This window comes from Coturnix japonica, chromosome 4 (genome assembly GCF_001577835.2).
Source record: "Coturnix japonica isolate 7356 chromosome 4, Coturnix japonica 2.1, whole genome shotgun sequence".
Classification (NCBI taxonomy): Eukaryota; Metazoa; Chordata; class Aves; order Galliformes; family Phasianidae; genus Coturnix; species Coturnix japonica.
The window spans coordinates 39,850,281-39,993,986 of NC_029519.1; the positions used below are offsets into that span (position 1 = coordinate 39,850,281).

General features: G+C 42.2%; 3 protein-coding genes across 8 annotated transcripts in view; 2 read left to right on the forward strand and 1 right to left on the reverse strand.

Moving 5' to 3' along the window:
* G3BP2 (G3BP stress granule assembly factor 2) overlaps positions 1-9,399 on the forward strand; it is a 24,202-nt gene extending 14,803 nt beyond the window's left edge. The window contains exons 8-12 of one of the 2 annotated variants that reach the window (XM_015861788.1): positions 82-180; positions 3,664-3,766; positions 5,177-5,305; positions 5,471-5,589; positions 6,497-9,399. In XM_015861788.1, the coding sequence (XP_015717274.1) occupies positions 82-180; positions 3,664-3,766; positions 5,177-5,305; positions 5,471-5,589; positions 6,497-6,769 (723 nt within the window). In that variant the 3' untranslated portion in view covers positions 6,770-9,399. The remainder of the gene's footprint in view (positions 1-81; positions 181-3,663; positions 3,767-5,176; positions 5,306-5,470; positions 5,590-6,496) is intronic. The other variant, XM_015861789.1, reaches the window with a different exon arrangement.
* Positions 9,400-36,997: 27,598 nt separating this feature from the next.
* BMP2K (BMP2 inducible kinase) lies at positions 36,998-93,048 on the forward strand. 3 transcript variants are annotated; one of them, XM_015861703.1, is made up of 16 exons: positions 36,998-37,022; positions 61,911-62,029; positions 63,375-63,480; positions 64,947-65,089; positions 65,377-65,498; positions 66,575-66,656; positions 67,296-67,428; positions 68,243-68,346; positions 69,398-69,477; positions 70,670-70,830; positions 71,624-71,802; positions 72,256-72,351; positions 73,452-73,639; positions 74,475-74,632; positions 79,474-79,587; positions 87,638-93,048. In XM_015861703.1, the coding sequence occupies exons 1-16, from the start codon at positions 37,013-37,015 to the stop codon at positions 89,065-89,067; spliced, it is 3,225 nt and encodes a 1,074-aa protein (XP_015717189.1). In that variant the 5' UTR covers positions 36,998-37,012; the 3' UTR covers positions 89,068-93,048. The 3 variants fall into 3 exon arrangements, with proteins under 3 accessions (XP_015717189.1, XP_015717188.1, XP_015717187.1); XM_015861701.2 differs by lacking the exon at positions 36,998-37,022 and adding an exon at positions 41,756-42,164; XM_015861702.2 differs by lacking the exons at positions 36,998-37,022; positions 72,256-72,351 and adding an exon at positions 41,754-42,164.
* A 615-nt stretch (positions 93,049-93,663) lies between these two features.
* PAQR3 (progestin and adipoQ receptor family member 3) lies at positions 93,664-102,180 on the reverse strand. 3 transcript variants are annotated; one of them, XR_001554998.2, is made up of 8 exons: positions 101,868-102,180; positions 101,636-101,798; positions 98,714-98,869; positions 97,886-98,083; positions 97,060-97,138; positions 96,528-96,618; positions 96,034-96,182; positions 93,664-95,540 (listed from the first exon to the last, which is right to left on the reverse strand). XR_001554998.2 is itself a non-coding variant. In XM_015861705.2 (7 exons), exons 1-6 carry the CDS (start codon positions 102,050-102,052, stop codon positions 96,040-96,042), a joined length of 936 nt encoding a protein of 311 aa, XP_015717191.1. In that variant the 5' UTR covers positions 102,053-102,178; the 3' UTR covers positions 93,664-95,540; positions 96,034-96,039. The 3 variants fall into 3 exon arrangements, 2 of the variants coding, with proteins under 2 accessions (XP_015717191.1, XP_032299869.1); XM_015861705.2 differs by lacking the exon at positions 97,060-97,138 and having other exon boundaries at positions 101,868-102,178; XM_032443978.1 differs by lacking the exons at positions 97,060-97,138; positions 101,636-101,798; positions 101,868-102,180 and adding an exon at positions 99,167-100,305.
* Between the last annotated feature and the right edge of the window lie 41,526 nt (positions 102,181-143,706).

The following is a 143,706-nucleotide window of genomic DNA, read 5'->3' on the forward strand; positions in this document are numbered from 1 at the left end:
GTTTTCAGCAGACAAGTTTCCCTGTAGGAATGTCAGTGGTTTGCCATGATTAGTAGCCTAGGTTTGTTGCATTTCCTGCAGGCTTTCTCTTGGGCTTCAGTGACCAGTAAAAACCTGCCTCCTAGTGGTACTGTTTCCTCCTCTGGAATTCCGCCCCATGTTAAAGCACCGGTCTCACAGGTAACCCATCTGTGAACACCTTGGATTGTCTCATTACTTCTACAAACTGCTTCCGTTTTTCAATTAACAGATCGATTTGTTTGACTTTCATTGCACAAATTAATTGTCTTAAATGTGAATGCATTCACCTTGTTGTAAGTGGAAGGCACGTGCACGTAACAGGTGTAACTTTGGTGTGACCATGGTAACGTTAAAAACTGCTCATGTGGAAACAGTCAGTCACTTGATGTTCCTTTTTTGTTTTTTGATCTACCTTACTGGGATATGATTTGAAAACAAACAAAAAACCCTTAAGCAACTATTCCCATAGCAGCCCTTTCCTAAAGTATGTGTGAAAGGAGAATTTGTTTGGCAGAAGTGCCCCAGCATTCAAAGAGAGTGCATCCTTGCTGAGAAGGTGCAAGTTTGCCTTGAAAGAGGTATTGTCTACGGAAGTATGTTGGACTCCATTATCCGTACATACTTAATATGTCACAGAACCCTGTACCAACTTATGACTGTGTGGGGGATAGAAGGGTACAAGACAGGACAATCCTGTCTTCCCATTCCTAGGCTGATCTGCAAAGGAGGGGAGAGAAGATAAACTTTGACTGGACAATAGTTTATGTTCTGCACGTGTCAAGTTGGTGACATGCTCTGAGAATCTGAGCTGCCTCCATGCATACAAAACTCCCCAAATAAACAACATGCTTTAATCTTTCCTACCAATGCCATATTCCAGAAGCACTGTATGTTGTGGTACTTTCGTCTAATGCTGTACAAAGACTGTAATTTCAGTAGAGCAGCTGGTTTGTTTTATGGCAGCTGCAGTTTTTGCTCTGAGTTCTTCTCTGTTACTGACAGAGAAGGATCTTTCTGGGAGAACCCTTAAGCTAAGTGCATGTTTAAAACAGAAAACACAAAGGCAAATCCCTGCTTATGTGGTGCTGCTTTTGCTCCTCCAGGGCTGTTGTAGAAAACAAGCAATGGCTGTAGGGAAACCTGTCTTATCAGCTTCAGCAGAGCTTTGAGTTGTTCAGGTGATTTTGGAGTAATAAAAGAAGTGTTTGTTCTCATACAGAATGGACAAGAAACAGTACAAGAAACTAGACTACAAGTCATAGATGTCCCCTAAATCCTTCTGCTCCCTCTGCAATTTGTTGTGTTCTGCACCTTTTTATTACTTTAGCTCTGATCAAGGAGTTACATATCAGTGGTAGCACTTCCCCATCCTCTCAGATTTGCTTATGTCAGATGCTTTGCACAAAACAGGGACGATAGATTGCAGCAGTGGGTGGGTAGCTCCTTTGGGATGCAGTTCTTACCAGCGTCAGTGATATCACAGAGCAGTTTGAACTGTTCCTTCTGTTCTTTTCTCCAGTGTCACTCTACTTCATTCCTCATTGCTGAAGTTTTATGGCACTTCCAGCTGTTTTGCCTCTCTATGTGCATTAGTTCATTGACTGTGCTGGAGGTGCTCCCTGGCTCTTTCTTGTGGCTGGGAAATGATGAGAGCAAGGAAGGATCTGTTTAGGGGCTACATTCCTTCATCACCTTGGAAGTGTTCAGACTTTGGATAGACCCTCCTGCAGCAGGGCTTGTGTGTTAAACAGAACTGGGCTTTAAATCTTTTAAGGCTAATGTGAGTTTTCAACGCCCATATTCAGGGGAGGAGAGAGAGCTGAAAGCTGCTCTATTTTTTTGTGTTTTAGAATGGTCCAAGCTTTTAGCATGTTTATAGTACCGAATCTATAATACCTTTAGGTCAGTGATGAATGAATAGCCCTCAGTACATTCTGTTGTCCATGTTCACCTTGGAGATGGTGCAGCAGGAATCAGAAGTGTGCTTCTAAACCAGCTGCTGTGATGCAAGTGAGGTGATGGACTTTTGGATCTCATTCAGTGTTTTGTTTTGTTTTGTTTTTTTGTTTTTCCTTTGTTTGACGGGTTGCTTTGTTGTATGCATATGCTCGTGTTGTAGGAGGCAACTCGCTGCAGAAAAGCTTTTAAACCTTGTAAGATATGAAATATGGCATTGACCCAGCCTCCAGAGCCTCCTCTTCTCTTGCTCTATCTGCCCCTTCCTCCTCTTCATCACAGCTCCAAAATTAGTGTCTGGTTTGGCTGTTGTTGCCAGTACCGTGTCTATAGCATAGCCATTGTCTGTTCCCCTCCTTGCTTGAGCTCCAGGTGATAATGAAGTCATCTTTTCCTTCACTGTTCTCAAAGGCCCAGAAGCTGGTTGGTGGTTCCTTTATCGTGACTGTCTGTTGAAGTCTTTGTTCTGTGGCTTTGTGTGCAGTTGAGTTGCAAATCACTGCTGCTTACTTATTCCTCTTAAAGCAGTGCCAGAGAACTCTGTAAAAACTGATGGTACCAGTTATAGAGGACCAAATGGCATGCACAGCTCAGTTAGGGGTGAGAGAATATGTAATAGATAAGAAGTTAGGTGAAATGCAGGACAGGTGAGTACAGGTTGGCTGTATGTGGGATTTAGTGGAAGGACATTGGTGACTTGGCAAATGCTCTGTGTCCTCAAAGGAAAAGGGAGGTTCATGATATAATTCCTTTCCTGCGGCAGTCAGGGCCTTACAGCCATTGTCCTTGTCTCTAATCATCTTCCTAGGAAACCAGTGCTTGTCCTCATATTCCTATGGATTAATTTGTTTCTTTAAGACCCCAGCAGAGCACCAGCTGCAGTGCACAACCTGAAATTAAATGCTGTATGTTGTTTCAGTATCCAGCTGTTCACATAGAAACATTTCTGGCAGTTTTGTCTCTCAAAATATCTTTAGAAGTATTTTTTGATTGCAAAAGTATGATATGTGTGTTTTAGTTCCTGAGAATTGGAAGGGTGTGTTTTGTGCACCATGGTCTCAAAATTAGGAAAGTTGAAGAACATCCTCAGCAGACAGTCTGAACCAATTGCTATCCAGTGGCTATGTTGCATTGTAAATCCTTACCGTGTTTCAGAAGGTGCTGCTTTTTGTTTCCTTTTATTCTTTACCCTCTCTTTTGGTAGTTTCCTTAATTGTTTTTCATCACTATAGTCCCTCAGAGACTGAGACAGACCATGTGGTTGTCCATCTCTGTGTCTATGTTGAGATCCCTTCCAGCCCGTGAAGTGTGAGCTTGGCATGAGGAAGCCGTATCTGATCTATTCCGATCAGGTCAAGAGATTTGTTAATCACAGGGTGCTCTGAGTGCCTGGTCACATGTGGAAAATAAACATTAGATGTGCTTTGGGGAAATGCTCTGATTGAGAGATGTTTGCTTTGAACCTTTTAGCAGAGATATTGACCACTGCAGTCCTGGATTGGTACAGAGGAATTTATAGAGATGAAAAAATGTATTTCCAAACACATTTACTTGGTTGTATGTCTTCCAGAGCTCATTTTCTGCATGCTAGTTACCTATGTCTTGTGTTGCTTTTTCATTTTGTTTTTGCTGGGGCTTTTCTTTAATAGGCGGTACTGAATAATAGCTGTTTTCCTCCTGTTTCAGCCAAGAGTTGAAACAAAACCCGAAGCTCAATCTCAGCCTCCTCGTGTGCGTGAGCAGCGCCCAAGGGAACGACCAGGATTTCCACCCCGTGGACCTCGACCAGGTCAGCTCATGGGGCTTTGTGGAGCTGGGTTGGAGTGCTGTCTCCTTGAGGGATCTTTTTGTAACTACTGTATCTGACTAAACGTGAACTGTCCATTCCTACTGTCTTCAACTGGCAATAGGGCAAGTGATCCTGAGTCTGAGATGGGAATGATACATGCATTTTCCCATCTTGCTTAATTGCCTGTTCTGGGTTTGGATGCCTTGTATTTGTCCTCACCTATGAGCAGTCACACTTTAACATTCTCTGACTGATACAGAGTATCAGGGTGGCTTTGCTAGCAAAGTTGCCTGTGACTTGGCAGATATTAGAACTGGTATTGGAAGATGAATGTTTTCTGAGTGGCATTCTTCAGTCTGACCTGGTCACTTGGTCACGTCTGCTCAGTGGTGGACAAAAAGTACTCAGCCCAGGGCCAGAATCATTCATTGATGGTTGAGTAGCTAACAGAGGTATAAAATGTGCGTATGAGTCATGGGTTACAAAGAAGAGGGTGATGTTTACAACTATTCCAAGTGCCAGCAAAAAGTTGTCAGGAGCTTGCAAAGTGCTGCCTGCAGCAGTGGTTAAGCCTCAGCAGCTGTAAGCTTTTCAACCAGCTCAGATTCATTTGGTCTAACAGAGGCGTTCAGTGAGAATGCCCCAAACCTTGACCAAGGTCAGGCTTAGAAGTGCTGTTTGCTTTTGGCTTTGATCAATGCAGGCATTTCCTCACATGGAAGCAATACTGAACTGAAAGGATTTAAGGCACCTAGAAGAACCATAACATATGTTACAAGTTAACATTCCTTCCCCCCCCCCCTTTTTTTTTTTTACCCCCTCAATATGTAATGTGCAGCAGGGACTGGAAGATGCAAGTTGTGGCTAAATCAAGTTGCACGTTTACATTTTTCCTACTATTGGATGTGAAGGCAACAAAGCCATAACAAAAATCATACAGACAATGTGTACCAGAGCCTCAGTCCTTTGATTGTGATCTTACTGGGTGGGTGGCATGGGACAGAGATGAAATCTCCATTAACCGATGGTAGAGATCCTACTCTATGATCTCCTCTTCAAAGTAAGTCTGTGAGCAGCCTTTTCTGCTGCTAAAAGTACTTCAGCCAAAGTGGTTATGAACTCTCACTTCTGCTTGGGATAAAAAGGTAGAAGTTGAAAGATAAGAGAGAGGTCTAGAAGCATGACAAAATAAAGGTTCTGTTGTTATGTGAAGTAATTGATAAGAGGTGACTTAAATCTTTTTTTTTATTATTATTTTAATACATTATGATAGGTACAATGCTCCTCTTCACTATAAGGTAGAGAACGTTTTGAGTGCACATGCTTGGTGCTGACCACAGATGGGTGTGTTGGAGCCTGTGCACTAATTCTAACTGCAGTGTCTCTGCTTTTTTCTTTCCGCCTACACAGGGAGAGGGGATGTGGAGCAAAATGAGTCGGACAATCGCCGAATAATCCGTTACCCAGACAGCCATCAGCTGTTTGTTGGGAACCTGCCACATGACATTGACGAGAGCGAACTGAAGGAGTTCTTCATGAGTAAGTACCAACATCAGACTAACAAACAAAACAGATGTGCTGTGTCAGAGAGGCGTGTAGCATTCACCTATAGCCTCACAAAGGAACTTGTATGTGGCATTGGCTGAGGAGAAGCAGAAGTTGGTAAATCATGGGTTTTCTTCATGTGGCTTTTCCCTTCCACAGGCTTTGGAAATGTAGTTGAACTCCGCATCAACACAAAAGGAGTTGGAGGAAAACTGCCCAACTTTGGCTTTGTGGTATTTGATGATTCTGAGCCAGTCCAGAGAATTTTGGTTGCAAAAGTAAGTATTGGCACCGAATATCCATCAAAGGATAGGCTGAATGCCCTAACACCCATGTAGTGTGATCTGTTCCTGGGGCTGAGAAAAAGGAGCATGGTTACTTGTAGATGTGACTTGAGGAACTGGTAAAGAGAACACAGCGGTTCTTCTTTCTGGCATTCGGGAGCTAAACTGGTCTGCCAGGTTCTTGAGCTTTGAGATGGAAAGGCAAAAGCCAGAAGTTAAAAGACCAAAGACAACCCCTGTTCTTTTAATTTTAATTCCTTGTTTCTTGCTTATGAATTAAAAATTGTGTTCCGTTTCTTAGAATCATAGAATGGCCTGGGCTGAAAAGGACCTCAAAGATCATCTAGCTTTGACCCCCTTGCTATGTGCAGGGTTGTCAGTCACTAGACCAGGCTGCCCAGAGCCACATCCAGCCTGACCTTGAATGCATCCAGGGATGGGGCATCTACAGCCTCCTTGGGCAACGTGTTCCAGTGCATCACCACCCTCTATGTGAAAAACTTCCTCCTAATATCTAACCTAAACCTCCCCTGGCTCAGTTTACAACCATTCCCCCTTGTTCTATCACCATCAACCCTTGTAAACAGTCATTTTCCCTCCTGTTTATATGCTCTTTTCAAATATTGGAAGGCCACGATGAGGTCTCCCCACAGCCTTCTCTTTTCCAAGCTAAACAAGCCCAGTTCCCTCAGCCTTTCTTCACAGGAGAGCTGCTCCAGCCCTCTGTTAATCTTGGTGACAGTTAGGGCTGAGGTTATGTGTTGCAGGCAACTGTTAGTATTTGTGTGTGACATGTTAAGGTAGCCAGAGGCATGCAGTGGATGTGGTGTTTTCTATTCGTTGTGTAAATGGATGCTGTGAACTGGTGACTAATGTGTGCCTTGAATATTTTCTCTGTAAGCCCATTATGTTCCGGGGTGAGGTTCGCTTGAACGTAGAAGAGAAAAAAACAAGAGCCGCTCGTGAGAGAGAGACCCGAGGCGGAGGTGATGACCGTAGGGATATTCGGCGCAATGATAGAGGCCCCGGGGGTCCCCGTGGAATAGTGGGTGGTGGCATGATGCGCGACCGCGATGGCCGAGGACCCCCTCCAAGAGGTGGCATGGCGCAGAAGCTCGGCTCTGGACGAGGCAGCGGGCAGATGGAAGGGCGCTTCACGGGACAGCGTCGCTGAACTCCACCGCAAGCAGACGGTCCCGGCAGTGGTACATCATCCATCGTGTTTGCATTCTTGTTCATTTCTTTTGGCTTTGGAATGTGACACCGCCCTTCTGATCATTTCTTTGATGTGAAAGCATCCTTTGGTTTCCAGTTTAAATTAAAGCGGATGTTGTTTCCCCAGTTTCACAACAGAAGTCACACTGTTAATTTATAAATGTTGACTTGGAGAATTGAGGACTGGAAAGATTAAAACAAACAAACAACACAACAGTAAACTGTCTGCAACAAAAGTGAACTGAAGGACATGCCCAATAAAATTCAGGTCCTTACAGTCAAAGCCCTCTGCTGCACATTTTGTGTAAGTGTTACTGTTTCTGCCTGTTACTGTTGGAAACACAAATAGTGCAATTTGTGCAATCGGAGAAGCTTGCCTTTTTGTTTTGTTTTGTTTTTTTTAGAACACTTGGCTCCAAACAAACTCTTGTTTACGCACTCATCAGAATGCACTACTGGGTAACTCTGAACTCGTGTATTGACATCTGCAGGAGGCATCGGAGGAAAAACAAAAACCCTTCTTTCTCTTACTCAGACAGAATAGCTTGTGAAATGGTGCGGGCATCCAACCTGCTTGCTGTGACCAACATATGCACACACACAAACCTTAACAAGACTACGAGTTCATTCCAGAAGGAATCCATTTAACCGTTAACTAAACAGAACCTAGAGTTTCAAAGCCGTAGTCCTGAGTACTTAATGAGTTTGATAGCTCACGTCAGATTTTTCTATCTGCCCCTCTTCATACAGGGATGGCTGCTCAACACACTCCTCCTTCCCCTTTCCCCTTCGATAAGCATTGTACGGTGAAAATTGTCTTGACTGTATTTGAGTTCTCTGGTAATGTAACAAGCATGATGGTGCCTTCTATGAATACATCATTCCAGTCTCGCTGGTGATTTTGTACAGTGTAGTGTATGAACTACTGTCCTGCAAAGCCGATCGGCTGCAACGCATCTGAAAAAATCATGGAAAAAAATGTATTAAAAATTACAGTATCTGTCAATCAGTAAACATTGCTGAAATTACCATCCACCTTGCTCTTCAATTAACAAGCTCGTCTGTTCTTTTGCAGCGGGGGGGAAGGGAGGAAGAAGGCATCTAATAGTCTCCAGGTTGTCTCTTCTCTTTAATCAATGTCAAACTTAAGGAAAACGGAGTGAGATCTCTCTGGGACGTTTCAGAAGCCAGTTTGGAATGATGAACGTTTTTGGCCAGCTCATGATCAGTAAAACTGAGTGTCCCTTGTACTGGTGAGCATATCAATGCGGTTACTGCAATTTTCAGACAACAGCACTGCAGCTCTTGAGTATTCGCATTTTCCAGTTACACTTTTTTTATAACTCATTTTGCACATAACTCTCAGCTGAAGTTGACGCTGTAGCTCCGGGACTAAAGGGTAGGAAGGAGACATCATCTTCAGTTTCAAGTGTGAGTTTTCTAGGTTGAGAGGTCTGTTTCTGGATGCCATTCTGGAGCGCATTCCTATCAGCTACAGCAGGCAGTGTGTTTGGGCTCCATGCTGGGGTGGGCAGTGAGCACTAGGCTCTGGTGCGTCAGAGTGAAAGAGATGGGTGTGTGTTTGATGCGAATCTGTGTGACAGCGTGACCACTTAAAGCTGCTTCTAAACATGGAAGACCTCAAAAACTCCAATCAGAAGCAAAAGCAGAAGGGACGTAGCATTCGTCTGTCTCTGGATTCTGCGTTCCCTTGCTGTTTTCAAGTCAGCTGGGAGATTTTGCACATATTTTACTTCTACATCAGGCAAAGTGAAGTGGCGTCTGTTTTCTCCCAGACCCAGGGTCTTCTGTGCGCAATGATAAGTCTTGCGCTATGTTGATAAACATTTCTTTCTTCTGAGGCACGTTTCTTTTTGTCTCCTTTTTTTCTTGTATTTCAGTATTTCATTGAAAGTCTTTGACGTGTTCAGCTGTTACCTGGAAACCTGTAGTACTTGAACTGCTCAGCACACAGCTCTACTTGTGTTCGAAGCCTTTGGACAAATTGCTGCCTTCACTTAGCAGTTTGTCAATGCTGTGTTTTGTGTAGGGATGTTTTTTTCTTTTTCCTTTTGTAGCACAATGGTGTTTTGCTGCCACCCATTTCATTTGTATGGCAAATAGCACTGGGGATAATCCGAACAACGACAACAAAAAGTATTAAGAGCCACCCCATTTTCTGGCTTGCTTCTTGTGTAAGTGACATGAGCAATGATTGGAACATCATCTGGACAAGTTTACATGGTGACAGTTCATCGCTGTACTGTGGACTCTTACATGTTCTTGACCCTCTTTTAGTAAATGTACCTCGTTGAGCAAAGGAAGGGATTTGACCATTGCTGTTTGTTGCTGGTTTGTGGGTAGTGGGAGTGTTTTGTCATTACAGTTCTATTTTGACCAACTTGGCTGACCATTCTGGCTTCATAGTTCTACAACAGTGGATTACCATCCTTTTTGCTGTAATGTGTCAAGCATTATATGCTCGTAGATTCTAGTTTAATTGTTGCAGGTGGAAAGTATTCTTAAGTTTCCATTCTGAATGTGTTTTGACTGAACATACCAATAAACTACTGATGTCTGCAGCATTGACCCATGTCCCGAGTTCTCTTGAAGATTCTCTTGTAGGTTGCCATGGAGCACTGCTTCAATCCTTGCTGAACAGAAAACACCTTCCTGAGACGAATGGGTGCTGCGTGCTTTCAAGAAACAAATCTATAGTTGCTGTTCTGGTCAGCAGCGTTACTTATTCGTGATGCTGAGGAACTGATTCTTGTGCTGGAAGTGATCTGCTAAACCCTTTCTTGTGTTGGGTGGCTTGGTCATGCCAGCATTTGCCCAGGAAGGCTGGTGAAAATGTCGTTCTCACAGTGCTGTTGGTAAGCAATGTATAATACATGGGACCCCTATGGAGCAGCTGTGGTCTGGATGAGGTTCTGATTGCTGCTGTGTGCTGTGTCTGCTGCCAAGTACTTGTCTTGGTGGAATATTGCCTGCTATCTATAGCAGCTCTGAGGTTTTATAAGTGTTACAGAGTTGCACGAGTTGCAATAGCAGAATGAAAAAGGAGAACCTGAAGAGAGCACCAGTCCACATCGCTAAAACCTCTGAGAGCAGCCCTAAGCACCACAAGAGCTGCTGGGTCAGAGATGGTCAAAGAGACACAGTCCTTTCCGTGCTGCCTCCCAAGGCCCAGAACCACCCAGACCTTCACACTGGATTATAAGGTAGAGTGCAAAGGCTTGGGAAGGAGTTGATAGAGATGGTGGTACCTGGAAACCAACAAGGATAACCAGGAGCTGGTTGTACCTGTGACAGGTACTTATGCGCTTACCAATGTTTTGGTATTCATGTGGCTGAAATGAAGTCACAAATCCACATGCATCTCATGGTTGATAGGTTTCAATGGATAAGGAAGCATACAAAGTTATCTGTGTGAAAGCATTTGTTGGATGGGTCCTGGGTGGTACTGCTGCAAGGGAGTGTAGGAGCTGTTGATGGCTGTCAAAGGCAGAGTACCACCAGCGCTACAGTTTGGCTTCCTGCAAAGGGAGGAACAGCCATTTGGGGTGTACCTTGCACTCATTCTGAGTGGCTGGAGCAACATAAAGCACGTGTGTACAGGACTTAAAGATGAGGATGGCTTCTGCAGCTGATGACACAACGCTCTTAGCTGATGTTTTCTAATTCAGTTTCAGCTGCAGACATAGGAGGAAAGCTGTCTTTACCCAGTACTTTCCCTTAGCTAAATAATGCATCAATGTTATCCATATATAAGCATTCCTGTTTAGAAGTGGGATGCTGAGCTAATGTAGATCACAAACGTCTTTGGAGCCTCTCAAAACTTAATGGTGATGCTTCTTCTGGAGCTATGTTATGTCATGAAGCTATGTTTTAGGGCCATCCTGATAAGAGACATTGGGCCTTTTAAAGAGATTTTAGCTGTAAGTTCTAAAACTGAAGGTAGAAATTACTGGTCAGCACACAGTGATGCATCTCTCTGGCCAGTTCTGTTCTTCTTACTATTATCAAACGCCAACTCTAAACAAAGCTCTAAACAAAGCTACCATTGCATTGGGTATCAGAAGAACAAATACTTAGTATCCTTAACCAAGGACATCCATCCCAGAGCCAATAGACTGAGCTACCATTGTATTAGGTATCAGAAGAATAAATACTTAGTATCCTTAACCAGGGACTCCCCAGAGCCAGTAGGCCTTGAAGGGAAAATTAATCAGGATGCTTTGGGGATGCTGCCAACTTGGCAATATTATGGGAGAAAGCAGAGCCCGTGATGCTTTGTCTGGCATTTTCTGCTGGAATTTTAGCGGCAGATGGCCGTAGCGATGGGAAGAGAAGCAGCAGCTCTACAGGCTGGCAGCAGGTGGTGTCACCTCCCTAGGAAATGCAGCGTGCGGAAACCAGCGGGCTGCTACGAGCAGCTGTCTGGCAGAGCAATCGCTCCTAGTTCCAAATTCTAGTTGTCTTCTAAGAGAGCTGCTCCCAAGGACATGTGCCTGTCCTTCAGTTCAGGTAGGAAATCACATCAGCACTGTCATTATCTGCCAACTCAAAGAAAAAGCCAAAGCAATGACACTGGAACCACAGCGTGGATGCCCCACATCACAGTTTAAGAACATACTCTCAGCTGAAGGCTCGCTGACAAATGTTCCTGCTTTGAAATACTTCCACTGTGCTAGAAAACTGCATTAGAGAGAAGACATCTTTATGCCTATATATAAGGTATCGGGCTTACAGCACACCTTCCAGTTGTGCACCTTCCTTGCTTAGCCTGATGTCCTCCAAATTCTGCTGAGAAACCACAGGAGATGATCCTAATGAAAGCTACATTATTGATGCAGCAGCTTTGTAAGCCTGTGTGGAGAACTATAGGCAGTTCTCCCTCTGGGGCAGCATTTATGGCTATCAGCACAGGCAGCCTCCGGCCTCAGAGCCAGAGGAGATTGTTAAGCTCAGCAAGGAGACAGGAAGGGGAGCTGTGCATTCGGCTGCAGGGAAAACAAGGGGTCAATATAAAAATAGCTTCATAGCAAGTTTCAGACTACTACAGAAATCTCCCACTCCTGCAGAAATCCCAGTGCTCCTGCTGGCCTCCGGCACGTGACCGCTGGCAAATTTATGACCTCTCATGGAGAATCACCCCAAGCTGCATCCTGCTGAGTGCATGCATGAGAATGCAGGAAAATTTCCTAATGTAGAGCGAGTCCAAACTGCCCCTTTCCCACACCATGAATACTTGGCACAAACAAAGCCTGATGTCACTGCTGGGTGGGTGTCAGCAGCTCTAAGGGAGCTGCTTGATAAGATGTGGAACTTCCTGCAGAATCGCTACTGTTTGGGGTACTATGTTCCTTCCTTGCAAAATGGATCTGAGGAATTTAGCATCCAGAAGACCAGAGGGTTGTTCTGCCTAGTGAGTGCTCCTTGTAGGCCAGCATCTGGATGGAGTTATCATGTAAACCAGACAGCTTTGCAGAGTCTAAGGAAACAGCATGGAATGACCAGACAGATGTATTGTACAATCCCAGGCTACTGAGTGAACCTCAAAGCTGTGCAAATCATTCCTTGAACTGTTGAAGAATATCCTAGAGAACTTCAAAATAGGCAGCGTCGTTCATCTTCCATTAAACCTTTCTTCCAAGCAAGTTACCTACTTTTTATACACTGTTAAGGAAAATAGTGGCTATCAGTGAGCAGAACAAGCCAGGACCACTCACTCACAGCACCAAGGGGCAAAGTCTGACAGTTCTGAAGTACTGCAGACATAGCAGGTCCCATGGCAGCAACCACACTCAGTCACAATCCTTTGCCAGATGGGCCTACAGCAGTGACACAATTATGACATCCACCTCAAAGCACCAGGATAGCTGGAGAACCTAGCACCATTCAAACCAATGGCATACCTTCCCTCAGTGGGAAACAGTATTATGTTTAACACCTGTCAAGTTTCTACCAATCTAACATACTTAGTATCTTGAGGTTTTCCAGAAAAAAATAGGAAAAAAAACCCACATGAAAATATATTGAGACCACTCAGAGAGTGGTCAGGCACTGGAATGGCTGCCCAGGGAGTCGCCATCCCTGGCAGTGTTCAAGAGGCCTCTGGATAGGGAGCTAGGAGATATGGTTTAGTGGTTTGCTGTAGGGATGGTAAAGGGAGGACGGTTGGGCTAGCTGATCTTACAGGTCCTTTCCAACCTTGTGATTCTATGATTCTAATAATGTGCCTCTGTACTTCACTAAGCTGCTGCATTTAGAGAGGAATTTCTCCTAAACACCTTAAAGGACTGGGATGTTCCATTTGTTTGTTTAACTGAACAGTCAAATCCCAAGTGGCCTCTGGAAATTGTACCTTTGTTTCAGGCATGGGTGACTCTCAGCTCCAAAGAGGACAATGCTTTCTCAGTTTATAAGGAGCAGTTACACAGTGCAAAACTCGCTGGCCGTCTGCTGGGGTGGAAGAGGAAGCACAGACATGTGAGTAAGAGAAGTGGAAATATCAAGGTGAAGACCAGCAGAAACCGCAGATATCAGAGCACAGCAACAATAGATTTATATTTGAGACCTACAAGTGTAATGTGTTTCTGTGGCACTCAGGTCTCCTTCATGAGCACCCTGTTCTGGTGCACAGATTCTGTCACATAAATGGAGCAAAACCAGTTCCTGGGCTTCTCTGTTATCTTCTTGCTTTATGAGAAAACCTTCAAGGTAGCTCAAGAGACTACCAAAGAAGTGTGGGGTGTTGTGCACCAGGGCACCTCTTTGGGGCTGAGCAGTTGCATGTTCCCAGGCAGCAGCCATTAACGCTGCTGTGGAAAGTCACCTCCTTCAAACACAACCTGAATGCCCCCAGGTAATCACATTCCCTTGTGAAAATTGGTACTTACAGAGCTCCTCAGCCCATTTTTGAGATAGAGTCTGTCTATAGAAGCAGATCACTACCCAAAGGCTGAATGCCCCATACAGGAGCCAGGGGGCGGATGGACCACCATGCCACTTCTGCGCTGTCTGCTCTCACTGCCTCCCAGAAATTCCCCTTCAGCTCTGATTTTGCATAGGGGAACTTTTCTGTGACTCACGCAATGTTCTTTCACTTCCTTTCTTAAAAGAAAAACACTCGCTGTCAATATTTAAGCAGTCTGACGGGGCCTCAGCTCGAGCTGGCCAACCGCTTTGCAGCACATCACATTTGTTGCCTCCACACAGCCTGCCTAGGCCCCTCTCGCTTATATTTCATGGCTAATTTCTCCTAGATGGGGCTTTTTCCAATACCAAATCATTGCCATCAAGCTTTGAAAAGCTCTGCATTCCAGGGAACATGAATTCTCTGGCCCTGGCAGATATTGGAACTTTTCTGCAGGCTCCAGAGATGCCAGCAATGTAGGACATGGGAAGATTTTTTGCTGCAGTGGATCCTGTTCTGCCTGTGCAGAGTCACTTGTCAAGGACAATGGCTGTTGGCAGAGCACTAATATGACAGAATTGGGCGTGCTGCCAAGGAAAGCAAACTCTTTTGTGGTTCATGCAATGTTTTGCTGGCCCATCAGATTGAGATCACCACTGATGGCCATCTGAAAACTGCCTTTCACCAGCAGTGGAACAACCGTCCACTCAGCAAAAATGGATAATAGACTTCCCTGAAGCCCCACAGCAAATAAAAGCAGGTTGGCTGGATTGTGCATGTGTGTATGTGAGCTGTTTGTGTCCTACAACAACCACGCTCTGTACTGGAGGAGCCCCACACGTTGGACAACGAAGGTTCACGCTCAGCAATATAGAGGCTGCTGCGAGGTCTTCTCTGCATTGGCTCTAAGGAAACTCAGAGATGATGCTGATTGCACAAAACAAAGAGTCTTTCAGCTTCAGAGCTTCTGACTACAGGGCCATCTTTGTGCTTGGAAATATGGTCTCTTTGTTGTTGCAGGGATCATGGGATTATCCAAATTAGCTTTAGGGAGGCCATTTGCTTTTGCACTACAGATCCCCTGGCACTGAACAAACAAAATGGACACTTGCCACCGAGGCCCATGAAGCTACAGTTACTTCAGTTGTCTGGGTTAGAAAGTGCTTATTGATCCTCCCCTTGTCATTCATTCACAGTCAGTAGCCATGAATGCTTGAAGAAAGGCTACAGTTGAATGTCTGTCATGATTTTAATTCACAGAAGGAAGGAGTTATGTGCCTGTGATTACTCCAGGTTATTAGTGCCTTGGGTATGAAGTGGAAGGAGCTGTGTGTGGGGCATGTTTTCAGGAGTGCCTCAGTCCCTGCAGTGGCACAGAGCTGCTGCACATAGTGGCTGCTCACTGGGGAAAGATGCAAGAGCTCACGTGCTGCAGAACATGGGCTTGGGTCGCTGACTCAGCAGAAAACTGCCTTTGTTTCACCTCTTTGAACTGCCCAAACTTTCACAGAAAAAATAATTGTAAGATGGCGTTCCAGTATTTCCTCTTTGGCGGAGCTTCCTGTTCTGCCTACGTGATCTGTCTCCGTGCTTTGCACTTCCCCCCTCCTTCCTTTCTCCAAGTGAAGCAGCTCTTGCTTTTTGCACCTCTTGTATCAATGTGCTCAGTGCAAGAAGGGAACTGCACCTTCCTCTCCATTACCCAAGAAATAAACCTCTCAACCACTGCATTCTCTGCATCACTGAATATGGATGTTATTTCAAAGGATTATTTTGCTGTTTGTTTGTTTTCTAACCTGTAGCTTCCAGTCTCTGCCAAACCACCGGCAATGAGAGGTCTTTCAGTCTCCTGGGTAGAGATGTGTGGGGCGACTTTGAGCTCAGGAAGCATGAAACATCCTTCACCTTTGCTTTGGGCTGGTTTCTTACATGGGTGACTTGGCTTTTAGAATAATAAAGCTTGCACAACATGGGATGATGCATACCATTCAACCTCCATGACCAGGAGATGCCACCAGCTCTGCCACCTGAAAGCTGGACAGATCACCTTATTTAATTAGCCACGGCCTGTTCAGAAAGCATATCAAGGCCAGAGAAGGGAAGACTTGCTAATAGCTGCAAAATGACTCTGCTGCTCAGATTGAACCTCTGGCACAAAAAAAATGGGGCTCGGTGATGTGTTTCAGTCCAGATCTATTTTACATTATTAAAAAATACCATTTGGTATAGATTGAGTCTGTGTGGCACAGACTATGAGAATGGAGATAACACCATTTGGTTTGAGCTTTCAAATGGGAAGTGTGTGGGATTCCACTCTTTTTCACCTGGCATGCCAGGGTAGATGTGGCACTGAGGGACATGGTTAGTGGTGTGGTGAGGAGGGTTGGCCTTGGTGATCTTAGTGGTCTTCTCAACCTTGATGATTCTATGATTCTACGAAACCAGCAACCAATGTTACAAAAACTGCAGTATAATGGTGTGAGCATCTCTCTAATGCCCATCTTCCTCTAGGGCATTGACCTATCATGACAGATGGGTTCTCACAGCAGGTGCATCCCATCTGACTGCAAACAGCATAAAAGGGCAAAGGACAGATAGGTGTGCTTGGTCTCCAGTGATAGGAGATGGTGTGTTTTTGTGACCTCGGTTGTGCTGTTCTCCTTCAAGGTAATTGTATTATCTAATGCATTCTTTACTGTAGATTTATACTTGTGTGATGTTCCCAGGCTATGTGTTATGTTTGCTGCTTTGTCCTTGGAATCTGCTTGTAAAAAAAAATACTTCTTTTGATCTTGAAGTAGTGTAAGTGCTGGTAACTCTGTGCCACGGTCCTCAAGTCCTATACTTTCTTCAGGAGCAAATCCAGGTAGGAGATGTTTCTGTGACTGATGGCAGCTGGTGCTCATTGTCCTTCCCACTGAACTGATGTCTAAGTGCACTTGCAAGCAATGGGGGGAAGGGAATCAGGAGGTTTGGCTTGCCCTACTTGCACTCAGCCCTTGAGAAATGCTGCCCTTCATCCTGCAACAGCTGATGTTTGTGTGCAGTGTTGTTTTTATGAAGGGATGAGGAGTGTAGCCTTCAGCAGAGGTAATAAATTGCATGAATAAACAGAAAGCTCTGGGGCACGTGACCATGTGGCAGGTGTTTGCTTAGGCTGTCACTGTGTTTGTTGGGGCATTGTACCTGTCTCATGGGGTGACCTGAACCTCACAGAGGTGTGGCTGTTGGTGCTGCTAAGTCACTGCAGCATGTTTCAGCCCATGCTGGTGCTGTACCTTATCTCTGGTACAGGCATAGATAAAGGAATGTAACACAAGATGGAGATTTCCCTGAAGGACTCCTGTAAGTACCTATACTTCAAAGCAGCAGTGCTTCAGGGACAAGGCCAAAGGAGCATGGAAAGGCTGTTGTAGTGAGTCACACCTTTGATGTACCCTTATCTTATCAGAATGTTTAACTGTGAAGTGTCTCATCAGGTAACAAGTGGCTGGTTGTGTGAAGTTGGTCAGTGAGCATGAGTTCCTTATGGTGAGCAAGTCCCAGAGAACTTCAGACCCATAGTGTTAAGAAAGTAAAATAAAACAATACTAACAAAAAATAGAGGCCAATCACAAGGTGCAGCTCCCACCAAGCAAACAGCAGATGTAAGTGAATAAGGCAAAGGCCTGCTCTGGGACACACAAAGAGTACTGCCCTGTCCTTTGCTTTCTTTTTTTCTTCCTGTTCCCCTGCCCCTATCTTTTGCTTAATGACTGAACCAAGGCTGTTCTGTCTGCACTGGCTTCCTGGTCTTGACCCCTCAACACTTTGTATGTGATATCTGTTAAAGGTATCAATTAAGGTTACATTGGAAGCCAAGGGCAGAGGGAAGGGCTCAGTACCTGCCACACTGAGGTATAAAATCCCTGCTTCAGGTTTTGGGGACTTCTCTTTGCTGTCAGCTCAGGCCATCAGAGAGCTTCCGTTGTTTTCTCCATTGAAAGGGAAGGCCTCTTCCCTTACCATTGAAATGACTGAGGTGGAGAACCTAGCACAGACAGCACTCAGAGGGTTAACAGCCTTGTTTTCTCATCTTCATGGGAAGAGAACTGTTCCACTAGAGCTGTTTCTCTGTGCAATAGGCTGCTGTCCTTCCTGACTCTGCATCCGGCAGTAACTTCCTCCCTTCAGATCAACTGAAGCTTATCTGTAGTGTTCTTGCTAAAGGGAGGAACAAGCAGGGAGGGCAGGCAGTGCCCTGCTGGTGTGAGCTCACCTCACACATCTCCTGGTTGTGCTTGCCATCCCTGTTCAGCACTCACAGGGAAAACGGGGGGAAAAATGGATTTCTGGGTCACGAAATTTCTGCACACAAAATGCAAGGTGTTTTAAGCCTGTTTTCTCTGACTCTATTTGAACAGTGATGCAGGAGTGAAGACAGTAAATAAGAAACTCTAGGGTTTGTGTTGTGCTTGTTGGTTTGGATTCCGTGATCTGCTTTGTAGTCCTGGAAATGTGCTTCCTTAGCAACATCTGTAAGCTCAATCTGTATGTATGTGAACTGTGCACTCAGCTTCCAGTCCTATTGTGTGACCAGGAACCAAAAGTCAAGGTTCAGGGTGACATCATGAACTGAGTTTTAATCCACACTCTGCAAAGCTTGTGTGTTTCTCTGGCTCTCTGGAGACATTTTGGTAGGGGAGAAACCAACTTACCGACAAGGGATGAATGAAAAAAGTTGCAAAATGCCATATGGCAAAATGAAGATGATTTGGAAAATGCATTTTGGGGTGTGGTTCTGGTGGGGTGGGCTGCCTATGCTCTCAGGATTCTGGGTCTGCCTTTGGGGACAGATCCGATTGCTGGTTCTGTATGCACGGGTCTTTTTCCCCAGTGAAGTTCTCTGCACTTGCATATTATTTTTTTCCTCCAGTCCTCTTCATTTCACTACACTGAGAGGGCCTGAACACCTGAAGGGCAATTGGAAGAGTTAGTTACCAATGAACTATAGATCACAAGTGGCACTGATCTAGATGAATTCTGTTCTAATTAACTAAGGCTACCAATAGGAACTGATGGTTGAGTTCGGCCCTTGAAGAAGGGCCAGCACCCCAGACAGCACTGGGGTTAGTGGGAGAGATTCTGAAACTGCCACATTATCAGAACAATGCAGCTAATGGGAAATTGTTGAGATGGAAGTTCTCTCCCAGTCATCTCTCAATACCCAGGTACTGAGTGGTGAGTGGCTGAGCACTACTTGTTCCTCAGATGCTGTAAAAGGCAAAACTGGTGTTAGTTGGTAGCTCTGAGATTTGTGTAGCTGTGCTCCAGCAGTATCAAACTGCTGCATGAGCAGCGCAGCCTGAGAGCGCTTCGGTGGGGATTTCAAAAGGGCATTGCACTCTCCACTGCTCCTAATGTTACTGAGCAGAAGGCCCTTAATGGCTTTGAGTCAGTCAATTCTGAGTTGACCTTTCAAGCTACACTTCATAAAGCATATCAGTTCTACTTGAAATAGAGGTACAGACTTGTTAGCTCAGTATCAATGTGAGGCGGGGAAAGAAGTCAATGGGCAGCTTGTCATTGCTTTGTTTTTCCTGGATCCATAGATTATTGAGGAGGGAGGGGGAAGAGGTAAGGAATGAAAACAGCTCTGACCAGCTGGAACTAGATCTTCCCTGGCTGGACAGTTACAGTTTGTCCAACAGAAACAATGCTGAAGTGTTTGCCCTGCTAGTAAACACAAGCAGAACAAAGCCTCGGCTGTGTGTCTCTGTGCTTGCGGACCTCCTTATGCTTCTTCACTTTACTGCTGTCCATGTGCTGATTTCTCTGTAGCTTGGATCTTTCCTTAAAGGTAGAGGGAGAGGAACAGATAAACATCCCCATCCATACACCAGGAGACCAGTTTAGCTGTGCTGGACCTGTGCTATGCTTCTTGTGTGTCTGGAAGATTTCTGTAGGTAGTTCTGCATCTTTTCATTTCTGCTCTGACTGTGAAAGGCTGTGCTGAATGGCAGTACGGTCTGATCGCTGGTTCACAGTACTTGGCATAGCAGCCCTGTAACTGATTAGCTTCTCTTACCTGCATAACAGCCCAGCTCTGAACTAAGACACTGGCACCAGTGCCTGTGGACTTGGGAAGGTCGCACTGTATTGGCTGACACTGAGTCCATATCCAAGTTTCCCATACAGGGTTATAAAGAAAGCAATTAAATACATCAGATTTCAGGAGATGCAGACACTGTGCTTATAGAGGAAGGAGGAGCTGTCACTCCATCTGATATGGTACTTCTGTTTATCTCCCCAGCTTCCGCTCAGGTCACCTCTATCTTTAAAGCACTTGCATTGTTTTTCCACACTGTGCATACAAGTTTGCACTGGTGTGGGTTTGGGGTTTTGCTCAGCAGTTTGCTGTGGAAAAAGCAAAAGTCTTTTGAGAACTCTCAAATCAAAAGAAGTTATTGTGTCAGGAAGGAGAAGTGGGGCATTGCCAGGCTCCTGTCATTGAGGGAGCAGGAGGGAGACAGGGGAAGCACAATGGCAGTTAATGGCAAGCCCTAGTGCGGAGCACGGCTGTCTCCTGGCAACCTCCAGCAATTGGTGGATGGAGCAAAAGGAGCCTGGATGAGGCGCCAGGGTCCATTTGGAGTATTCCAGAGAACTTTGGCTATGCACTCCCTGCAGACCTGCCCAGGTTATTAATAATGCTTCCTTATGATGTCATTCTCACTCACAGAAAAGCACTGACAGAACTGTATGTAGGGCACGGGTCTGCCCGCAGAAAACTGGGCAATGCTTTTATTTGGCCCAGTTCTGGAGCCTGTTCCTTGGCTGTGGTAGTTGGTTGCCAAGCATTTGGTTGCCATACCAACTTTTCAGCATTAAATCATAATTTAAGCACAGTAGGAGGCCAAAAGCCTTACCAGATCCCTGCTGGTCCTATCACTGGTTATGTGCAAGGAAGTGGCTGAGTGCTTGATGCCTTGTCTGCAGCAGCCCAGATGAGCACTCACCCAGCAGGGAAATGACAGTTCACTTTGGAAATACTCAGAAGTTAATTAGAGTCATTCCTGGAAGATTTGGGGTTTCTCAGCTCTGCCACCTGTCTGAAATTAAGTGCTGTATCATGCAGCTTGTAGCGCTCCAATGATGAGCTGCTCTATAGTGCCAAAGGAGTCCTATTGTTGACAGCCTGCTCTGATGCTGGGGTATATATGCCCAGCATTTAGCTGCTGCTGAGATCCTCTTATGGTAAACTTGGTTCTGCTACAACATCCTTCTCTCCAAATTGGAAAGATATGATTTTTTTTAGTTCAAAAAATGAACAGAAGGCTTCCCTTTATCTCCTTCTGGTTTCACAGCATTGGTGTGAAGAGCATCTCAACATGAAAAACATATTAGACATCTAATTTCCCTATGGAAATTCCTGTTACTCAAATATGAGGTGAACTGTTCTTTACCTGCAGTATTGGGGGGAGGGGAGGGACAGAACAGTTCTTCTGGCTCCTCTGCTGTTTGCTACCATGTAGTTAAATATTGAACAACACTTGATCTCCATGTCAATCTGCTCAGTGTTTGTCCTCATTCATAGGGCAGGTGTGCACACTGCAATCCAGTTGATGGCATTTCTATCCAGCTATAGACTGTGCTGTATGCCAGAGCTTCCACTGCACCTTGTGCTGTTACTTCAGCCAAGACTACAATGCTGCGGGGCTGCTTTATGTTCCCCTTAGTTATATATAATGAATAAAAACAGTAAAAAATAAGTACAGATAGCAATGGGAGCCTGGTAGTTAAGGTCACATGCTAAGTCTGCGCCAATTAATTTGTGATATGTTTACAATGAATTCTGTAAGTAACTTCCTCTCACTTAATTTCTGTTAAAGAATATGCAGCCAACTTCCACATACAAAACTACCACTGGCATTGGGTGCAAGGGAGCCTAATGTTGTCTTCTCTAAATGCCATCTTTTAAACACTGCTAGGCAAAGAGGCTTCATTTGTCCCTAAGAAAGGAATACTCAGAGTCATGTATAATGTGCTATCAACTAAGGGATGCATTCCCACACAAGTCATTAACAACAAAAGAGTTTGGTTTGTTTGAGGACAAATCCTGTGGCAGTTACAGGAGAGAGCTTTGGTTGTGTCCCAGAACCCCTTGAGCTGGCTGCTATACCAAAACAGAACAAAGGCATCTCTTTGTGTGGCCAAACTGTTTTTGAAGCTAAAAATACCTATTCAGAAGTTCCAAAGATGCTCCCACTTAAAAACACATGTCCTTAAAGAAAGGGCTAATTATGTGGTGGATGTTAACTGTAAGGTCTCATGTTGGGAAGCTTTGATTTCATGTTCTCCAGATAAGTATAGCTCAGTAGTTTGGACATGGCTTTTCCTTTTAAAACCTGTTAAGAGAAGCATAAAGAACAAGGGGATTTCTTATTTTTTTCTTCCAGCTGTTGTGCAATGTTATTTAGTACTGAAAATGCAGTGAGCAGTAAAAGGAAATATCTGTGATAGGGCATGGAGCAACCAGTGTCTGCTCTGGTGTGTGTACATTAGAAATGCAATGTTGCTCTTTACTTGCACTCTTTGCTTTCATGTAGTCCAGGAGATATGCAGAGGTAGTGATTGCAACAAGAGTTTCATTAAATGCCACCAAGCAAAAATAATAATAATAAAAAAATCTAGTGCAGTCAGAAAGGAAGTGAGAAAGAGATTGCCCTTATGCAGCAGCTCCGCTCTGTTTTGCAGAGATGCTGGCATCTTTACAGAGGCTAAGGAGGATCAAAGAGGTAGTCTTGCAGATGACAAAGCTGTTGCCAAATCCCGGTTCTTTATAGCCATTGCTGTAGGGAGCTCTGACAGCAGTGGTGAAGCTCTCCACTTATCAGGTAGTGGGTTAAAGGAAAACCTGTCTTGCAGGCTTCATGCTTGCAGATCCAAGTGCTTTATTATTATTTTATTTTTTGTCTGGAGAGTGCATTGTCTGCCTTAAAGGTGATATATGCTTATGCACATATTAGCCGGTCCAATTTATTTTTTTCCGGGAGGATTAGGATTCCCAGATCTGAAATTTCAAGAAGAAACAAGACCAGAAGCAACAGAATGATTTGGTGGGACTGGCAGATATGTATGTTTGGTCGCCCATAATCCATCAGTAAAGCTGACTTCAAACAAGTTTCCAAAGCTTGTGGGGACAGAAAGTCTACAGCTGGGTACAGGGTATTTCCTATACGTTCTGCTCCAGAAAGCAGCTGTTGAGAAAACGCAACCATATTGTTCATGTGCTTCCTCCTGCTCCTGTAGCAGCTGTCTGTGAGGCTGTTATCAGCCACCAGACACAGCCCAACCACAGAGTGCTGAGGAAGGGCAACTTCCAAAGCAGGAACAGAAATGCTTCATACCACCAACTGATAATAATGCAACTTGCTTAGCAAAGAGGAAGCTGCCCTTGGGCAAAGCTCTGCACACCAGCTCTTGTCTCCCAGGCAAATAAACATCTGCTTCCCAATCCCTTTTATTTTTTATTAAAAGAAAAAGCTGTGTGGCGTTTGACCTGATTGTGGTGGGAGCATCAGTGGGAGGACAGCAGGTAGCCCTGATGGTGTTGATGGGCTGATATCTAGCTGAGCAGTGTGGTGCAGGATAGGCTGCATATTTATGTCTGCTAATTTCAGTGGACAACAACAGTGGCAGTGCACAAGGTTTTCCTCTAATCTGAAATGGAAGCAATAAATGGCAAAGCCAAACAAGCTGCCACTAGTTGAATGGGCTGTGTAACTTGTTGGGGTCTCTTAAGCGAGCTGATGTACCTTAGCTGTTGGAGTAGCTGAGTTCCAAGTTAAGGAGAAACTAAGCAGTGGGAACAGTGACTATGTGCAGAATGTGTAAGGGCCTAAAACTGATGTCTGTGCTCTGGAGGTAGTGGAAAGGCAGAGGATGGATTAGACATGCAACAGCAGATATAGGGCTGGTGAAAAGAGCTATGTTCTAAAAATATAGCTGGACCCTTTTCTGTTGTAGAAGAAAGGTGGGATTGAAGCTGCTCAGCGCTACCTCCAGACTGCGTGATAAGTCTCAGAGAGATCTTACAAGCTCAATCCTGTTTTTTCTCCTACCCCAGAGCAGAATTAGCTCCACCTATAAGCCTAACTTGTTCTGAAAGCACAGACATCTCCCCGGGCAGTTCATTTGATACTTCATTATTTTTGCAGCTACAAAATCTGTCTGATGTTCAACCTAAATTTCACTTGCTGTGATTTAGGTGCACCTTTATCTGCCCTGATTAAAGGGAACGTGAGTGCATAGGCTGTCCCTGCCCTCTTGCTCTATGCAACTACAAAGCTAAGTCCTGCCTGTCTTCTCTAGGCTGAACTTACCTCTCTATTCCATCCATGCTCACATGCAGTGTGGTTTCCAGACTGATGTTATCGTGGACTTCCTCTGGAGTAGATCCTGTCTGTCCACAGCATGTTTTGAAGTTTGGTATGCCAACTAGACACAGCACTCCTGTGGATATGGAATGCAAGGGAAGGGTTACTTCACACCTCTGTGTCCTTCTCTCTTGCTAAATATATTCCTAATCAGTTCCCACTTGTCCCTGCCCTCCCTATGGGGTTCCTAGGGCATGAATCAAATCAGCTGCTGCTCTCCAGGCGGCAATGAACTGATTGACCCTCATGTGCCCATGGACTTTGGCCCCTCGAGGTTTTTCTGAGGTGCAAAAGGAGGAAGAGAGTTGTTTGAATTCTTGCTGGGCTGTGATGTTATTACTCTTTGTCTAAGGCTCAGAACAAAAAAACCACTGTGTGACTGGCCCAATTAAATGACAACATCATTTTGCTTACAGCATTATTTCAGCAGCGGGATCTGAGACTGAGTTCTTTTCATGGCTGCTGAGTAATAGGCTTAGCGTCTTACAGAACCCAGGGAGTGTTTCAAGCTCCTCTGGAAGGGAATTCTTTTTTCTAGCAGTCTGTCAATGAGAGAGAAGACCTTATGAGCACATCTAAAGCAAGAAGATAACAGAAGCCCAAAAACTAAATGAGTTTTGATCAATTTATGTGATAGAATCTGTGCACCTGGAGAGGTGGAGTCTCATGCCATTCTCCTTTGTCACTGTAGTGGCTCTGGTTTCTTCATCGTGACACCCGCTGTCTTCTAACATTTGTGTCCATAAGAGTTAGAAAGTGGTTCATAACCAACTTCTCTGTAAGTTTGTTTTGTTTTCTTCTTTAGAAGAAAATTATCCCCAGCCTTTCAGTTTTACTAAGGGAATATTTGTATGTGTTTGGTATCCCGTTATTGTGATTATCATGATCCCAATAAATATGGCTGCAGTTGTCCTTAGACCTCTTCCAAATTGGGGTTCTAGGTAAGAAACAACTTTATGCTCTTCTGAAGCACTGAACTCAGAACCCAAATGAAATGTGTATTTCAACAGAAACGTCTCTTTCCATTCTGTAAGAAAGCGATTTGTTACGCCTCTGTGTTGCATCTTTTTTGTGATGCTTCTGGATTTTACACCTATAAGGTTTATCATAGTCTTCCTAGTTTTCTGCACGCACCAATGAGATGCTATTGACTTAGGAACTAGCACAGCCTTGGCTAAATAGCTACTTAAATATGTGGTCTGGATGTTTATAAAAGAATGCTCTCTTCACTGAAGTGAGGATGTGAGCATTCCAGAAAGAGAGGAGGAGGGAAATGCGGTACTAAATGAAGACCTCTGATATGGATTGCTGTTTGCCCACGGATCAGTCCATCAGTGTGCAGTCTAGTTGAGAAACTACTCCTTTCAGTTGATAATAAAAGTTTGTGCATGTCAGAGCTGTCAGACTTTGATATTTTGCTGGCGGTCACTGCTAGTAGGTACCACTGAGCTTGTAGAAAAGAGCATTTTTAAACAGAGAAGTCACATTAGTTCTTCAGTGGTTGGTGGCATCAAGGTTTTCATGTAGGGTAAACAATTTATTGAAAGAAAAGAGGTGTCTGTTGAGGTGCTCTCATAACCATGGCTGAAAAAGTCACTCTAATACAGTGAACTGATCCATCTGTCGGTTGTAATGCTTCTCCTTCCACCATAGAAAATGCTTCCCATCCATTAGGATCATTTGAAAATCCTCACTCACACAGCTGGGGCTGGGCTCTGGGCTGAGTTACTGCTCTGTGGCAGTGCTCCCCTCTCCCACAGCTGCTTCCAGCTGTCCCTTAAGGAGAGGCATTCTCATGCCATCTCCAGTGGCAGCTGAGTGGCCAAGGAATGTCTCTGTCACAACAGGCCTAGGGCTCCTAACATGCTGGTGTTCTCATTCGCAATAGGACTCTGGCACTCATGCTTTATAGAGCAGTTTCTCAAAAAGCCTATTTTTAGTCAGGCACTTGTTCCAAGTATTTTAAAATGCAGTTCTGGTCCTAAAAGACAGCTTAAAAAAAAAAGAAAAGTGAAATCAAAGCAATTCCCTTTGTGTCTCCCTGAAGCAAACCCCAGCAGCTGACAAGCAGGAAGTTTGCTTTTGTTTTTTCTAACTGCCAGTGTTGAGAAGTGGAGGCTGCCACCTGAGCCAAGTTTGTGTGCATCCCAAAGATGAAGCGTCCTCCTGAAAATTAATGAGCATTTCTCCCAGGTGAGCTGACAGCAGAATGAAGCTCTGCATGCTGCAAGTACCCACACTGCACACCTTGCCTCGATGGCATGAGATGAAGTCTCGCTCCTCCTGTTAATGTATTTTCTCTCCCACTCCAAGAGGAGAATCTGCTTTTGATCAGCCAGTGATTCTGTATGCTCACAAAAAGAAGAAAAAGAAATGTGGAAGGGAAAAAGTTTAGTTACACAGACTTGCTTCTCAAGGGGAAGCTTTCACTTAGAACTGCTTAGGCAAAGTATGGAGTGATGCTGTGAATCTGCGTTTTCACATGGAAGCAGGCTTTAAGCTGAAGCTCAGGTCTGGGGCCAAAATCATCTTCTCAAGTTACACGCTTCCCAACATGACATGAACAGCTGATGTGTTTCTGGCTAGGACCGAATGCTTTTGCCTCCCACGCTTTATAGTTTGAGAAAGTATTTCTGGTATATTCATTCTTCCAAACTAACTTTCTTTCACGACTTTATTCCATGTCTATACTCTCTTAGGAAGTGAACTGTACTGCCCACGCTGGTATCAATGGAAAATAACATTTCCCTATGGGGATGTGTATTTGATTTGTGATGTTTTGACCAATATGTATGAAATGTTTATGGAGATGCTTCTCTGATGAATGAGCAGAAAAAGGCCCAAATGACTTTCTTGGGAGTAGTCATAAAACTGTGAATCCTTATGAAGGTTCAAACACTGCAACTGGACTGTTCTTTATGAAAGAGTTCAATTGCATGCCAACAATGTATTTGCAGCTCTTCTATAGCTGATTGCCACCAGATCTCCTGTGTAAATGTGACATGTTGATGTGTCTTGTTTGGCTGCCTACTGAAGTTTACGCATTCTACAGCAATTAGCTGTTTCTCTTCTTTCTCCCTCCCTTACCCCCTCCTTTCCTTTCATTGCTTCAGTTTCTCAAGTCATCTCCTTCCTGTTTAAAAGCTGCAGAGTAAAATGTTGCAAAGCATTAATAGAAAGAGGCATCCCAATGTGCTTTGGGGCTGCTACCTTCCCAATTGCTTACAGTTCTGAGCACAAAAAACCTTTTAAGTTAGCTGATTAGTTGCAGCGTTGCTATTTATCAAGTGTTTTTGCTGTGTGTCAGGTCTTGGTGCTGAGCCAGCCTGAACTGGCAGCAGATATCTGCAGTAAGCCATGGGGAAAGCAGCAAACCGTGGCCATTTATCTCAGCAACAAAAGCAGTAAGGATGGAATTCCCGATTCTCGTCGCGTTCTGACTGATGTAAAACAGGCACAACTCCTCTGAAAGCAAGCCTAGAACAGTAGGGGAAAAGCTGTGCTCTTGCACTGCATCATGCTTCAGCCCAAGTGTAATGAATTACCATCTTTGATAAAGGTCTACTTCCCCTCTGCTGGGTGAGAGAGGGGAATGATGAGAAGCCAGTTTCCAGCTTTGGGAAAGCTTTGATTTATTTTGCTAAGGTGTGTGCTCCTTATACCACTCATTCCAACATCAGTGAGCTCAAAATGTCTGATGGTGCAGCTGATGGATAGTTGAATGTTCTTCATTACCTTGATAGAAAGATTTCTTGTCTTATAAAAATGTGGTGGATTAATCCTTTGTGCAGCAATGCTGCAGGTGACTTGGTATTGGTATCTCATCCCTCTTGTCCTATGGGAATCTACATTAACTGTTATCTTTGTCTTTGGCTTGATGCTCATGAGAGCTCAGCATTGGTGCCTCAAACTTTGCTCTTTGCAGGTTTCTACTTAGGAACCACCTGCTCTGGGATGCCAAATGTATGGTATGGAAGAGAAAATGCTGAGGAAGTGAAATGAGCTGCTTTATGATACAGATCTCATGTAATCTTAAAGGGATACTATAGGGATTTTAAAGAGATGTTTTGAGCAACGGGTGAATCAAGAATATATACCTATGTATAAGATCACTTGTATATCGTATGACAAACAGAAATGGATCATTCATTCATTCAAGTTGTTATTGAGCAAAATCCCTACTGAACTCAGTAAGGACTCTAGAAATGTACATCTTTTTTCATCCTATGAAGAGGGAAATGTCCCTTTCTTGCACAAAGAACTCCAGTGTCACCTAGTGAACTGGCAGCAGAGACCAGGTCAGCCTGTGGTCATCAGACACATCAGCTGTGTCTGATGTAAGCACCATGTGTGCTGCACTCAGGTGCGTTGTTGGAGTTTCAGCACACAATATGTGGGTTTGAGTATTTGTTTCAAATTCTCTGGTAAACTGGTGTTACAGATCTAGCTTTTCTTCCATGTGTATGTACGTAAGCAGACTAGAGGGAAGGAAAAACCTTAAAGGCAATTAAAGGCAATTTTTTACTACAAATATGCTATGTGTGTTGGAAGGAAAATCAAATTAATGAATAGTCTTCAAGCAATTCTTAAATGCTTTGGTCTTGAATGTAGTTTTTCTGTATATGGTGATGGGTTATGTGAGAACTAAACTCAGGACAGGAGCACAAAAGCTGACTACATGTTCTGTTGTTTTTGCTTTCGCAATTCTTGTACTGCTCAACTTGAGGCTTAGCTCAGAAGCTCCGAGCACAGACAATACTGGGAAATGGGATCTTGGTACTGTGTTTGTACTCTGTGACTAGCAGGATGGAGATTTGACTGTACAAATGGTGGGAATTAAAGCTGTAAGAAAGATCAAATTAAGCAGATATACCTATATATATGACTAAACTTCAATGGCTCTCAGCTATGGGGAAGGAGGAGATGGAGAATACTCTTGTCTGTGGCTTTTTGCATTTTTAGTCTTGAGCAAACTTCTATTTACAATATAAAAACAACAGTCCCACACTTATCATTTTGACATGTGAAGGCAAAAATAATTGTACTTGGCAACAGCAGCCCAAGATGGTGACATGCTTCTGTTGTCTGGGTTCATTTTTAGTTCAGGCTGAAGCAATTCTTTTGCCCTGGGTTGGATGGGTTGAAGAGCTGTATTACAGACTCACTGTTCCCATAACAGCGTCAGAAAAGGCTGAGATTAATTTTGGCTGTGTCTAGACAGTGGTGTAAGACCAAGCTGGCATGTGCCATGACAACCTGCTGTTGGAAACAAGGTCAGTGCATGCTTCTGACATCTGCAGATAGATAATTATCTGTAGCAGCTTACAGAGTACCAACAGACAAACATGGGAAGCGAGTGTTTGATGTGAAGATGCGATTTAACCAGATGTTTGTCTAACTTTGCATTCTATTCAGGAAAAAGCAGCAACTGTAATCTTCCTCTGCAGCGGACTAGAACATAATTTCCTGTAAGTAGTACAAGAATCAGATGAGAGAAAATGGAGTATGTGTTCTTTAAGGAATATTTGGCACACAGAACAAAAACCTCTGTCTGAAATCTGGCAGCTCACCGTAAGACATCTTAAAACATGCAAGTGAGCACATCAGCAGCTTCCTGTAGCTGGCAGGGCTGCTGAAGTGTATGCTAACAGCATGGAGGCATAATGCACAGCCCATCTGGAAAGCATGCCACAGCCTCTTCAGAAAGCACTTTGCCCTGAAATGCATTACATCCTATTGCTCTCAAAAGCAGAGGGCTATGGAAGTGAAGTGTCCTCTGAAATGCTGCTCCTGTGGCAGGAGATGGGAGATCAGCTCCTACTAAAATACATGATTCCTCACTTTGCTGGCTGATTTTGTAATGCTTAGAAACACTTTTAGCTAAAACACTCTCTTTCTTCAGAGCATGGAGAAGGATCCCAGGTTCCATACTAGCACATCTCTGCAGGTTGCCTAAGGACAGGCACCTGGGTTTGCTCACGGGGAGCCACATGCACAGCTCAATACATCTCATGTGCATCTCTACCTTACATTTCCTGCATTCTGCTAGGTGGGGTGTATATAAGATGTCAGCAGTCTAGTGATCTTGGGCATGGAAAAAACAGTCTGAAAAAGCACACATAACTTTTTAATGCAGTCCTGTCAGAGAACTTGTGATCAAGGGAAGAACAGAAAGAAACATTCCCTGAAGGGACAGAGTAGCTGTGACATCTGAAAGTTAATTTCAGGAGAAGTTAATTGCCGATGTGCAGAGTAGCATTTCCTGGATGTGACAGCTGCTCTGAATCTACAGTCTCACCAAAAACCTTCTTTGTTTTCCCATGGGTTCATTATCAGAATAGAATCATAGAATGGCCTGGGTTGAAAAGGAACATAATGATCATGTAGTTTCAACCCCCCTGCTGTGTGCAGGATCACCAACCACCAGACCAGGCTGCCCAGAGCCACATCCAGCCTGGCCTTGAATGCCTCCAAGGATGGGGCATCCACAACCTCCTTGGGCAACCTGTTCCAGTATGTCACCACCCTTTGGGTGAAAAACTTCCTCCTAATATCTAACCTAAACCTCCTTGTCTTGGTTTATAAACCATTCCCCCTTGTCCTATCACTATCAACCCATCTAAACAGTCATACCCCTCCTGTTTATATGCTCCTTTCAGATACTGAGCTCCTTTCAGGAGGCTGCAATGAGGTCTTCCCGGAGCCTTCTCCTTTCCAGGCTAAACAATCCCAGTTCCCTCAATATTTCTTCATAGAGAAGTGCTCCAGCCCTCTGATCATCTTAGTGGCCCTCCAGGACCTGCTCTAATTGCTCCATGTCCTTCCTGTACTGGGCCCCCCAGACCTGGACGTTGTACTTCTGATGAGGCCTCACAAGAGCTGAGTAGAGAGGGACAGTCACCTCCCTCTCCCTGCTGGCCACCCCTTTTTTAATGCAGACCAGAACACAGTTGGTCTTCTGGCTGCAAATCTTGGCTCTGCATGTGGCAGCTGACAAACCTTGTCAGCTTGGTCCATCTGAAGACCAAATTCAGAGTTATTTTTAAGGGAAGGGGAGGAAGAAAAGCAGTGTACATTATAAAAGTGCTGAAAGGATGAAATTGATAAGGGCTGGAGTGGTGTGGTATCATTCAAGGAGGTACAACTGGGGACAGTGGAGGATGAGGAAGAAGATATGTGATGCTTTTTTTCCTCTCAGATTCCTTCTGTGATGAATTATTTGAACTCTTCTTAAGGGAGACAGGAAGGGAAGAGCACTAAGTGTTTTACTTATGATAAAAGCTCACTTTGCTTTTGCCTCCATACGCTTCTGACTTCCCATTTTCTCCCTGCTTCCTATTAGGAGAAGCATTTTAATTATTTTCTCTGATCAAACTGATTTCCATGCCCATCAAGATATTCCCCTCACCCCTTTCCTAGTGTTAAAAGGCATTTTATCCTTCTAGGCAAAACCATTCTGCCTGTGCTTGTAATGGTCTGCTACAGACAAGGGTCATTTTATTCTAAATCTCTGTGTGCTATTTTGGCCAAGCACGATGAATGAATGCATTTATTGCATTCACTCTAATTCAGTTTCCTTCTACAGGGCACTCAATTTTTAGAAAGCTGAAATTAAATAGCTGAGGAAGTCTTGGACCAAAGCATCATGGAAGAATGCTTATCATAGCACTAATATCCCACAGCAGTATCCCATAGAGGATTTTGATACCTTGTGCCAGCACTGAGGTCGTTGTGGCTGAAGAGATGCACCTTCAAACATTCCACTTTAAAAATAAAGTAAATGCGTTTAAATGAGAGGGTGGAATGGAAAATATCCAGTTCTGGAAGGGACATGAGGATGAAGAGAATGGTTTGGCTCATCTTTTTCAGAACAACTTCTATGGATGCATTTCTTTTAAAGCCTTTGAAATGTGGTTATTTTGGGAACTATCTATTTAGAGGGAAAACTTTGTAGGCTAAGTAAACCCCGTCCTCATTAATACTGTAATAGCTTCTCTGGGATTCCATTTTGTGATGCAAAGTATGTGCATTCCTCGTGGTACCTTTTTAAAGAAACAAAGGCTGTGGAAATTAGTGGGGTAAGGTAATTAAATGGAAGCTACAGATCAGATTTAGAGAGCTGGTTTTCTATCACCCCTTGATTCACATTTCATGCAGCTTATAGGGGAAGAGATGCTCCTTGGCTCTGTCTTTTGATGTGTTATGTTGAATGCTAACTTAATTTCAGTACTGCAGGGGCCTTGTGGAGCAGTGCACCAGTATGGTGGGCTGTGCATCCAGTATGGTGGACATGGGCTCAAAGTGAGTTTGAAGACTCCTAATTCTCTACTATCACCTTCTCTTGAGAAAAAGTTGCATGAAGATCAACATATTCCGAACATTTATCTGTGGGTGTGTTTTGTAACTTGGTTGCTCCCTCTCCACCCAACCCAGGGAGTCATGTTTAGGCTTGTGTCAGTGTGCAGAGCATCTCAGAAGTGCAACCACAACCATAGCACTGCTTTCCCAGCTGGGGTTCACTGACAAGTCAGGCAGAAGGGATATGCCTTAGGAGGCAGAACTGCAAGTAGAATACTTGTATGTTAATATCAGATTTGGAAATAACCAAAGCAGTGTGAAGCCCAATGGGAGCCTTAGCCTCTCTTTGAGGCAATGCATTGTGTGCACTCCTTCCCAACATTATTTCTTTTTTTTTTTTTTTTTTTTTTTTTAATCCCATATTTTTAGTGAAAGCTGTTTGGACTGAACTCTTACAACAGGGATCAAGTTTTGGAAATATTAGTTCTGATAACCCCATGGTCTTTCTGACTTTCAGCTGTGTAAGTGCCGTTGTCATACATCCGTTTACAGAATGACTCAATGCACTAAGTGCTTTCCCCATAGGAGGGCTCGTATTCCTTCTATAAAGGAGTTTATCAAACAAAGCAAAGACTGTGAAATGGAAGTTAGGGGTGAGAGAAAAATAAACAGAAGGTGCTGGACAAGTTTCAGCAAGCTAGACTCAGTCTCTAGGGCAGATTTGAGTATGGCCAGGGTAGAGTTCTTGCATGCACATCTACTGTATTTCATTCATCTTCAGTTGAAGGAACTCCTATTTGAATGTCATGTGCTTGATAGAATTAATTCCTGCAAATTAGAAGTGTCAGCTTCTTAGCTACCATGTTTACTTTTTATAAGGCAAATAAACATAAATCCTTCCCATTAAATTTTAAATGGGAAATAAGTGAAGAAATGTTTGTCCCCTTTATCCAGCCCTGCCTGATGACTAGGCAGTAACAAAGGTTTAATTTTCTCTTTGGAATCTGGTGAGATGGTTGCTGAGGAATGAAAGTGAGAAAGCGAGTGAGCCATTTTAATTGCTTGCTGTAGTATTAAGCTGTTCTTTGTACTTTTGTTTTATTGTTTGGGCATTTTTTTTCTGTAGCTGCCTGACATTGAGTGCTGTGTAGGGTTACAAAACAAATAGCTGGAATTAGATCTGTGAACGTGGCTTAATTCTTCAACATGCAGTGGGGGAAGAGACGAACTCAGCGATGTGCTGCCTGGTTAAATCATTGTGAGCAAGGCTGGGTGAAGACTGCTTGGCTTGTTACTAGGATAGCAATTACAGAAACAGAAAATAATAAGACAGAAGCTAGCTTGTGTAATGGTACTTGCTAGCAGAGACACCAGAACAATCACTCTGCATTCTTCCAAGTATGAATGGTTCACAGGAGTTCAAATAGCAATTTCTGTCTTAAAATTATGCTGCACATTTGCTTGCCTTATGCAGATTTGAAACTTTCTCCTAACTTTCTATAAATTAAACCAGCTATTTTTGAGGTAAATGAACAAAGGTCATGGAGCTACTGGGTAGGGATGGTTCAAGTTCATTATTTTCTAATAATAATGGTGTATTATTAATATTTACTCTATAAATCATGAAGTCAGCATCAAAATTCCCATGGTGTTCTGCAGCAATAATACAGTTCTATTTGCCACTTTGTGGTGGGGGGAAAATTGAATAAATGATTCTGCTAAATTTACTGTCCCTTTAACCTTGTTGGGATTTTTGTGTGTGTGCATTAGTGTGTTAAGTTAATGACACTCTTTCTCATCTCCAATATATTGAGCAATTTATTCTATGCTCTTAGATATGCTGTGTGTTCTGTACTTCAAAGAACATCAAGCTATTCTTTATCCACTTCATCAATGACAGCAAACTTGCATCCTGCTCTCACGATGCCTCAAGTTTTTACAGAAGACACAAAGCACATTCAGAAAGAACTGCAGAGCAGAGTTTTGCAGAAGACTCATGCTCCCATCAGATTAGGGCACTGACATGCTTAATTCTCTCACTTCCCTTCCCTGGGACACAGGGAGGTGAGATGGCAGTGAGCTCAGAGATGGATGGGTATGTGTGTAGAATGTGCTCTGCCCTTAGTGTGGGGAAGGCTGCCACCATCAACTTAGTTTCTCAGTTACCACTGCTGTTCTGTCTCTTGGTGTCTTTCAGAGTACTCAGGCTTAGCATTTGTGTATGGAAATATTTCAGTATTTGTAAATGTATACAATCAGCAGAGCTGATACCACCCTTCATAGGGTAAGCTACAGCCTGGAAAGGGCATAGATTGCCTGTGAGGAGTACACTTGCTCTTGTGTCTGTGCCTAAATGCCAACGCATACAAACACCAGTTTTGCTCTGTGACAAAAACCTTCAAGGTGAGTTGTGGACAAACACTATTCATGCGCTTTTTTCAAGGTGGGAGTGGAAGGGAAAGCAAACCATGGTTGCTTTCTATTATAGTGATTAGCATTTGATTCTGAACAGCAAAACCATGTCATGGGTCTCCAAGTTAAGCAAGGTGACTCCCATCTCAGATGAGCAACGTTTGTATTTGATAATAGATTCTAACTCTGAGCATCAGACATGGTTGTAGGGAAAAAAGAAACTTGAACTGCAGCTGCTCTCACTGGCTTCCTGTCATGCAGGCTTTTAGTACATGCTAGTACTGACTTCTAACTGTCCTGAATATGCACATATGTTCTCCATAGATATGAGAATGCTCAGGTTGATGAGCTGCTGTGCTGTGTCCACCCTTTTATTGAACAGCTGAGTTCACATCATTGCACAAACTTTAAGTTAGCATCTCAGGTGTGGTTTACTATCATACATGTGCAAAGTAACACAAAAAGTAAGAAAAAATAATCTCTAGAAGGAGGCAGTGGTGACTGAAGTGTACAACACATCCCACTTTATTCACTTAAACACCACAGATGAGGAGGCTTGAAAATGATTTTGGAAACTCACTTAAAGAGCCAACTTCGGTACAAATGCTTTTTCTCATTTCTCAAACTGCATGTGTTATAACAAAGCTAGTAAAAAGATGTCAGGTTCCTCACTAGAAGACAAATCCCCATTCCTCCCCCAGCACATTTTACTTTTAAATAGGTCATCTTCTGAAAGAAAATGTTTACATCTCATTACTTCCAGCACAGAGATGTGTTCTGAAGACACATGAACTGTTTAGGTAAGTATTCTAATATTGTTATATGAAAGAAAATGGGGTAAGTGACAGCAGTTTATGTAGACTTGCACAGTTAACCATACCAGATTTTAAGATGGAGGTAAAGATCAAAATATACTTACAGGTAACAAAGACACTTTTCCAATTATCTGGAACGGAGCATGAAAACTAGTAGTACTCATTAAGGATGGATTTATATGTCAAGCTGCTTGAGATAATTGTGATCTTTTTTCTTGATCAGAATAGATACCTCCTTTAAATTCACTTCTTAATATCCATACCCTTGATGGCAGAGTTCTACAGGTTAGTCCAGTAGCATGTGCATACATAATGTTATTTATATATACATATATGTATATATTTATATTTACACAAACACATATCTGCCTACAGGTTTTTCCATAGTTTTAAACTTTTTGCTTTTTGGTTTCATTGATTCTACCCTCATAATTTTGGAATATAAATACAGAGCATTGGATCCAATATTCTCACGTTACTCACTGTTTTGCACAATACTAGCATCAGAGTCTTGCCAACATTGCCAAATCCAACCTTTATAACCTTAATTTGCATAGTGAGGTTTCTGTGGTGTTTCTTACCATAATGCTGATACAGCAGCAAAGGCAGTTGATAACGATATGATTGTTTTAGACACTGGGTGTGGCACTTCACTGCCCTGTTTTCCAGTTACCTCAATGCGATGCAGGGTGGCAGGATAGCTACAAATAAGCATGAATGCCCAGGTAGCCTGGGTATAACACTGCGCAGGGAACAGGGAATATTCTCTTCAATCACAGATGAACTGCTTAAGGAAGAGTTTGAATAATGATTTCAGTTGCTTTTAATTAAATCAGTATAGGAACTGCTTAAGCAGCATGCATGCTGCAGTGATTTAATTAGGTTAATGTCTAAGCCAGTGCTGCTACATGAGTGACTGTGAGCCCCTAGAATTCAGCCACTACAGGCAGTGGCAAACGTTTCAACCATCAGCTAATTCAGAAAACCTGTATTAAGTAAAAAACTATGGTCACACCTGGACTTTGCAAAATGCAGAGCTGAGCTATTGTGAAAAGCAAACTACAGACCAAACATGAGTAAAGAGTTTTCCCCTTGTTCCCATGGAATGAATCACCATGCCAGACCTTGCTCCCTTTTTCCTTAACCACTTCATGCTTCTGATGCTTCAAAGATAGTACATGCATTCAGGAGCACAGTCAACACCAAATCTCTTCTGTTTTATCTGCTTTCCAGCATGCCTTTCCTGCTGATGATGAGAAGAGTTGCTGTCCAACGGTGCAGAGAATAGAGATTCCCTTTTCCTTGCTGAAGCATGCTGTTACAGATGACTGTGATGAATGTTCTCAGGTAGCTGGCATCTTTTTGTCTGATTCCATGTTTTCATAAATGGTCAGAAGTGAACAGCTTTATAACTGTGGGTAAAATGAACTGGAGATAACCTTGCAATGCAGGAAGTCTGGAGCAGTGGTGATGCATACTGTCATCATGCTAAAGTAACTCTTGACAAATCTGCCTGTAAGGGGACAAACAAAACAAAACAAAAAAGTAGAATTAAAGAGTTAAATGTATGCTTGGCCTCTTTGAAGACCTAGAAATGAGTAGGAATCAGCTCCAAATGATGAACCACACACTGCTGGAGGCTTCAGTAGCTGGTATCTAGAGTGTTTGTGTCTTTCTACTTTTGTCAGCAGTATCTAAGCTTACATGGGCAGTGCCCGGGTTTTGTTCATGGCTTGTCAGATTGCTTTTACTCATCTCTCCTCAAGGACACTGCAAGTCTTAATTCACTGAGCTTTGTGAAGATTAAAAGCATTGCTATTAGTCACTGACACTCCAACTAAACAATAATGACTAGGTAGGCATTTTCTAAAGGCTAGTAGAAGGCTGGAAGTAAGCGATGGGCCAAGGTCGTACAGAAAAATCACTGCAATTTCAGGCAGGGTAAGAAATGAAGAAAAACATAGAAGTGATTCTTTTTTCATGGATTACATGCTTTTATTGGAATTGGAAAGCCAATGCTTGACCTGAAAAGGATGTGTGTCCTGAAAGTGAGTCAGATTGTTTCAATCATCTTTCAATTTGCTAGCCAGCTTAAAAACAAACAAACAAAAAAACCCCTTGGAACGTATTTTATACTTCCGCTCAGTTTAGCTCAGAGCTTCTCCCTGCAAGCACATTTGGATGTAAGTCTATATTTATTGTTGGCCTATAGTGGTTTGTGCCATACAATACTGCTAAAGCTGTTTTAGCTGCTTTTCATGGCTTTTGAAAGCCAGTCTGTACTGCTGAAGGCCATTAAAAAATTGGATACCTGCCTTAGTTGATAAAGAAAGATAAAAATTATAGCTATCTTAAGCTCACCATGACCAGGAATAAATAAAAGGAGTCAGTGCATTGCTGGCTGGAACCATGTCTTTGACAGATACTACAGATCTGAGAAGAATCTACTGAGCTCCTGTAGCCCTCAGACCCTTTTTGCTGCTGTTAGATACTTCTAATTTTCTACTTAGAATTTCTTTTTTCTTCTGCGCTTAGTTAATGCCTTCAAATTTATTGAATTTAATCTGTGTATGTTCAGACCATTTCTCTATTTCTGAAGTGCTCTCCAATGCAAAATTCTCCCTTCCAAACTACTTTCAGCTCATTTCAGGCATTGTGCAATCCAGACAGTCTGGAAGTGTACACTATTCTACTATGCAGGCAATTAACAGTAATCTCAAATAAAATCCGCTCCAGGGAAGGCTGCTGCAGTGCCCCAGTTCAGTCAAAATGGCAGTGGCAGACTTAACATGCATTTGTTTTATACTTACATAAGCTTGTAAAATGTTTCCATCTTAGACTTTTAAATAATTTCCTTAAGCTGCCCATTATCCCTCTACATCAGTACCTTGCTGCTTAGTCTCTGGAATGATGATTCTGACATCTTGCACCAGGACTCCTCCTTTATTAATTAGGTTAATGCTCCAAGTTCCCCTCTGTAAATATGAGAATATTTAGCAAGGTTTTATGAAGTCATTTGCCCCTCCTTTGCTGTTCTTATTCCTTTTGTTCATGTAGTTTGACCTAAACAACCAATTCTTTTCCTATTTTCCTCTCTACTTTTCACTGTTTATATTGTGGTATGGAGCTCCTACTACATAAGCAGTAAATCAAATTACTTCCTTTCTTAAGCTTGGATGCACATGATATTGGATAAACAACATGCCAGAAGCCTTGATTTATCTAACCAGAAATGGAATTAGAGTTCTTAATCAATCCTACTTAAAATGAACTATCAGACAACTGTGCAGAAGGAAGTTATCTGTTGCAAAATCTTTCCGAATTATGAGCAACAATTCTGAATTTACTTGAGCTTTTACAGGTACAAGTCCATCAGATGTGATACAGTTCTTGTGCTTATTACATAATTTCCATGTTTGTGTGCATCAGCACAGACTGTTCACTTGCAACCAAAAAGATGATCTTTCTTTCTGGGCTACCTGGGCTAACCATTACTTAGTATGGAAAAAAAAAGAGGAAAAAAAAAAAAAAAAAAAAAGAAAAAAGAAAAAAAGAGAGAGAGAGAGGAAAAAAAAGCAACAAGCCCAAACGTTACAAACAAACTATGATAACTGATTTCACAGCTTTGACACAGCCTCTTTAGTAACACCCCTCCCCTATTTCTCTCCCTCTGTAGTGGATCTCTCCCGACTTTCTGATTTTCTGTTAGTTGCCCCTTCAGACCATCTATTATTTCACATCTACCCAGAACTTAACTCTACTTGTGCATGTTTTCAATGACTTAAACATTTTCAGTTTCAGTACTTGTGGTAATTAGTGCAAAGTCCTTGTTGTACTGTCCCTGTGTTGAGCAGATGTTGCAGTATGTAGATTGGTTTTGCTGCATTACTTGCAGCTGTGGAAGATTGAACCATCTCTGCTCTGCCTGAAACAAAATAGAAGTTTCATTTCACTAAGGGAGAATAGAGTTTATTTTGTGCTTCATGCTCTGAGTGAAAGACTGCACAGAATCATTAAGGTTACAAAAGACCTCTAAGGTCACCAAGTCCAACCCCACCATGTCCACTAACCATAGTTCTTGAACACCTTCAGGGACAGTGACTCCCTGTGTCATTGTGTTTCTTCACCCAGCTCTTCCTTTCTTGAAATCAAAATAGTTTGTAGAAATAACAAAATGCAGTTCTGCTCAGACAAAGAATTAAATCAAAGTCAGTGGCCTAGTTCTGTGTTCAGATTATCACTTATTTAGCCATTTGGAGGATTGGAAGCTTTTTTTTGTTTTGTTTAAACACCCAGTCAAAGCAACTATATTTCTTGGCATACAATCTCATCGTAACAAGCTGTTTTCTCATAGAAATAGATCATTTGGGTGCTGAGTTTCCAATTAAACAGCTGTGGAGCTTTGCAGCTTAGCTGTGTTGCAGCTCTTTGGAGTTATTGGCAACAGACTTGCCATGTCCATCACTGCAGCTCCTCAAGCAATGATGATGCACGAATCTGCTGGCTATGCTGACCTCTATATCTTCTCATGTGCAAAGACAGAGATTAGCAATGTTAATCCCTGTATAACAAGAGTGCTCGTTTGCCCAGCCTTTAAATAACTCTGGCAATAATTGAATCTCCTACCTTAAAAAGCACAGAAGCGTATGGGGGTAGGAGCCTCTGACATCAATAAAAGTAATGAGCCAAACAAAAACTTAATCCAACCCTCTCAGAGCAATGGTTAGAAAACATTTCACTTTTAGTTGAGGATAAACAAAGTTGTACTCATCACTGTCACTAAACATATGTACTTTTAAGTCAGCTTTGCTTCTTCTTTCAAAGACAATTAAAAGTTTATTTCTAAGGAGCACAGGCACACATCACTGTGAGGATGCGCCATTCTCCTGAGTACTCTGCTCTTTTCATCTGCAGCCAAAGTGCCTTTATCTTCTAAGGGAAACTGTGGATTAGATTCTCTGTGTGCTGCTGAAAAATTGATCTCCAATTACAAAGAGGGATGGGAACAACTGAAGAAAGGAACTATAGTGGGAATAGTTGTGTCTGTGCTTTCAAGGTATGATGCTGTTACTTCAACAGAGAAATACTGTCATTTGGTATTAAATGGAGTACATCCGTGTGATTAAGCCAAAACTAATTTGTTTCTTAAGATGGGAAGACTTCAGGGATACAAAGGAGATTGTGGTAAGGTGGGGGGTTAGCCTCTTCTCCCAGGTAACAGTGATAGGATGAGAGGTGATGGCCTCAGGTTGCGGGGATGCTAAGGTTGAGTATTAGGAACAATTTCATCCCTTTAGAAAGAGATGTGATGCAGTGGCACAGGCTGCCCGGGGAGGTGGTGGAATCACTGTCCATGGAGGTGTTCAGGAACCAGGGAGATGTAGCACTGAGGGATGTGGTCAGTGGGCATGGTGGGGACGGGTTTGTGGTTGGTCTTTTGTAATCTATGACAAATGTTTCTTGTAACGACTCCTGTGTGACTATTTTGGGAGGAGCGCAGACTGTGTTTCAGAACGAAAACCATGTCAGACTGACATCTGGTTTCAGGCTGAACTCAACATTTGAGACAAGCTATTGGGAAATGGGTACTTCCCCAATGCTGTTTATAGGGAACTGTGACAAACCCTGCTGACACTGCCCATGCTTCCTATGGGCCACAAACTGTTTCTCTATAAAAACCTCCCTCAAAACTCCACTTGTGCTGGTGAAATCCCACTTTTTCTCCCTCAGCGTCTATGGAGATGTCCAGCAACACCATGTTTCACATTAAACCCACAGCTGATTGTTTTCTTCTCCACATCCTTATTTTTGCCACACCTTTGTAGCCTCTTAACTACTACTTGCTGCTTCGGGCACTCGTGGAGACCCAGTGCTGGGAATTTACGCTCATAGGCCCATTTTTACAGTTATTCCTCCTAGAAGCACAGCACAGCACTCACTGACACCGGGAGGGCAGACAGGCACTCAAACCCCCCCGACCCACCACACTCAACCCCTCCCACCCGCTCTCCACGTGCCTCCCGAGGCTGAAAACGTCACTTCCGACCCTGGGAGGGGCGGGCTGGAGGTGGGCTTGATCCTGCGCCATGCGCTGTGGAGCCCTTGGCTCCCTCCCCTGAGCAGCTCCCTCCCTCCCCTTGCGGCGCGGTGCGGGGCAGTGCCGGGCTGTGCCTCCGCGGCTCCCCCGGCTGGGGCGCGCCGCCCCCTTCCTCCTTCCCGCCTCCTTCTCCTCCCCCTCCCCGCGTCGGACAGAGGCAGCGGGGAGCGGCCGAGGAGCGGCGGCATGTGAAGCGGGCAGCTCCCCATCTCTGGCCGTCTGAGCGGCCCCGCTCGCCATGAAGAAGTTCTCCCGTATGCCCAAGGCCGAGGGCAGCGGCGGCGGCGGTGGAGCGGGCGGCGGAGCCGGAGGAGCGGGAGGCGCGGCTGCCCTGGGCCGGGTGTTCGCCGTCGGGCGGCACCAGGTCACCGCCGAGGAGCTGCTGGCCGAGGGTAACGCTGGGGCCGAGGACGGGAAGGGCTGGGGGGCACCTGGGCACCCAGAAAGCTGCGGTGGGCCCCGCTGTAGGCCCTGCCGCCGCACAGCCCTGCTGCAGGGCGGTGGGATTGCCCCCTCGGTTTGCACTGGAGCCCAGCAGGCGCGGCTGGGTTCAGCGTCTTATTGAAAGTTTCCTCGGTGCAGATCTTTCTGTAGCTCGCGGCGAAGGCACGTTGAAACAGTTGAGAGTTGTGCAAATGTGCTTCCTTCTTTTTGGGGCAGAAGTAGCAAGAGTTGAAAAGCTTTCGTGTCGCCCCTTAAAGGCGGGTGGAAAGAGCTGGTCAGAGTCAGGGCAGCACAAATCTGTTGCACTTCGGGGAAGGTCTTCAAAACCAGAGCTGTTCAGCCCGAAAGAGCTTCAGAGCAGGAGAAGAGCTCAGGTGGCTGCTGTAACAGTGCTGGAAGGTCGTGGTGAAAAAGGCATAGAAGAGCTGTGCTCCTGTTGGTGAGCAGCTGGGACAGAAGTGTGTGCTTCTGTCTAATGGGACGCTCAGTGTGAGCTTTCTGTTCAGTCCCGCTCTTCCTGACACATTGCAGCAGCTCATGAATGAAAAGTTTCCTTTTACCTGGGAGTTACTTCCTGACAGTCGTGTTTTCCTGCAGTGAGGTTACGATTAATAGTAATTGTTGGCGGGTGATGTATTGGTGATATTAAAGTCCAGTGTTAATATAAATCCTGCTTAATAATCCCCTCTCCTTTGGGGCAAGAACAACAGCACTTTTTTCTCTGACCCCTCTGCATGTTACTGGCTTTATTCTATGGAAACCCAGTTGTACTGAGCTGCTTGGGCTTGTCAGGTAGGTCCAGTTATTCAGTGCTGGTGAAATACAATTTATGGGCGAGTTGAAGAGGTTTGTAGTAGTGCTTTAGATCGTGTAACAAGAAGCATTGTTAGTACATTAATGACTGTAACCAACTTAACAAGCCTGTTTCAATACAGATGCATAGCAACATTCTGTGGTATGGACAGGCTCTTTTACTAGCTGCTGGGATTAATGGCATGATATTTCTGTTGGATTCCAAGTGTTTATACCCCCACACCTCCCTTATTTTGCTTCTGAATTGACTTGGAAAGCTGAGACCTGACTTTCTAAGTGATAAAGGCTTCCTGTAACTAGAGCAAGTAGCAGAAGTGATGCCAGAGGGCTCAGGTTGTAACTACATTCATTGTTAAGCTGTACTAATTTTAACCTTTGGTATGTTTCCTTTGTTGGTACAGGTGTTGCTCGCAAAACACTTCTGTAGTCTTTGACAGCATTGTTTTATTGCATTGTTTTAAAGGGAAAGCCACGTTGCATTATAAGGTAGTTCTCTTGCATAAGTAATTTATATAGCGCTATCTAAAGCACTGCAAACTTACATAGCGAAGTAGGTACAAAGGTTCAAGAGCTGTGTTTAGTAGTATCTTGTTTCTTGTGTTGTCTCTTTTCTGAGTCCTTACCTTCAGTAACCCTGAAGTAACCCTGGGCTCAGTATGTTCTTAGATGGAGCTGTTTGTTTTTGAAGTATGTTATTCAGAGATAGGGAAGAACAGTCAATTTGGATTAAGCCTCGATGGAGGAAGCGAGTTGCTCATTGTTGCACAGTATGAGGCAGAAAGGGATAGTGGAACTATGCAGGACGAGTGATGCAGGCAGAGTGCAGGGCTGCTGCTTGGATCTTTTTGTTGCACAAGAGTGTGTGCAATGAAGCAAAACTTTGGGAAATTAAATCTGATGCAAATATGGAGAAGTCTGTCTTTTCGAAGGGTTGGGTGATGTGCTGGCAGCACTAAAGTTAGTTACGGGGTAGCTCCAGTACTGAAAAAGGTTTTCTAGCACAGCAGCTGCAGCAAACTGAATGTGGAAACTATGAAACGTCGTTTCAAATCAATCTCAAATGTCAAATGCAAAACGGTAAATATTGTGAACAGTGAAAAGGAAAGTAAAACCAAGCAACTTGCCGAAATATTTCTGATTTATATAAGAAGGAGGTAGAAGGTTGTGCCTTTACATTGGTGTGTGATACTACATTTTTTTGCCTCGACTTACATTTCAGAAATAGATTTGTTTAAGAAAAACATTGAAGCTAATCTTCCTGGGAATCTTTGGGTTTTCTTCTTCTGTGGTACAGCTAATAATCTCTCATTCAGTATCTTGCATGCCTTGAACTGGTATTTCAAGTACCACTGTTTGAATGACTCCTTCAGGCTGGTTGTTCTGTTGCCTGGGACAGTAAGTGTTGTATCTGGCCACTTTGTGGTTTCTTAATCTGTATTTGTGTAGTACAACAGCAAAATGAGTTAACTTCATGTCAGATGGTAGCCATTTCTTCTAGGTTATGAAGTGTTTGTTCTTTTGGAGTTACCACACAAATGAGGCAGGAATCCATGCCTGTCCTTTTTCTTTAAGCAGAAGCCCTTCAAGCCAGTGAGCTGAGACTTAGTCCCCTGCTGAAAGAAGGGAAAGGATTTGTCCAGCTTGTACCATCTGGACTTCATACTTTTTCAAAGCAGTTAAAGGGCTGGAAGTTGCATCTGGAAAATACTCTTTATTTTGTGAAAAATGAATAGCACTGCTGCTAAGTGGTTGTAAGCTTCTATAGTGGGCTGGTATTGGAGGGCCTGGAGCAATCTTCAGCGAAGAACCTTACATTGTAAGAAGTGGTGCTCTAGAAACAACAATAAGTTATTATGGTCATGAACCGGGAATGCTAATCTGGCTGTGGGTAAGCTGCTGTGGATTTCTCAGGATCATCCAGTAGGTACTGTTTGCTTGTGACCCTGGGTAGGGATGAAGAATGTGCTTGTGTACTTCAAACAGGGCTCGGGAAGGGGGTGACTGTTGACGAGAACTTTGGTTCTGGCGAAGGAGTCTGATGGTTTTTGCAGGAAGCAAAAGCGTCTTGTCCTGAAGTTTGAGCACTTTTTTCCCCTCTGAGCAGCCCACCAGAAAGCTGACAGAGGTGGAATATTGGTGACTCGCTTTAGAGCAACTGGTTAATGCCTTGTTCTCTGAGTGCTGCTTCTCTGTGAATGACTTTAAATCTAGGACCAAAGAACCTGAGGGGAAAAAGCATCTGAAATCATTATTGCTTTTCAGTTAGTGTTTGTATTACACAGAATGTTTGCTTCGTTTTTTTAATACGATGGTTAAATCATTAGTTTCTATGAGCACAGAGGACAGATGAAAAGTGCAGGCTAACCTCTATAAAACTGCAAACTCGTCCTTTCTTGTATAATCCTTAATGCTTCAACTTCCTGGAGTCGGTGGTACTGGCAAACTGTTGAAGCAATGAGTGCAAGCTGGATTGTTCTCAAACTGGGCATGCACGTACTTGATGACATGCGTTATTTAATCGATCTTCCACTTTTATACTGTTCAAACCGAGTCCTAAAGTTGCTTTAGTGAGGAGTACGCATCCTGCTCTTTGAGGTGGAGTGCTCTGTGTTTGTTGCTTGTCATAACGTTGGTCTTATTTCATTTTCTTTTTTTTGAATGACAGATTTATTTTCATGGAAGTGCTTTTATTCCCCCAATTAACTGTCTAAAGAGGAGGGGGGAATCTTAAGATGTAACTGTCATTACAACTGCGATCAAGTCGGCATTATGTCACGTCCGGGAAGGAGATGCACTAAGTTCATTAAATTTCTTCTCAAAATTGCAATCATCTTGAAAGTTTCTGTGTCTCAGGTGTATTAGCAGTAACACTTAAACCACTGGTTCAGATAGACTTCTGACATGCAGAAGTTTCTCTTCTGTTTTCTCAAGTCCCATTTCACTGAAGCTTTTTTAGATTTTTACTTCTTTGTGTTTAAATATGTAGGGGATTTGCAATTGAGGAAGCTGTTTCACAGTCTTAAGAGCGCCGATGTACACCACCGCTTTCTCTCATGTAAACGTTTGACTTTGTTTGCTCTGCAGGGAGAAGTGCCCTTGTAATGGATCTGTTAACTTGAGTACTTGAAAGTGATTAAATACGGTATGGGGAACCGACCAACTGAACTTAGAGATCCTGTTTCTGCAGTGTGTAAGATGCAGCTTGATCTCCAATGTGATGAATGCAGCTGGTGCAGTGTCGCTTCTGTCGTGACTCTGGCATGGTGATCTTTTATGCAGCAAGATGAAACTTTTAGTTACTGGGTTTCTTCATTGGTTTAGTGTTTATGTAGCATTGCTGCTTTTTTGTAGTAACTACTATTTAGTTTTCAGCAGGAATCCAGGTCATTTGCTGGGATAGATCAGAAGCTGGAAGGTTGTTTGGAAATATTACTTGTGGACTTTGAATTGGGATTGGTCTTGTCGAGTTTTCAGGGTATAACATTACTGAATCTGTGCTTATGCGTGATCTTGAAAGTTGTGCCTGCTTCTTTATTCTGTCTCAAACACAGCTTTGCTTTGCTAATATTTGGGTAGCAGATATAGCTTGTTTAACTTTGGAATGTACGGGGAGAGAATAAAGCAGCATGAGGACTTTCTGACTTTGATTTTGACTGAATGCATAGAAAAGCAATGTGCAGCTCTAACACTGATCACAAGTCCTGTTCTCCAGGGGTCAGTACTGGGGCCTGTCCTGTTCAGTATCTTTATTGAGGAACTGGATGAAGGCATTGAGTGCGCCCTCTGTAAGTTTGTAGATGACGCCAAGTTGGCTGGAAGTGTTGATCTTCATGAGGGTAGAAAGGCCCTACAGAGGGATCTGGACAGGCTGGGTAGCTGGGTTGAGGACAGTGGGAAAAGGTTCAACAAGACCAAGTTCTGGGTTCTGCACTTTGGCCACGACAACCCCAGACAGTGCTGCAGGCTTATGGCAGAGTAGTTGGAAGTTTGTGTAGAGGAAAGAGACCTGGGAGTATTGGTTGATGCTCAGCTGAATGTGAGCCAGCAGTGTGCACAGGTGGCCGAGAAGGTCAATGGCATCTTGGCTTATATCAGAAATAGTGTAGCCAAGAGGAGCAGGGAAGTGATTGTCCCACTGTATTCAGTGCTGGTAAGACTGCATCTGAAGTACTGTTTGATTGTGGGCCCCTCACTACAAGAAAGACATTGAGGCCCTGGAGTGTGTCCAGAGCAGGGCAATGAAGCTGCTGAGGGGTCTGGAGCATAAGTCTTATGGAGAGCAGTGGAGGGAGCTGGGGTTATTTAATCTGAAGAAGTGGAGGCTCGTGGAGGCCTTCAGCTGCCTGAAAGAAGGTTGTGGTGAGGTGAGGGTCAGCTTCTTCTCATTCATAGCTACAGACAGGTCAAGAGGGAATGGCCTCAAGTTGCACCAGAGGAAATTCAGAGCGGATGTTAGGAAATACTTCTCCAAAAGAATGGTCATTCCCTGGAACAGGCTCCACAGGGAGATGGTAAACTCACCAACCCTGGAGGTGTTCGAGAAACATGTAGATGTTGTACTGATGCTCCTGGTTTAGTGGGAAATATTGGTGGTAGGTGGATGGTTGGATTGGATTGTCTTAGAGGTCTCTTCCAACCTTGGTGATTCTATGACAGCCCCAGAAGTAAGCATGTCTTCCTTCATTTCAAATGTGATCTCAGAATGGCAGAAGGTGAGAATAAAGTTTTGATCCCTAAGTAATGAAAATAGGGAGGCTATGCTGCAATGCTTGGGATTTATCTTCAGTGTTTTCAAGCCTAATGCAGTCAGATAAACCGCAAGTAGAGTGTTTTGCCTTTTAGATGGTGTAGCTGGTTTCTCTGCAATAAGGGAGCCATGAAACAGGAGTGAGTTTGGATATTAGCACATGATCCTTGTCTTACATGAGTCTGCAAGTGAAAATACTGTTTGGTGTAATGTAGCGTGTGAAGTGCTGTTAACCTGATTTGTAGTGCTGTATACACAGGAAGTTTGCATGCTACCAAGTGCGCTACCTTGGTGTGCTCAAGGAGAAGTACCATTCTCATAGTACCAAATAGGTTATGTACACCATTACGACTTTGCTGTTGCTCACCTGCTCTCCACAGCTGTTTCATGTAGATGGAGAAATTGGCACCATAGTTTAAGGATCATCTAATTTGACAGCGGCGTCTATCGTACAGCCAGGAGCTGGTGTAGCTCTTAGGCACTTAGTTTAACACTCTTCTGATTGCCATGTTGGTCTTTGTGTCCCCTAAGAACACTCATTCCTGCACTTTGCTGTACATGGACATGTAGTGCTGTGCCTCTTTGGACTACAAATAGTCGTTCCTTTTTCAAGGAAATTATTGGTTTAACTTCTGGGGGCCCAGAAGCAGTTAAACACTGAGCAAGTACTTTGGAATCTGATAGTTCTAAGTTGTTGGGAGAGTGGCCAAGAGTGCGATTGTCATACAGCAAAGCAACTTGATTGGAGCAGTATTGTGTTAGTACAGCGCAGTCTGAAGCCATCTTTGCCAGATGTTAGCAGGCACATCAAACAAATGAGTGTGCCATCTACTTGTTTTTCTTCCTAGTGTATGTGTTTTGGTAAAGCATGCTAGTGTTACAGCCATTGTTATGGGGATTTTTGGTTTAGATGTCAGTATTTTATATGTCAACATAAAAAAACCAATATTTTGCTAGCTGATGAAGGCACTTTTAGGTGGGTGTTCAGTTAAGGCTGGTGATTCTGGAGATGACTTGCTTATTTGCTTGGGTTTTCAGAGTTGTAAGTCATTAATTATCACGTTACCCCTATGGAAGTACTTGCACAGTGTTCCTGTGCATGGAGAAGAGAAGCAAATACCAGAGATTGTGTCCCTATCCAACTGCTTAATTAGTCTCCCTGTCTTGTGTCTGAGAGCAACGTGAGCATGCTTTAACAAAGGTAGATGTTCATTGTGTGGACTTGGGTATGTTCCTAGCTGTAGGTGTGCGTTTATTTTAGCTGTAGATGTGTGCACCCAGTGTCAGGTGAGCATCTCACTTTTAGCTAAACAAATTGCAGTGTGGGTTGAGAGGGGGAAAATATTTTGTGTAACGGTCTGGGATGTATTTCTTGTCTGTGGTTTTACAGCATTGTTTTTAAGTCATCGTTCTTGAAACTGTTAGTTTCTTAACCTTGGGCCATATTGATTTTACGGCAGCTATTTTCTGCCTCCGTAATACTTGAGATAAGTAGGTTACCGTAAGTCGAAGGAGTTGCAGCTGTCAGCAGTGCTGTGTTAACTGACACTATGAATGCTCCGTGCCTGCCAAAGCGTGCAGTTGTAAGTGTGTCAGATTACAAGTGGTTCTAGTAAACATTTTATTTTGCATTTGGGGCTAATTAGAGAGACAGACACAGTTAGTCACCTCATTGATTGCTTAGGATGTTGTCTTTTTCCCAAGAAATTGCTGGGTTTGCTGACATCTGTTTTGGAAAGTTTCTCCTCCAGTGTTTTTATAGGTTTAGTTTAGAAGCTGTTAATATCCCAGATGAACAGCTGCTTCCTGAAATGTTTGAAGTACGTTGCCTACTTCTAATACCTTAAGCTGAAAGTCTGAGTCTGGTTTCCAGATTGCGGTGATACCAAGCAGCAACACTTCACTGCCACAGCTGATGTCAGCCCCGGTTGTCTTTCTGCTTCAGAAGAGATGTCTTTGTCCTTTATTTTCCTCTCCATTATGGTGCAGGTTCTGTTTGTCTCCTCATTGTCTAGATACTTACAAGGAAGGAAGATGAATTCCTCTTTTCTCTCTTTCCTGGTAGTCCTGAGAATGGATTTTGGTTTCTTGAGTGTTTTACTGTTGGTTATGAAGATGAGAACCCTTCTCCCCTCATATGATTCACTGGATCAGGCTGCCCAGGGAGGTGGTGGAGTCTCCTTCTCTGGAGATATTCAAGACCCACCTGGACACCTACCTGTGCGACCTGGTGTAGGGAGCCTGCTTTGGCAGGGGGGTTGGACTTGATGATCTCTAGAGGTCCCTTCCAACCCCTACAGTTCTGTGATTTCTATGCTTGTGGTTGTCCAAGTTGCTTAGTTTGCACTGGTAGCAGTGGGACGTCTTAGATGTGCTTGACAACCTAGCTCTCAAACTAGAAGCAAATAGAAGGAGAATGCACAGAAAAGTACAAGTTACAAACAGGAATGAAAGGAAATAGACAGAATCCAAGGGATTCGGTTTAATGGTGTGGGAAATATTTCTACTGTTTTGAATAGCAAATGACATTTTGCATTTACTGCTGCTTTGTTCCTGAGCAACGTCAACGCAGATGTTACAAAACACAGAGGCTACGTTGAGGAACTGAAAGCTGGTTAACTTTGTGTTCTCTCTGTAAAGCCTTTTTTGGCCTTAATTCTTGTCATATTTGCCTTGCCGCTCCTGATGCAATTGGTAAAAATACCGAATAAATGCTCATGTAGGATCATATGAGAGCAAGCAGTTCGGTCTGTCTTGTTCTTCGTGAGGTGTCGGAGTTGGTACTGATCAGAACATTACGTCCCCTTAGGGAAAATCATTATCCTGTAGGTGGAGGAACAAAGAAAGGTGAGGGGATTTGCCCACAGTCACGCAAGTCTGAACAAGAGATAAGGGCTGAGTTAGGAGCTTCCTGTCTCTAAGATGATTTCTTCCTCATTGCTGCTGTTACATACTAGTAATATACCTTTAGTACCACAAAAAAAACCACGAGGGGAATTCTCTCATGCTAGGACTTCATGAAGTTTTATTCTAAATTATATACATGTTCATCTTCCTAATAAACTTGCACATTTCTTTAATAGATTTGTTCCTGTACTCTCTGGAAGCTTTCATGCACAAGTGTCGAAGAGATGCATGTTTATACAGGAATGAATTTGATGCTTGGATTAATTATTGTACTGACTTCTGCTCTCAGCTTTTACTTGTTTAGACTGTGATTCTATCTGTATTTTGTCTAATGAACTGTTATTCTCGCAGCGTTTTGCTGCTTTCTTGTATAAAAGAACAGTTCTAAAAATCAATGATTAATATGACATGTTCTTACTTTTTTTCAGTTCCAGTAGGATGAAAAACTGTTACTTAAAAAGTCTGTTGCTAAACCACGTTTTTAGGTTTTGGTTAATTGCTAAAGGACTTGAGTAATTAAAGCAGTGCTTCTTTGGAAAGACAAGCTGTGGACAAACAACTTAGGAGCTGGTAGAGCTGCTAAATTCGCATAGACTTGGCCTGAGCTGTTTAAGAAGTCAAAGCCAAGTACTTGTTTGGATTGGAGTGATGTAAACAGAGAAGTTGATTTCTTTTAGTGTTTTGGATTTGAATTTGATTTCTAGGATAAAATAGATCCTTAAAGAATATAAGGCACTTGGTTACCTTACAAAACTTGAAGGGTCTGACTTGAGCATGGTGTGTGTTCTGTGTCATAAAAGTAGGAAGTGTAAATGAAATTTGTCATGAGATTTGTGCTAGTGATTGGGTCAGTTCTGTGCATTAAGAGTAGGAAAACAAACTTTCTTTTTAAAGAAAGAGAATAATAAGAGAATAATAGTGATTGCATCCCTCACAGTCCTGTAGTCTACATCCAGCTCAGTAGGCTGGTTAGTAGTGAATCCTTTAGCTTAGGTCAGTTATTGCTTACATAGACTTTCCTGGCTTCATGAGAGATCATGAAACATCAGGGAGATCATTTATTCTCTGAATGAGAGATCCAGAGGTCCCTTAAGACTCTGAAGACTGATATTTTTTTTAGTATTATTAAAGCAGTTGTAAAAACAATGTAACCATGCAAACACTCATCAAAACAAAACACTGTGTGCTGCATCTGGTTTGCTGGAGTTCTTCAAACATTTGAATTCAAAGTATTACCTTGCCAGCTTTGTGCTTTCTTGAGATATGCCATTTAATTATCTTCATCAGACAGACTGTTTTACTTCATTGTGTTTTGGCTTGCTGTGTTACTAAACTGACACTGAATTACGTAGCTGCATCTTTAAGATGAGATTTGTGTTGAAGGGTATTTTTGGGTGTAGGCAGTAGATTGGTCATAGCATTCTCATTTGCAGGGACTAACCCAAAATCTTCACACTTCCAGATTGCTCCATGAATAACTGCCTTGTTTGGAGTTACTGCTGTTAACTGCCTCTCTCTTGAAACACAGTAGATAGATGAGGGACGTTAAATGCTTTTGTTAATTCTCATTCTGATCATTAGACTTCTGTTGCCATTGCTGCTTAGATAGCTTGAAGCAGCTCCCAGCTGCTCACAGTACTTGGAAGTTTCAGCCTAAATTATCATGTGTCACAGCTGGAGCTCTGAAAATGTTGTTGGATAATGAATCCCAAGCATAAATTAGGAGAATTGAGGTAACAGTCTTAATAATAAAGATATTTGGTGTCCCTGTGAGGGTGTTCTCAAGAATACAGCATGCACCACATAGGGCTCTAAGGTGCCAAGGAAACCCGTTACTTGAAATACTTCAGAATACCAATTACTGGTGTAAGCAGGGAGCAACTCAAATGTGTTGCTGTTTATTGGTCCCCTCTTCTTCGTGGACCAGATATATTTGTATCTGCTGCTGAGGACTGAAATGCACACTGGTATTTGTAAACACCTGTAGAAGAGAGAATGAGGAATCCTTATACTGATAGCTTTAAATATTTATCTGAATATTAAATGGAATTTCATCGAGTTAGTGTAGTCTGATCATGCCTATGTATGAAAAATGATCGATGTCCCACTGGTTCTGTTACAGTGAGGTCTAAAAGTGGTGCAAGACTCAATGTAGACTCATCCAGCAATGAACAGGTCTGAATTTCGTTGTGCTGACTTGCTGTGCTTAGGATGCCATTAAAAAAAAACACTGTGAACCAGAGAATCTTCATATGATACCTGCCCTGATCTGAAGTGCTTTTAGTGCTGTGAGTTGCTTACTTTCTGCATGGCCTGGTGACTCTTTGGTTTCTGATGCAACAAAAGGTGATACTTCCTCAAAATGCCGTAAAATGATGTTTTCCTGAAGCTGGGAACCCTATGCTCTGCCTTGCTTCTGTATCATGCTAAATTTGTGGTATTCAGCGTGTGAATTATTCATCTGCATGGTAATGGATTCATTTGCTTATTTAGTCTGCTTTGGATTCTTCTGCTTACATATTTAAATCATAGTTAAAATAGTGATTTGAAGGAAAATGGAAGATAAACTACAGAGCAAATGGGAGCTGTTTGGAGAGGGGCTTTTCATATGTTAACCATTCAGTATGAAAGTGGGATTTGGTTCCAGAGCAGTTGTGGTGGCTGTGCACTGTATGTTCAATGCATCTGTGTCCACTGATTTAACCATGCTGTATCTGTACTTTATTCATCTGCCTGTTTACTATTTTGGAATTCAGACCAAATTGAAAATAAAATCACTGAAGAAATTCAGTGGTCAGGAGAGGTGAGGAAAAAGCTTTTCCATTTGTGAGAGAGATGAGTGCTGTTCCAAGTCATGTTTCTCATGCTACCTGATGTTGGCTATAGGGTTTTTTTTTCTAACCAGTGTCTTGGAGATTTTCAGCAGCTTTGTTGTGAGAAGTTGAGCAGGAAGCACATCCTGCCTGAAAGCATCACCTCACTTGCATCTTCAGTAACAGGATACATCTAGCCTAGTAAGCTTTGAGAGTCACGAGGTTTAATGGCGCTGTGAAAGGGAATTGAATTAATTCTCCTGTCTCAGCTTATACAGTTGGCATAATCACATATAGAATTGTTTAGTCAACAGTCTTGACCTTGAACAAATGAAACACAGCTTGGGTTGTTTAATAGGGTTTTGTTGTGTGAGTTTATATTTGTGCTTTAAGCTTACTGCTTGGAAAGGGAAGCACTGATGTGAGGTTTTTTTGTCTCCTGGAAAGGAATCTCTTGCTCTTGCAAACAGTTGTCACTGTTGACAAGTATTTCTTGGCTTCAGAAGTGGTGGTGATGCTGCTTGAACTTGTGTAGTTTTTACTCCAGAGCTGTTGTACATCAGCTAGGGAGGTTCTAAAAGTGAGCAGCTACTGAAGAAAGCAATTGTGAGTGATGCAGTGCACTGTGGATGAGAAATTCAGCAGCAGTACTTGACAAAACGTGCTAGGTTTGTGTATACTCACTTTGAAAATGCAAACCTGCTATAAAAAGGGAAAACATGTTTATTTGATATCCTGGCATATACAAGAAGTACATACATGAAGCAGGAAATACTTTGAGAAGACAGAGTGATTGGATTACTGTACATTTTGGAAGTCAAAAAATGACCTGAAGATCTGTTCATCAATTGTAAACGCCATTGTTCCCTGGCTGAAAGGCAGTTCTGTGAACACTGAACCAACTGTTGTATGGTCCTTATACACAAAACCACCCGAACTTAGTGTGTTGAATCATAGAATTACCCAGGTTGGAAAAGACCTTGAAGATCATCAAGTCTAACCGCAGCCTAACCAGTGCCCTAACTCTAAAAACCCTACACTAAATCATATCCCTGAGTACCACATCCAAACAGCTCTTAAACACAACCAGGGATGGCGATTCAACCACCTCCCTGGGGAGCCTATTCCAGTACCTAACTACACCTTCTGTAAAGAAGTTCTTCCTAACATCCAACCTAAACTTGCCCTGGCGCAACTTGAGGCCATTTCCCCTCCTCCTGTCACTTGTCACTAGTGAGAAGAGACCTGCCCCACTCTCACTGTAAGAACCTTTCAGGTACTGGAGGAGGGCGATAAGGTCTCCCCTCAGCCTCCTCTTCCCCAGACTAAACAGCCCCAGCTTCCTCAGCCTCTCGTAGGGCTGTTTCTCCAAGCCCTTCACAAGCCTCGTTGCCCTTCTCTGGACCTGCTCCAGTACCTCCATGTCTTTCCTGTGCTGAGGTGCCCAAAACTGAACACAGTACTCAAAGTGAGGCCTCTCCAATGCTGAGATTTTCCCATTCCCCAGCAGTGCTGGAAGCAGGCTGGATCAGTTTCTTGAAACATTAAAAACATGGATTGTTTCTGTAAGAGAAAACCTCTTGATCTTTTGCAAAGAGACGGAGGGACGAGGAAGAACAAACCCCTACAGTACTCTGACCTTTGTTATATGTAGCTGGTGTTAGCTTTCGATTAAAAAATGATGTTTCAAGTGTCTGCATGATGGTGTAGCTCTAGAGCTTTAAGAGCTTATTTTCAGTGAATGAAGCTCGATGAATTATGACTTGTTGCCAGTTCTTACCCTTTTATTTCCTGCTTTCAGTTTCTGTTACTATAGATAATGGACTCATTGAGGACTGTCAGTGTGATTTCAGAATCTGTAGCTGAAAATAAGTTCAAAGTGTTCCAATCTTCACAATCAATTAACTGCACTGTTGGTGACCTACTAGTCATGTTCTCATCCTTACTAAGAGAATAAGTGTTAGTTGACTTAAACACAGGGATCTGTTAAATGCAGTCTAAATGTATTAGATTTTCCTTTCAGTGAACAGGAAGAGGAGGTGATAAGATAGCATTACAAAGCAACAAAGTGGTTATGACTAATTCTCAGACACTATTGAGATGTGGAGAGGCTTTCCTTATCTTCTTATGAAAGAGGTAGACAGGACAAGGAGTTTACCCTAAGATAGTGTTTTGTCTTGGGTGAACAAGGCGTTGTGTGAAATACCAAATGCTTACCTTATTTTAATGTTTTTTAATGCTTTTTATTGAGCATAAGTTTAGTGAGCTATTTCACGTAGTTTCATCTCCCTCAAGCTTGACAGCATATCACAGAAAACGTGAGTGCTTCTCTTCTGGGAGCTTTGTTCAATTCAGATAATTTACTAAATCATCTGCATGAGGAAATTGTTTTTTCTTCCTTTCTTTGTTTCTATAGAAAAGTAGCAGAGGCAGCCAGAAGTCAGCACAAAATCCGTGCCCTCATTAAAGGAAGCAGCGGTGGCTGGCAAGTCACCTGGATGCTCCGAGAAGCATCGCGATGGAGCAGCATGATCATCTTTAATGCAGAATGCTGAGCTTTGTTCCTTTGCTATAGGCTAGATCAAAGCTGGAAGTATCTCAGTCAGCTGTCAGATGAAATGTGTTAAAATCTAGAACTTCGACGTTACACTGAAATTTGGAAGTTGTCTGTAGCAGATGCAGGTTGACGAGCCAGCAGATTGCTGCGGGACTGCAGCTAACTAGAGCAGGTTTGCTCCGTGCAGAAAAAGAATGTTCTGAAGTCTGTATTGCCTCATTAAACTGGAAGAGTTTTAATGCTGGGTTGGCTGAGTAAATATCTGGAGAAAGTCTTTTTGTGTATGGGAAGCTCTTGCGAAGCAGTCACGCTGCCAACTGTAGCAAGACAAATGACATCCACTGAGCTCTGTGGAGGCTGCCTGTTAGCAGGCCAATTAATAGCTGCTTGCTCACACACAAACACATGCTTGCCTCTGACTCATTTTGCTTAAAGGATTTTTCCTTGAGAGAAGGATGTTGCCTGATGGAAGAGGGAGAGGAGGTTTTGCAGAGGAGAGGGATTTCACAGTTTGGCAAACAGTTGTGGTAGTCCATCTTGAGACTGACTCGGTCTTCCAAGCCAGGAGTGAAGGCAGCATTACCAGAGGTGGTGGCTGAACACTCCTATCAGGGCTTTTCTGATGAAGCTGTAATTTTCCTCGTGGGAATCACAGAATCACAGAATTGTAGGGGTTGGAAGGGACCTCTAGAGATCATTGAGTCCAATCCCTCTGCCAAAGCAGGCTCCCTACACCATGTCACACAGGTAGGTGTCCAGGCGGGTCTTGAATATCTCCAGAGAAGGAGACTCCACCACCTCCCTGGGCAGCCTGTTGCAGTGCTCCGTCACCCTCACTGTAAAGAAGTTCTTCAGCACATTAGTGCGGAACTTCCTATGCTGAAGTTTCAGCCCATTACCCCTAGTAAATTGTTCAGGCCCATTGTCCAGCTTTAGGAATACTTCTTTCGATTTAAAAGAAGAAAGATTCCAGTTTGGGACTGCTGTTTTTGCTGTTCCTCTGCATTCCACCCCTCTACCTTCTTACCTGCTCCCTGCTGTGCTGCAAGGGGTTGGATCTGTTATTTCTGAGCAGTTTGCTTTTGTTGCATAGCACTTAGGTTTGTTTAGAATTACTTGCATGGTAGCAAGCCTTTGATACTTGCTCTAAAGAGAAAGTGGAAATGGCGCAGTGAAATTTAAGCTTGAGAACTTCACTGAGAATCAGGATTTGTTGCTGCTTGATGACTGGGGGGGAAAAGCACCTCTTAAGAGTTGCTGGATGTGTGGGTTTCATGTTATGACTGCACGCTATCAGTTCAGCTCTTTGCTTTAGATGGGTAAAAAGTGAAGTTGTTTGTGCATGTAGCGTATTGTTTTGTTACATATCTGTTTCTTGTTTTCCAGGAAGAGCACCTGATTCTTTTATTCTGGTTTAGCACCTGTGTGTGTCTGGTGCGTTATTTTACTACCAGACCACAGATGGTGCTGGGGGAAATGACATCCCAGAACACCTGCTCATAGGTAGAGGTATCACTTGCCATTACTGGTTTGGGGTACGCGTAGCAGATCTGCTGTGAGTGGGGTATGGTAGTGTCCTGTGGGGTTCCCCCGTGTAGCTTTGTTTGTAATTCATGCCTACTATTTATTGTGCTGCTGCTTTAAGAGCAGATGGTGGTTTGGAGAAAGGAGTGCTTCTGATCTGAGCTAGCCATGGCATTCAGAGGGTGTTACACAGTGGGAATTCATGTGGGCAGGGCAGAAAGCAGCTATAGTGGGTCCCTTTGAATGCGCTGTCTTCATGCACTGGAGAAATGCTGAACTCAAGATGTATGTGTAGAAGGAGATGATTTTAAGGGTGTGGAGCTACTTTTGCTCTTGGTTCTGGGAGTGCTGAGCTCTTGGGCTTGCAGGCAACCTCTGTCAGCTTCTCTTCCACTTGGAGCTATGTCTCAGAGCCTTGTGCTGAGACTTGTGGAATGTGTTTTACTAGGAATATATGCACATATATATGCATACTTGTGTATGTATATAAAAATTTATACATTTAAATTTATGTATAAAATGCTGTCATCTAATGCTTCCTTATTTACCAGGAAGGGTACTGTGCAGTGCTTATAAAAATGGACCTTTTCCACTTCTCCTTATGGATGTGCATGTAGGCAGTGAGAGCTGGCTTCTCATGATGTCATGTTTTTTTTGTGGTGAAGCAATTATATTTTTTTCATGTTTCGTGTCCTGTTTTATTGGAGGCTGGCTTTGGTGTCTCTGTTGCAGCTCAGAAGGTTATAGAGGTCAGGGTTGTTGTTGGTTTTAGTTGTAGTTTTCCCAGCAGAGTATGGTTTTTGCTAACACAGTATGCACTTGGTGCATTTATTGAGCCCTTACTGCTGCCGTTTGTTATGGGCTTGCAGAGAAGTTTCTTGTTTAGAACCTACCTGCAGGGCATTTGTATTGCCCCCTGGGAGGGGCACTGCAGTGCTCAGAAGGCTATGAAGAAGAGCTTATGTGTGTTTGGGGATGGGTCATGGGGTAATCATTTGCACTTTAGTTTGTTAATCCAGCCTTGTAGGTAGGGCACATGGCCATCTTGTAGGCCAGTGTCATATAAGGCTGAGAGCAGAACTTATATGAAGTTAGAACTTAGAAGAATGTGAAAGATTCTTCAACCTTAGTGTTTATCAAAGCAGGCAAAGAAGATACTTTGAATTCTGACAGCTGCAGTTTCCTGGTTGGAGTATCAAGAATGTGACATGGTGAAACAGAAGTAGAAAACTGAGATCAATTAATCTCTAAATATGCATGGAAAAAAAAAGCAGTTCTCAACCAGAAAATGAAGCTGTTATAGAATTATTTTTTTTAGTTGGTTTCAAACTTCGTTGGAAAGCTTCTTAGTAAGATCCCCAGAAGTAGAAGTAGATAATGTTATCTGAAATGATTTACTGACAAGTAAACCAAATGGCTCACCACGGTAAAATACTGTAAAGGCTAAGGGCGGTGATGTGTGTATCACTGTATTACCAAACCTGGAGACTGCTTGAGCACATAGTCAATTTGCTAGGTTGGTGTATTTAGTCATTGTATCATTTTGGTCAGTATTTAAACAGAGGTGCTGGAAATTTTGCTGTTCTTTAAAAATCAGAAGACTCAAAATTGTCTCCTTTTGAGGCAAGGAACTCAAAGACAGCCAAGCTGTTGCTGATTGCCCAGTTGGTGAAGAATTTGCACACCTGCCATGAGACCAGTCATGGCACATGGTGGTACTTCTCATCTGTGAGGAGAGTGGGAGGAACCCATGGGGGGCTTAGGGCATGACTGTGTCCTACAGTGGGTAAACAACTGAAATTAGAGAAAGGATCCAGAATGGTAATGATGTCTTGTGATCTATTTTTCTTATATGTTGTGTTACAAGAACCTGAGTTTATTTTCGGTCTTCGCTGATGTTAGATAATAACTTCCTTTTCCAGCTTCTGAAAATGCTGGTGTAATACCAGCTGCTATGGTGACCTACACATGGAAGTGTAGCTCTGCTCAGCCTCCATTTGTAGGCCTTGGGGCAAAGCAACTGCTCATCATTTCTGGTTGTTTCCATACAACTTTTGACAAGGGTGGCTACCTGGCTTCCTCTCTCCCTTCCAAATAACATAGTTTAATGAGTGTTTATTTGAGGTTTTTATAGAGCTTGTTTTGGTGCTTTCAGTGGCAAGTTTAACAAGAAACTATTGAAAAGACTGAAAGCTTAATGCTTCAGGGTTGTGCTTGGTAAAGGTTGCTAGAATGGTGATGGCAAATATCCTATGAATATTTATCGATCTATTCAAGTTTTGTTCAGAGTTGAACTGTTTATTAAAGAGCCCAGTGGCATTTTATAGTGGAGACAGCATTTACTAAATGGAAAACCTTTCAAGGTCACACATTAATCCTTCGCAGAATGGGGAATAGTTCTGCTTTTGTGGCTGTTTCAGAGTTGAAGTATTAGTTAATATTGCCACCTAATGGCAAGAAGGACCCTTGTATGAGACCTTTTCACTACTCTTTTTACCCAGTTTTGACTCATCTGGTTGCGTGAAAACAGGTGCCAAAGAAATTTGAAATTCAGTGTTCTGGACTTGTCCTGCAGCTAGACACAGAATATTAAGACTACAAAACTGATTTTAAAAGGCTACAAAGCTGGTTAAAAAGACAAGAAGTATTTGTCTCCCAATAGTTAGAATGCTGTGCTTTACCTGGGTATTTTCTTTTTACATTGTTGCTCAAGTATTTTTGCTTTATATAGGAGTCTTTGAGAGGATGCTGCTAAAATCCTTCAGTATCCACAGTATGCATGCCACAGTATTTAATCCTCAAAGCTGATGGCATTCTCTGTGGGATTGCTTCAGGCCTAACAAGGTCTGGCCTTAGAACTGGAGTAACTGGAGTGCACCTGTCCGTGTTCTGGGAGTAACCTGTGTAAATCAGCTGTAGCTGAAGTATAGCAAGTCTGTAGAACTTAGGTTGCTATATTGAAATTGACACCAACTCTCTTTTGACGGCATAATATCCCTGCTAGCTAAATGAGTGATTCGTTTTCAAGTGTTTTTCCTAAGGAAAACATCCCAACACAACTTCCTTCCTTCAACTAAATTCTAATGTGTGCATCAGTTCAAGCGTGTGAGACCTGTATCAGGTGAGGCACATTATGCTTGATAAATGCTGGTTGCAGATTATATCTCAAAACCTGAAGTGCTTCATGCATTCCAGTGGGCTACCTGATTATCAGAGTAGTTAATCCCTTTTTTTCGCATATTTCTGTCCTGATCATATAGTTTTGTTTTTGTATGAGTTAAATTCTTACAGTAATAGTTGGTTTACCATCAGACAGCAGTTAAATAAGGAAAGTCTGGACTGCCCTGGGGCAGAGTTCTTTAAGCCTGGGAATGTTTGTGAATCTCTGAGCCCTGTGAATGCAGTCTGCTGGAGGCCTTGAGCAGCAGTTCAGATGAACTGAAAACAGGTAAAGGAGGAGACTGTGGGTTTTCTAGTTTGTTTGTTTGTTTTTTCCCCTTGGCTTGCTGCCTGAACGTTTAGAAGTGTTTTCTGTGTAAACTGCATCACTTGGCTTCAGTGAATAATTACTGTTTGCATGTTTCCTCTTCTATCAGTAAAGAGGGAGAAAAAAAATGAGAAGCTTGAGAAGCTTGGAGGTGGGCTTAGGTGTATGCCTTGTGGTTTATGTGGTCGAACTGAGAAGATGGCTCCTGATTGTACTGGTTGGGGGAACGCACCTAATTCTTATCAGCACATTTAACAAGTATTTAGATTAAAAACAACATAAAGAAAAACCAACAAAAGCCCACCCCACTTTGCTTGCAGCAAAGTGATTTCAGGGTGAGTCTTCTCATCTTCAGTCTATACTGAGAAGTTGTGTGACCTAAAAGTCATGAAAGATACCCAGTTACTTATTTTACTCTGTACTGCTTTATTCTTTGTACTTTAAAATGTAGATATAAGGAATGAATACTAAACTGTAGGTACTGGAGGATTTAGAAACTGAAGATAGGGAGAATAATCTTTTCTTCATTCAGGTTTTTGGGTGACTGAAAATACTGTGGGCTTGATACCTGAATACATAGAGTTCATATGAGGCTTTTACATTTGCTTGAATGTGGAAGTGCTTTTCAAATAGTTTTATTTAATGCCGCAGCGTAATTATAAGATCCTTATGCTTTTGTCAAGAATGTTTAATGTAGGAGAAATCAACTCGGATGTCATATCTTAGTAATTTGGTCAGTGTTTTTAACTACTCACTCAATGACTGGCACATGCTTCCGTTTTTGTTGTTCTAGAAAAAAAGAACTCAGCTTCATTGGTTTGTAATTGTTTGGGTTTTTTTTTCCAGGTGGCTTCTCAACTGTGTTTCTGGTACGTACCCATGGTGGGATACGCTGTGCACTCAAACGAATGTATGTTAATAATGTCCCAGATCTCAACGTATGCAAGAGAGAAATTACTATTATGGTAAGAAATGAATTAGTTGTAACTAGAGAATGTGTTCATATCAAATGTCTTTTAAATATGCTTACTATAAGGACAATCCCTTTTAGACCATCTTTTCACTGTTTTTGCGCATTAGTGCTTTACATAAGCTAATACTGAGCGTCGAGTTGGTGTGTGATTAATTTCTAAAGCAATTATAAGGCAAATATGATTTTGCAGTCAATAATTTGATCAATAATTTTGCTTTCCAATAAAAAAAGTGGTCTTTCCCATTTCTGTAGTGATAACAAATTCTAGAGCCCTCTGCTGGCCACAGTTCTGCTGAGTTAAACTCCCTGTTCTTATACAAGCAGTGTTACCTCTGCTAGACAAAAGCATATTCTTGCAGTTGCTATCCAATATGGATGTAACAGATATGGCTGTAGTTCAAAACTTTGAACTCACTGACATAATCACAGGTTCTATTATTTCTGAGCTGCTGACTAGAAAATTGAGAAAGCAGAAGGCTTTATCAGATGTGCTTGGGTTTATGACAGGGTGTGAGAAAAGCAGTTATATTGCCTTCTAGAGGATACTGTGAAGGTAATTTATCTCCGTTTCCATATGCTTCTAGTTTTAAACATGCTGTAATCATAGAAGCACCTATTTAATCATCTAACATAAGGAGTTATTTTATGTTAACCATAAATGGGCAGAAGCAGAACTGCAGACAACACCACCAGTATTGTCAGACATGAAATATATTCATATTTCATATAATTATTTCATATTGCTTAAATGCAAGTTGCAAAATGGCTCTTAAGAGTTGGTGCGGTTTTTATGGTCTTTTTCTTAGGGGCACCTTTGGTTGCTTGTGTGTTTAATAGTAGTTGATAGTACTTAGTAGTAGTTTAGGTTATAAATGTTGTGACTTCCATCTGTGTATGGTTGTGGGGTTTCTTTTGTTATTAATGAATCAGTATTCTTCAGTATAGGTATTTCTTCATTTTTAGTATTGAGATTGGGAATTTCACTTAAAATGGACATAAGTAGCATGATTTTTCCCTCTTTCTCTCCCCTGTGTATCAAGTCTGTATTATTACTGTATAATGTTTCTGAATGCAGCAATGAGGATATTTGCACTGTTGAACAAATACTGTAAATAAATGTTCCTGATTGAATTGTAGATGCATTGAATTTGGTATATGGCAGTCTCTGACTTTGCTATTAGTGGTGAATTTATGTTCAGCTTTGAGTATTTTGTAAAGTTTAGTGCATATGGGACCAGGGCTTGCTTTGAAGTCGTAAGTGGTTCTAATGAAAACCTCTTGTACTTATTTGTTAAAATCTTCCTATGCTAAAATATAATGTATATTTTCTTTTTCAGAAAGAATTATCTGGGCACAAGAATATCGTGAGCTATTTGGATTGTGCTGTTAACTGTATAAGTGATAACGTCTGGGAGGTCCTCATTCTCATGGAGTATTGTCGAGGTAAGAGATGGCTCTTCTGGTTTAAGAGGAAATGAAAGGGAAATGTGTTTTGATCACCTGGGATTTGTACCTGGTAGTGTCCCTTTTAATTCACAAAGATGGTCTGCGTGTCTCAAGGCTGGAATCCATTCATTTTAGCTTCTGCTGGTAGTTAGGCATTGAATTGCTGAAGCCTGAGTAAATGCAAAAGTCAATTTCTTGTAGCTTAGTTAAGTATAATTTGAAGTAGGGAAACTACTTTGAATAGAAATTGAAATAGTTCTGTTCTTCTGTTTGATTAAACATGTAGCTAATATAGTTTGATAGGAAAGGCTGGAAGACTTTTGACAATTGTTTTGCCTCTTTTGTTTTAGATCATTATAGCAAAGATTCTTTATTTTTAACCTGGCGGGTGACTTGTTTGAAGTGAGCGTAATGTAGTTAGTATTGATGATCCTAGGCATGCAAATAATAGTTGTCTGTCCTGTTTCATAGTGTAGCTGTTTCAAACAATTTGTGAAACCATATTGGTACTGACTTCCTTTACTCCCCACCACACACACTTATTAGAAGGAACTTGTCTGTGTGTTGTCAGTTTTATTGCCATTTGTGGGAACTCTTGAGACTATATTAGCAATACTCTTTTCTTATGTAAAATAGTAAATACTGGGGAAGTACCTCTACTCCTTTAATTCATGGGAGCCGATTTCTCAGTGTACAGCTTACACGACTAACTGGGTTGGATTTTTCTGAGCGTGGTGTTATGGATGGCTTATTGGCATGTGGAGCTTTTGTTCAGACTCACTTCTACACTTTGCTTCTAGATTTGAGGTCTGCCAGTATTATTTTGAAGCCACAAGAGTGTAAACCATCAGGTGACTGGATGGTGTTTTCTTGTTGAAATCCTCCATATTTAGGAGGAGCGCCCTCCATGACCCCATAGATTTGTTAGTGTTAAATGAGCATTATGATAAGGAGTTACAAATATGACCATGTGAAATTACCTCAAGGAACAGGGAAATGTTTCCTGATCTTAAAAAGGAAACTATAAAAGGGTTATGTAAGGTCTCTAAAAGTGGATTATGTCCTTTTTTTTTCCTTAGTCTCTCAGGAAGGAAAAGTCTGCCTAGATTATGAGTTACTTTGAACTCTGCTGGCTGACAGCATTTTGGCTGTGGATCTAAATGCAAGAGGCACTTCTGGGGGAGCATCTTTGTGTGATAAATGAGTCTGTCTGCAACAGTTTGATAGAAGAGTTTCAGTTGGTGATGTTTTTGTTTGAGATGGTAACCTTTCTGCCTAGAATCATACCAGTGAGTTTGGAAACAGCTTGATTGGGTTGTTTTTGTGTGTTGTTTTCTTTAAGTTGGCGACATGAGAAAGCTGAATTGCATGTCGTGGGCTAATTGTGTGTGAGAAAAATTTATACTTCGTTGCATAATGGGATTTATTAAAAGGTAAAATAAAATTCTTTGCTGCTTCTTCAGCTGGGCAGGTTGTGAATCAGATGAATCAGCGCCTGCAGACGGGCTTTACGGAGTCAGAAGTAATGAGAATATTTTGTGATACCTGTGAAGCTGTTGCTCGGCTGCATCAGTGCAAAACTCCAATAGTTCACCGGGATTTAAAGGTATGAACCTGATACTTAGAAGTGCCTGGGTAAAAATCAGTGGTGCACACAGAAATGATTAGAAGTGCAGGAACTGTTTCACTAAGGCTGACTTATAGTTAGGGACGCACTTGTAAACAGTGAAGCTGAAAGACAAGATCACGTAGTGCTAATGCTGTGTTTATTGATTGATTTTTCTGGTAACTTTCTAGTTTGCATGTGATGGCAAGAATGCATAGTAACAGTTAACAGAAATCAGTGCAATTATTTTAATCTAATGTTGCTGTTTGTGTTCACTTCCTTTCAAGGTGGAGAATATACTGCTAAATGACAGTGGAAATTATGTTCTCTGTGATTTTGGCAGTGCTACAAACAAATTCCTTAATCCTCAAAAAGATGGTGTTAATGTGGTTGAAGAAGAAATCAAAAAGTAAGTTCACATTTAAGTGGCCTTAATAAGCAATGGTTGTGCTGTGAGAGAGCTGAGTGTTGTGATGTGTTAGGTGAAGACATCTGAGTAGTGTATCTTTACCTTACTGATAAGAATTCTAATATAACTGTTCAAGATGAAGAAATTCAAGTTGATATGAATATAGTTCCCATTTTTTTTACTATCTACTAATATTGCTTTTTCTATTTATTTACATGCTATTTTTGCAAAACAGACTCACATAGAATAAAACTTGAAGAAAGCATGCATTTTAAAATGAAATGGGTGATAAATATATACCTGACTGCTGGCCATTTTAGGAGTTAAAATTTTAGTTTCTTTGTTAATATGACTAACTATAAGAGTCTGAGGAAAAAAGGACTGCTATAAATCGTCATTCAAATGAACTTATGTACAGTCTTAGTTATAGAATGCTCTCTGTGTCCCTCTTTCTAAGGCTGGTCAGAAAATTGTTTTCACTATATAGCAAGCACACTCCTGAGAATATGTATTAGTTTAGTTTGGTCCCTTCAGGCCATCTGCTGCACAGAAATAAACACAGATCACTTGCTCTCAAATGAGGAAGTGATACCTGTGTGTTGTTTTGTCTCTACAGAATGCTTCTCTGGTTTTGTACTGATTTTGCCAAGCTAGTTTTTTTTTAAAGCATAGAATCATATAATACCCCAAGTTGGATGGTACCCACGGTGATCATGTTCCATACTGAATGTTTCAGTATAAGATGAAGATGACCCTTTTAAGGCTTAGAATCTTTGCAGTGACTGCTTACTGCAGTATTACAGCAGAGTAACTGTTACTGAATCGCATGTACAGGGGAGCTAATGTAAAGAGCACATTTTATGACTTTAAATTGTCGTCCATAACAGTAAATGTTATGTTACTATTCCGAACCTTCTGTGATGTTGTAAACAAGTAAATGACTTACGTAAGACTATTTCTGGTGTGTATTAGACACCTGTGTCTGTGAATGGTATGTGTATGGCAGATGCAGGGAAAGGCCCTTTTGATTCTGAGGCGTGCTTCTCATCTGTTCTCTTGCAATTATGTACATTTAGGTATACAACACTATCGTACAGAGCTCCTGAAATGATCAATCTTTATGGAGGGAAATCCATTACTACCAAGGCAGATATTTGGGTAAGCAAAAAATCAGGTACTGTGAAATACGGAACTAATTAAGAGAGAGAGAAACTAGCTAAAATTAACGTAGACAAACTGGGAAACTAATTATTTAAAATGGAAATATACAGTGCAAGTGTATAATGCAGAGTGTAGTAATGGTATCTGTTGTAGTTAAGTCTCGTGTAAATAAATTGAATACAATATGTGATGTTATGGGAGAGATAAAGTAGACTCCATTTTGTTGGCTCAGAGTCGCCAATGGTTTCTCATAGAAATTTGCTCACAGCTTAACAAGAAAATGTGTTTTTGTTAGACAGTGTGCTTAAGAGCCATTACAGTGAAGTAAGTAAAGACTAAATTCAGCAAAAACACTAGTGGTATCCCTGAGTGATGCCAGAATGTGAATGTAGCCCTTGGGTTAGGCTCTGGTTTTGGTAGTTTGTTGTCTAGCACACAAGTCAGTGGGAAAGAAGGTCCTTTTAGAGATGCATTGTATATCAGCTTGTCACATCAACCCTGGTTCATAATGCAGCTGCTACATAACACTGTAAGCATCAGCTGTAGCTAGGTTGCAATTAGTTTCTTGTTGGTGCTTCTTTATTGTGTAAATGGCTTGCTCTCATCCTTTTATGGGGCCTGTATTTGTTTTTACAGGCACTTGGCTGCTTGCTGTATAAGCTTTGTTTCTTTTCACTTCCCTTTGGAGAAAGTCAAGTTGCTATTTGCGATGGAAGTTTTACTATTCCGGACAATTCCCGATACACTCACAGTATACACTGTTTGATAAGTAAGTATTTGGGCAGCACAGCAATTCTTTGGTGTTGTAAATAAAATGAAACACAAACAGTGCTATTGATGTAGATTAGTGACTTGGGTAGATGGTGCATTCTTGCTTGGATCTTGAGTTAGCAATGGGAGTTGCTCATGGCTACCATCTGCCTTTCAGCTCTTGTAACTTTCCCTTGAAAGTATAGTAGGAAATAAGAAATACCGAATCCAAAGCATGCTTTTGAGCACACATTAATTAGCAGTTACCAAGCATTCTGCAAATGCTCACAAAATGAGAACTAACTTGCTTGATAGATGCCAAATGTTATGCCTGGGGAAAATGTTTAATGGTTACATTCAAAATTCTGTATTTTGTCAGAAAATCCTTGCTGTCTATGCAACTAGATTATTTTTAACATTTAAGCATACGTAACCTACAGATCCTACCAGGCAAAAAGATAGTGTAGGGATTTAGCCTGATATTGGCAGATATATGTGAATCTCCTGTTAGCTGCTCAGAATCTTGCATAACCCTAGAAAATTCCAGTGCTGTTCATGCTTTTTGTTGTTTATTTGAAGTTAGTACTTATGTTATCTATCCTTTCTGCAGCTGATATTCAAAATATCAATCAGTGTGCATCCTTTTCAGTCATATTTGACCCTGAAAACTATTTGACTTGACAAAAAGCATTAAAAAAAGAACAAAATCATTCTTTTTGGAGTAAACTTGGTTGGTAGAGTTAGCTGAATGAATGTGTTCTGGTTGCTAGCAAATTGCATCAGTAGGCTTCTGCTGTCAAACAGTGACAATTTGTTCTTATCAATTTTTGCAGGATATATGCTTGAACCAGATCAAGAACAGAGACCTGATATTTTTCAGGTATCTTACTTTGCCTTTAAACTTGCCAAAAAGGATTGTCCAGTGTCCAATATTAATGTAAGTAGTCTTTCTTTTTTTTTTTCCTTTGCATTCAGGGATTTTCATAGATAGCATTGAGAAAAATCAGTCAAATCAGAGGTGCACTTATTGATGGTCATGAAGGTTTTATAAAAAGGAAATAGTCTGATCTTCCCCCTGCTCGGTGCTGCCAGTAGATCAGGATAAGGTTTGGCTTTACTAGAACTGAATGAATGAAAACTTGAAGCCTTGTAATGCAATGATGACAGCTGGTGCAAGCAAGGAAGGAGTTTTTGAATGCTTTACCTGCTGGTATTTTCATTGAGCACTGAGGGTGGAAAAGGCCAGCTTGATCTTGCACGTGTTGGAAGAGTTAGAGGAGAAGGTAAATTAAAGATGAGCTTACTGTTGTTGTTGAGCCCTGCATCTTAGTGCTTGCTTACTGTTGCTGAGGTGGGGTTATGTTTCCAGTTACTGCTGTGGATGACTTCCAGTGTAATTCAAACACAGTGTGAGAGCTGAGACAGGTAAACTGTGACAGTGTCTCTGGCTAGAGAAATGAGGGCTAGTATGAGAAGAGGAGTGTGCATTTATGACAATGATACATGATTAGGTTGTGATTTGCGGTAAGAGATTAGTTAAAGGAGCATAAAAACTTAGATGCTGCGTTGTTTTGTGAATTTTGCATTGGATTAGAAGAGCGGAATAGACTAAAAAAACTACCACTGTTTCAGTCTGGTTTTTAGCTTTAATTCTTAAACTCATAAATAAAATGAGCCTTTATTCTCTCCAGTTGACAAAAGGTGTATGAAGAAAGTGTGTTACCTCATTGTTGGTAGTTCATGAATGAACTGAAATAGCTGACATGGTAGTGAGTCAGGGCAGCAGCGCTTTCATTTTGTACTTCTTAATAAGTAACAGAAAATAGAAATAGTGTTCAGTAAAAATACTTTCAATCTACAGCCATGTGACAGGGTTCTGCATGAAACCTTGTAGCATCAAGGATTTGAACTCGGTTATTTCTTCTTGATTTGTAATGATTTCTTCAGGAGTTTGTGCTTTTAATTTCTTCACATTTATTTTTCCCCAGAATTCTCCTGTCCCTTCAACTCTTCCTGAGCCTATGACAGCTAGTGAGGCAGCTGCTAGAAAAAGCCAAATAAAAGCAAGGTGAGTAGATGATGTGACTTCACAGTTTTTAATATTATTAAACTGCACATTTGTCTGAAACTCTTTCATTAAAGAAATTATCCAAATAGTTTATTAGAATAGATAAATGACATTTCTAAGTGTTTAAAGTCTGAGTTAAATTTTTTTCAATTATTTTGAGAGTCCACTGATGAGATTTCAATATTCCTTTATACTGATAATTGTTTTAGCTCTGAGTCTACCAATATGTGGCTTAATTACTAAAATTGTTAGCCATAATGATCAGCTCAACTGCAACTTTATTAGCCTTCTGCAAATGAAAAGCAAACCTTTGGGGCTCATCTAAGCCATGTTTGAGCTGTATAGATATAGATATTCTGTTCTAAGGCAGTGATTGGTTTTGTTGGCTCTACTGTCGGTTGGTGACATACAATTAAGGGAAAGTGTTGAGTATTAATGGAATAATGTTTTCAGCTCCACCTGCTAGGCGCTACTGGGAGAGAACCATGAATTTTCCTACTTAAGTTTTTCTAACTACATAAGATACAGAGGTTAAGGCAGAAAACATTTACATATAATTTGCTAAGAACTAGTATAAGGTGTTAGGTACTGGGGCTTAGCTGGTGAATTTGTGTTTTTAAGCAGTTAGGCAATTTTTAAAGAAGCCAATACTGTGACTGGGCAAAGTGGGGTTAAAGCTCCAAAGGACATTTTTTTAATATCTTCCTTATCTGGGAAAACATGATGCAGTGCTAATGTTCTACAGAAAGACACAAATATTTAGGGAGGTTTATGAGCGATAGAACTGCTAGATGGTAAATCTGTCATGAAACCAGGGGTTAATTAACAGATAAGATTAAGAAAAAAAAATCTTACTTTGTGTGTGTACGAGAAGTAACTATCTCTAGTTGCAGGATTGCTGCCTCTAGTTTTCCAGGTAATTTTTATTCACTACTGTGAACTAATGAAAGCTTGCACAGAAATCAGATCTAGTGCTTTATTTGCATGGAGAACAAGGCTGTTGCACTTCAGCAGCAGTCGTATCTCTTATGATTGTGGTGAGAAGAATTGTAGGAAACAAATATTAAGGTATTTAAATTGAGCTCAGAAGTAAACAGCATACGTTTAAGATGAGGTGAGCTGTAAAGAGATGACTATTAATTTGAATACACAGCAGTTACTTTTAATGAAGTCTCGTCTGGAAATGTTTCAGAATAACAGATCCTACTGGACCAACAGAAACCTCAATTGCACCACGACAAAGACCAAAGGCCAATTCAAGCACTGCTGCTTCAAGTGTTCTGACGATCCAGAGTTCAGCAACACCAGTCAAAGTACAAGTTCCTGGTGTATTTGGTAACCGTGGGCAAAAAGGTAATGGACCAACATCTAAGGATTGGATGAAGCAAATGAAACAATCATTCCAAGTTTATTTTCCTCCTTAATCTTTGAACAGTAATCTTTGAAACTTGAAATTAAGTAGGTACAACTTTGTCAAAAAAACCCCAGATCTTCATCCTTTCTGGATGACTCTAAACGTGCAAGTAGTAGGTATTCAAGACACATTGATTTGTGCTTGATTTGATTTAAGAGGCTGCGAAAACAACTGAATGGCAAAACTCAGCAATCTAAAGGATTACATCCAATACTTCTTATGAAGAATGCTTTGAGAGGCATTAATCAGTATTTAAACATGTACTGTGAGAGACTTGTGTTCAGATATTTTATTTACTTGGCTTCCAAGTATGCAAAATCCAAAAGCACTTAACTGCATTCTTTCACTCAAGGATGAATTTGTCAGATTATTTTAATAAGGATATAGACAAAAATGTAATGTCCCAGTTTTGAGTCAGAATAGATGAATGTTGTTTGAGACACTGAAGATAAAAGTGAATTGCTAGGAAAGTGGAACTACTGAAACCAGCTTCCTCAGTAAATGAGAGCAAAGGAAGCTTCTCATGTCTTTGATGTAGACACTGTAGATTAATAAGCCTGCAACTGTCTTCACAGAAGGTGAAATATACAGTAAGCTTAGCATGCAAGATGTCATACTTGGAAGGGGACTATAAACTGTTTTGCCTTGAAGCACTTAATGCCAACTGCCTGGGTAAATGGACAGTTGAAGTTTAGAAATTGGCATGTGAGTAGTATTGTCTAAATATTACAGGAACCCCAAGACCTGGAAATGGTCAAGAAATGTTGCTGTCTCAAGGGACCAATCAGCACCATCCACAGCAGAACAGAGTTCTTCAGCAGCTGCAGCAGGGGGACTGGAGACTACAGCAACTACACCACTTACATCACCAGCAAAAACAACCTACAATTCAGGAGGCTTATGTGCAGCAGGTACAAATCATGTATTTTAAATACATTTCTTAAAGAGCTGTATGTTGTATCTGTTAGCATTTTGAGTCATTTGCTAGTTAAACAATATGACTTGGTTTCTTAATGCTAGGAGAGAGGGAGAAGGATTGTAGCTCTTGCCCTTTCTTTTTAGCTTTGCACATTTGTCTCGTGCCTAGGCATTGCAGTACTTACATGAGGAAGTTGTTTTCTTTGTGCTGTCCTGCCTTTGTTTCTTGACCCAGAATTTCTGCTTGCTTGGAATCAGCGCTTGCTGGCCCAAATAAAGGTTTTGTCTGTGTAAGCATGCTCCAGAGAAACATTTGGGATGATCTAGCTGACAATGGTATGCTCGTAGGAGCTTGCGTAGGGTAGACCCTTTGAGTCTAAATATTTGTGTGTGCTAAATAGGGGAATCATGATTTCAAGACTTTTTTTTTTTCTTTTTGAATATAGTATCAACAAGCAGTGCACCAGCAGGTGATCCAGCAGCAACTGTTGATGCAAGCTGTGTACCAGCAGCAGCCTTCCCAATCTCAGTATCCTGCTATGGTATGTCAACAGTGGGATGTCACTGTCAGTCTTCAGATATGCCCTATGATTGTAAGACACTGTGAAGTTGCAGTAACACAAGTTTTGTGAATAGTTATGAGCTTTGGACTTGGTAAATATCTAAAATGATATTGAGAGGGGAGAAAAAAATGATTCATCCAGCCTTGATTGAGAAAGCTTATCTGGCACTTCAGCATTTAATGTGATGTAGTCTAAGCTTTGATCAGTAAAGTACTAACTGGAAACATACTAAATGCTTTAAGTTTCCAGTGATGACCACCGCAGCAAACAGAAGTTATTGTGCAAAGTGATAAAACCACAGCGGCATCAAATTTGTACTTCAAGCCCAGGATGTCTAATGAGTTAAACCATCTAAGTACCGGTAGCCAGAAACTACTTTTATAGGCACTGTTATGTATGTACAGAGCCATATTGTGCGGCATTTGCTGAGGAAAGCATGCAGAATTTCTGAGTCTTCAAGTAGAATTAAACCAACAAAATACAGTTGGTGTCCTTAGACCACTTCAGTACTTCAGAAAGAAAGAAAAAGGGAGAATCCAGGTTGATTGTCACAAGGAAATAATGTTCTGGAATGATGCAGTTCAACCAAGGTTATACATTATGTTTACAAACCTAACTAGCCCAGAGAAATCTTAGCTATGTATAGTTTCACACTGGAATGTGCAACAGAAAATGAAATTTTTTCAGTTGCCATTAAGCTTTATCATGCTAGTTAGTTTATTTTATTGAGGTTTGCACTGAATGAGCATTTTGTCTGTTGTTGCTTAAAATGGAGAAGTCTTTCAGCGTTTACTTATGAGTGGAATATAAATATTCTTGCATGCCCTTTGTGATGCTGCTGCTGCAGCGTAATAGAAATATACGCATATGTGCTATTTACAGATAAAGCAGGAAAGCTGTGTGGCAGGAGGTGTTCAGAAGTTGGGAGAAAGTTCATGACTTTTGGTTAAGCTGCTGATCTTTTCTGGTGTATGGTTGTTTTTAATGAAGCTGTCTGTGAGGCCAGTGTTGTTACTTAGCATAAGAGCTTCACGTTGACCTGTCTGAATGATAATAATGTGTTTGACTGTCTTATTTAGGTGCAGCAATATCAGCAGGCTCTTATGCAGCAGCAGATGCTTGCTCAGCAACAGCAGCGGTCACAACAGGTGCAATCTCCTGAATATGTTCCTTCTCTACAAGACTTCTCGCCACCCTTAATTTCCTACTCTGCATCACTTCCAGTACATGCTGGAACAGTGGCAGATTCTCCCTATGCTCCAACCAGGCAAGTAATCTGACACAAACATACCAAGGGTTGCTGTTTGCTTTCTGTTGTTAACTGTAATAGGCTCTACCAAATCCTTTTCTTGAAAGTTAATTGCTTCAATCATCACGTATTGCTAAAACTAATAAATAGAAGCTTAGTTAGTGTTAGTGTTAACAGATATTTTAAGTGGCATGAGGGTGGAGAGCAGGATGCATCTCATTTGTAGATGAACCAAATCAAACTTTAACTTGTTTTTTTCTTGTTCATGGACTTCTTCCAAGAAACAAACTGCTAATCACCTTGCTTTGGGTGGTCAGCAGCACATAATTAATGAAGCAGTTAATATGACACTCAACAGACACTAATTTTTACAACTTTCTGTTCTTTAATCCAGTTTGTAGGATATAGTTTTAAAATGGGCTTTATATTTCTGGTTAATTTGGTATGAGTTCTAACTCTTCCATCCACTTATCAGTGGTCTGACTTGTATTCTGTAATGGATTGTATCTTAATTTCAGCGATAAGGACCCTTTGCAGAGGTCCACGCATTTACTTCTTAATAAAGTATGGTGAAAAATGACTTTGTGAATACTCACTGTGGAATGAGAGCAATGCAACATTCAAAAAAAATAAATAAATAAAAAAATTGCACACTTGCCTTGTTTCACTGATGTTCTGACTGAACTTAGTGTTAGCTACATAAGCACATAAATACTACTATTGCTAAAATTGAAAGAGAACGTGTTACCTGTATGCAACATTTTGGCATAAGAAGGTATACCATCAGTTTTTATCCTGGTTGACAATCCTGTAATGTTCCTTTCTATTTTCTTTCTGTGGTCTGACTTTGCAGGTCAGGCATTCTTGATGCTGAGTCAATTACCAGTTACCCAAAGCAGAGCATCAATAACCCACCTGATATGTCAGGCTGGAACCCATTTGGAGAGGACAATTTTTCCAAATTGACAGAAGAGGAGCTGCTGGACAGAGAATTTGACCTGCTAAGATCAAGTAAGGGACACTTGAAGGCTTATTTTGCTTCACAGTAAATAAGGTCTCAGCAGTACCATCACCTATTTTACTGAAGGGCCGTACAGTCTGTGTACAGAATTCTTTCTGAGCATTTGAGGGCAGAGTTGGGCCGGTCTCCTTTCCTTTCTCTTTCTGGAAATGTGTGCAATAAGAGATGACTGTCTAAAACTGGTAGCTACTGGCTGAAGTACTGCAGAAATGGCTCTATCTTGGCTTCTAAATCCTGCTTATGTCACCTTGATTGTTAAAAAGCTCTGACTAGCAGAGGTATTTGGCTGCTTGCTTCATTCCTCTTCAGCTTTTTTCTTGCACACCAGAACAGAAGATTTTGTGGGTCTGATATGTCCTTTGAAAATGCCTGAAAGAAAAATGATCTATTACATTATGTTAATGTTTTGTAATGTCCTTTTTGATGAGTGGCTACATGTAAGGGCTGCTTTATTGTTCTGATATGGCATTAGTTGAATAAACTTTTTCTCTTGAAGTCAGTTATCTCAATGGTTTTTACTTGGAATTACTTTTTTAATTGCTTAACACATGTTTGTGTTAGATGCTTTTCCTGAAAGCTAATTCTGTCATTTGCAAGACTTAACAAGATGTGGCTGTGTCAAAATATATATATTGTGAATTCTTGACTGACTCTCAGTAAGTTTACTGCAATTAAAAACACGGTAAAGCTAAATTTCAAGTAACTGGGGGGAAAGAAATGATGCTTTCATATGTCTTTTTCTTTGTGGGTTTCTGGGTGGTTAATTGTAGCTGATCAAGAAATGCATGTGACCTATTCATCCTTGTGGGATATCATTTGGTATTATTTCTGTCAGTGTCTGATGGTAGCTGATGGTTTTCACTTCTATCCTGTGTTGATCTCACAAGACTTCTATTTTGTAGATGCAAATGTAGCCTATACTCGTTCCACAATAAAATGACTCTTCTTGCTAGCATTTGGGGAGATGGGTATTGTACTGGCTGAAGAGTGAACATTCATTGCAAATCTAAGTTTCAAAATGGGAATTTTTCCTGGTTGTAGAATTGAGTATCTTAGGTTTGTTCTTTCCGGTGGAAGCCTTTAAAAACTTTTGAAATGACACAGTCTCTTCTATCTGGAGCAGATGAGCTTGAATCAGAAAGCATGATGTTACTCATTTCTAGAATCCTTATCTGGCTGCTGTATTGCAGACTGTAGTTGTGTTGAATTTGGTTTGGCAAAGCCATGTGTTACAAAGATTTGAGTAGAGAATGGTGTATTAACCAAGGATATACTTGAAGTGGCTTTATGAATAAGCTGGAAGATACCTCACAAGAAATGCTTTTGCCTGGGATAGCTGAAAAGGCTGCTCGTTTAGCAAGCTGGGGAAATAAAAGGTGCTAGATGAGAAAGTAAAATAACCAAACTGTTTTGCACAGTGTAATATTTTTTCCCCCCAAATTTTAATGGAACATTTTATAACAAAAAATTACTTGAGCTTATGATTTTAAAAGTGAGATTTTTTTTCCTTTCCTTGTAGGATCTGGTAATCTTCCTAGAAGGGTGCTTAATGAAGAAGTTCTCTAATGGTCTTTGGCACCAATGTTATATGCGTTTTATTCTGTATACCTCATTTTTAAGACTTCTGACATTGTGTTATGATTGGACTAAGAAAACTTGACACAGAAGCAAGCAAACACCACTGAGATGGTAATAGTGTATGGAAGCCCTGGCTGCTGGGCTTGTAAAACAGCCACAGCTGGTCACTGCAGCTAGTGCATAACTACGTGGCTTAATTTCTATGTGCCAGAACACTGAATTAGATACTGACCAGAATACAGTGAACATTATCAAACCGAGCAGTAGTGCACTAGGTGGCAGACTTGTTTATGCATCGGATGAGATGTGATTACAGCTTTTCTTAGGCTTGATTTCAGTTAAGAGATCCTGTCAATCTGTGTGTTTGTGTATACGTAGATATGTACACCAAAGGTTTCAAGGACCTTTCACTTTGATTGCTACTACAGGAAGATCTTACTAGTAGTGTTGCAATGTGACTTCCTCTTCTGCATCTAGAACAGAAATATTTAATTTTGCCTACTTGTACTTGCTCAGATTTACATGGAGTAATGAGAAGCTGGTAGGTTTGATTACAATTAAAGATAATGGCTGTCTTTCCCTCTAATGCTTTCTGCAGTTTTCTCTGATATATTTCAAGGATCAATGCTTGGTTCTCTTTATATGTAGGCTCTCTCTTATGAGAGAAAGTCGCTGTTTTACTGCCAAGTACTTTTACTTCAATTCTTGAGTTTACCATTTTGCCCTCTGGAAGAAGGAGAATTGAAGATTCGGGTTTGTTAAAGAAACTGTATTGTGACTGAACCCAGTGGCTGTCCTGTGCTGTAGAACTCATGTACAGTGTTAAACAAGTCTGTCTTTTTGCTATGTTACGTAGTGCTGAGTATGGCATTCAACATGCTCATCCTTTCTTTCTGCTTCCAAAAGCTTCTTTGTGTTGTTGAGCTGACACGTTACCTATGAATTGAAAATATTATAAAATCTGTTGCTCATGACACTAATGCATGAATAATTAAATATGCATGGCCCTTGTTAGAATATAAAGATGTGATGACTTTTTGTCAGGCTAACTTTGCTATATGATTTCATGTATGTAGTAGTATAATGTCTTAGTGTGCCTAGTGATGGGTATTGCTGTGTTGATTACCCTTTTCCATGGAAAAGAGAGCTAGCTCTTAGGACAGAATGCCTTGCTTAGACTTGGGGAAGATTTCCAAAGTAAGAAAGTGATCATCGATGTAAAATGTTATGCACAGCTGTACCTCTTGTTCGTGGGCTTAAGTGACTGACTTGGTATGAAAGGTTATCTGTGCCATTTAGTACCTGATAGGTGTCTGTTGTATCTGCAATAGCATCTGCATTTGGATTCACTGAATTCACTGAGAAATGAGTCTTGAGTCACTGCTTTGAGGATGCTGCATGTGAAGCACAGTAATGACAGAATGGGCAGTCCCCTTGTCTGCTTCTGCTTGGTTGAAATTGGAGAAAGCATGGCTGGCTGTTGTCTCCAAAATGCTGTTTGATAAAAGGAAGTGAATCTTAATACAAAATGGACAAAGCACACTTGTGCTTCGGGTGGGCAAAATTACTTCTTTTCCAATAACTGTAGCTTTGAATTGACACTTTTTTGAACTTTATTTCCCATAGAAACTTATTCAACGATGTATATGTCTAAGTTCCATGGAGGTGATTAAACCCTGTGTTATATTTTCCTATTTCTTCTTGCATGCTTAGCATTTCAATCCATTTTGTTTTCCCCTGTGCTGCTCAAGTGGGAAGATAACTGTCATCTTCTGAGGGTTGAGATTTCTGTAGTCCTATGCACCAGCGTTAGGAGGGATGGTAGTTCAAGTTATTGCGTGCTTAGAAGTCCTCAGTTTTCATTGCCTGCAGACTGGTGCAGCACTCAGCTCATTCTCCTCTAGAGGAGGAGAAACTAGGAGTAATAGAAGCCTGCTTTTCTAAAGGTGCAAGCTGAAGATTGGGTACATTCAGAAGCTATTCAAGCTACTCTTCTGTGTGTCTTATCACATTTTTATTCTACGTGACTGCATCACTACTTTATCTCCCCACCAGAAGTTCCTCAGTTGGGTTTAAATTTAAAGTAGAGATTGCCTGTGTTGCAACAGCTCCTACTTCTTATTTCTTTGAGCGTGTAAGTGTAGATAAGAATAAAACAATTGAGACTATGGTCGCTTTTATGCAGAGAGAACACTTGTCTGTGGAAACTGGCATGTAATTTCAGAACTGATGTACTTTGTACACAGAGCTAATATGCATCTGCGTGAAGTAGATAAGCTTGCTGTCCTAGCCCTGGTGATTATCTCAAGAAAGCCTCTTGTTTCCTGTATGGAAGGGCTGAATAGTACATGTGCAGGGAGCTTGGTGTGCTACTTAAGCACAGTTCAGCTGCATCTCAAAAGCTGCAAGTTGACAAGAAGGTCCTGCTACAAATTGTTTGGAAGAACAGCTGTATGCTGTGAAAGGGGATGACCAAGATGTTGCCTCTTGTGCTGAGACTGTGGGATGGTAGCTGAGGATGTCCCTGTGGTGTTGGGAGGTGATAATGAGTCTTCCTGGACCCTCCTGAGCTGCAGTGTGGTAGCTGGATTGGACAGTTTGGAGCTCAGTGTGACCTTGCTGTAAGACAAGAGCTTAGGGAGAAAAAACATTTCCATTCCCAGTGTTTCTAATTTTTGCATTGTTAAAAACCCTGGGCTGAAACCTTTAGTAAAATGAAAGTGAGTACCCTGGAGTTGAAAACCATATAACACAAATACTGCATTTCTCTGTATAGTGACACTCAATTTGTTTCAAATTATTACAATTGATATCTTTAATAGAAAGAAATCCCAGCAATTCTGCTGCGACTGTTATCTCTTTCTTTGTGGCAAAGACTACTCAAAACTTGGATTAAATGAATGATTTTGTTTTTTAGATCAGCTTGGTGGGTCTGGTTTAAAAACCTCAAGTACAGATGATTAGTTGCAGTTGCTGTTACAGAGCACACAGGCTGCTTTTAAGACCTTCCTATAAAACATTCCATCAGGAAATACATGTTGTTTTTGCTTAGACAGAGGTATTAAAAAGGGATCTGTGCAGATGAGTTTTCCAGAATGCTCACAAAGTATGAACTGAAGGTATCTTTAAAACTTAGAGAAAAATAATCAACACTGTAGCTTGCTCACTCCAAAGAGTAGATATTAAATTGCAGTAAGACCTGCCATTTTTATTTTATTTTATTTTTTGTTCTGTTTCATTTTATTTTTTACAGACAGGCTGGTGGACAGGAGAACAACTTCAGATAAGAATGTGGAGCTACATTCTGCTCCACAGAAAAGTCCTCCCGAAGATCCCTTTGGTTCTGTTCCTTTCATTTCTCACCCAGGCAAGTGACATCTATAACATCGTTACTGTGTGTTTGTACATACATATATACATATATTTGAGTGTATGTATATATGCTGAGTATGTGTGTCCAGCTAAATGACCAAAGATAAGTCCTGGCTGCCTCATAACGTTTATTTTTATGTATTATTACCTCCAAATAAGAATATCTCTCCATCCAATTCCTGGTACTTGGACAGTGTTCAGACTGTAGTCTTGACAGTGGAAATGTATTGGACCAGTGCAGTGTGAATCACTTACATATAACCAGAAATGCTTTTGCTGAAAGCAGATAAGTGACTAAGGACAGATTTCACATCCACCCTATAGTCTACTTCTAACTTATGCTGTTTCTTTAGTTCAGTTCTTCAGCCAAGTTAAAACTGTGTATTCCTGGTGTATTGAGTTGTATTGTTTTTGGAACAAATTGATTCAGAACAAATATCTTGTCATATCCAAATTTGGAGGGAGAAGAATTTTTGTTTTAGCTTTGACTATTTTTTATTTTACCTTAGAAGTAAAAATAACATCTGTGACCACTGACTATGAATGTGAATCTGTTATTTTGCAACTTAATGTTTTAATATTTTCCTGATGAGCACTTTGTTTATAGTTTTGATAAGCTCAGGCAATGTAAAAACTTGTGGGAATTGATAGTAAAGATGTGTCAGTTGCTTATGGATCTTACATGCATCCATAGAAGTGCTTGTTTGGGGAAAACGGTGCTATAATATGCCTTCTGTTAACTGTTCTTATCTCAGTTCAAAAGCTTGAAGTGCCTTAAAATAAATCGCTTTAGAATCAAACAAAGTTAACATCTATGTTTACTTTTGCTTTCACCTTGAATTCCTAAAGATGGTTTGCTCGGTATTAATGCTCACAAGTGCTCTGGTGCTATACACAGTGAAGAGACAACAGGGGTAGCACTTTTTATATTCTAGAAGATAGTTAATGGTAAAACCATGTTTCTGTATCTATCTCCTATGTTCTTGTCACAAAGATTGGATTAATTACCTAAGACTGGTCACTCTATTCTTTATCTTTTGATTCTGCTTGCTTAGTTAAAGACTGTTTTCTGTCCTGTTCTTGTAATTTAGTAGTTCAATACAATGTGAAGGCAATTCTTAAGTGAGTAAGTATTCACTATCCCAATAGTTTGGAAGCATTTACCCTCTAGTTTTTGTGGAAAAGGTCTTACAGGGGAGTTTAAGTTCCCATGCTAAATAAACAATAGTTACCTTTAATCTGAAGTGGTAACTGTCAGATGCTTGTTCTGCATTTTGATAACCGTGTCTGTAAGGATCACTTTTATTTAGTTCCATACCTTGGCCTTTGAAATCTGTTTGGTCATTTCTGTTTTAAGATCGTTATGCTATAGGTTAGACATCTGGATAGCCTTGTTATGTTATGTAAGTTTGCCATGGTTAATCTTAAATTCTTGACATAATAGAAAGCTATACAAAGGTTTGGTCGTGGATTGAAACTGATATTTCATTGCATTTATTATTCTCCTTTCTAGGAGAAAAAAAAAATGTTTAAAATTTGGATTTCCTCTTGTTCTTACCATTGCTGTGCAATGTTGTTCTTCTGGCTTGTTCTTTATGATTATAAAAGCTTTTAGATGTGGACTTTCATCCACATTCGAGGAATAAGTGTGAAGGTGACTGAATAGAAAGCGGAACATGGTTAACGTTTCCAACAATTCCGGTATTTGGGTATGTTGTGGCAGCAGCCAAGCTCTGCACAGTCATTTGCTCTATCTCCATCTCTGTGGGATGAGGGAGAGAATTGGGGATGGGGGGATGGAACAGAACCAAAAAAGAATCCCAACAAAGTAGAATGCTCAACTTGAGGTGGAAACTATTTACTAAGGTATAGTTATTATTGTCCTTTTCTTTAGTTTCTGTTAAGAATACAACATGTATTTACAAAATAAGTGATGCACATTCAATTGCTCACCACCTGCTGACTGATGTCCAGCCAGTCCCAAGCAGTAGCTGGCCACCTTCATCCCCCCCCCAGCCGATTCCCCTCTGTTTTATAGTTTTTTTGTTATGGCGTGAAATATCCCTTTGGCCTGTTCAGCTCAGAGCTGTCCTGGTTATGTCCCCACCCAGCAGCTTGTGCCCCCCAGCCCCTTGCTGGCAGAACAGTATGAGAAGATGAGAAATTGAAATGTCCTTGGCTCTGTACCACACTGTTCAGCAGCAACTAGAAACACTGGTGTGTCATCGATGTTTTTCTCCCAAAGCCAAAACATGGCATCCTACAAGACACTGAAGAAAAAAAAATAAATCAACTCTGCTTCAGCTGATACCAGGACAGGTGGTGTTTTCCTCAATCCCTTCAGTAGCAGGGAAAATACTGAGAGGAACAGGAAAACCCACCTGATCAACACATGGCTAAGAGGCTAGTGCCATCAGAAGAATTTTGTTTTTTTTGATCCTGGAGTGGCTTATCCAGCACCATGCCTGCTGTGAGTGGTGAATTCATGGAGGTTTTCATGGGGAGATTAAAATTAATTTCAGGCTGCTGCTGCAACGGAGGTTACCGGAAAGGATAGCGTGGAACTGGATGAGGTGTAAGGCTGCTTGTTAGTCAGCTCTGCTGCTTACTCCTCTCAGGTGGGAATGGACATCAGCAACACGTTGCATCACTTTGCACGAGCTAAAGCACTATTGGGTTCCTTCTGCTGTGGCTGATAGAAAACACTTAGTATTATCCACACTTTGTATCCTGTATGTGGTACTTCTAAGAACAGTTAATAAACTGCCTATACACACAATTTTATTTTTCCATATTTTTGTTTTCCACTAATGACTTAGAATGTGAGGAGAAGCTGGAGAAGAAAATCATGTTGAAAAGGAACTCTGCTATTCAATCTGATAGAGACAAAATAAGTATTGCTAAGTTTTTACTAAAAAGGGGAGGGTAAGGAAAAAAAGAAAGCACAATCAAATGTCTTAGCTGCCCCATTACTAGCTAATTATTTGGCATGGGGAAAAGATATTTCAGTTCCTGAACACCTGAAACACGAGGTGTTTGTGGTGGGGAAAATTGGCTCCTGTAGTCAGCATTTGGAAATAGAAACAGCATGCCTGATAGCAGGGTGTTGGAAACTGTTTAGAGTTTTGGAGCTGTTGGGCCATTGGTGCAGTCTGGAGCTTTACATGAAGTAAATGGAGGATGACACCACTTACTATTGCTTAGTCAGAAAGTCCAAACGTGAGAGCACAGGTAACAAATAGCAGCTTCCTATACACACTAAAGAGCTAATGACAGCAGCTTGTGTTTCTTAAACAATAGATACTCCTGAATTGTGTTTTGAAAGAAACCCAAACTTGAGCATTCAGTAGGGTTATTGTACAGTCCTCCGGATCTGGTTAATCTGACAGTTCAAATCAGTTAGTATCAGTTTTTGTATTTAATAAAAATACTCATTTTACTGTATATACTTTCCTTGGCTGTGGCTTTTAGACATTGGTACTATTTGCTGACTGCAGGTTCAAGGTGTTTCCATGTATCATCTTTAGACTTTTCTCAACAGGACTTGCAAAATAACTTGAAATTATTAATGCTTCATAAGAACAAATGCTGTGTGCAGCTGTTCCAGTGGTGTGCTTTAATGCTTTGTAGCTTTATTTTTTTATCAGATCTTAGAGCAATCACGGTTGCCCTTTTTTCTTTACATGCTTCAACATGCAGACTGCAAATATTGGAAGGAATTTCTAAGCAATAGATGCTAGGCAGAAGTGGATTTTATTTTTTTCTTCTTGAAAATAAAGGTGCTAAGCAGTGCAAATCCATGACAATATTCAGCAGCTGCTGCTCTGGCTGTTGTCAAAGAAATAGTGCAGATTTAGTTGCAGTGTGCTGGTAATCCTTGGGCCTGACATGTGGCAAATTGCTCTGAAATGATGGCGGCAGTATGTTACCAATTCCAAGAAAGCTGAAAGCCCTTATGCCCTACCTTTTGGTCACCCCCGCAATACCCTCCAATGATGAGCTAGCAGAAGGCATGTAATTACTGACGTTGTTAGAGGGAATTCATCCTCTTATAATCGGATGTCTAGAAAAAGAACATCAGAACAGAAAATTTCCTTGAAGATTGGGATCTTCTTATATGATTAAAGATGTTCCACCTGGCTCGCATTTGAGTGAAGAACAATCGTCTCCTACAAGATGCAAACCTGATTAGAAGTGTGCTAATCTGAACAGTACATTACAAACAGATGTTACTCCACATTTTTCAGCTTTTTAATAAATGTTTATCTGAACAGTCTATGCAGCAGTTTAGTTTGAGAAGATTGCATGAAATCAACATGATGGAATGCTTCAATTTTGAAATCTGTTTGATCAGAGCATTAAATTGTCATTAACTGAGGAATTTTTCCCTTTTGGGGCATTAAGTTTCTATTTGTAGTGCTTTTGGTGTTCAGTTTATTAACTTCTTTAGGAGTGAAAGATGTGAATTGTAGCTTGACACACTAAACCTAAGTCAGGAATGTCTTTTTAAGCCGACAGCTGCATGGAGGAGATTTTCATTCCTTCTCTTTGGTTTTGACACAGGTCTGCTGCAGTTTTCTCCATTACTCCATCACTGGGAGTAAACTGGAGATACTGCAGATGAGGAAGTACACGCAGAACCAGTTTCTTCCAGGAATTGCAGGCTGTGTCAGTCTGCAATCTAGTAGTAATATTAAACTCAAGTCTGCTTGGAGCAGATGACTCTGTTTGTTTACAACACCTTGACACAAACTGAAGAATAAAGAAAGAAGTTTGCTGTTTCTGGGAAAACAAAAATTGGAGGGGGAAAGGGGGGACAGTCAGATCACCACTCTTGAAATACTTAAAATGAATAGCATTTTCTCAAGAAGTACATAGGAGGAGATGCAGCCAGGAGTGTCATTTCATGTGTGTTGCTTGCTTTCTTGTTGTGGTTGTGCTTGTACAAATTGTAATAATGTTGCTCTAGAGATCGCAGTTAGATTCCAGAAGGAAGTTCAGGATGCTGGTCTGGGTTTCCTAACAACTATATTGCTTGTAGACTTAAGGTGATAGATCTCTGAAGTCACTTGCAACATGTTTTCAACAAGAGTAACATCTGGAGTTGTGCCCATGACATATTAGAGTGGATTGTATGCTGATATCAGTGCATGGAAATATGGCTTGGGAGGCTGATGTTAGTGTCTGCCTGTACATTGTCAGGTCTTGCTTGGTGTATGTCCTGTCCTGCCTGAAGAGGTCTGCTGAGAGCTGAACACTGTGTGGCTTCATTTACTTGTGCAGTGTATGTGAGCTGTTGATAAGGTCCCATTTTTCTTGCTGGTGTCCTTTGCACTGTGTTTTCCACTAAGTATAACTGTGGTAGCAATTAACAAATAATATTTAAATCCTTTTGTTAAGATATATTCTAGTTTGCTTCTTGTTCAAAAAACCTTTCAAGTCTTCAGAACATGGAGATTGTGTAGAAATATAAATGCTGTCGATATTCATGTGAGTTTACGCATAGACACTAAAAAGGTTGTGGGTTATTTTTGTTGTGTGTGTTGCTACAATCTAACCCTGAAATATTTTTCTTGTTCTTTTTTTCCCTCCTTTTAAATCTAATTACATTTATGTTAACATTAGTGTTTCAGTTAATACTGCGAACAGCAGGATTTGGAAGATATGGGGGTTTATAACGCAATGTGAAGAGTGTACCTTAGGGAAATCTAGAGGAAGCAGCCAAATCCAGTTTCTAATTTAGTGGCAAAGCAAATATGTAGTATTTAAAAATCACAGTAGATAAGAAGCAATCTGACACCAGAAGCAAACAAGAAACAGCTCAAAGCCCTAATCACCTGATGTTTTCAGTCATTTTGGTCATCTTGGTTTTAAATCCATACATAAAATACATTACTGCAGAACTCCTTTTGGAAGTTTGGTTATAAATACAAAAAAATGGCTGATGAATATAGAAGTCAGAGAGTAAAGTATGGAGAGGAAAAAAAAGAAAGAAATTTGTCTAAAACTTAACATTCCAGTTGAAATCTAAGCATAGAAAGAGAAAATGGCATAGCTGTCTGTTGGAAGTTGTACGCTTATTTCTTTGTGGAAGAAGATGCAACTTGAAATGAAATTGCTTTCTGTTTTAGAAGAATAGGAGATCCAGAAGAACTTGTTTGTTTGTTTGAGGAAGAAGGAACTCATGCATTCATCCCCCAGCTTTTTCAGTCCTTAGACCACGTTGAATTGAATGTAGCTTTGTTAAAAATAATTGCTGCAATTTAAATGGAAAGTGCAGCTAGTGCAGTATTGTAAATGGAGGTTGTTAATAATTGCTGAGAATCCCCTGTTCCTAGGGCAGTCAGCTGCTAGAGGATTTAGGAATTTTATACTGAGTGTGTGGTGTCCTGTGTTCATGGTGCATGTATCTTACTAGTTTAGGGTGCCTAGTGGGATATGCTAATGTTTATAGTCATATAGAAGCGAGGTGTATATGGCTGTTCAGCTGTCAACAGAGTTGTTATTGGCCCAACTGTGTAGTTTATGGTGAGTTCACATCTTTTGATGTTGAAATTTGCTGCTGCAAATACAGTAGTATGTATTTAGATCATCAGCCAAATAGTAATTTTAAGAAAGCTAAATGTGTTGATGGAGCAGAAGACTTCCCTGTCTTGGAGAGTTAAATAGACTCTGAGTTACATTTAGCTTTTTAAGATATAATAGGTATTTTGGTCCAAACCTGAAAATGCTGAGGAAACGGGGATCTTATGTGTTATGGCAGCGAACTGGATGGATGAGATCCTTAACTTTATACCTGACCATTTCTACCCTTAAAACATAAAGAGATTTTCCCAAGTAAATATTATACTTATTCATCTCTATTGCTTTTTTCTATAAGTGAATTTACTTTAGTAGTCTTTTGGATGCTTTTTGACAGCTGAGAAAGTATTTTTTGTAAGAGCTCAAAATCTTAAGACAGCTTTTCTCTCTACAAGCACTTCTTGAAAGGACCAATGAGATTGTACTTAAGGATTCCTACTGCTCTTCTTGTGGGAGCAAGACATAAAGGATCATCTCTTCTACTGGAGGATGTTAACTGCTGCTAGTGGCACAACTGTCAAGACTGAAAATATTCCAAAATAGGAGTTGCATCTGATGCAGAGGGCAGGCACTTGAGAGGAGTACCTCTTCAGATGCACCATGGCCATCTAGCTCAATTCTCAGTGAGAAGTCCAAGTTATGCTTTTTAGTAGTGGAGAAGTATTTAAAATTCAAACATGCTGAAAACATCTGTCCCTTTTTCTGTTTCCATACTGTTATTTTCACCTATTGCCTTGCTGTTTTCCCAGAGATACCATTGTCTTGCCCATTTCCCTTTGGATGCCTCAAAATGTAACACTGAGTGAAGAAAGACAAACAAAACCCATACTTCCCTTGTGGATGTTGGTAGGCTCCAGGTCCTGCTTGTTAAGCTTATAGAGGGAATGTGTACCCTGAGGGCAGGACAGAGATGGTGACCTCATGAAATCTTCCCTACAGCTAAGATGTATACAGGGTTATTCTCACTCATCTGCTGTTATTCATAGGCCTTACAGAGAGAGCACTAATTGTTAGGGGGACATTGAGTAGGATTGTCTAGAGCAGTGAAAGCTTGAGAAAGGAAAAGCTGAGAACTGACAGTTTCATGCACTTGTTCCCCATGTGAAGCTATACTGAGTGTGTCAGTGTTGTCCCAAGTATCTGACTCTGCACGGTACCAGGTGTTGGCCTTGGAGAACCAATTTGGAAGGCAGCTTATCTTTCCCTGGAGAGGAGTGGCTGGCTGATGCATGTATTGGGTTTTGATTTGGAAAGGTTCTGTGCTTGCAGATTTAAGCTAGAAGTTCTGACTACTGGTCCCTTTTGTTAACATTTGAAAATTTAGATCTGGTTTTTAATTATTTTCCCTCTGTATTTATAGCATATACGTTTGTTTTGATTCCTTTTATGTGTGGCTATTGTAAGTATTGATTTTAGGAGTGCATTAAAATTGTTTTTCTTTTCTTTTTTCTTTGGACTTGCAGATTCCCCTGGAAAACAAGTGGAGAACTCAGCTAGTAGTCGAGTAAACAACTTAGGGACCCCAACCAAAGCTGGAAGACTGAGTCATGCTTTTAAAGATCCCCGACCAGGAAGGAAAACTGCAGAGGGACAAGTAACAAAAGGTGGTGATGAGTCAGAGAGTGATTTTGAATCAGATCCTCCCTCTCCTAAGAGTAGTGAGGAGGAAGAAGAACAAGAGGATGAGGAGGTCTTGCAAGGTGAGAATGGAGACTTCAATGATGACAATGATACAGAACCAGAGAATTTAGGCCACCGCCCTCTGCTCATGGACTCTGAGGAAGAGTTGGAAGAAGAGGAGGAAGAGAAGCAAAGTTCTGATTCTGAATCTGACCGTACCAAACAAAAATTTATGGAAGGGCTCCCAAGCAGTAGATTCAGAAATGTTATGGGCAGCGGTGAAGTTAAAGAACCCAGCTTAATGCAAACACCTGAAGTGCCAACTACTGTTGTCAAAGTGAGCCATGGCCAAGAATTTGATGTGTTTGGGGCAGTGCCCTTCTTTTCTCTTCAGCCTCAGGCAAGAGAGAAGGGTGACCAAGATGGCTCTTCACAGACTGCATTTCCCAGCCTGAGCCAAGAGCAGGATGACTTCGATGTTTTCACCAAAGCTCCATTCAGCAAAAAGGTGTCTCAGCAAGACAACCAGGTGGTAGGAACCAAGACACAGCTTTCGCCCACGTCGCCACGGAGTGTTGATATTTTTGGCTGCACCCCATTTCAGCCCTCTCTTCTCCCCAAGGTGAGTGGGAGTAAAGAGGACCTGTTTGGGCTGGTGCCTTTTGAAGAGATCACAGGGAGTCAGCAGCAGCAGAAGGTGAAGCAGCAGCGCAACCTGCAGAAGCTTTCATCCCGCCAGAGGCGCATGAAGCAGGAGGTCCCAAAGAATAATGGGAAGCGTCACCATGGCACCCCAACAACCACAAAGAAGACTTTGAAACCCAACTACCGCACTCCCGAGAGAGCCCGCAGGCACAAGAAAGCAGGCCGCAGGGATTCGCAGAGCAGCAACGAGTTCCTGACCATCTCTGATTCCAAAGAGAACATCAGTGTTTCACTGACAGATAGCAAAGACCGAACCAACCCTTTGCAGACAGATGAGAGTCTGCTGGATCCCTTTGGAGCCAAACCCTTCCACCCGCCAGAATTGATGCGGCATTCTCAGCATCAGGGGTTTGGTGACAGCCGTGGGGATCATGGTGCAGTGGTAGTGGCTAGCAGACCTCGGCAGAGCTCCTTGCATGGACCAGTGCATGCAGGTGATGGGCTGAAAACAGATGATTTTGGTGCGGTCCCGTTCACAGAACTGGTTGTGCAGAGTGCACAGAGCCAGCAGCAACAGGCACTAGAGTTGGATCCCTTTGGAGCAGCTCCGTTTCCTTCCAAACAGTAAATGCTTCCGGTGGGTTCCTCCTTCCACCTCTCTGTGTTGCTTAGTAGTGAGCTCAATTAGCAGAGTAATTTATCTGGTTGATGGGGAGCTGGGCTGTACAGTTTATTCAAGTTAAAGAAGGCATGGCCAGCTTGCACAATGAAATGCAGGAAGATAGGAGTTTTTAATTTTCTTTTAAGAAAAATTGGAAACTTTTGTTAAGAAAGATGGCTCCCAGAACATGAAGAGAAACAGGACATGAATTGGTGTCTGTCACTGACTTTTGGACCTGGAACATGTTGTCATCCTGCACTTTTGCATCACTTTTTCAGTACTTGGTATATGTGCTGAAATAGAGGGAAGGGGAACAGGCAGAGATCACATGAAAAAGTTTTCCAAACTTAGAAGTAGGCTGAAGGGACTGTGGTTCTTCTTTGTCTCAGTTGCACTAGACCTAAGAACCTAAACATACTAATATCCAGACTTATATGCTGGGAATAGTCGTCTTCACTTCCTAGATGAAAACTACCTTTGTTAATCATAAAATAATGAAGCCAGGTCATCAAGGAGCTGTGGCCTAGAATTTCAGAGCACGGCTGTAGCTTTACACCTGGTAGACATCTATGCAGCTGCAGAGCTGAAAGGCAGATTATTTTTGTGTGTGTGTGCCTAAACGTTCAATTTTATTTTTTACAGTAAGTGCCATTAATGTAAAATAGCAAACTGGAAGTCGAGAGTTAAAACTAAAGAATGCAGAGGATATAACCGTTTGTGAAATGGAAACTGAATGTAGAGGAGTAAACCAGCAGGGATGCAGCCAGTGTTTGCAGCACTTTGAAGACTACTCAGCACATTGGAGGAAAGGCTGGTTTATGTGAGAGGGAAGTCTGGTGCGGGTGGAGCATTTCAGGTGACTTGTACAGTTGTCTGAAACACACCATTGGTTTTATCTGCTTACAATTTGGGGTTCGTGTCTGAAAATGCATTATCTTTTCCTCTTGGATTTCTATCACAAAGAAAACACGTGTTGTGTCAAAAACTCATGTTGTTTTATAAAACAATTTTGTGAAATGACTGTAACCCGACGTTTTCAACTTCCGATGAACCTGTTATTGTACGTATGTGTGTTTTTTAAGAAAGTTTTGCTAAATGCACTGAGCTTTGAAGAAACTTCTCTGGACCCGGCTTTGTTTCAGAAGCAGTAGCAGCAAGTAGCCTGCACAACGCTGTTCGCTGCTGTAGCCGTAAGCTGCATCTCACACCGCAATGCCTTACCAGCAGGATTGCTGTCCTGCCACACAATACCTCTGAGACATCAGGTGCACAAGACATGGCTAAAAGCTTGGAGCTTGCAGTGCCAGTAGTGTGGGAAGGCAACGCGAACCAGCTCATTGGACAGATGCGGTTACCACATGTCAATGGTGACACCACGTGCTTTGTAACTCCACTGCCTCATGACTCGTGCCAAGCCATGTACACTGGCTGCAGAGTGAGTGTACATCAGAATGGTCCACTTTGCCTTGTTTCTATGGCAATCCTAAGGAAGTGGAAGGAGGCAGCTCCTCTGCTTGTCTTAGCTTTATGCCCTGCTCCACTGATGAATGTTGAAGAGCATTCCATGTTTATAAAAGGAGACCGTAATAATTCATGGCTGATTCCTCCTGCCTTCATCTCCTCCCTTCACAGGCTATGAAGTGAAATATTGAGGGTTGTGCTTTTTTGTTTCTTTTTTTCCCAAATTCTACTGCTGTTTGTAGAGTTGTTTTGAGATTGGTGAGGGTAGGAGGGTGGATCCCATGAAGTATTTGTTGAAAACAGCATGTTTAAAGACTAATTCCTTTTCTCCTTTGAGAGCTGGCTTTGCTAAAATGCTGCCTCACATATACAGTAAGTTTGTTTCCACCGGTCCTGGATTTGGAATCTCATTCATACGTATCTGTACATTTTGATTATCTTTCCCTTTTTTGTTTTTTGTTTTTTTTTTTTTTCCCTCTGACAAGGTGGAAGAGAATTTACAGCTCTGCTTGTTTAAGAATGACTTTTTCAGGCTTAGAAGTTAAGCTTTTAGGAGTATGTGAGTAGAAGCGTTTCAACTCTATTTTGCACAGGAGTTTCTTAGGCTTTATTACTACTGTTCTCACCAGTTGTTATTTTTTTTTTGTGCCAAAGGCTGTAAGAAGCGCACGCCGAGTCTGTAGCATTTTCTGATACTCAGGTTAACCATGATTTTGTTCCTATGCGCGTGCTTATTTGCTGCCTTTCTGCGGTTTCCTTCTGAACTGTCACTTTCTCTGCCTAAAGACAGCTGTTGGAACAGAATATTATGAAAAATGGGGCAGATGGGTGGAAATGAAACACAAATAAAGCAACAAGCAACTGACCCGCAGTCTTAAATACGGCCAGTCCTCATTGATGCCATGCAGTTACTGCTTTCCTTGCTCGAAGAACAGCTTGAGAGTTGGCATGGGCCATTAGATGCTTAGTGTGGGCCTCAATTAAGGTAAATCACAAGAAGAAAGAGTCACATTTATCTGATGATGTTGAGGCTTCAGGTTGAAGAGTGCAGCAGAATTTCTTTGTGTGGTGGATTTCTTTTGCTACTTTATTTTTTTGACGGAGGGCTCACACATGGTTTTATTACAGCACAGGAAAGCTGAAGTTAGATCGCATACAGTAACTGATAAGGGATATAAAAGCAAACCATAAGCCCAATTTACTCTGAAACTGGCATTGTGCCTCTGGCTGCCTCTGAGTTACAGCCAACGATACTTGCTTTCTTGTGGCCTTAATAAGCCTTGATCTTTGTTCCATATTTATGGAACAGCTTTTTTTGTATACATGCAGTTATGTTTCTTGAGTTAAAATGATTTTTTTTTTTCTCGTGACTGAGATGAGTATCCCTCACTGCATTGACTTTATGTGGTCTATTTGGTGTGCAGCCTGGGTTTAAGCTTCAGCTATGGTTCAACAGAGGCAAAGCGTGGTACTGCTGGGGAACACGCCATCCTTTTGCCTTTATTCAGCATGTATACATCTCTACCTGTGTGCTTTGCTATTCATGGAGTGTATCGTGGCCTTATCTGAAATACTGGTAAGACCACGTGCACTTAGACTTGTACCTGTGTCTGTGAAAATGATGATCCCAAGGTAAGGAATTCACACTTCCCTTCCACCAGGAAAACAGCAGCTGATTGTTAACAGTTCTTTCAGTGTGCTGAATGAGTGAACCATAGACCTGTCCAAATCAAACTTTGGACAGTTTCTGTCAGAGGTACAAGGAAGCCCTTTGTGGTTATACTGAAAGAAAGATAAGATGGTGAGTTTCTCTGCAGACTCTCAATAGCCGTGAGACGTGCGGAATTGCTTTTGCTGACTTGTGTCACGTGGGTCCTGCAAAAACCAACTTTCAAGGAAATCATTTTGAATTGTTCCGGTTTGTCCCAGTTAATAAAAATAAGTACTGTGAAAATAAGTTGGTATATTTGCTACTGTGAGAATAAGAGTTTATCTGGAGGGTTTTTTTTATATACTATATAGTGTATTTTTATATATAAGAAATATATATAAAATATACACATGCTCGCACACATCGCACTGTGTTCTTTAGTAACATTGCAGCCACAATCATTCTGATAGAACTAGGAAGAGTGAATAAGGGAAACCTGCAAGAGAAAAAAGCGCAAGGGGTGGCAGTTACTTTTCTAGAGCGCTTCTTTTCAAAGGCAAATTGAGGAGGTGGTGTGTATGGCTGAGTTTGTGACTTAAGGCGTCACCTAATATTAAAGAGTGTAAAAACCTACTTTAAAATTGCTGGCATTCAGCTTTTAAGTGCACTTTCCTGAACTACACTTCCATTTCTTGTTAGATTTCAAGTTTCTAAAGCTTTTTTTTTTTTTTTTTTTTTGGTGTACCACTAAACAGAGATCTTTAACTTTGTGTGTGTGAAACTGATGTATGTCATAAATACTGCAGTTGTTAAATAAACAAATGTGATAACAGTGACTTTGCAGATCTCCTTAAACATGGCGTTATTAAGTACTCTCGCTTAGGCTGAAAGTTACTCTACAAGCAGTGCTTGTTGCTGGTTGCTTTTTGTGGCTGTAGGCCCCTGTTGGTGTTTTTTAATGATGGTTGTATTAGCAGCCCACTACTGCCATCTTGGTTCAAATTGTTGATAATATATAAGCATGGCCTTAGGTTCAGTATCACTCCTTTAAAGCCTTCCTGCTTTCAAAACCAAGAGTGGATGCAGTTCAGGATGCGCTCAGCTTCATCTGTGCTAACTGAAGCTTCATCCCTCTTTATGGGCCAGAATTTTAACTGTCACTGCCTACTCTAGGTTTAGTCCTGCACTTACAGACATATTTTTCCACTTGATTTGACCCGTTCTTCCAGCTGTTAGCCAGAGCAGTTTTTTGGTGACTGCTTCTACTGGTTTTACTCTTACCTAAGCTGCAGAAAACCAACACTGTAGAAAGATTAGGAGCTGCAGAACAGGAGTACTAAACTGCAGCTCATTCCTGGTTGTTCCGTCTTCTGCCTGTCAGCCATTTCAGACATTGTGTGCAGCAATTCACATGTCATCTAAGAGTACTCTATTAAAAAATGTGACAAACACCCAATGAACCAAAATTTATTTACAGGTTTGGTATTTACAGAAAAGGCCATCATGCAGTTCAATAAATTCAGGGTAATAAAAATGTACAACTTCACCATCTTTTCTCATCAGTGCAAACTGCTACAGTAGTTGGTTTGGAAAACAAATATTAGCAAACTGCCAGATGAGTTTGTTTTCAGTACACAGTCACAGATTCTTCCAATGTTATTGATCACCTAACACTGAAAACAGGCTTTAACAATGGCAGAGTTCTTGTCAGGCTTCAACGGTAGTCAGTCGTGCACTTTAAACTTACTCTGCTGTCAAGTTTAAAAAGGAAAAAAAAAAATCAGTGTTCATAATGGAAGGCTCAGAAGACAGAGATTTGAATTTCAAGTGCATTTAGTTGTTTCTAGTAACTGTTTCTGGGTCTGGGAAGAAAAAAACCACCAAATCCTCACTGAGCTTCACTGACAGCATTGCTCTCTAACGTACCAGTAGAAGAGGAAGGGTCCTGCCTCCTCCATCCCTTCTATGAGGTAAATACTTGTCAGTAAATGTCTATCGCTATTCCCTTGGCCACATCTCCTTGGCACGTTCCCTGTGTAGAAGGCTGAGGGAGCTGGGAATGTTTTGCCCAGGACAGAGGCAGCTCTGGTGGGACTGAACAGCACCCTGCCAGCCTCCAGGCTGGCACCCACTGAGCTTCATGCTGAGCACCAGGTATCTAACAACCTGCATAGCTCATGTCTCCTTAGTGTTAACATTACAAGACGTGGTTTAACTGCAGAGTGTAAAAACCCAAGGCTGTCCTTTTACTGCAGAAAGTATATGGCAATAAATCACTTTGACTAATGAAGTGTTGGAAGTACAGCATAAGTCGTATTAAAAGGCCAAAGTTTCAGTGACTTGAATTCACAGCTTTCTTACTACTCTGAGCTTGTTATTTAACACCTGCTAAAAGAACATGTAACCTAGAAAAAAAAAAATCCTTTGCATCTCTACTAGTTGCAGGGTAACAGCAAGTGTAAGACTACTCAGAAGCACCAAAGTGCTGCAGAGAGATTTGCTGAAGTAATGGCACCACCTGTACTTGAGGAAACAAGATTTGAAATCAAGATAGGTACAGTAGATAACATCCATCTCCCAGAAAAAAAGAGAAACAAGTAGAAAAGTACAATACTCCACTGAAGTTGATGTTACACATTATAATCCTGATGTTGAAGCGTATGCACATCACTGAGATGATGATTCTGGAGGATGCAGCGTGCTGTACCAGTGCAGTTTAGATCCAAGACCAGCCACTCAGTTAATTCACGGTTCTAACAGCACGCTATTGGGAGTGTGTTTTTCTTGTTCTGTGCTAAAACAAAACCTGAAGGCATGGCATACAGGCCTGCTAGCATAGCAATGGTATCCAATTCTGCTGTTCATATTTACCAAGCAGGAAAATAAATAATGCAGCGCTCCAAGTGCTTAGTTTTACAGACCACCTTTTTGCTGTCCCACTCTAAGGAAGCCCTGCTTTGTACTTGATTGCAGAACAGGAAAAGATGAGTAGGAAATGAATCTCAAATCTCAGAGAAAATGGTCTCAAGCTGTGCCAGGGGAGGTTCAGGCTGAATGTTAGGAAATACTTCTCTGACAAGGTGGTAGAATGGGCTGCCCAGGGAGGTGGTGGAGTCACCAACCCTGGAGGTGTTCAAGAAGTGTTCAGATACTGTACTGAGATCCAGGCAATGCTGTTCTTTCCTCCAGCGTTCCTATTAATGTACCATCCCAGTGAGTAGGGTAACAGTCCAGAAGTTGGAAAGGAACTGCCTCAGTGCTTATTTTTGTAGTTCTGCATATGTGTAAGGTTCAGACTCCCATAGTCAGAAGTTTTATTGCAATGCCTCTGAAAGACAGTTGAGGAAAATAAAATTGTCACTTACTGTACATAGGAAATAATCAACTCTTACTTAAATGCCCAAAATCCAATGCATGGTAGGCTAAAAAAAAAAACCAAACAAAAAACAAAAAAAACAAACAACGAAAACCTTAAGAAGAGGCTTCATATACTTCATATAAACAAAAGCTGATAAGTGTTTGCAACTGTTGTCAGACATAGCTGTTATGAACCTGGCAGAGATCTCTTCGCCCTGTTCTACAACTGTGCTTGAGGGGCAATGCAGCCTCCCACAGCCTCCCACAACACGGAAGCAGCAGCCTGCCTGCTATCAAAGCAGCTGCTTGCTTATTCACAAGGAAACATTACACTAGTAAGCATTTTCTCCACAGGAGCTAATTACATTAAAGCACCTAATGGAACCTTGTGACATGTTAAAAACAAGATTACTTAACTCTCTACTTGTTAAAAGCTCATGTTCCCACAAGCACAAAGGCTATACCTTCACTCACAAGTCCACGCTATGCTCAGGACAGGGCTTGCTGTGTCGGTACTGCATGATGTACACTGCAGACTGGTGCCACCAGTACAACATCACTACTGCGAGGATGTGCCATATTTGGTGACTAGAGCCGAGGTAGTTGAGCTGTCCTGCGGGGAACGAAAAGGGGAAACAGCTGTTACATTTGTATTATTAAGTCATGCAAAGCAAGTAGCGAGCAGTCTCTTCCCAGGCTCAGTCACACATTCAGCTGGCTTGGAGACAGTGAAGCTCTTTAATGAAGAACAACAAAACTCATCTGATTTCTTTTGACCAAAGTGCACACAAAGTTTTAACTTCTTTTGGTGCCGATGCACATAGTTCCACTCTATTTAACAACACGTTAAGTAGAACATCGTCAACTGTATTCTCATCATAAACTCAGGGCTCACAGCGAAGACTGACACTGCAAGAAGCTCAACTGCAGAAAAAACACCCACAACAGAATTTCATACCTGGAAAGTATCTTTCTGGAACCTTGGAAATATAGAAGAGAAATGCTACAGCAGCAATGAAATACATGACAACCACACGTGGAGCAAACTCCTGCAAAAGAAAGGGAAGTTTTCTTACTCTGCTATAAGGTACAAAATATTTTAAAATACTAATTTCAAAATACATTTTAAAAATAACCCAAAAGGTGTGACAAAATGGAATACTATTCTGCTGCTCACATTATCTATTGAATAGAACAGAGTCCCATTGTGAAACAAATGCCAAAGCTTGAAAGAAATCTGAATGGAAGGCCACAGGAATACTACAGACCAGACTGTAAATAACCAAAGCAGCTGCTGGAAAGCAACCCACTCAACGTGACTGGTTTTGGTTTTTGTTTTCATTAACAGTGTTTTATTGCTGGAAGCAGAGCAAAATGAGTACCACATCTACCATTCTATCTACCATACCATAGGACAAACTAATTGGAAATGGCAAGGGAAGCAATGTTTGCTTGCCTATTTGACTTTTACGAAGTGAGCGTTTCAGTACCTTGTCTGAAGACTGTATTTATTATCAATGCTGCTCTTCCAGATTCAGCAGTAGCTCTGGACCAGGCTAAATCAGCATCCTAGAAGATAGTCCTCCTGAAATGCCAATCTTAAGAACTTTCACAGGCAGTGCTTGCTATGAAAGCCAAGGTTTTCTCAGTGCCATTACAGCCCTGGCTAATGGCTGTGATTCCTGGGGGAACATTTTAAACCTTGGGGCACATTTGCCTTCTTTAACAGTGCTGTACTTTGTTTTTCAGAGCCGAGAAACCTTTACCATAGTGGTAAAGCAAGAAAGGGAAATGAGTTTGGTAACTTAAAAAGTGATATTAAACAAATTATGCATGAGAGACAGAAGGCTGTGTAGGCAAATGCCAATGTTGCCACCAACCCAGGGCACAGAAGAGGAAGAGCTTCCCACCCATGTCTCCTGGTTCACCTCACCTCTGCAACCTGTGCATCCTGACTGACTGCTTCCCACTCTCCTGCTGACTCAGCTCTCTGCTCCTGCTCCTGGCCCTGGGGGTGTGCGAGGGTGTATCCAACCTGCACAGACTGCTCTGCCCCTCAGGCAAGCACGCTGCTGTGGTATTGTTTGCATCCAGGTGGGTCTTCTCACAGTGCAGCTTTAAATCACTGAAACAGATTTCATCTGCTCAACCTGTTGATTGGCTTTCCACATATGTGAGCATTTGGGCTGTAAGGGAATTCTGTGCTTTAAGAAATCTTCACTAGCTCTACTTCTCCCTCATTTACAAAATGAGACTGAGGGAAGATGGTAAGTGCAAGGCAAAAGTAAATCTTATTTCCATATTATTTTCTTTTACCTGTACAATAGCTGCACCGATGCCACCATTGAGCGAAACCCAGTGGATAGTAGGAATAATGCCGTACCCAGACACTGAGCAAAAGATGATGGAGCGCAGCCTGCGCCACTGCTGCGTGAGGTAATTGGGATGAATCTGAACAAAAAACACTGCCAAGATCATTGCCAGCACAGTGATTAAGTACACCTGACGCCAGTACTGAGAAAAAAAAAAACAAAATCAAGTTTGTATGTTTGCTCGTCTGAGGTAAACTGGGTAGAAAGTCTATGTTACTAAACGCAATCATTTATCAGTGTTCTCGTCACTTCTGTGACCACAAATGACAGCACTTGAATCATTGTGTTCTTAAGAACCCAGGGAGGGGGAAGATGCTCTCATTTCACACACTTCACCTAAATGTAAGTCTGCCTAAGAGGACAACTTTAACTACCAGGTCACTACTTTCTTGTATGGGGAGCAGGGAAGTTACAAAAGCAGAGGTAGTTTTGAACTCCAAAGCAAAATAAGCTTGTTTCTACCCCATATAAATGTTGTGATGGAGGAACATCCCATCATGGGCCTCATGCATTTGACAAAAGCAGGACCTATAAAGGTTACACAGACTTCATAATCGTTTAAATATTGTCTTGAGACTTGAGCAATTGACAGCTTAAAAGGAATCACTTAAATTAATCTGTTACTTCTGCAAGCAAAGTTTTGCACGTGTAAGAACCTGTTCCTATCACTGTCCCCAATGAATGTGCCACCTGGACACCACATGACAGAGCCCCTTCCCAACACGTGGAAACCATGGTGATGGGACCACAGGAACAAGTGACTCAGACTTACTTTACTACAATAAAATGCATAAAACACGCCTGATACGTAGCAGCCTAGGATACCAATGGAAATGCCTGCGTAATCTAACGCCATCCATCGTCGGCTGGTCTTCTCTGAGCGATGACAACAGAAGAGATGATATCCTACTGAGCAAAGCATACAGACCTACACAAATATCAAAACAAGGACACATTAATTTCTTGGCAACAGATGGGGATTAATAGGGATTAAGCTTCAACTCTGAAGCTTAAGAGTCCAAAAGTAACCTGTTACATGTTTTACAGAACAACTTGGTGTAGACATTTATGATTTCTGCACTAGCATAACCTCTTTTGCAGATGAAACAGAAAACTTTGTGATACCTGATAACCACAGGCTACAGCTAAGGAAATGATGGTACTGAAGCCCAGAGCATGAGGCCAAAAGCAGTGCCAGTGCACACAGGAGCAGGGACCCACCTACCCAAGTATGACCAAGATGAATTCAGTATAGTCCAGCTACAACAAGCAGAATCCAAAGACCAAATCCACCTTGAGTACCAGCGCTCTGTAGCTTTGCTGAGGGAACACAGAAGTGATTAACCTCTGACATGCAGTACACTGATTTGGCTTCTTGGCTGGCATCTATTTTTTTTTCCTCTTGAGAAACAGAATCATAGAATATCTGGAGTTGAAGGGGATCCTTAAGGATCATCAAGTCCAACCCCAGGGCCCACACAGAACCACCCAAGGTCCAAACCCCATATCTAAGAATATTGTTCAGATGCTTCTCGAACTCTGACAGCTTAAGGCCATGGCTACTGCCCCGAGGAGCATGTTCCAGTGCTCGACCACCCCCTGGTGAAGAACTTTTTCCTAATATCCAACCTGGTATTTTTGCATTTGCCTTCAACCTTCACCAGGCATAATAAAGGGCCCAATAGCAGTGTTGCACCAGCCAGCAAGGGAGTTCTCTCCACTTCTGGCTACACAATGGTCTTCTACACTCAGGGAATAGGAACAGTATTCTTTAGTCATCAGAACCACGATGACATTTTAGGGATAGCATAATGTAAAAGAGCTTCAGTTGACAGTGGCACACATGCAGTACTGTCACTGCTGCTGAGGGCAGGTTCAATTTGAAACATGCAAACTTGTTCATCGCAGGCAAAATGCACAAGAACCCCAAGTCCAGCTGCATAACAACATCAAAGAATCATTAAGGTTGGAAAAGACCTCCAGGATCATCTAGTTCAGACTTTGGCTCCTCCCCACCATACCACAAACACACATTTCTCAGTATCACAGTTACATGTATCTTGAACACCTCCAGGGACAGTGAGCCCTCCGCCTCCCTGGGCAGCCTGTGCCAATGCCTCACCACTCTTTCTGAGAAGAAATGTTTCCCAATATCCAACCTGAACCTCCCTGGCTGCAACTTGAGGCCATTACCTCCTGTGCTATTGCTGTTATGTAGGAGAAGAGGCTGAACACCTCATTACAACCTCCTTCCAGGCAGTAATAGAGAGCAGTGAAGTCTCCCCTGAGCCTCCTGTTCTCACATAATCACAGAACAGCTCAGGGTGGAGAAGATCTCAAAGATCATCAAGTCTAACCACAACCTACACATACTACCCTAACTAACAACCCTCCATTAAATCATGTCCCTGAGCACTATATCCAAACAGTTTTTAAATACATCCAGGGATGGTGACTCAACCGCCTCCCTGGGGGACCTATTCCAGTGCTTTCTGTAAAGAAGTTTTTCCTGATATTCAACCTAAACTTACTCTGGCACAACTTGAGGCCATTTCCCCTCATCCTGTCACCTGTCACCAGTGAGATCGGCCCCGCTCTCGCTGTAAGCACTTTTCAGATACTGGAAGAGAGCAATAAGGTCTCCCCTCAGCCTTCTTTTCCCCAGACTTAAACAGCCCCAGTTCCTGCAGTCTCTCCTCATAGAGCATATTCTTCAAGCCCTTCACAAGCCTTGTTGCCCTTCTCTGGACCCACTCCAGTACCTCCATGTCTTTTTTGTACCGCGGTGCCCAAAACTGAGCACAGTACTCAAGGTGAGGCCTCACCAATGCTGAGTACAGGGGCAGGACGACTTCCCTAGTCCTGCTCACCACACCATTCCCGATACAAGCCAGGATGCCATTGGCTTTCTTGGCTGCCTGGGCACACTGCTGGCTCATATTCAGCCAACTGTCCATCAGCACACCAAGGTCCCTTCCCATCAGGCAGCTTTCCATCCACTCCTCCCCAAGCCTGCAGGGTTTCCTGGGTTTCTTGTGATCAAAATACAGGACCTGACACTTGGCCCTACTAAAACTCAGGCAGTTTGCCTTGGCCCATTGATCCAATCTATCCAGGTCCCTCTGTAGTGCCCTTCTGCCCTCAGGCAGATCAACACTCCCTCCCAGCTTGGCGTCATCTGCAAACTTACTGAGGGTGCACTCAATTCCCCCATCAAGATCATTAATAAAGATGTTAAATAGAAGCAGCCCCAGTACCAAGCCCTGGGGGACACCACTTGTGACTGGCCACCAACTGGATTTAACTCCATTGACCACAACTCTTTGGGCCCAGCCATCCAGCCAGTGCTTCACCCAGCAGAGTGTACACCCATCCAAACCATGGGCAGCCAGAAACCATGGGCAGCCAGGACTCAGTTCTCAGACAGAACTATCCCAGCACCTCATCTTGTTAAATCTCATGCAGTTGGCCTCACCCCATCGGTCCACAGCTGGTTTTCGTGCTCGAGTTGTTGATCAAACCAATGCCATCTGTGGGCACAGAGCTAACCACAATGCCCAGCAGAAACCAGAACACAGCCTCAGCCTGCCCAGCTGGCATCCTGCAGCCTCTCCTAGGCCAGCCACGCTTTGTTCTTACAAGAAACGGGTTACAATCAGTTCGGCCTTGAGCCCATTCGGCACGGTGCCCCCACCTGGAAGCAGAAGAGGCAGACGGCGCAGATGACGAAGTCCTCGCGGGCGGCTCGGGCTGCGGGCAGCACGACGGTCAGGTCGCGGATGCCCAGCGTGAAGAAGAGCAGGAAACCCAGCAGGTGGCTCCAGATGTTGACGCTCTCGTTGGAGAGGATGAAGAGGCTGCGGGGAGACACGGCGGGGCTGAGCGGGGCTCCGAGGCCCCAACCCGGCCCCGGGGGACGACCGTACCTGCGAAGGCAGAGGCGGGAGGGCAGGTATGCCCGGTAGCCGTCGGTGATGTAGGGGTTGTCCCTTAAGAAGACGGGGATCTGCTCGTATGTGTACAGGCGGATGCCGCGCGGCAGCAACACGGGCCAGTACTGGTAGCTGCCCAGTTCGATGTAGTGCGCGCTGCGCAGCAGCTTCTGCTGCATCCTGCCCGCCCCGCATCGACCCGCGGCCCCACGACCCGTCAGCTCCGGGCCCCGCGCTAAGCACGGCCGGGCCGGCTCGGCTGGAGCCCCGCACGTTGCGGCGCTTTGCGACGGGGCGGATGGCGCCGGGAGATGATGTCAGAGCCGGGAGGAGAGCGCTGCCCTGAGCCGTGCTGCCGCCTGCCGGGCAGAAGGCCGCCATGCACATAGAGCTTCGTTCTATGCTCAGCCGTCGTGGCAAAGCTGTGTGCGAAAACGGGCCAGAAACAGGCAGTACAACGTTTTAAAGCACCGAGTGCTCCTCCGTGCAACAGAGAACTGTGGTTAGTTCATCACACAGCATCAGCTGGATCCCTCTGTGCACACCTGGCTCTGTGTCTGAGGTTGAAGACAAGAGCCCTCAATGGGGATCCCTGCTCATCTCCTACTCCTCCCCTCTGTGGTCTACGAATGTCTCCCATCTCCTTTAAACAAAACATGGAAGCGCCTCAGCAGGATTTTATGGTGGGAATGGAATGTTTCCCATGGCAGAGATCCCTGGGGTAAGTCGAAGATGGAGGATGATGAGCATTTGAAAGCTGAGAGTGATGATAAGGACCAGGTGCTCCATCCTAGAAGTAGCAATACAACTGCTGGGATACGTAACCCCTCAACCTTCACGTCACACTGTTTGGGCACACGAATTAATAAGCTCATTCCTCTTTAGCTTGTCTTCCTTTCCATGTGGCTTCTCTCTTTTGGGTTTTTCTCTAGCTTGCTGTTAGTTAAACTAAAAACCATAAATTATATATATATATTTTATATATAAACACCCAGAGAAATTACATTCTGAAAGAAGATCCCTAGGCATAGCTTTGGCTGGAGGAGAGCAACCAAGATAGTACAGATAGCTATGTGCAGGATGGAGCACAGGATATCCCTTCAGAGTCACACTGGGTACCAGGGAAGTCTGGTGTAATACAACACCTTGCAGGGCACAGTGCTAGGAGCTGGGCTGACCAGCACTTGGGATGTACTTGGTGAGTATTGCATGTGATGGGGTCACAGAGGGACAGAGAATCCAAATGCAGTTTCCTGGAAACAAAATCTTAGGAAAGCACAAAGGAGTTATTTTCAGCTTGGTTGGAAGGGAAGTAACTCATCCAGCACTAGATGTTTCTGTTCTGTGCTGGAAGAACTGTTCCATTTCCATCTGACCTATATCAGCTATGCTAAAAATAGGGAAGCGCCCTATTTTGGTCAACATATGCACTTGGAAGCTGAAATGTCTAAACTAGACCAGTGGGACCCTGCTAATGAGAACTACCTTTAGATACTGGTAATCCTCTTACTAAACAGTATCCCCCTCCTTCTTCTCTTTCGAATGCCTAGAGAATAAGGGAGATGATATTTATACACACACGTGCATTTAAAGGAATAAGGATGTAGCTGCCACATTACTTTGGGTGAGAGAACCCTGGCCATGCTGAGAAGCGGCTGCTGATGTGGGACTGAGCAGGGAAAGCAGGCAGCATCCTCCCCAGCTCCTGCTGATAAAGGAGATTCATTGTTCACTCGAGTGGTGAACTCAGTGAACTCGCTTTTGTCAGGCCAAATGCAGCTTAGAAACTTGCTACCAGGTTAAAAGCACGATTTAGTTTTAATTGTCCATCAGCTCATTAGCTCATGGAGAACATTATACCTGGAAAAAACAAAGGACTTTGTTTCCAAGCCCTGTGCAATTTAAGTTAGATCCTGAGAGCTTCAAAGAGTTCAGTCAGAAGGAATTGGAGCTGACAGCACTTTCTTTTTCTTTCTTTCTTTTTTTTTTTTTCTTTTAAAGTAGCTTTAATTGGCTGTTAAGTTTAAGCTTTGAAGCTTTGATAGGAGAAATGTTACAGGTTCAATTAATAGGGAAAATGGAGAAACAATTAGGGCAGCTTTAAATTAATTACTTAGACTATTTATTTTGAGCTTATTGAACAATTGTGTTATATGCGTAAGAGATTGAAATTAGCCATCTGGGCAAGATAGCTTTGACCTAAATTGACCTTCTTGGGTAAATACCAAGCTTGCCCTAATTCCTATGCTGTAGCCCTACTTCTACTGGCAGATAAGCTTAATTGGGAGTAACAATAAACATGCATGAGAAGTTCCGTGCTTCTCTGCTGAAACTCAGATCACCCATGTGGACTTGTAAAGAGAAGACTGAGGAAGTCACAAATGACCTAAGATGTTTCTCGTTAACCCAAACAGCTCCCTGCTGAGTTCAACTCTTTTATGATCTTCTGTATAACCAGATAATGTCCAATTAAGGTGGATAAAATAAACCCTTAGCCTGAGTCTAGCTTCTAGTTTAAAGGAAAATACAGGCAAAGCAAGCGAGTTTATTTGAATTAATTAACTAGCATTAGCTCTGTAGCACCAGCAGCATCTTTGTATGTTTTGCTCCTTTTTGCACCTCCTCCACGTGGAAAAGAGAAGGCTCTGGGGAGAGCCATGAGTGGCCTGTCAGTATCTAAAGGGGGGCACCAGGAAAGGAGAGGACAGACTCTTTAAGAAGGGTCTGTTGTGGCAGGACAAGGGGAAAGGTTTCAAACTGAAAGAGGAGGTTTAGGTTGGATGTAAGGAAGAAATTCTTTACGATGAGGGTGATGAGGCACTGGCAAAGGTTGCTCAGAGAGGTGATGGACGTCTCGTTCCTGGAGACATTGAGGGGCAGGCTGGAGGGGCTCTGAGTACCTCAGCTATCTGAGAGTATCCCTGTCCATTGCAGGGGAGTTGGGCTAAGTGGAAAACTCAGGGACCGCCCTTCGAGGTGATTCACAACTCGTCCTGCAGGTGTCACTCTGGCACTGTGCTATCAGACGACCATCGTTCTATCCTGGTGGGACGGCGTTTGCTGTACTCGCCAGCTCAATTAGCCGCCTCTTCATTGACTTCCTAATTAACAAATAACCGGTACTGTGACTTGGGTTCTCATCTCGGCCATGCTGTTTCCTGCAGACCCCTATGAGTACTAGAACAGGATGGAAAGTGTGCGTGATTTGCTGTTGGATCCCATTCTTAAATACTCAGCACGATATCCCCCAAGTGTGAGTTGTGGGGATCTGACTCTTCCTAAATCGTTGTGAGCAAACAAGTGGGAGGTGCCCCGGGGCTGCTGTTCCCACTGTTGGAATGCGCTCCCGCGGGAGAGCCCGTCTTGCTCTGAGCTCTCCGGAGCTGACAGTTCAGTGCCTGCGAATGAGATCTGTCATTAGTCTGACCTTAGCTGAGAAAATGCATTCGGGAGCGCTGGCGGAAGGTATCGTGTATCTTCCTTTGCATAACACTTGCAGCCTGGAGACTTTGTCACTGCTGTGTCAGTGCATAGCTGCCTTCTTATTTGCCTATATATAAATACATTCATGTTTTCCCTGGAGGTGGGAGGGGGTACGTCTCATCCCAAAGTCTGTGTATGAGCCTGCATTTCAGCGCAAAGCGTGTGAATAAAATATAGGCGCTGGTTTATGACCATAGCGATCATATATTTATCCGTGTGCATAAAGCACTTCCAGTTCTGAATGTACGTGCAAAGAAAGCTTGCAAATGGCCATGGGTAGAATGCATTTACCGACTGCTACACTGGGAGATAAAGTTATTTAAAGCCCCTTGTTATCTAAACCAGATATATTCTCCCATATCTTTTCTTGGAAGTAGCCAAAGCATCTGTCAAATTAACTATTTCCTGTTGGTATGTGCTGTAGCTACACATGGGAAAATAAGGTTTACAGCTTTGTGAAGTCTTTATAAGAGTGAGGGGGAGAATAAATACTCAGGTAACCCCAATCCACACTCAGCATTAGGAAATGCAAGTACCTTATTACACACAATAACTACAGCGACCTTCCTACTGAGAAAGCTTGCTTTCCAGGCCTTCCTCCGTGGAGATGCATCTTTCTCCCTTACACTTTATCTGCATGGTTTGAGTACTGAAGTTCTCTGTGGTTTCCTGTACCGCGCTCCTCGGCACAGAACTGGAGCAGCTTCCAGCGCTGCCCGAGACAGAACGCCTGACATCTGTCGTGGGGGCTCGGGTTCTCTTTTCCTCTCCCCGTGGAGAGATGCATGTGCAATGTGTGCAGTGAAGTGACTTGTTTTGGTAGGGCTCTTCCTTTAACCCCCCCCCCCCCTTTTTTTTTTTTTTACTATTTTATATTTTATCAAAAAATAATATGAAAGGAGAGATGTGAACAGCTCTGGATGTCTCCTTTTTTGTTTCTTCTTTTTTTCCTTTTTTTTTCCCCCCCTTTTTTTTTTTGGCATTTCTGTTTTCTGATTCAATCCCTTTGGCTTTCAGTTCCAGCTTCTGAATCTCAGCATCTGTCAGTGGTGCAATAAATTCTCTTTGGTGATAAGAGAACAGCTGCCAATAGCAAGAGCAAGAATGGCATTTGGGCTTTTTCCTGCCATGTGAGAGCTTGCAGTCAGCAAAAATGCACTGTGCACACAATGGAAGAAGGCACCTCTTCTGCCCAGCCTGCCACTTTTTCTTCTCCAATGTAGCAGCATCTTTTCCATCCATGTTAAGCAGGCACATATGAACAATTGTGCAGCATAATAGAGTCCCGGGTCTAAAGGACTGGAATTAATTGACAAATGGCTTCTTTCTCTTTATTTATTTATTTATTTGTTTGTTTGGCTATTTATTTATTTATTTATTTATTTATTTCCCTGTGTAGATTCTGAAGGTGAAGGGACAACAAAGGAATTCATTTATGCCTTTATTTTAGGGAACGGGGAGGTTTTTATGGAAAGGAAGGAGGTATGGAAAGCTTCTGAATTACATGGATTGTTTGTTACCTAGTGCAATAACTTGTTCTGGATTAAGCTGGTAGATTGGTAGTGAGGAAAGAACTCCTTTCTGTGCGGTCCTGAATTTTAGAGACATAGGTTTTGTTTTGTTTTGGTTTTGGTGGGTTGGGGTTTTTTTCAGGTTTAAAGCTCATACTAACTCCAACTTGCCTATAAAGCTTTGTCGCAGCTGGAATTTACGCCATGACAGAAGGCATTTACAGATGAAATATTTTGACTATAGAGGTTTTGTTTCAATCTGTCATGAATTTAGCTGAGTTATTTACGATGAGGATGAAACTCCAGAACTTGAGAACTTTAATCAATCTGGTAATTTCACTACTGGACAACTGTGTGGGTTTCTAACTCAAGTAAAGTAACAACTGAGTCATTGCCATGAAAGCTTCAGTCTCACCTCACATGCCCAAAGCCTTGATATAAGTTTTTCCTAGAGAGAAACCGTGTTATTAAGACACTGTTACAAGACAGATTGGCTTTTCTGTCAGGTAGTCCTCCAACTGTGTTTGATGCAATTGTACTTTATAGAATTGCTTGAGCTGGAAGGGACCTTTGAAGGTCAACTATTCCAACTCGACACTGGCTTCTCGTGAGACCATGAAGGAGGAGGCAGACTTGATTTTTTATGATGTTTAAGCATCTTTTGAGCAGCACAGACGTTCAAAATGCTTTCTTGGTGTCAGTGGGTTTAGGTGCTTGTTCCAACACTTGTAAATCTGTACAGTTGCCTAATGACTTCTGGAAGTAGTAGCGGGTTGTAGATGTGACAGGAAGCTTGTTCTCATTCAGTTCTGTTAAGGATTTGTATGTGTAAAGCTATTTGACCTTTATCAAAATCCACTCCAAACTTTTCATGTGCTCTAAGTTTGAGCTGCAAAGCACCATTTTAATCCTCAGTAAGGCCTGGATACTTCATACTGGGGATCATCTCGTGCCACTTCCTTTAGATGGAGCAATTTTTAGTTCCCAACCAAGAATAGAAGTGGCTTTGGTCCGTCTGCAAGGGCTTGTTCATTTTGTTCTGTTTCTGTGGTATAGAATATATGAGAATGCAGCCTCTCCAACTTAGACTGGGAGGGAGTTTTGAGTCTGTAGCACTGTCTACCTAGGCAGATCGACTGGTTGTCCTGGTCAAACAGTTCCTGTAATTGGTCAAAGGAAAGATAGTTTCAGCTTTTGGTCTTGAACAGTTGTGACTATTGAGGCATCAGTATTGGCAAGTTTTGCTGCCATTTGTAGCAATGGGTGGTAGGTTTGTTTTTACAGCAGTTTTATGGCTGAATGTTGAGGGCAGTGCAAGTCAACCTTTGTCAGGAATTCAAGGTGAAATGAAATACTGCCCTGCAGAAGGAAGCATGTCACTCCAGTTGAACTCAACAGTTCCATTGTTGATTAGCTGCTCTTAGGAGATTCTAGTTTTTCTTCAGTTATCTTGATGGTTAAAATTGGAAACTTATGAAAGTGATAATCCAAAAGATATGCAATTAATATTCCCCTTCTCATGCTCATTTTATGCCTAGCTAATTTACCTTAAGACCTTTCAGTGCAAATACATATAGAGGAGACAACTTATCAGGAGACTCAGGATGTCATTGGAGAAGGAAGGACAGTGTAAAGTAGCTAAATATATAAATTGTTATTTATTTCTGAGTGTATTTTGTTTATCTGCTTGTTAGGCAAGTAGGTGCCCAATCCCATCTCTGTGTGATGCTGGGAGCTCTTGAGTGGGTCTTTTTAGCAATAACTTGGACTGAAAGCTCTCTGCAGAGAAAGATTGGTTCCCTGCTTTCCTGTGTTTTGTCTGTTACACAACCTATTCCCAAAGTGACTGCAGAACACTTGAATTTGACCAGTCTTTAGAACTGTTACACCTCTGCCATAAGGAGCTTAAATTCTGCTACTCTCACCCAAAGTTCATCTTTATTCCCTTTCATCTTTTCCTACAGTCTGCAGAACTGATTAATACCTTCTGATGGTCTTCCCTGCCTTTCTGTGGGTGACTGGGGGGTGGAAAGCTTTCTGCTGCACAACACACATATCACTACAGCCACTGTTTTGTTAGCTTCACTAGGAAGTGATCCTGCAAACATTTGAAGTGTACCTCTTCCCTCTCCAACATCTTTTGATTCACATATATGTGTTGAATGATAGGAGTGAGTTATGAAAGTTTACAGCTCACCCACTGCTTTGTGCTGATGGGGGGGGAGGGGGAAGAGGGGGGAATGGGGATTTTGAGTGGTAACTGGAGTGAAGCGTGAATATTACAGAGTGATAGAAAGTGAGTAGAGCTCCACAGCTCGTTCACTTGTCTTACAGCTATGAATCACAGAGACCATTGAATTGAAAGTTATGGGCATTTCTGGCAAGTGAGGATCTTTTTCACCTCACCCCCATCCCCCAGTCAGCCTCACAAGGAGCTGAACAGCCACAGATGCTTTCTCCTGACTGGAGCTGGAAGTTTGAAGGGCAGCTGAATTTGCTAATGTTCGTGCTTTGATACAGAGTGTGAGAAATGTTGATGAGGCATGAGGCTGAACAGCTTGCTCTATTGCTGCTGTATCGGCTCTGCAGCACTGACAGTAGTTTAAAAAATGGCTTTGGTACACAAGCTTAGTTAATATATAGAACTTGGAAGGCAACTAGGAACAGCTATGGGCATTGGGCACAGTCTCTCTCTGTCTCTCTCTTTTTAAAATAGAGTCACTTTCCTGCCCAGAACTGCACTTTAATTTTCAATCATTTCAGTGTCATTAGGGAAGGCTGACGTTTTGGGCATGTGCATACAGTATGAATATGAATAACAGCATCCATGCAAGACGATGTGCAGTGGGGTCAGGGTTATTTTCCTGGATTTTGGCAACAGTCACATTTTTGTTTGAAGTATAAAACATTCTGTTCTTCTTTTGCTGAAGATTTATTATAAAGCACAGGCTCCGGTGGTATCCTTTAAAACCAAAGGCCCATTGAGTGGGTTGTGCTTTCTTGGGTCCTTAGGACATATCTGTGTGAACTTTCCTGAGGATACCACTGCTATAAGAAAGCCACTGCACAGCTCTTGAGTTTGTTCTGTCTGTTCTGTGCTTGGTCCTCTCTACAGTGTGCTGAGAAGGAAGAGCAGTATCACTCACAGTTAGAAATGTGGCTGCATGTGGCATGACAAAGACCCAACACAACACCATTGCATCTTCTGGCCTGAGGACATGCTGTCCTACTTGGATTTGCACAGTCTAACCTGTATTTATTCTGTCCCTCACTCCTGAACTACACTTCCATATCCAGAATCTGTGTTGGTGGTTCAGAGTGCAAGTCCTCTTAGTTGCTTCCCAGATAGATGAGTGTGCTGCTCCAACAGGGAATGTCCAAACTAAACAGCTGTGGCGTTCAGCAGCACATGGTGATGTGCTGTTTCCAGCTGGCACAACAGGCAGTTGGAGGATTAGCAACAAATGCCCTGAGAGAAAAGGTCCCTTTTCATTTCAAGGGAGTTGGACTAGATGACCTTTAAAGATCCCTCCCAACTCTAAGAATTCTATGACATCTACTACACATTCATCTCTCTGTATCAGGGTCTTCTTGATTTTTATGTCAGAGTTTGCAGGATTTTTTTCTCTAATAATAGTTGCAGACACCTTAACTATTGACCAGGTGGGAAGCTCTGTTCCTGAAATCAATGATGGATCCTCCCGTAGTGGTCCCACTGACTTCAGCGCTTCAGTAGGAGTTCTGCTTTTGGAGACAGAGTTCACTAGTGAATGCTGGGATCTTTCCTATGGAGTTCTAAAGTCTGTTTTTACACAGTGCAGAGGACTAAATAGCAGAAGAGATAATGGTTTTCAGCTTTGTTTAGCCACATAGTATTATCCTTGTGTTCTTTAAGCTAAGGCAGTGCATCAGTTCTTGGAAGCAGATGCCAAATACCCGCAGTATTGCTGAGAGAATATTTATCAGTATTTCTCCCTCCATTACATTCACTGCCTGTCCCCTCATGAGAGCTTCATTATCTCAGTGTAACTTCTGACATGAACAGATCAAACTCGATTCCCTTTTTGAATGTCAGTCTCTGGCTGTCAGTGGGAAGAGACCAACTGTGGTTGTATGAGTGCAAGTTTCTGGGCACGCCACGTGAGAGGGATTGGTGAGCTTCTCTCAGGCTGCTGGAGTGCTTTGCTTGTGTTTTTGGGCTGGGTTTTTCTGGTGAGGTTTTTTTTTTATAGACTAGTAAATTATTAGGATGTGGACTTTTCAGGCAGGCTTGCCAGGTTTTCAGCAGTCTTCCCAGGCGGGCTGCCTCAAAAAGGTTTGGCACTGCATCACATGGAATGACCGATGATGTGTCATTTATTTTTAATAGGCAAAATGTTTTAATAAACAATCTCCCTCCTAAAACACTGGATTTTAACATAGGTTTTAGCCTTGAGCCATGTAGCTACCCAGCTGTGAATTTTATAAGGCAACAATCTCCACATCATTAGATGTTATGACTGATACTCCAGCTATTGTAAGTGTAACTATTTCTGTGCACTAAAAAGTTTCAGATAACAGTTATAGAAAGTATGGCTCTGCTCGGAAGATTTCCTCACCTTGTATATCAAACTATTTTCTCAAGTTATGAACATGGGCTTTTACTGTCATCTAGAGAGCCACATAGAATCAATACAAAATGGCCCGGGTTGGAAGGGACCTCAAGGACCATCAAGCTCCAACCCCATACCACAGGCTGGGCTGCCAAACCCAACATTTAATACTAGACCAGGCTGCCCAGGGCTCCATCCAACCTGGCCTTGAACATCTCCAGGGACGGGGCATCCACAGCCTCTCTGGGCAGCCTGTGCCAGCACCTCACCACTCTCATAGTATAGAACTTTCCCCTTATATCCAACCTAAATACACAGCCACAGGTGTCTGCTCCCTCAATTTCTGCTGACTTTTGTGCTGGACAGCTTTAATCACATAACTAGACAAATTAAAAGCTGCAAATTATTTTCCTTCCACGTAATTCCTGAATCATCAGCCAATCCAAATTCAGGTGAAACATTGCACAGTGGGGCAAAGTAGACCTCAGCTTGGTTTTCCATAGTTATATCACAGAAGAACCTGTAGTTTTGTTTCAGTTTGCATTCTGGGTAACAGCAGGTGCCTTGATTTACTTGGAAATGTATGGAACCAAATCTAGGGATGAATGATGATCTGGTGCCCCCTGTTTGGGCAGCCCGAGAACCTGTTCTATAATGACTTCCATGCGACAGTCAGTAACTCATGCATCCTTTCTGAGATCTGTTCTCCTGAGTTCAGAGCTGCCACCAAGTTCAGTATTTTGTCCCTCTCAAATATGACCTACCTCTTATAAAGGCTTACTGGTCTCTAAATCACAGAGTCCTTATATGTGAAAGCAAGTTGGCAGAGGTGAGGTTCTGATTCGACTTTTGCATACTCTCTGAACTGTAACTAATTAATGAAGTGGATCTATACATGGACAGTATAATTGTATGGTTTTATAAGCATCAGGTTATTCTTTAGACATTGGTAAAGTGTACGTGCACTTTTAACATGCACACCCTCTTGTGCTTGACCATTAGTGACAGAAAACCCACAGTCCTCAAGTGCTGTGGTCTCTGAAGCTCTCATAGGGATCTGCGCAGCTTCATTACCTTAATTGTAAGCACGCTCTGTGGGGCTGGGTTCTGTTCTGCCTGGCACAGAGAATTCTGCAAGCTCTCTGTTGTGAGATGATCCCATTTCTTGCTGTCAGCAGGCTTCCCTCAGCCCCATGTAACCACCGTTCCACTCCGCACGTGATGTTTGCAAGGAACAGGTAGTTAAATGGCAAATAAATCTGATTTCTTTCAGATGAAAACACAAGTCAGGTATGTCGCCGCTTGTTTTTGCTTTGACGACTGCATCTATTAGGCAGTGATTTCTGGCACTTCCTCTTTTTGCTGTCACCCCTCACAAACCCATTCGCTGGGGGCCCAATGGAGTTGTGTGTCCCTGCAGCAGGAGCCATTTGTGCCCCTTGCAGCAAACCACAGCACAGCACAGCACAGCCTGTGCGTGGATCCAGTTAAGTCTTGAAAGACTTTGTGGGTTATGACATTCCCCTAAATGTGCTGAGCTTTCTTTAACCTTTCATAAAACATTGTGATCTTTATGGACTGTATCATATTGTGCAGTAATGTGCTTTATTGTCCACAGAATAAGCTTTTCTTAAAGATAATTGGAAAGCTGGAAATGGCTGCTATCGGATGATTTTTTTTTAATACATTATTTCTGAAATGGGCCTGGTGTAATAATGACCCTATCTGTTCAAGATTTAAGATTTGTCTTGGCAGAGAAAATTGATCCATTTCACCTTTGTCTAATGGAAATTTTTATCTGGGATTATCTGTTTATGTAAATGAATGTTCCTCTGAAAAGAGAACTTGAGGGGGCTGTAAATCTCGGTGACACTTTTGTTTCATGGGGGGAAAATTGGAAAGGATTCTAGTATTTATCTGCCTGAAATTGGTTATAAAAACAAAATTATCTTCATGTACCTCCTGCATCTGATGTTTCCTGGAATTTCATTACCTTTTTGAGTAATACGACATTACACTATATGCAGTATTCTCTGTGATTAGTCCCAGAATTGTTGGGGGGTTGCATCCCAGCATTATAATTATCTGGAAAAGGCGCCTGTTTGGGGCAGTGGGATTCTGCTTCCCTGTCCTAATGGGTACCAATTAGCACAGCCACATTATTCACAGAGCTCAGTGCGGAGCATTGGAAATACACCACATGACGATTTTCCTTAAGTGTGTGCAGTAGTTTGTTTTGGTGGGAGATTGTTCTTTCGTTTTGTTTTTTTTTTTTTAATAAACTGAGGAATGAATCTAATTACAGGGAAAACGTCTTTGGCTAATCAGCCTGTTTGCTGTTTGCAGAGTAGGACTGTGAACATAGCATTTACACGAATGTTTTGTACATAATCTTCAAGACAAGTTTTACTGCTAAAGACACAAACAAGGTTTCCTGCCAAGTTTTCACTTGAAGCCCAGATGACACAGAACCGAATGGGCTGGATCCTCTCTGTAGCAGCCATGCTGAAGTGCACAATTTTGGGTTGTGCTTGCTAGCAGTCAGCGTGGCTCTCTAACACAGCTGTTGTGAATGCTCTGTCTTTTCTATGACTCAATGGGACTGACAAAGAACTAGGAGTGAATGAATTTTAAACAGTGCTACAAAAGAAGATGCAGCTTTTCCAATCAAGTTTTGAAGCTGAACAAGATGAAAACTAAAAACTGTTTCAATGGTGTAATGACATGATAGCGTCAATTGCATGCGCCTGGAGGGAGCAGGAGATCACACACGGGACATAAATGCACACTTAACTCAGGAAACTCATATACATGAAGGTATAAGGTAGTGCCATGTACTTTGAAATCTGATAAAGAGGCCTAATTTTCAGATCTCATCGAGAGCTGCTGGCTGCACAGAACCCTCATCAATCAAATCAACCCTTTGCCTCGCTTCGCACATAAAGGTAGGAGCTGACTTTGACACTCATCTGAGTTTTTCCAGGTTGATTTCAATGGGAGTTTGGCTGAAGGCTTTGAAGAAGAAAAGGTTTTCCCCCTGCTTTTGAAAAACATGGTTGTAGCTGATGCTGTATTGAGATGCAACATGGTGATTTCAGTGGCACATAGTACTTAGAAGAAATTAAATCAGCATTTATCCACAGCTTTCACTCTTTGCTGCCCAGTAGATCTCTCTTGAATCTTGAGTGTCTTTGTGTTGGTTTATTTCATTTCCACTAAAGTTCAGGCAGGAATTTTCCCTCCCTAAGTTCTTTAGTTTTGTGACTTTCTGCTCTGCATTTCAGGCAGTCTGCTAGAAATATACATTATTACCAGCTCATTAAATCCAAAATAAATGAAGTGGAAAATTACAGAACTCCATGGATTACAGTGCACCCAACTCAAAATAGAAATGTGTGATTAAAAACAAAATGGTTTGCATTTTAAAAATGCAGTAATAGTTTTGGGCCCAGCTGGCAAAATATCACGAGGTGTTTTTCAGGGTTGAATTCGATCTCACTGAGGATACTCAAGGTGGACCTCTTCAAGTGTAGGATTCTTCTGAGAGCGTACACTGAGAAATGGTGGAGGAAAGGATATGTTTGTACTGGTGTGATGTGAGAAAGCATTGGTCAGGTTGATGGTTAGACATGGTGATCTTGAAGGTCTTTTCCAACCTAAATAATTCCATGATTCTATGAATGACAACATCATCCGGCAATGAGACATTCCTAGGCAGATACCCGCAGTCTTGAGGACAGTTTGGCTGGCAGCACAACTACTCTGCATTAAATACTACCATAGAGGTAAATGAACTCCTTTGTTCAGAAGAAGCTGTGCATGTGTGAGTGTATGCATATGGAGAAAAGGCATCTTAATCTCCTCTCTTTGATTTATCTCCAATGTTTCTGATAGAGTTTCACTATAGCTGAAGGAGATCAGAACTGGTGAATTGTTTTTCTGTGTCTTCTGCATCTCAGAATTGACCGTGAAAAAGAAAACAAACAGGGGAAATGTGAGAAGACAGGTAGATATTTTGCAGCATAGATGAAACTGGAGCTAGATTTCCCCGTGGCATTTCATCAGATTTGATGATATTTGATTTGGGATCTATAAAGCATTTTCAGACTTGCATAGATCATATCATTCCTCATAAGGCACAGAGAAAGAGAACGTTTTACAAAGCGTGGAATAAAGTATGTTAAACGTTAAAATAAAAATGAAGGTTATTTAATGAAAAATTCAGAAGGATTTTTTTGTTCATTTTGTTCTGCAACAAACATATGTCAGACTTCAGCTGCTGTTGTGTTTCGTGTGTGAGCTGGAGCTGGAGAAATACTTTTTTTTCCAGCATGGAATAAGCAGTATTGCAGATTTGGAATTGGGGCTTCCTTTACTTCAGCTGAATTTAATGTCTACCTGGCTGCTGTATCAGGGCACAGTAAAACCGTATCTCTGCCTCTTTTCTGCAACCTCGAAGAGCTGTTACACACAATGAAGAAAGGAAGGGAAAAAAAAAAAGTGGACCATCTGTAGATGCAGATGGGAATCTGTGGACGGTGTACAAGTTGCAGTCACAGAGTGAGCAGAGATGCCCAAAATATGTCATCCAAATTGACCAATCAGGCTGGTAAAGGGAACATTAGCCTGTTTGGATGCGCAGCCATGCAGGCCCACCCCAGCAACTGTGCGGCTCACGTGGGCGCTTATGGACTTATTTTCCTCACTGCTGCTCAGCCACCGGAAATCAGAGCCACTTCTGCCCATCAGCTCCAACATCCAAAGACTAGCAAGCCTTGTTTTTGTTTTGTGGACTGTGTTGTAAGAAGTCTCTTTTTTTTCTCTTTTTATTTCTTTATTTCCCTTTCATGGTACCATGCAAGATCTCTTATAATGTTTGTATGCTCTGAGGTGCAGCTTGATTATGACATGCTATGATGCTACAATTAGTGAATAAATAGTTTGGTCTACCTATGAAAGGATGGTTCTGTTTAGTCAAGTAACAACTGTGTCTTCTTCAGAACCTTTTAAAACCTGAGCAATAGCATGGGAACTTCCCACAAGACACAGACCTAGGCTGGCAAGAAGCTGCACATCCACACCTCAGTACATCTTTGGTGCTGTTGCGGGGTGTGAGACTCAGACATCCACAGCTGATGTTGAAACTCCATTTGGATTTTCAGATCTCAGGTAACAGAATCACAGCTCAGCTGCTCACACAGCGAGCCGTGACTGTACTTAGGCACACTGCATTTGTTTGCTGTCCAAAGCCAGTTTGCAATTCTGAGAGCGTGGTTTGTGGCCATGGCAGATCAGCCTCGCCAGCGTTTTCTCCGTTTGTATTTCATGCCACTCTTTTCAATGTGCCTGGTGTTTTGTGAGCTGTAACGTGTCTCCGAGCCTGCTTATGCACGGCTGCAGAGCAACAAGCCTCCTTGTAATGCCTTTCAGCATGGCTCCATTTATATTAATTGTGTCACTAAAAATATTCCCTTTTACTTAGCACAGTATGCCTCACAAATCATCCAGATAAGAACCATATCCACAGTAGACAGCATTTTTAAGGCATGGATTTTTCCTCCAATAGTTTTAAAATAACACCCACTCTTCTCTCTCTTGCAGGAATAGATACAGAAATCTGGTGCATGCTACTGGCTGGCTGCTGTGGTTCAGAGCAGAAGTGACTGCATTTGTCTAGAAACAAAACGGTGAGTGCGGCCCAGAGTTGTTCAAAACTTTATCTTTAGGTGCTGCAATTGCACGGAAAGGAGAAACCTTGGTCCAGTTGTGCTCGACCAAATATGCCACGATGACAAGAGCGTTTTGTTATGCATATGGATTGTTTATTGCCCACTAAATGGAAACCCTGAAAATGCAAGGGTAAAGTGCAGCAGAGTGGTCAGGCAGATTTAGCCTCAGCTGGATGAAGGTTTATGCATCAGTCAGTGGCTGTGAGCTGCAGACATGTGCCTTCTAGGTTGTTATCAGTGCAGTGTCTGCCCTGCCTCCAGGTAAGGAAATGGAGGCAGAGAAGTCACTGTGGGAACCAGTTGCAGTGACCCTTGAAGCTCTCAGTCCAGAGCAACAGCTTTTTTGCTTTCCTGGAGCATTCAGCAAAAGCTTGTGGAGCACTGCCAGTGCCCACTTGCTGCAACAGGGTCTCAGCAGAGCTCTCCCCTCCTACCCTTCCTGCTTCTCAACTACTTATTCCACCTTCCCTGACTCCGTGCTTTCCCCTTGCTTCCTCCCAATCTCCCCTCCCCTTCCCCCCCACCCTCACCCAACAAAGTCTTAGGTTCTTCCTCCTTGTAATTTGTCGCTAATCAGCTGTCAGCGTCGGAGCAATGATGAGAGGTTCATCTCTTGCTGAGGGTAATGGCCTTAAAAGTCACAGAGTCAATGTCAATGGGATCGCTCCAATTCAATCAGAGACCTGAATGAGAAATGGCCCCCGCTGACATTAGCACTCATTTTGAGCCCAAGCATCTGGGCCCTAGTAAATAACCATCAGTGGGTGGGTCCGGGGGACAGGTCATTAGCCCCACGAAAAATAAATATCGTTTCCCTTGATGGCTGCGAGTAATTTAGCTCAGACGAGGAAATTTCACCCTAGATTAAGTATGATGAGCCAATATCAGTCAGAGGAGGCCAAACAGTGAGAGCTTGATGAGATAGAGGGAAATTTATATGCAGCTGGCTGAATGCAAGATGAGCTTAAAGAAATGATGTACTCTTCCACTTTTCACTGTGTGCAATGCCGAGCACCATGTCTCCTGCCACAAACACTCCCTCCTGGCTCTGCTGAGCCCCCAGGCTGTGGGCACACACTTGTGCACAGCATGGCCCATCCACCACCATCTCACCCCCACTGGCCCAGCTCTGCCTCCCTAAAGCTGTGGCTGGAGGCTGGGACCTATCCTCCATCTATGCCCTGAGCACAGATTAGCATGATGCAGTGTCCAGCTTGGTGGCAGATCCCCCAGGTGGACCCCAAATGTGGCTGACACACGACAGGATGGACACAGGGAGCTGCAATACCAGGGAAAAGCTGAAGCAGACAGAAATGTAATGGAAATGGTGTGGAGAAGTAGAATATTTTAAAAGATGAAGGAAGGAAATGCAAAAAGAAGGAAGCAAGAGGCCTTGCTGCATCAGGATGCACATTGGCTGCCTCTCAGGGAGGCACTATTTTGATGCTGGAGCCAATGAACAGTGCTAAGAACAGAGATCAGACTACTTATATGTCAGACCTGTCTTTGACTTGGATCTCTTTCTGCCTGGTGCATTTCCTCATGCCTGGATAATTGTCTCATTTTGCTCACATTCTCTCTTTTGCCCCAGTAAAAGCTGTCAGCCACAGAAGACCAAGAAACATGCAGAAATCTGTTCAGAGCATGGTCATTTCTCGTATAGAATGCTTCCATTAGAAGCTAGAGATTTCTTTCTATCAGCTAACCATTGGCATACTGTACTCCAGCTAATGACAAAGCATTTTCATCCCAGCTTCCTGTGAATCTCTTCTGTCATTGTGCTACACTCCACCACCAACAGCTTCCAGCACAGCAGCAGATACGTTTTTAAGGAAGCAGTGCTAACTGTTCGTATGTCAGCACTTTTTATGCCTACCTGAGCAGACACAGAAGTATATTTGTCAATATTCTACCCTTCAACATAAAACTTGTGCTAAATGCTGGGTCTTGCTGTTCTGCTGAGGGGTTACCAAAAGGGTGCAGAGCAACCAACTGAAATAGCAGGGAAAGTACATTAAACACTTCACATTGCACCTGGCCTAAAGATATCTGGCTGCCGTTGCAGAGATTTCCTTCTTCATTGTAAATCCAGTGCATGTCTGATCAGTAGAACTATGACAATTTACCCCCAAAATAATATTTGGCCAGGATGGGATGTCTGAGATAAAGACATTGTAGGGAGAGAAAGCTTGTACACAGATGCACCCTACTTCCAGCCACCCTGTTTTTGAGGCCTTTATAGCCTCAATATCCAGGGTCTGCAGCAAGGATGACAAGTGTATGAGATTGCCATGTCCCCAGGACCAGGCTGTCCTGCAGTACAGTGGTGCTGGGCAGAGGCTGACACCATCTCCCTCTTTTGAGTCTCTTCCCTTTCCTAAGCTCACCTTTCCCATTGGCCACTGCAGTCACAGATTTTCTCCTCACCTGAAGGTCTTCTCATGTTTTGAAGGAGGATGGGATATTGGTTCCCACCCCTTGGGGCAATGGTGAGGAGGCAACACAGCCCCATTTGATAAAAACTTAATCCAGTATTTCATTCTACACAGACTTCTGAGATATCAGTGTTTTATCACAAATCAAGGTAAAATCTGACCCTCTTATGATCTACCTATTTATATGTGTTATTGTTTTGCTTTATGTTTTAATACTGAATATTCATGAGGCATGGAAGATTTTGATTCTCAGCTTTGTTTCTTATCTCCTAATGGTATGATATTGTTAGCTGAAGAAGGGCTGCATATAGTGCAGGGAGGAGAGCTTCTTTGTGTCTCAAGGTGAAGAAGTATCCAAGAGAAACAAATGTAATGACTGTACTGTTTGTAGAGATGCGGAAATCCTTGTGTTGTCCAAAGCACAAATGGAGCTGACAGGTCAACCTGTAACATTTATTGGAGGGGTGTTTTATGAGTGAAGATTCTTGAGGGTAAAATGCATGTGAGCTTCTCTGCTCTCCAGTATTTCTTTTACATAGTCTTTTCTCCTGCCTTTTGAACTCATCCTCATCTTGATGTAGCAGATCTACATGTTCTGATGATTTTTTATTTTAATTGCAATAACAATGTCAAAAAATAAAATAAAATAATGAAAAATCTGCACTATGATAATGGGACAAAAATACATGCAAAAGAAAGAATATGATAGGAAAGGATTGCTTTCAGGAAGTAGGTGTTCTTCTATAATGTGGTTTTCTTTGATTTTTTAAGTCAGCTCTCCTCCCCATGGGAAGGAGACTGCAGAAGCATGCCTGTCTGCTGCAGCACTGCCTGGATGCCTCATGTAGTACTTGCTCACACTGGGGACACCATCCCATTTGCAGTGGTATTAAGTAAATGAACTTCTCAGAATGGTGCAAGAGCTTTTATATGCAACAGCTTTCCCCCTCTCTCCTCCCTATGTAAAAAAAAGTCCTTTGTTAGGACTCCTTTGAGCCTGTGCACAGTTCCCTTTGGAGGATGATGGTTTGCATTTGAAACTACTGCCAACAGCTTTATTTATCTCTAAGGATCGGTGTGTGGGGAGGGTCATAGCTATGGAGCCTTTCTGGTAATAAGGAGCATCTGTGTAGCATTATGGAAATCACTGGAAATACAATGGAGGCAGAGAGATATGTCTGTCAGCTCTTAGCTGGGACAGAATTGTACTTCCTATTCAATAACATACAGATAGCTGAATATGGAGTTTTTTTATTGTATGTTCTTACCACAAATGAACTTCTCCTTATAACAACCTCCTACTAGGATGCTTCAGCCCTAAATATCTCCTTTCTTGTATACTTAAGCTACAGTGTGCCCTGGTTTCTAGCATGGGCTGCATTCTGACCTCGCACAGGCAGGTGTAAAGTTAGCAGAGTTACAGCCCTTAGGCTGGACCTGGCTTTGGCCCCATGCCTGCCCTGCTCCCTTGCCAAAGCAAAATTTACCATTTCTGGTATTTATTTATTTTTCTCTCTTGGCCTCTGATAAACATCATTTTCCATGATGCAGTATTTGTCTCATGTTCTCTTGCATTGGTACACAAACAAATTCATGAACAACCCATTGACAAAGTGCTGATGGTAGAAGGGGTGATGATGAATTGGGAACAATTACAGCAGGTATTGTATGCGTCCTACAGCTGACGCCAAACTTCCCTTCCAATGCCAGTTGCCTTCTATCATCTGGTAAATGGATTGGATGTGGGCTTCTCCCAATTAAAGCCAGTGAGGTCATATACTTCCTAATTACAAGCTAGCCCATTGTGTCTAAATGTGACAGACATGTGCTTGGAAAATTGCTTTTAATGCCTAAATAAACATGATGAACTAAATGGCAGATTTCAATCATAATTGGAAGTGCTCAGCCTCTTGAATTTTGCTCTGACTTTCTGATAGCCACTTGTACTGCCGACCACCCTCGTCTGGGGACATTGTGTTCTTGGCATCTCAATGCTATTATGGACCCTCGCCCTTTCCCCTTCTCAGGGGCGTTTGTGTTTGACAAGCATATGCAGCATGGTCACACAATGGGGAGCAGTACCGCCCTCCTACAAGAGGAAGAGAGGGCTGTGGAGGGACAGACAAATTGAGTTTACATCAGCAGTGGGTGAGTGACCAGGGCTGGTACAATACACATACAGCAGCAATACTATGTGAGATGCTTAAATAGAGACGCTCTGCATATTGCTCAGAAATCATAAGGGGACTGCTGGCTTGGGGCTGGGAGATGCTTCTATGTGGACAAACTGCTCCCAGTTAATTAGGGAAAAATCTGGATTGTTTCCAGACAGACAAAAAGAATGGCTCTGAATTCAGACCCCTAGCATGACATCAACCTCATGTGCTACAAGTTTGAAGAACAGAGGATAAAACCTGAGTCGATATTCAGGAACAACCTTTCAGGACTATATGTATGTAAAATAATACACTTATGCTAGGCCAAAGGCAATTTAAGTGTTATGTTTTATTTCACACTGAAGGCAAAGCACTGTTTCCCAGGCAGCTTGCTATTGCTTGCATATGTATTAGTTTATATTGGTAGTATTTCCTGCAGAATTATCCAAAATGACTAAACCCTTATTTGTGATTTTCTAGAGTTTCATAATGGTTGACAGTAACACTAACAACCACAAATGTTGATTGTACTCTACTTCTACTCCATTCATTGAGTGGTGCTTTGTTTTTGAAAGCTTGAGTCTGAGTAAGGCAACTGGGTTTGCCTACAGAAACCAGCTTGCTTCCCAGTGGCATCTAAAATAGATTATGTCATTGCAGAGTGAATATGGAGACCATAATCCCATCATGTTTTCCTTCACTTGAGAACCTGTTGCTTAGATGTGTACCAGGCTTTTACGCAGTGGCTTACGTGCTTGAGGATTGACCTGTAACAATGTGCTCTGCCAACATGTGCCCTGAATTCCTCATATCAGCTGAGATTTGCATCATGCTCAGCCCTGAAGCATTAACCTGATGAGAGCATGCAGACTTTAGAATCAGCTGAATGCAGGCAGCTGGAAGTTCTTCCAGGCACATATCAGTGCTTTACACAGATGTGTGCTGGAAGGAGGTTGCATATATGTGTGTCTCCTGCCCTTGTTTCTTGGGAATGTTCTTTCCTCAGTGTCTAAGTACAATGCAGTCACACTGGTACTGTGAGTTACACCAGAGCAGAAGGATTTTATCATGGCAGGATGGAGGTGGGAACTTTTGGGGATTTTCAGAAGTAACTTTCATAAGAAGAGATTTATGTCAGGTGGAAGACTTGACAGAAAGTTAGGATTTGTGTTAGGGACTGACTTCTTTTTATCTTCCTCTCCAAGGAGTGCTAAGGGCATGAAAGGCTTGGACCTAGAGAGTGGATATTGACTATGGCTTATTGCTCCTTTCCACAGACGCGTTTTCATGTGAGTTTTCACTACTAGACCCTCTTTGAGGGGTGTGGGTATTTGCTGGCTTTAAAATAACTTATGATCTACTCATACCTACTTGTATTCAGTAGGGCCATGGTGGATGGGACCCTGGGAAATCTCATCTAGAACTTGATTTACTGATTAGTAATCATGCCTGTGGCAGAGGAGTTGTAACTTGATGATCCAGTGGTCTTTTTCCACTCCAGACATTCTATGATGTTCAGCACCAAGTAAGCAGCCTTTCCACTGGGACTGGGGAGCTGATGTTTGTGACTCAGTAGAGGTGGTAAATAGATACAGTAAAGATTGGGCCCAAAGCTGGCTCAGGCAAGCAGTATCATTTAGTCTGCTTCAAATGGAGTGGTGAGATAGTGTCTGCTAGTCATGTTTTAGCATGCCTTAGTATATACATGCAATGTAATTATGTGCATAACTTAAAGATTGCTAGCAGCTTTCTTCAAATCAGTGCTTGAAGTTATATGCCAGCATAAGCACCCAACTAGACTGGGACTTGACTCGACAGATATGTGGAGCATATCAGCATGCTTGTCTCATGTTTTGCTGCTTGAATCCTCCAGTGCTGCCTGAACTGAGAGTATTCTCTTCCTGCCCCATTGTACATATGCAGGGCTGAAACAATTCCCTTTGCAAGCTGTATTTTATTGTTGGAACTGATGGGTGTCAAACTTACGCTGGTGTCAAGACAGATGTGTAGTGCTTGGGGCCTACAGTAATCTGTTGTGCCCTGTTGTTTTATGTCGATAGCACGCTGGTACAATTTACATCAGCTATTCTTTCTTACCTTGAACTGTAAAGTACAGCAGCTGTTGACTTCTTATTTACAGCACTGTAAGTGTTTAGGCTACGCTTCTGACAAGCACACACATATTTCATGGTGCTTTGCATCCTCCCAGACTCTGATAGACTGATCACGTGGACTGATTATGAGGCACTGTGCAAGGAATAGCTAGCATGAAGCAGAATAGGTCAGCTCTGAAGATTTGGTGTAAATTGCTGTTGATGCTGGAGTTTGCTCTCTGCCAACTGCCACTTGTTCTCACACTACTTGCAGGAGCTTTGCTGTCCGAGAGTAGCACTGCTCTTTTGAATTTGAGTACAGTGGATCAATATACATAAAAGTCACTGGAGAAGTGGAAATAAAAAGTCTGAATGTCTTTTGTTTCCTCTTTCCCATGGGAGATGATTCTGAAAGTTAAAAATGCAAATAAAATGTGGATGCATTCATAGTGAAGTTAGGTGGGAGCTGTAGCTGAATCTGAGCTCTCATTGAATACACTGTTGAATCCCAGCTTTAGATCAGGTGTGTTGAAGCATGAAATGAAGGCTTTATTACCCCAAGAAATGTGTAGTACATACTGGCATGGGAGAAGGGTTGTTTGCTGCATCTCTTCAGAGGATTTCTGTCCTTTGCAAATGATGTGAAATGAGCACTGTTTATTTGGCACAAGGTATAGAGACACATTAGAGACAAAACAGACCTTGCCAGTAAGGGCTTCGTTCCTAGGGTGTAAATTTAATAGCATCAACCAATTCATTCTAAATGACCTGGCTGTTGCAGGCACAACGTTTTCTGGGAGAAAGGAAATGTGCAGGCAGCCAAAACAACAGCTTTGATCTCTCCCTAACTTTTTGTAAGGTTAAGTGAATGCCATGCAAATGTGGGATGCCAGGAGAACATCTCTGCTTCTGAAGGAGGGAGAATGAAGTTGTGCTCAAGCAAGTGCTCTTGCCTACAGGAGATGTGCTTCATCCAGTAGATATGAAATGAGTATTTCCTTCAGGACATGGCAAGTAATTACCCTGCCCTGCAGCAGACTCTTTCTGTGTATTTGGATTAGTCACTTAGGAAAGATCGTCAGAAGTGTTTGCTCAATGACTTCTTGGTAATTTCCTGTGGGACATAAAGGATAGAGTGTCTGACAGCCCAGGTCTTGCTCTCTTTGGATTCACCAATACAATTTTCACTGTTGTACTCAAAATGCAACCAGGCAAATGCTGGAGTTGTTCTCCAGTGACTTTGCCTTCTGCTACGACTGTGGTTTCTGTGAGGATAAACACAGTGAAGACTGCAAAGTGCTTACTGGATAATAGGAGCCATATAACTACCTGACATGGATAAGCTGCTCTTTTGTGCCTGTGTCTGGTAAGGAAAAGCTTTATTTATTCTGACAGCATCCTCTAAGTGCTGAGTGTCCCCCTGGGCTTCACCTGATGCCTTCAGCTTGATTGCTGCCAGCCCCGCAGCTTTCCACTAACTCTTTCCCACACACCATAACCCACCATTAGCCCTTTGCCTCAATAGAATTCATTTCCAGAGGCCTGAATCCACCACCACCTTTACTGCATTGTGCATAGGATCCTCCTTTCTATCACTGCAGCCACCGAGGACCAGTGCATAAAAGCAAGTTTGTGGCTAGAATTTGCTGTTTCTTTTCTGTCCAGATGGTCACTTGCAGCCCCACTTGACCTCTCAAGTACAGGCTCTGGACTCAAAAGCAGGAATTAGCAGGCTTCATCTTCTTCTTTGCAGCAAACTGTGAAGAGTTTCAGCAGGAGGTTGGCTTCAGGGAGAGGCAATGTATTGGAACACATTGCAAAAGACACTTGCAGGAAAGCATGGGTGGGTAAATGAAGTGGCACTTTCTGCCTGTAGCTTGAACTCCCTTTCCAGCATGCTTGGAGGGTCCAATGACCCCTGCTGAAAAGAAGAACTCCCTCAGGTGTTGCACAGAAATGTTTTATTTGAGAGTGGTCCCACCTCCTTGAGTGGGCAAGTTGGCTCTCCCCGGTTCTTGGCACTCTGCCTTGCACAACCCTATTCCCTTTGTTTTTGAGCATTCCTTACCTGCAGTAGATGTAACACCGAATACTAATTGAAGAGAGTTCATTCTTGCTTTTCAGATGAGTGATTTCAAATAGCCAATGCCTTGTTAAACTACATGTCAGACGAATAAAGTTAAATAAATAAAGACGATAGAGTTAAAATACATGTCAGACGAAGTTGGCAGTTGTGAAAAGTCCCCAGGTAAGCTTGTATTCTCTTGTATTAACACAGCATGGTTTTGGATCCTGCGTTATCTGCCTTCCCTTTCCTTGCTTGAGAGTAGTGTAAAAACAAGTTGTCAGCTCAGTAAACCTCAGTCACCTCAGTGATTTGAAAATAATATTTGGGTCTTCTCTCAGCTTTAGGGCATATAGTTCCACTGACATCTTTATGGTTAGTCACTGGAAATCAAAAGCTTTTCCAGTAGGTGTAGGTGTGAATGTAAAATGTGACCAGCTTCCTCTAGACCTCCAGGCTGGATGCTAGAATCAAACGTGAACTCATTACCAAAAGTTCACCTCCATGATCCCCAGCACAAGATTTTACCCAAGCAGATACTGCATGAAATCTGAGCATTTCAACATTTGGCTCTATAGGAAGTAGCTTTCTCAAAATGCAGAACGTCAAACACAGAAGCTGGCAGCCAGCATACAGGAAAACATACTGCAAAAGTCAAAAGGTTTCAAAGAAGATGTTATGGGATTTAAAGCGTCACGATCAGCACAGTACCATGCTAGTATTGTTCACGTGTCAGCTTTGGGAAGAGAATGTCTATCTCCTGAGTCTCTGTCCAATGTAACAGCAAGATCATTCTGTTTGTGAAACGATGGCATTTTAATCAATTGAAAAAAGCAGCTTGAGCTGGCAAAGCTCATCTTGCTTCTCCCTTTTTTCTCCCCTTTCCAGCACTCATTTAATGCAGTTAAACTGTGGCCAGAAAGATTTTGTAGGGAGCAGTTCCAACAACATTCTCTCCAAAACTGAGACACCCTCAGCTCCTTATTTCTGCCAGGAGCAAATTTTTAGGAGTGATTGATAAAGTCCCAGGCCTGGGGGCTTTGCAATGGAAGTGCTGACAGACCCTTAACTGTAGGATTGTGAAATGCAATGCTGTAACACAATGAATAATATTCATGAATCTGCCATAATGCTGGATATTATCACTCATTACCATTGTAAGAAAAGGGTGATTAAACTAATAGTTACTGAGAGACATTTCTGGTGACAGGAGGCAATGATTAGGATGAACTGACTTCAATATACATTTAGAACTGGGAATAATGGGATGTGGCAGGAAGCCAATAAGTGAACATGGCCCACAGCTCTGATCAATGAATTACTTTTTTTCCGCTTTACAGCAGTACATGGTGTTTAATGAAAAATCAATAGCCCCCTGTAATTCAAAACTGTAATCAATCGTTTGACCTGAAGCTTTCCCTTTCTTTTTTTTTTTCTTTCTTCCTTTCCCCCCTCCCTTTCCAGAGAAGATGTTTTCAGCTGAGGACACAGTTCAGCTGCAAGGTGCAGCACTTCACGGGGCTTGCAGAAGGAACCTGACACAGGTCTGATGCAATTTACACCAGCTGCAGAATATATAGATGGAAAGCCTGGGGATGGGCTGGATGGGTGGTGGTATACTTTTGCCTCCCCTCTGCTCCATGCAAGATGGGGGGATGAAATGAGAATGCCTTGTTTCTTCTTTCCCCCCTCTTTGGTGGTCATAAGGAGTTTTGGAGCAATCTGTCCCATTCAGATGCAGCTTGAGGGTATCTGTGGCCTGAGGCATGTTGAGAATAGCTCACAGGTGTTCAGTGACACTGCATGTATTGTTCTATTTCTGAAGGAGAGTTCTTCCCATGAGGCAGTACTCAAGCCAGGTAGGTCCTTGGGACTCAGACAAGCTCCATCAGTTGACACTACAGGCTGTGATTTGTTAAGACTGTTTTATATAGATGTGAATTACTTCAGCTTTGTTCTGAGCTCACAAGCAGAGGAATGACAGAGAAAAATAATGCAACTCCGCATCTTTCAGAAAACTCAAAACCATACTTCGTGCATATAGGTAAATATTGTCATCAGTGTCCATCAAATGATTTTATTGTAAACACCAGGAAAAGGAGGGATACGGTGCTGGAAACAGGTAGGAAATCCACATAGATCTTAAGTGCCCATTGCCTCAAGCAGGTTATACAACTTTTGGTGTTAGGAACTATGTTTATGAACTAAAGGAGAAGGTTTTCTGTCTGAATTTCACTGTGAAGTTGAAGAGAGGTTACTATTGGAGCTGTTGATGCTATCTATTCAGGAGCTTACTGGAATAAATGGTCAGCAGGTGTGATCATAGAACCTGCCATCCACCAGACCAGGCTGCCCAGAGCCACATCCAGCCTGGCCTTGAATGCCTGCAGGGATAGGGCATCCACAACCTCCTTGGGCAACCTGTTCCATTATGTCAACCTCTGTGTGAAGAACAACCTCCTAACATCTATCCTAAACCTTCCGTGTCTCAGTTTACAACCATTCCACCTTGTCCTATCACTACCACCCATGTGATATCTGATGTAACTGCTATTACTGCTGATTTGCACTAGTGAGAATGGGAAGAAGAGTAATCCTGGCAAGTCTCAGCACCTTCTTTGAAAGGGTAACACAACAGATTAGCAGCATTTCTGGTAGTTCCAAGAATAAAACTTTGCTCTCATCAACTCACCATAGAAGAGAAGGAAGTTTTTAGAAAGTTAAGATTTATTTTGTAGCTACTGAAGTTTGCTTTTCTTATTTTTTTCCCCTCTTTCCTTTGCTGGCTGCTTGCTGTGGTCCTGTCACCAGAATCAAACATTGTCTCCAAAGGAAGAAAACAAAATACTGACAGTGGCAACGACCTGCCTACTGCAGGATTATTCTGAGCTGCCTGTGTCTGCCTGCTTTACTCAGTCTACTTCTAAATGATTCAGTGACAAAATGTCACCCTTTTCCATTCCAAAACAACTCACAAATGAGAAGGTTGTTTCTCATAGCCTAAATGCAAAGATATCATTGTGCTATGTCATTTTTTGTTCCTCTTTTACCACTGACTAAGCAGTTTTCTTCCTTGAGATATGGGCAAAGCTGTAAGTGAGAGCATCACTCTGGTTCTTCACTCCTCACCCACACCCCCTTGCTATTTGTTGTAGTGCATGAGGAGAAGAGAGCAAGCTCATCTCTTTGAGTTTGACGGCTCCCTTCTGCTTCTCTGTCTTCTGCGGCCGCTTCTTTACTGCACTGACTGTTAGCTGAATGGCTGATTTCCTGGCACAGGGACAACACTGGTCCCTTGGCGGGGAGCTGAGCACACACAGTATTGCCAAGCAACACTTTCCAATGGATTGTGTGTGCCACAACTCTTTCTTGGTGTCACGTGCCACAGTATTCTGATTTCTTTTTCTTTCCATCCAGCGAAAATGCATTATGCAGTGGGATGTGGGAGTGAGTGGGTAGAAATGAGATCTCAGTGGGCTGGGAGAAAACGTGAGAGTCTCAAAGAGCTGGAAGGTTGTTCTTTGCCCTGTACTAAAGCTATTGCGACTCTGAACAAGGGGAGTGGACTTCACGCAAAAAGAACATCTTCTGGGATAACTGATGGCAGTCTGCTTAGACTCACCAAACTGCCCCCAGATCAGGTATGAGAAGTGAACATGGCACTTAAAGCACTCATGGTAGTTATACATGTTGTTTTTGGCCATGAACATGCACATGTGGCTTTTATTTCTCTTTGATTTCAAGAGTCCAAGTAGTGACACAATTGTGATGCTATGGGCTTGTGCCTAAGTGGTCTATGCTGGTGGTGCCTTTTCTCTCCTGCGCTTCTCACTGATCTTTGCTCCCATTTATTCTGAGAGAGGGCTTTGGGATTTGGCTTCAGAATTTGGAGTTAACGTCTTAAATGCACAGAAAACAGAATAAGGGAACTGGATCCACAGCACCACATCCATAGTCACTGTCACTGGAATGGTGGGCACCAGGCACCACCAGGCAAGAACGCTGCTGATAACAATATGGGAGTCAGAGAGGTGATAAAATTCTCAATTTGGATGTTGCAGATCTCATCCCATGAATGGAGTGAGTGAATTTGCAATAACGCTGCAATTGGTGCAATAGCAGCTTGTCAGGCAGCTCCTGGAGCAACACGAGCTCTCAAGCTGTGGTAAATACACTCTGCATCACAATTATGTAACAGAGCACATCCTGTCCTGCGCTCATTTGCTGAATAAAAAGGGCTAGCTCTTCAACTGGTGCAAACTGGGATGGTGCCATCAACTCCGATGGATGAGGACTTAACCCTGGGACAGTTCTCTAAAATCTCACTCTCCATCTCTTTATCTCATCTCATGCCACTTACAGATGAACCTGTGTTCTTACCTTCTGCTGCTCGTGTGACTTAATTGATTTCTATTTTTTTAAATGCTATTTGTTAATTCACATTGTGTCTTTTGCCGACCAATTATATGCATGGCCATATTGTGTGACTGCAGCAGTCTGGTGCAGTGCAAGGAATGCCACATCATGTGCGACGCCTCATCTCCATGAGTAACCTTGTCACTGTGCTAAATGAATACATGAATACAGTACAGCCAGGAGAGATTAAACGTATTGACCAGTGCCTCTAATAACCATAGAAATGTCATTGTTTTTCATTTTTTTCCCCCTTTCTTGTTTTCCTGACACATTTTGGTCCCCTTTTTGCTTTTCCCCTTTTCCCTTAAGTAGAGATGACACAGATCAATACCTTTGATGGAAAGTAATAATCAGGCCTATTAAGTGACAAAGGTTTACTCTGTAACAGCTGTGCTGGCGGGAGAGGAGAGCTTGTCTGACTAATGAATCATGAAACAATCAGGCAGTAGCCATTTGTGTTTAGATCTGTAAATATGGTGTGGTTCAAGTGCCAGACCATCTCCAGCACTCCAGCTGGGGGCACAGATGGTCCACATTCAGAACAGCACAAGTGTAAAGAAAAGCTTTTTTTCAACACCCCCCCCTCCCACTAGTCCCCACCACCACCCTTTTCCTTCTCTGTCCCATGCTGCCCTGCTCAGAGAAATGGATCAGCTTGCTTTAGGATAAACTTGTGTTGCAGGGAAGTCATAACATCATCCTTCGGACTGAGCAGCTCCCATCAAAATGTTTGCTGTCTTGCTTATCTGGGAAAAAAATTCACAGCAAAACTCAAATTCATAGATGCTTTAAAAGAGAGACTCATGTTTTTGACTAGAAATTAGTGCTTGTTCCTTGCTTTTTTCCCCTCTGTTTTCTTCTTCATTCCCCAATAACAGATTTCTTCCTGAAATGCATGATGATGTCACATTTCTAGCTCCTAAAGGACAGTTTGGTGTCACATCAGAAATTCTAAGCTGGAGAAAAGACCTGTCAGGAAAGGTGGAAGAATAAAGTTGTCAGGGAGCTCAAGCTATTTCCTCTATTTTTACTTGATCTGATTCTTTCCTCCAGTACTGGTCATTTATGACCCTTTTCCTCACTCCTGTTGGAGCAGGCCAAGGATCCCAGCTGACACCACTGAAGATCACAGAATCACAGAATTGTAGGAGTTGGAAGGGACCTCTAGAGATCATTGAGTCCAACCCCCCTGCCAAAGCAGGTTCCCTACACCACGTCACACAGGTAGGCATCCAAGATACTTCCCGTTCTTGTGCCATGGTAATGAGTATACTCTGAATGTTTCCTCATCTGCAAAGAAAACAGCGTATCAAGTCATCCTGTTTACGTAATATATATAAGCTCAATTTCGATGAGTTTCATTGTTTATAATATGAATTTTAATGCAGTGAATTAGTGCATTAGTAAATCAGTGAATCTGATATTTTAGTAAGTACACATCTGTGTAAACTCTAGTAGGATTATTTTCAGATAGTACCTGAAAAGTATTTTATCTGTCGTTGATTAACAAGGGAGGTGGTGCTGGGTTACCATCGTTAGGATCAGCATTGAAAAACTATGAGTTATGGCACTGTGATCTGCTCTTCAACCCTTCCTGAAGAAAGCAACACTGGCAGGAAAAAAAAAAAAAAAGAGATGGCTTTCCATTCTCATTTCTGTACCTGTTTATTGTAGGAGTATCACGATAGCTAACACCTCAGCTCTTGTCATCGATTGCTTTTACAGATTGCCACTCTCTTGGCAGCTTACTGGCCACAGAGGTGAACCTTCCAGGAGATGTCTTTCCAGTGGCTCTTACCTGTGGCTGAGACTCCAGCTGGGACACCCTGTACAGTTCTGCCCTTGTTCTCTGCTGAATCTTCTGTGATTGTTCCTGTTCAGGCTACGTTTCAAATGTGAGTCAGTGAAGGTATTTGACCTTTTGGTAATTTACGCTTAGTTCACTCCTGCTGTCTAAATAACTCTACAGGAAAAGACACCTCCCTGTGTGAAAGGCAAGTAGGTTTCTGTGCATACACTCTAGGTGCTTCTGATCCTTTGGCAGCCTACAGTGGCCAGAAGATGTAAGATTTGTGATCAAAGGTTTTGATCTGCAACACCTCCTGAGTAAGTCATCATTGCTTGAAGGTTGAAATAACTGCCAAGAATGGAGCAGACTGTAGACACTTATTTAGTCTGTAAAGTCTGCTTTCTATTGCACAATTGAAATAGAACCCAGGGAGGTTCAGTGAACAAATCCCCGTGGCACGCCCAACAGCTGAACTTTGTCTCTCCTTCCTACACAGATCTCTGCTTCTCCAAAATGGACTGGAGTGTGATTTAATCACCTCCATTTTGGGCTGTATGAAGTGTGCTTTATTAATTAATTTTATTAAATAATTAGGTGGACCTGTTCAGCCTGGTGGAATTAGTGATAAGTTGTTGGCTGTCGTCGTTTGACAGTGGGTTTCATTGCTCAGTGTCCTTGTGGAAGGCTGGTTTTGACTTTGATCTCTTCTCTCCCCCTTTCTTGGGGTAGCAAGGAAACATCCATAATTCAGGGTGTTGCTGTCTGAAATAGTGATGCAGAGCAAAAGGGGAGAGGGAACATTTTTCTTTTCCTGTTTTAAGCCATTATTTTGTGTGGACAAAGGAGCAAGTTTGCTAAAACCACAGGAAATACAGATTTTGTGGATTTCAACAATACTTCCATTCTTCCCCAAAAAATCACATTGTATCCCAGCTCATTTAAGCTGTTGAATGGTTATGTCAAGCAAAAAGGTGGATGAGAGAGAAAAGCCCCAAAGTCTTTCAGCTTGATCTGTGCAATCGATAAAGCTCACTAAGGTAATTACTCACTGATTTAAAACCTGTTCCTCTATTTGCAATGTTATTTGCTTGCACTGACCAAAACACTGCAGAGAACAAAAAAGAAGCTACAACTCACATAAAAAGTAGTTTCTCCAGAAGGTTGTTTTCATCCCTCTCCCTTCCGATTACCCCTTTTCCCTTTCTTCTTCTTTTGGGAGGAGAATGATACTGTTTTTCTTATGAGCAAGGCTTAATTTTGCTTTTTGAAGGCGTCTTCTTAGAAAAAGCGACTGGGGCCGTGCACAGCTGGCTTTTGAAAACTGAGTTTCTACTGAAACTTCCCTGCTATTATCTTGACAATCTTATTATTATCAAAGCATGCAAATATTAGGTGTGACAATGAATGCTCACGGCAGGGAAGAACGTAACTTGGCCATCAGAGGAAGGGGGCCACTAACAATTGTGCCCCCTGTCACAAAAGCCATAATAATTTAATATTCTCATACTGAGAGTCTCCATTTTGTTGGGCCTGCATAGAGCTGCTGAGTGTGTTGTTTCCTTTTGGCCAAATCACCAGGGCCGTTCCTTGAACACTTTGCAAGACTTCAAATAGAGGATCATGCTGATAATGACTTGAGGGCAGGATTTTTTGTTATTTTTTTTTTTCTACGCCTAAGAATAAATGATTTAACTATTAAACCGAGTCAGGCTTCTAGCTTCTGAATGTAATTTATTTCAAGGTTGTGTTAAACTTGTTAGTAGATCAATCGCTTTTCTTCTTTTGCCAGTCTGCTTAGCAAAAAATAGGGAAGACAAATCAGCTAAATGTCATCGCCTCAGTATATTTGAAGTGTCACATATTGTAATAATTAACTACCAGCTGCATTAACTGGGTATGGGCTTTGTTTTTGTTTTTTTAGGATTGTGTTTATTCTGAGCACCTAAAATTTCTCAATATATAACAGGAGGTGTTGAACGTCATATTTTAAAGACAAGTCACTTCACAAATAGGACAATTGTGTGATTTTAAAGGCTGTTCTCACTTCTCTGCATGGATTTGTTAGCTCACACAGAATTCAGAAACTGGTTGTCCCAAACCTTCCTGGAAGACGCCTTTCAAAACCGATTTGTTCCATGTCCACTTTGAGTTGTGTAGAAGAGCTATACAGAGAGAGAGCCGAGCCTGGCAGAGCTGACTGCTTGAGACAGATTCTTTGCAGCACAGGAATAAATGATCTGTCACTCCCAAGAAACAGAGCCCTGGGTCCAAACTGTTGTCTTCAACAAGACTTGGATTTATCTGTTTACAGCATGAGAAAGCTCAGCAGCAGCTAAAGGAGCAGGGGCAATACCAGAAATATCTCAGACAATAGCTGCTGGTATGTGGTCACTTAAAAGCTGTTAGGAGGAGTTCTCTCTTTCTATTCCTCAGCTCTGCTTGTGCATCTGTATCCTTGTACACCGACTGTAAAATGCAGCAATCAAACACCTGAAAAATGTTAAAAATTGGTTGAGGAAATTTTTCCAATAAATATAGTGTTGCACTTTTAAACACATGCTGGAGATTCCCATGACCACAGGGGTCCTGCCTCTTGTTTAACAGCCTGGTGGTCTGAAACATCAAGGTCAGAGTGCAGCTATTGGTCTGCATGCCTATTGTCTGTGCTTCCAACTTAGGCTGGTGAAAAGGATAATCGTGTCTGAGCCAACCTTCACTTCCAGACCCGCGCCATTGGAAGCCTGTTCATGAATTATTATGGAGAGATGCTTATGCTGGGTGGCCATTTAGAGACAAGGAGGAGGCGTCTTTCTGCAGAGTGGGTACTGGGAGCAAGGTTTGGGTTAAGTTAGCTGAGGCATCGGGGTTAACACCTTTGATCTTCTTTTGTTGAATGTGGTGGGATTTTTGGCACACACAAAGGCAGGGTGGCAGTTCCTGTATTTCAGTGGGGCTTACCAGAGCCCTGGCAGCAAACACAAGCCTGTATGTATACAAGGTCACCATTCGTTTTTAGCACAAAACTGGGAGCTCTTCTCCTGCTGCAGGTATATATCACACAGACCTCAGTGAGCACAGGCATGCAGGACACAAGGGGACCGAGAGCATATGGAGAGAGATTTGTCTTTTGATACGCCTGCTGTCCCGGAGACTAGGAAAACATTTTTCTTCTTCTTGTGAGCTGCTCCATTTCTCCCTCCTTGTCTTCCTTGTCCTCTTGGCTGGGAGAGTAACACAAGAACGTTACTTGTTGCTGCTAAATAAAGGGATGCTTGTAAAAATCCAAAAGCAACAGATTGCTTGGAGGAAGAGGATCCACACTCTCTATACCACTAACCTCCAGCTCCTTTCAGTCTGTAATTGAAATTTGTTGCATCAAAAATGCCCTGTAATTTGGGAGTCAGCTGCATTCCCATTTCTACCTTTGCAGATCCTTGTTCTGTGAACACATGTAAGCTGTGAGAATGGCATAGTGTTAGATATTCTCTGAGCCTTTATTGTTTATCGGTGCTTTCTCTGGGCCAATGTTAGAAGTTACCTATGGGAACAGAAAGTTCTTAGTGAATGCTTGTCACAACAGACATCCAACTACTACTGGAAAAAGTCTCCATAGAAGGATGTGGGTCATCATAGGATGTCTTCACTTTGTACTCTGAGTTCTTAGTGCTTTGGTTTTGTTGTTGTTGATTTTTCTTCTTTTAAGTATATAAGCATCTCCATGAGCAACCTGTGTCTTGGGAAGGCTTTAAGAGGCCAGCCTCTGCAAACAGCTGCTGTGATGTCTTAATTAAAACCAGCTTCATACATATGCCTCTCTACTCCCAAGAGAGTTATACCAGCTCCTCACTGCAGTGTAGAGTGATCTTCTGGCTCGCTTTCATTGCTTGGCCAATGCCATACAGCCCAAGTTCTGTGGAACTCCTGGTAAGAGAATGTTGAGCCAAGTCCTGATGAAAATTGCAACTAGTGTGACATAGGTGCCTAAATTTGTAAGAATCTTTTAGTAGTTAGTGAATGTGATTGTGATCTGGAGCGCGCGCTGCTGCTGCAAGTGAACGAATACATGTAAAATGTTTCTCAGTCTGCAGACACAGCCTGCTTCATACGTCATGGGAACTGTTTCAAAATCCTGAGCAGATGCCTAAAGCACTTCTGGCAAGCTGGGGGTTAACAGAAACATCCCTTCCTGGTCCCTCTAATTGGGCTTATTTGCCATGGTGTGGCTTCCAAAGCCATTTTGGAAACTCAAGGATGTGAAAAAGATGGAGCGAAACCCATGCAAAGTGGGCTTAAAGTGACTGCTCTACTAAATGTCAACTGAACAACTAAATATAACCCTGAAAGTAGAATTTATGCTTTTCACTCCTTCGCTTTTTTATTGTGGTGAGAAAAAAGCCAGGAACTCAACGGGCTGTAACTTTAATAGGTCATTCCAGCCAGTGCTTACCTTTACAAAATCCTGATAATACAGAGAAGACAATACAGTGATCAAAAGCAGTGATGAGATTTTTTAGCAGCATTAACCGTCATGACCTAGCAAAATGAAAGAAAATGGTTTAACAGAACTGTCAGATCCAATATAGCTAATAAAGGCATGGATAAATGTTTATTACGTACCGGAGACAGATCATTTCTGTACAGAAATTGAGGATGACCTTTACTGATAACTCTTATCTGCCTGATATCCTGAATAAGAAAAAGAGAGGGGGAGAGTGGGCTGCACTATTGCTGATATTTATGAAAGGTGGGAAAAAAAATTACACTTTGCAGATGATTGTTTTTTGAGCTTTCAGGAAAATAAAGAATATGGATATTCATTCTGCACAAGAGATCCTGGGTTCTGACTTGGCTGTGTCAAATGTAATGAGGGCGCCAACTACAAGACTTTTCGGTAGACTTTATTTTCATGCAGTTATGTGTATTTATGAGTGTCCATGTTTGGGGAGCTAATTGTTGTGCTCACACTGACTTTTCTCTCTGTGTACAATGTTCCCAGGTTACTTGAATGATCCTTGTGCCAGCACTCACACCTGAAAGGAGACTGCCAAAAGAAGTCAGCTTCCAAAAGCTCTCAGCAAGACTCAGTGGCCAGACCTGTGGAAGAAAACTAGAAATTGAGGCTATTTATTTCGAAGTGTAAATGTGATGCAAGCTTCTTGAAGAAATCTGGCCCTTCCTTTCCAGGCACATACCAATTAGTGTGTATTTGAAATGTCGGCAATGCCAGTGCTGAACCTGGCAAGTGAGGCTGTGGTGATCCCATCCTGCCAGCCAACCACATAAATACAGAGCAGACAATTTGCCAGGCTGCCAGAGGCTCCAGGGATGTACGATGACCTGCCAAGTGGATGAGCAGAGTTCATCTCAGGCTTTTTTCTCACTCCCCATAGGGTTCAAATGGTTGAGACCTGACTTTCTTTGTGCTCTCAGTATAGAATGATAGAATCAATAAGGTTGGAAACGACCACTAAAGTCGTCTAGTCCAACTGTTGACCCGTCCCCACCATGCTCACTAACCATGTCCTTTAGTGCCACATCTCCATGGTTCTTGAGTACCTTCAGAGTCAGTGTCTCCACCCCCTCCCTGGGCAGCCTGTGCCAATACCTCCCTACTCTTTCTGAGAAGGGGTGTTTCCTAATAACCAATGTGAACCTTCCCTGGTGCAGCTTAAGGCCATTTCCTCTCATCCTATACATATACCGAAGCTGTAAGGGTTCACTTCTCTGTAAGCCAGACCTGGGCTTGCAGCAAACTTCACAACCTACCTGTCAAAAAACTGACGAAAATGAGGTGTAAAGCTAATCAGAATCAGGCCTATTACACACAGTTAATCATAAGTAACGCTGTCTCGGTAATGGTTGCAATTAGTTATAAACTTCAATGGTCTCAAACGTTTGCATGTTGGCCAATTATGCTGTAGGAATTATCAAGTAACCCATAGCACATTAGCCTTTTGTAATGCCATTGTTTGGAGCTGCTCAGGTCACCAGATCCTCGCCAGGATGAATTAGCATAGCTCTCCAAGGTACAATGGTGCGGCGCTGATTTACATCGGCTGAAAGCTGTCCCTTTGTCTGCTGGAGTTGTAGCGGGAGCAAGTTTAAATCACAGCTTTGCAGTGGAGGCTCCTCCGACCCAGCCTCACGGAAACAATGGTACGTGTGTTTTCTCTCTCTTGGCTGTGCAGATGACTTATTAGATGCCAACGGTAATGCCGAGGTCTGGTGGTGGCTCAACAATAAGCTGAAATCGTACTTTAATGGTGCAATTTGAAGCAAGGAAGGGGATCACATAATTAATGAGCTCATTTGACTTCTGCAAAAGAGAAGCCTATCAGATAAGGGAATTACTTAAGCATGCTGATGAGCAGCTTAAAACTTCCTCATGCTCTTGCTTATTAATATGCCTTTTGCTTTCATTTTGCAGGACCGCAGTAGTGTATTGCAACTGCTGTTTCCTGACAGCACATACGCTTCCTTTATAGCAACCTTGATTCCTAAAAGGCATTTCTATGCTGCTAACATGGTAGCATAGTGGACAGAAGCTTACAGTCCAGGCCAACAGATGCTCTGCATTATTTTGAGCACTTGTAATACTCTTTCTGATGAATCCCCACCTCTGTGTTTGTTTATGATGGTAAGCTGCCCAACTGCCTGTCTCTCTGATGCAATATCATGACTTTTGCCTTGTGTGTGGATTCTGAGATGCAGTTTCTAGATCTCGTGGCTGGTTCTGGGCTACGTGGCTTCAAAGAGAATTATTTCAAAGGAAAAACCTTGGTGAAATTAGTTGCAGTTTTAAAACAGAATATTTTGTCAAAATCAAATTTATTTCAATGAGGGGCAATCACTCTAATGGCTGAGAAGAATGCAAAGATTAAATGAGGTATGAATAGCTGTAAGATGGTACAATTACCACCTCAGAAACAATATATTTGTAAAGTTAATTCCTCTTGAACATGAACAATCTCCTTACACTTGACCCCTCTCTATTGCCTCTTCCATGCTTGAACTCTCCTTGAACTTTGAAGATCCATCTTGAGAGTATGATATGGCCATCTCTTTTGCATCTGGTTATTTTAGCTCCAATTTGCAGCCCTAAAACGGCAATTATGGTGATATATTGCTCAAGTCACCCGACATGGATTAGTATCGGGATCAGCGCGTTTATGCACAGGAGTGGTGAATGGAGACTACAGCTATGATTTTAAATGACTTGATTAATTTCGAAACAACACTTCAGAGTCCATTACATCCAGCAGGTGTTGGGGTTCAGACTGCCTTCCCTTAAGCAGAGCAAGCATGTCATATTTATTGCTTTTTTTTCTCTCTCTCTTTAACATTTCTTTTTATTTTTTTCCTTTCCTCCATCTCTTCTTTCTGTAAATGTCTGTGGCCTTGGAGGCAATGTGGAGGATGTTCCCTTTTCATAATTCAGAGGGCAAGATTCAGATAGCCAAACTGTAATATGTTCCTTTACAAAGTTTGCTGGGGAGACAGCATTATCAACATCAGTGTGAAGACCATGACTGGATGAACAGCAAGGCTGTTTTGTTGGCTCAGGGTCAATTAAATAATGCCGAGCCTGCATAAAACATCTGTTTTAATGAGCTTTTGATCTAATAGTGCTATTTGAGACTGTGAATGTCAGCATCTACTTGTGATCGCCTCTGATTTTATGCCAGGCAGATGCAGGTATTGCTGTGGAGTCTGCTGGATGCCAACAGCAGACTCTTCATCGCCCCACCCCTTGTCCCAGGGTCACTACTGTAGTGTGCGTAAAAAAGACAGAAAACAGAGAAAGCATCTGAACTTGAGGAATGATTGGATTTGGATAAAGCAGGGAGAGTCATGATGAAAGCTCTTCCAAACATCACTGATTGTAGGGGCAGCCTTTTGTGATGATCAGATGTTATTTTGTGCTTTCATTTAGGCCTTTGTAGCCTGATCTGGCTGCTCTCTGTGCCTTGTTTCAGCTAGAATTCCTGTTCCAGGCATGCAATACACACATAAAATAAGTCCCTATTCTGTGAAGTGCCACTGAAATGACTGCTTGATGGCTGAGGTACTCCTTCTCATGAATAAGGGGACAAAAGTTTGGGGCTAATGAGAAGTGCAGAGTTGGAGTGTTTGTTTTGAAGACAGTAGCGCATTCTGCAGGCAATGGTGTGGAGGCAAGGGAAATTCTGACTGGGGTCAGGAGTTTCCCAAAGGAAGCAGCTTCTGTTTGCACTGAAAGTGTAACTCCTCTTAAGCAGGGCTGACACTACATTAGCCTGCCCTGAAGTCCACTGAACTGAAGGGAGCCCATTCAGGCTCACAGAAGATGCCTTCATAGGGCAAGAACCATGCACAGCTGAAACACAGATGAACATCTTGGAGAATATGAGGAAATGGATATAGAACCTCTCCAAAGGCTCAGTTGAAAAGTGATGCCTAGAGCTGATCATGAGCTGAGTGAGCCTCTGGAATGATTCAGATGCTGCACTGGGAGAATGGTGCTGGTTGTGGAGCAGATGAGGGTAAATCATAAACCTCTGTGAATGAGTTGTCAGGAAAAAATGTAGTGTAATTAGGAAATGCTGATCATTATTTCTTGTGGTGGTGATGATTTGAGATGTCATTCCTGAAGGGAAGACAAGCAATGGAAGGCTTGATTTTCCCTTGACACTTTGTCACATATGTTGTTCCTCTGTGGTAGCAGTGTACTTACTGAGAAAAGTTCCTTCACAGTAAGAAAGTGGCTTTAAAAGCTCTTCCCAGCAAAGCATGCTTGAACTAACACGCTGCTGAAAAGCAACTCTTGGATTGCTGATTATATTTCCTGCGCTACAAAATCTTCCTGTATGTGACACAAAAGGTGTCACTGGCAGCTGAACATTTTTGTCTACCTCAGATCTGTCATTTCTTTGCTATTTTTAAAGTCTACATCTGCAGTGCATCATCAAAGAGTGTAAAGACACTCTGGTCTAAGGGCTATTTCTAGCTAAATACTTTTTTAATTGGCATCATTTCTTGAATGGCAGGGTTGGAAAAGGAAATTGACATGTTACATTTAAGAACGTGCTTTGCTTCTGAAGATCTTTTTGATATTAAAAAGGAAAAAAAAAAACCAAACAAACCAAAACGTAATAGTGCCTTGCTGGGCATCCTACCTGGTGCCTTGTTTGGGACGGACCCCTAAGTATCTGCAGATGTTGACTGAATCTTTTCTTGAGGTGAAGGTCATGCTTTTGCTCTAGAACAATAAGTATATGTGTTTTAAACACTAGATGGACCTTGAGTGAAAACTTAAATCAGATGTATGCCCAAACACAAAAGGCTTGGCTGACCCGTTAGTGACTTGGTAATATTCACATGTTTCAAAGGACTTCACCACTTACTATCTCAGATTGTTTCCCTTTTTGGTTGGGCTAACCACTGTTTTCAATATTCTCCTTTATCCGTGGGTCAGTGGTGCTGTTCCTGTGGGGAAAGCACAGGGCTGAGATCCAGGTTGCAGGTTGCATCTTTCGGTGTTAGATGTTAAAATGGGGAGAGAAAATAGATATTTATTGTCCTGTAGCCAGTACTGTGCAGCTGTCCAAAATTCTTCTCTTTTTAAAATCACTTTTCCCTCTGTACTTTTTTTTCCCCATTTAAAAGGCACTGAAGCATGTCAAAGCCTCGGGGTGTCTCTACATATTTCTGATTCCTCCCAGAGCTCATGGTGATGTTTTCTGGTGTTGGGGGGAAGGGGATGGTGGCAGACCTGAATCCTAATCTGAGCCTTTAGGGGCACTTGGCAGCCCCCAGGAGCACCTCAGCAAACTGCAGCCACAGTGTTTCCCACCTGTGGCATTGCAGAGCTGGCTGAAGGGCTCGGGAAATCATTCCGTTTGAAGCCATTCCTGACCTCAGGCGTGTTTCTGTGCAGGCGATGCACAGCCTATTCTCCTCCCACCCTCGCTAAGCAATGAGACTCTGCACACAGGCACAGCCCAACTGCAGCCACTCCATGCAATACCCAAGTCATCATATTATTTGTATTCCAAGTCCCATTCCTCAGCACTGTCAATTTTTTCCCTCACAGAGAAGCGAAAAGACAGTTAAAGGGACTTTCGGTGACATCCCCCCTGTTTAATGAAGCTTGGAGTTATGGGCAAGTGCCTCGAAGTGCCGTTATTATCTGCATGAGCGACTGAAGGCCGAGGGTCTGGCAGTGTGCAAAGAGCTCCGCCACAAATGTGCACATTGATCACTGCTAATCAGCCCATCCGGGTCAGGGGTGCTGCCGAGACGGAGAGCTCTGCAAAAAGCTGACAAATGGAGCAGTGGAGCTTGGGGGTTAATGTAATATTCAAACAGAATGAGGTATTCATTTTCTTACAAGCTTGTCACTTTTCCCTTCCTCTGACGTTTTGCTAGGGAGTAGAATGAAAAGGCAGGGAGAGGGTGAGAATGTATGGGAGAGAAATGTCCTAAGCAGGGAGAAAAAAACAACCCCAGTAGTGTATTTAAGCACGGTAGGAAAAAGGGATTGGAATCACAGCAGTTCTAGATGCTCTTTTTTCTTTTTTTCTTTTTTCTTTTTATAATGTTTTGCACTCTTTTGCTATAAAGCTACTTTTTTCTTTTTCATTTCAGACCCACTGTTCTGAAGGCTGTGTGTGAAACATACAGTATGTATCATTGCCCTATTTGGGCTTCTTGCAATGGAAGGAGAGGCTTGAGTAATGACAGGTCCAAGCTCCAGTAAGATCTTTGCTGATTCAATAATTACTCCAGTGTTGAAGCTGTGAAGGGAACTGTCCTAAGAAAACCCAGAATGCCTGTGAGCTGCAGGATCTTATGCAGTGCAGCAGAGCTCCAGGGCCTGAGATGGAGTTGGGATCCAGCACTGGCCCTGATAAATCTGCCCATTCTTTCTCTATACAGCTGTGGATCAGAAAATCATTCTTGAGAAATTAATTCTATATGTGTTTATATATATATATATATATATATATATATATATTATTTTTTTTTTCCAGTGGAGCTCCTTTCCCATTAGAAAAGTTTGTATTTTGTCATTTATTTTGTCTCTCTCCACTCTGTTTCCTAAGCATCTTCTTACTCATATAAAGTTTGGAAGTATCCAGCTAGCAATTACAAATGAGGGCATAAATTGATTTTGCTCATTTCATCCCAGGTGCTGAGTAATTTTGTGGGTCTGCCTGACATGACTGCAACTCCTGACCAGGAGATTTTATGGGGATAGCAGGAGGAAACCTCTGGCACTACAGGAGATGTATACATCTTATTTTCTGTCTGCTCTTTGTAATAGTTTCATGCTGAAGTTGGAAGTGGAAGGTGAGAGGAGGAGGAGGAAAGGAAGTACCTGTCTTTGAACCTTTGGAATGCATTATAGCTCTGGTTGAAAAATAAAGAATTAGCTATTAGCTTCTTAATGTTCCTTATAAAGGAGGACTTCCTTCTAGCAAATGCCTGACCTGAAGTACAGAAAAATAATAGTTGTGAATGTATAGAACCAGAGTTATTTAATCTTCCTTTTATCAGTACTGCAGCCTGCTGGCTGCCTGTGA

Coding starts and splice junctions, on each gene's coding strand:
- BMP2K (XM_015861701.2), top strand. CDS start 42,011: ATGAAGAAGTTCTCCCGTATGCCCAAGGCCGAGGGCAGCGGCGGCGGC. Junction 62,030..63,374: donor AGAGAGAAATTACTATTATG/GTAAGAAATGAA, acceptor TTTCTTTTTCAG/AAAGAATTATCTGGGCACAA. Junction 63,481..64,946: donor TCTCATGGAGTATTGTCGAG/GTAAGAGATGGC, acceptor CTGCTTCTTCAG/CTGGGCAGGTTGTGAATCAG.
- PAQR3 (XM_015861705.2), bottom strand. CDS start 102,052: ATGCAGCAGAAGCTGCTGCGCAGCGCGCACTACATCGAACTGGGCAGC. Junction 98,870..101,635: donor TCTGCCTCTTCTGCTTCCAG/GTGGGGGCACCG, acceptor ATATTTGTGTAG/GTCTGTATGCTTTGCTCAGT. Junction 96,619..97,885: donor TCGGTGCAGCTATTGTACAG/GTAAAAGAAAAT, acceptor TTTCTTTTGCAG/GAGTTTGCTCCACGTGTGGT.